At 37.1% G+C, this 144,179-nt stretch overlaps 9 protein-coding genes across 9 annotated transcripts; 8 read left to right on the top strand and 1 right to left on the bottom strand.

Moving 5' to 3' along the window:
* Positions 1-7,994: 7,994 nt before the first annotated feature.
* On the bottom strand, positions 7,995-9,144 carry LOC100914288 (olfactory receptor 10A7-like). The gene has a single exon (XM_003765247.3). It carries the CDS (start codon positions 9,105-9,107, stop codon positions 8,142-8,144), a length of 966 nt encoding a protein of 321 aa, XP_003765295.2. The 5' UTR covers positions 9,108-9,144; the 3' UTR covers positions 7,995-8,141.
* An 18,482-nt stretch (positions 9,145-27,626) lies between these two features.
* LOC100914034 (olfactory receptor 13H1-like) lies at positions 27,627-29,025 on the top strand. Its single transcript, XM_012545776.2, has one exon. The coding sequence runs from the start codon at positions 27,665-27,667 to the stop codon at positions 28,601-28,603; it is 939 nt and encodes a 312-aa protein (XP_012401230.1). The 5' UTR covers positions 27,627-27,664; the 3' UTR covers positions 28,604-29,025.
* Positions 29,026-39,168: 10,143 nt separating this feature from the next.
* LOC100913770 (olfactory receptor 13H1-like) lies at positions 39,169-40,300 on the top strand. The gene is given in 1 exon segment (XM_012545775.3): positions 39,169-40,300. A coding segment is annotated over 1 exon segment (933 nt). The 5' UTR covers positions 39,169-39,367.
* A 14,600-nt stretch (positions 40,301-54,900) lies between these two features.
* On the top strand, positions 54,901-55,882 carry LOC100933134 (olfactory receptor 13H1-like). The gene has a single exon (XM_012545774.2). The coding sequence runs from the start codon at positions 54,901-54,903 to the stop codon at positions 55,831-55,833; it is 933 nt and encodes a 310-aa protein (XP_012401228.1). The 3' UTR covers positions 55,834-55,882.
* Positions 55,883-62,179: 6,297 nt separating this feature from the next.
* Positions 62,180-63,435, top strand: LOC100913506 (olfactory receptor 13H1-like). The gene has a single exon (XM_012545784.3). It carries the CDS (start codon positions 62,476-62,478, stop codon positions 63,406-63,408), a length of 933 nt encoding a protein of 310 aa, XP_012401238.1. The 5' UTR covers positions 62,180-62,475; the 3' UTR covers positions 63,409-63,435.
* Positions 63,436-72,628: 9,193 nt separating this feature from the next.
* On the top strand, positions 72,629-74,388 carry LOC100913244 (olfactory receptor 13H1-like). The gene has a single exon (XM_012545773.3). It carries the CDS (start codon positions 72,632-72,634, stop codon positions 73,559-73,561), a length of 930 nt encoding a protein of 309 aa, XP_012401227.1. The 5' UTR covers positions 72,629-72,631; the 3' UTR covers positions 73,562-74,388.
* Positions 74,389-94,176: 19,788 nt separating this feature from the next.
* Positions 94,177-95,178, top strand: LOC100935218 (olfactory receptor 13H1-like). The gene has a single exon (XM_012545782.3). It carries the CDS (start codon positions 94,197-94,199, stop codon positions 95,130-95,132), a length of 936 nt encoding a protein of 311 aa, XP_012401236.2. The 5' UTR covers positions 94,177-94,196; the 3' UTR covers positions 95,133-95,178.
* A 19,037-nt stretch (positions 95,179-114,215) lies between these two features.
* Positions 114,216-115,228, top strand: LOC100934958 (olfactory receptor 13-like). Its single transcript, XM_003765246.3, has one exon. The coding sequence runs from the start codon at positions 114,216-114,218 to the stop codon at positions 115,158-115,160; it is 945 nt and encodes a 314-aa protein (XP_003765294.2). The 3' UTR covers positions 115,161-115,228.
* Positions 115,229-131,253: 16,025 nt separating this feature from the next.
* Positions 131,254-132,198, top strand: LOC100934693 (olfactory receptor 2D2-like). Its single transcript, XM_003765245.2, has one exon. It carries the CDS (start codon positions 131,254-131,256, stop codon positions 132,196-132,198), a length of 945 nt encoding a protein of 314 aa, XP_003765293.2.
* Positions 132,199-144,179: the final 11,981 nt, after the last annotated feature.

Below are 144,179 nucleotides of genomic sequence, written 5' to 3'. Positions count from 1 at the left end.
ATTAGCAGTCCATCCTTACCTCCATACTCTGTATATTTCTTATTTCAGCCTTTCCATAAATCCACCAATAGCAAGCCAACATGCTGAAGGCTTTCTTTGAGCTCTGGATATTGTGTAGTCAGATTGCTTCACTCACTCTAGCTACCTGAGCAGCCCACCTTCTCTATCTATATCTACATCTTCCATAAGGTCTGGTTCTCTGTCCTATGCACAATTCATCCACCCCATCAGTTCTATCTGCAGAAGATCTCCTGCCTCATTCTCAACTCCTCTATCTAAGTTCCTCACTTCTTAATTCCTTTCCTTCAACCCCTTTCTCTTTCATGACCTATCTGTTGAACGCCATGGACTCTTATGTACCTGGTGGAAGGAAATGTGCTCAGACCAGGATTAGGTAACTTGGGCTGAGTCCTCCATTAGATCTTCTGGATGTGTGTGTGTTGATGCAATACTGATACTGTGTGGCAAGTACAAACAGTGATCAAACCCCTGGTGCTTTCTAGAAAAAAATGAGCAAAAACAAACATTTTTAAGCACCTACTGTGTACTGAACATTAGATCCTGGGGAAAATGCAAAGTTTACAGAATCACTCAGAGTTGGAAGAAATTTTAGATGATATTTAGTCCAACACAAATCAAGACAGCAACCCAACTAAGAGAAGGCAAAATATAGTCTCTGCCCTCAAGGAGTTTATCTAGGAAGGAGATATTAATGATATATTGCTATTGTCCAGTCAGTTCAGTCCTGTCCAACTCTTTGTGAACCATTTGCCATTTTCTTGGCAAAGATACTGGAGCAGTTTGCCATTTCCCTCTCCAAGTCATTTGATAAATGAGAAGGTATGGCAAATATGGTTAAGTCATTTGCCCAAGATTGCCCAAATCAGAGGCTGGATTTGAGTTTAAGAAGATGTCTTCCTAACTTCAAACCTTCCATTTTATCCATTGTGTCACCTAAGTGACTTCAATAATAATAATAATGATTAATAATAATTATGTTTATATAGCACTTAATGGCTTGCAAAGTATTTAAAACATATGATCTCATCTGATCATCTCTCATCAAGCATTTATTAAACACTATGTGCTAGCTGAAAATGCAAAAATGAATAAAACTGTCACTCTCCTCCAAGAGCTTCCATTCTTTTTTGGGGAGACAACATCACTCTCTCTCTCTCTCTCAGACACACACACACACACACACACACACACACACACACTCAGAATAAATACAAGAGGAAAGCAAAGGAGTTTTGGAATGAAGTGTATTAGCAGCCAGTAGAGAGAGATTAGTGAAAGATTCATAGAGTAGGTAGTAACTTGAGCGGAGGCAGAAGTGAAGAAGAAATATATTTTAGTCATGGTACTATAGGTGCAAAGACATAGGGGATGGAAGATGTGGATGGAACAGCAAAGAGCCAGTGTGGCTAGGCTTTAGAGCTTAAAGAGGGAAATAATGTTTAAAAAGATTGGAAAGATGTCAAGATACCAACACAGATAACCATAAAAGACAAAATTTCCTAATAGGTGAAATAGAAAAGTACAAAAAGCAAAGTCAGAAAAGCCAGAATTAGGACCACATGACCTTTCTTTGTGGAGGTAGAGAAACACACAGGCATTATTATTCACAAGAAGTAAAATTGAATAAGACTTAAATCCAACTGCCTGCACCTCCCAAAATAAAAGAATTGAGGATATTTAGAGGATAAAATAAAAGACTTTGCTGACAGGAATGAGACTTCTAATAGCTTTCTTCAATAATTTCAAAGACTCTCTAGTAGAAAAAAAATAAATCTTGCTCTTCTTGGCCCTCCAGAAGTTGCAATGGACTGAAGTGTCAGGACAATTGATTTTTAGTGGATGAAAAGGAAAGCAATCAGATATATTTCCTATCAATTAGGTCTCCTCCAAGCAGAATGGGCTACCTCAGGAAGCGATAGGCTTCACTTCCCTAGATCTTTTTAAAAAGAAGCTGGATGACCATTTGTGAATTTTCTTTTTGGATTTTTTCTTTTTTTTTTCTTTTTCTTAATGGCCTTTTATTCAGAAATGGGTTGAATTAAATGAATTTAGAGGCTGCTTTCAACATCAAAATATTGTATTTTATGTACATGTTTGTGAGCTCTGCTCTATCCTTTGTAATTAATAGATTCTTGCTAAAGTTTCTTTTTTGTAGTCTTTGTGTAAGAAGGGAAATTAAAATACTAGTTTATATTTCCACATAACTTTAAGGATTCCATAACACTTTCATTAAAACAAACTAGTGAGTTACTGAGTCCAAGTATTGTTGTCTCGTAAAAAGTAAAGAAACTACAAAATCAAAAGGTTTTTTTTTAATATAACATACACAGAAAGACAGGTTAGATACACAATGTGGGGCATTCTTCATGAAGCTCTGAAAAGAGTTCGTGGATGGCAAAATGTTGGTGTGTGGCCTTTTGCCAGCATAATGAATTAAATCGCAGTGTAAGAGAAATAACTGGAGAGATGCCCAGGATGGGTCCAGAAATTAATATGTCTCCCTTGAGGGCTAAGAATTTAATATTGCTGTGTTCTTTCTGGTAATGTCTTTGACATAATCTTTCACGCTATCCTGTGAATAAGACAGATGCATAAGCTAGATAACCGTAGATAACAATGAGTTGTTTCTAAAACCAGATGAATGCTGAAGAGTAATAATGAGTCAAGATTAAACTGGAAGTAAGTCCCTCATAGAATACTCTAGGGATCTGTCCTTGGACCAGTGCTATTAAACATTTGAGTCTATCACTTAAATAAAGGCATGCATAGCATGCTAATAAAAATGCCATGCCATGACATGTAATGGAGGTCTCCAGAGACTAGGATGTATGAATTTTTATAATATTAATTTTAATAGAGCCAAACACATGTTTTCACTTAGATCAAAATTTTCATTTTCTCCATTTGCAGGATGGAGAAGATACAGCTAGAGATAGTTTTTGATCTTTAAAAGCTATGGTGGTTTTCATGAATGTCAAACCCAACATGAGTGAGCAATGTGTTAAAGTGCCTGAGAGTTCACATGATTTCAGGCAGCATTAAGGGAGGGGTAACTTCCCAGAACCAGGGAAGAGAGAATCCTGAAGGGCCTTCCCCTTGTCAGACCATCTCGGGAGAGAGTGTGAATTTTGGAGAAGCAGGAGGAGTATTTGAAGGAATGACAGATGATTAACCAGGAGTAGCTAAATCCTGAGGCAAAAGGACAATGGGATTGGGCTTGGAGAAAGGAGCTGTGGTCTTTTTATCCTGCTTAACAGAGTAATAATTTTTTTTTACTTTACTATCTATTTTATGAATTGTATCTCATTTGATCCTCACAATAACTTTGTAAAGCAGGTGCTATTATCATCCCTATTTTCCCAGGTAAGGAAACTGACAGTTTAAGTGACTTGGCTGATGTATCTGAGACTGGATTTTTACTTAATTCTTCCTGACTTGAGGCCCAGTGCAGTAAAGAAAAATCCCAGGAGCAAGAAATCAGCATTGTCCTATGAATATTAGACTTTTTTCTCCAAAGCTCAGTAATATTTTTAGAGTTTTGAGAATCATATATATTCAAAAGAGAGGTTACAATCATTGGGCCCCTCCCTAGTCTTTCTGGGCCTCTGAAATTCCTCTTTCTCTAAGTTTCCAGAAGTAAATAACAGTTGATCTCTCTTATTCAATGGAAATAGGGAATAAAAAAAAGGAAAAAACATTAATATAGCACTTAGTCTGTTCCAGGCACCATGCTAAGTACTCTACAAATATGATCTCATTTGATTCTCACTGGTCCTGTTGTTATATACGCTCTACAAGTGAGGAAACTGAGGCAAACAGAGTTTTATCAATTGTTGCCCAGCTAGTGTCTGAGGCTAGATTTGAACTCAGGTTTTTCTGACTGTTGGCCCAGCCGTGCCACCAGCCCTCTTTAGATAAGAGTTTAAAAGGAGGACTTTTATTAAGAAAGAAATAATAAAAGAAAATAAACCCAGGTGGCCTGCAGTTACAAAAGACACATAAGGCTGATACTCAAATTATTCTCTTCTCACTCTCTTTAAGACTGTCTGACTTGGCATTTAAACCTGACCCCTGTGATTCCTTCTTCTCCTGTGTCTGTAAGGGAGAAGGAGACCATAAATTATTATTCATTAGTCACTGGAGAAAAATAGGTCCATGAGTGTTATGTATAATAGAGCATTCCCAGTTCTATAGTTCTCAAATGTTTTGATGATGATAAGTTGTGATCAATTCTTCATGGTCACATTTAGGGTTTCCTTGGCAAAGGTACTGGAGCAGTTTACCATTTCCTTCTCCAACTCATTTTTGAAGTGGAAGAAACTGAGGCAAACAGGATTAAGTGATTTATTTAGGGTCACACAGCTAGTAAGTATCTGAATTTGGATTTAAAGTTAGCAATTACTAACTCTGGGATCAGTACTCTACTCACTGAGCCACCCAGCTACCCTTGACATCCAGCATAAGCTCCATGAAAGAGGGGAATGTTTCATTTTTATCTTTTTCCTTCACTTATCAGAACAGTGTCTAGTATGCAACTGGTACTTAATTAATATTTAATTATCTTTTTTATTATTTTTATTTATGTAAATCTGTAATAGCTAAAATTTACCTCTAAGAAAAGGATTGCATCCTCTGGATTTTGAGCTATAGCACTATTTTTATCACTATATCTTCATTCTCTTACTAACCCTTTCTAATTTTTTAAGGCGAAAGAAGAGATTTGTTGTATTTGGCCTGAAAGAACAGAACTTAGAAGCAATTTGTGGAAGATGCAGAAAGATCAATGTCTACTTGCTATAATTCTAACCATCACATCTAGTAAAAGTAGCTCAGTCTGCCTTTCAAGGTAAAGGGTTCTCCCTTAAAGAGATACTTCAAGCAAAGTCTGGATGTCTTAGAATGGAGTTTTTGTTTGTTTGTTTGTTTTTTGTTTTTAGGAAAAAGGTTGGGATAAATGCTAATGAAGATCTTTCTGACTATGAAATTCTGAGATATTCTAAATTCAAAGGATATTTTTTTCAAGTTTCAAGTTCCTGAATTGTGTTTGTCGTTATTATTTACTTCCAATGTTGTGACTTTTATTGTCTGAAACTGTGGCAGGTACAACTTCTGAATTTCATATAAATCCACATAGATGGATAGCCATCTTAAATCTATATAATGGAGATAGATAGTCATAAAAATGGATACTTTATGTTTATTTATGCGTGTAAAGGTCTTCTCTACAACCTATGATATGTGATGTATTTTGTTATAAAGTAACATTTATACTTGAAAAAGGGTGTATGCTTTTACATTTCTATTCTTGCTATTTTTGTTGTTTTTCAGTCATTTTTTAGTTTCATCTGACTCTTTCTGATCACATTTTGATTTTTTTCTTGGCAAAAGTTCTGGAAAGGATTATCATTTTCTTCTCCAACTCATTTTACAGATGAGGAAATGAAAATAAAGGAGTTATTTGTTGCCTGAGGTCACGCAGCTAGTAAATGTCTTAAGCCAGATTTGAACTCAGGAAGATGATTCTTCCTGACTCTAGACCTAGTGCTTTATCCACTGTGTCACCCAGCTGCTACACTACATATCTCTTAAAAATAACATTTTTGTATTAATATGGAGGACTGAGGGGTGGAAGGCAGATTGAAGTTAGGGAGACATTAGGAGACTTTTATGTTAGTAGAAGAAAGAGTTTGTGAGGGGATCAAGCAGGTTGTAGGCTAAGAAGGTAGAGAGATGACAGCAGGGATTAGAGATGTTGAGAAATGGCAAAAACAAGGAATTGATTGGACCAAGGAAATAAAAGGAAAATTAAAGATAATTCCTAATGGTAACTAGAACTATGATAGTATTCTCAATAGGAATACAAAAAGTAGGAAAAAGTATGACTTTTTAGAGAAAGACAATGAGTTTTATTTTAGATATATCAAATTTAAGGTGACTATGGGACATCTAGTAGCCACTTGATAATGTGGGATTGAGACTCAAAAGGGAAGGATCACATATTAATAGTTGATTTGTACTCTCACCAATACAAAATACACATTTTAGGGTATCATTCTTTTTTTCTACCTTGAATTCTATTTTGATACAAGTGATACCATTTCCTACTTTTTAATCCTGTAATTATATTTATGCTAGATGCTTAATTTTAATTTATCCTTATTTTTTCCTTTACTAACATGTTTTTGCTTTCTCATAAGCAATATGGTAATCGATTGTGTTCTATTTTTAAAAGACTTACAGAATACAAACAAAGACTATTCATCTTTAATAAGTAGTAAATTTTATTTGTTTTCAGTCATTTTTTTCTTACCATTTTTGATATATGCCTGAGGAAGCAAAATCTGTAATAATCATTTGTAACAAATAAAACTAGTAAATCATATCATTTTCTTATTATCTTTTTAAAGTCCATTCATTCTTATTTTCCTTGAGGCTTAATCTCTTCTTCATTGTTGAGACAGAAGTCTTTGGGATATTCATTTCATATGTTGACTTTATTTCTATATTAAAAATTGTGAATGTAGATTTTTTTCCTGTGTTATTAGATTACCTAAAAGATATTAACAAAAAACGATCCTAGGCATCATATTCAAAAATTTATCAAGGAAGATTTCCTAGATATCTTTAAACCAAAGGGTAAAAGAGAAATTGAATCCACTGGTCCCCATTTTAAAGAGATGCCAAAATAAAAACTCCCAGGAATGTTGTAGCCAAATTTCCGACCTTTGAGTTCAAAGAGAAAATACTTCAAACAGACAGGAAAAAAAAAAAACATTCATACACTGTGGTGGCACAGTAAAGATAACAAATCAGTAATTAACATGTGTTTTGTTTCTTCTGAGCACCATTTCCACATTACCCATATATTTCCGGATATGTTCTCAAAATTTAACATTTGCAAAATAAAATTCATTATCTTTCTCTAAAAACTCTTACAGACACTTCCAGCTCTGAGATTCTATAATTTAATAATGCTGGTGTTTTGAGTGATATTCAACAAAGGTAGACTGAGGCATATTTTCTTTAAGAAAGAAACCATTAAAAAAAAAAAAAGATCCAGCAAGGTCTGAATGAAGAGATAATGAGAGAACACTCCTAGCCCATACCATTATATTAGTGAGAGATTCACAGGTATCATTCATTGCACATATTTTTGGATTTTTCAATATATTGATTAGTTGTGCTAAATTTTTTTCTCTCTAAAAACCATTTGTTATAGGAGACGGCTTTCTGGAAAGGGAATATTGATGATAAAAACATGTCATTAAAATTTATTAAGATATTTAACAAAAAAAAAAGAAAGAAACCATTTTATTAACAGGGAATGAATCTTCTCACAAGATGAGCCTAATGACTGCTTCAATCAGCCAAAATACCTGGATATAGAGAGTCAATAATGTCCTTTTTATATGGGAAATTATAAAATTAGTTATAGAATCAGTGATGCCATGAAACAACATGATTGGTTACAGAGCTAAGGCATGGAGGATGGAATGATTGGTTGGAAGTGAATAAGAAGATAGAAATAACCTCTTCCTTCCCTCCTGTGACTAAGAAATGTCATTGTCTGAATCCTCCTGCAAGGTTAGAGATTCTTTGGATACCAGACATCCTTGAAGGATTAGTCAGTGGTGTAAATTAGATCAATCTCCCTGTTGTCTATTTGCATCTCATAAAGATAACAAACTGTTATTATTGTTAGTATTATTATTATTTTGCTGAGGCAATTGAAGGTTAAGTGATTTGCCCAGGATCACACAGTTAGAAAGTGTAAAGTGTCTGAGGTCAGATTTGAACTCAGGGCCTTCTCACTTCAGGGCTGGTGGTCTATCCATTGTACCACTTACTACCCCTGATAACAGATAATTTTGAAGTGAGAATTGAATTTCTAAACTTAATTAATTATGGGTCTGCTTAATTTCTGCACCAAGTCCAGAGACAAGAAACCATAGCTTGGGCAATTACAGGATAAAATCAATTAATTGGAAATAAGATTAATATCAATCTAATCTTCTTACTGGGAAGCAATACCATGGTCCATGATCTTGAATGTTGATTACCTGTGTTCCCACTCACCTCCACTAAATGTCATAATCAAAAGCTGACCATTAGGGCTCAAATCATCTGGACTCACCCTTTCTCCTACCCAACACCCTCCACAGCGCAGCTTTCACCTCTTTGTTCCTCAGGCTGTAGATGATGGGATTGAGCATGGGAGTGATGAGGGTATAGGACAAGGACACAACTTGCTTGCTCTCAGGAGAGTAGCTGGACTTGGGCTGGAGATGGATGACACAAGCTGTGCCATAGAATAGAGCCACGACAATTAGGTGAGCAGCACAGGTGGAGAGGGCTTTATGTCGCCCAGTAGCTGAAGGCATCCGTACAACGGCCACAAGGACGTAACTGTAGGACACAGTGATGAGGAAGAAAGGCACCATCATGACCAGCACCGTGGCCACCAGAATGTAGACCTCAAAAACAGCAGTATCAGCACACACCAGCCTTAGGAGTGGTGCTATGTCACAGAGGAAATGGCGAACTCCTCGGGGTCCACAAAATGGGAAGCGGAAGAGCCAAATAGTGAACAGCAGGGAAACTGGAATGCCCGTCACCCAGCATGCTACTGCCAGGAGGAGGCAAAGTCTCTGGTTCATGAGAACCCCATAGTGCAGTGGGTGACAGATGGCCATGTAGCGGTCATAGGCCATCACTGTCAGGAGGAAGCACTCTGATGTGACACAGGACAGAATGAGAAAGAGCTGGAGGCCACAGCCCAACAAAGAGATGCTCCTTTCAGCCACTAGGATTTCTAGCATCTTGGGCACAATGTCCAAAGAGAAGCAGATCTCCACCAGGGCCAGGTTCCGGAGGAAAAAATACATGGGTGTGTGGAGGACAGCGTCAGTGATGGTCAAGAGTACAATGAGGCCATTTCCCAGCATCGTGATTAGAAACATCCCTAGAAACACCATAAAAAGAAGAGGTTCCAACTTGGGAACATGGGAAAAACCCAAAAGGATAAACTCCTCAACTGAAGCTTGATTGTTTCTAGGCAAGTTCACAATGGGGTCCATAATGTCCATCCCTTCCTGAAGTTCCAGAGTGTGATGATCTCAAAGATACAGCAAGATCTTGTTCTATAAAAATGGAAATCTATTGACAAATAGAACTATATTTTCTTTGTCAAAGATTATCACAATAGATTCAAGTCCTTCCTCTGAAAGTAATGAACCATTTGACCTAGTCAGATTTCTTAGAAGTAAAGCTATTTAATTCAGATTACTTACATCATAAGTGATAGAATCAACACTGAATGGAAGCCATTTGACTTCAAATGCAATTTCTTTCTGAATTATCATATGGCCTTGTCGATGCTGGACTGATTATTCTTTTGATTAGGGAAAGAGATGACAGAACAACAGTGTGATCGATTGGTATCTTCATGATGGCAGGACAAAGAGAGGAATACAAGCACATTGGATGGACTCCCTCTAACAAACTTATGCAAGTTCCTAAACAAGAGTTAAGCTATATGGATTGGCATGGATAAGTATAATCTGCAACACAGGAGAAAAGATCTAAATCATTGAGATCATATACTTATTTGAATATTTTAAACAAGAGATGCTTACCTCGAGGAAAAGGAAATATTGAGTGAAATACATTTATTTGAAACATGATTGCATTATGATGAATATTCTCTTCATTATTAAAAACCACAACTCCTACCACCTTTATAGAATATTTTGAATTTCCATGACCAGAAACTGATATCAATTGATATTGATAACACAAAGCAGGCACTTAAAATATTTACTAACTTCCCTTCTCTACAGAGATATCATTTTATTTTCACAATTATCCTGAGAAGTAGATGCTAATATTATCACTATTTTATAGTTGAAGAAACTGAGGCACACAGAAGTAAAGAGACATTGAATCATATAAGTAGTAACTGTTTAAGGCTAGATTTCCATGACAAGAAAAAAAAATTTCTTAATAATCAGCATTATTTTAAAAACGAAACATAAAACTATAGATACTGCCCTGGGAAAAAGCCAATTCCCTATTTCTTAGTATTTTAAAGTGAAGGCTAATAGATGGCTTTTCAAGGATATTTTATAGTGAATTCCTTTCCATGAATAGGCTGTACTTGATGTCCTTGTGAGGTCTTACCCAATTCTGAGATTCTTAGTGACTCAACTCTGGATCTTCTTTGGTTCAGTTGCCACTTTTAGCAGCCACATGGTCTCCTAGGAATGATCAAAGCAAGACCTTGCTTAAGATCCATTCCATTTCTGATTTTTCAGCCATGTTCTTCATAGTACCCTGTATTCTGCTGGCCTTCATGGCCATCACAGAACTTTGAACTGATATTTTCAACCATCAATAGCAGCTTTCAATTCCCTTTCTTGACTATAATTAAGCAATTCAAACTCAAGCATCTTGAAGAAAACTGAGTTTTTACTGCAACATGCATGCGTGCATACATTTTAATATTCTCATTAACTGATTAAATATTATTTCTCCCTCTACAGACTACTTTGCTTTTTCCTTCCTAGAAAATTATGAGAATATCACAATTAAATACTAATTGTAATTGTCTTTAGGATAATCCTTTCAATTTTACAATCCTTTCATTTTTACAAATGAGGCAACTAAGGTTCAGGAAAGAAATGATGTTACAGACATATTGAATGGTAACAACAGCACTGAATTAGAGAGCTTTTTACTGAATTATGAGGCATTCCCTTCACTTTTGGCAACTCTTATGGTTTCTATCCTGAGACAATATTTCCCTCCCTTCATCTCTCCTAATTGACATTTGCTTCTCATTCTTTCTTCTACAGTAAAGAAAAAAAGAAAAAAAAACAGTTTCTTGTCATGACAACTTATCATTTATCGCAGCAAATCAAAAGATTCGATATTAATAAATATTGGCTCTGCCCCTTATCAGATCTCTAACCTTGTTCAACACATTAAACTGTGTGAGCCTCATCTTTCTGTAAAAATAAGAACAATCATATCTTTACCACCTGCTTATTAAAGCAATCATCAGAAAGTATTTTGGATACTTTAATATCTTATATAATTAGAAGTTTCTATTGGAATGGGGGGAGGAAAATGAGGGCAGCCTGGTGCAGTAGAAATTACCTAGTATTTGGAATCAGAGAACCCAGATCCAAATTCCAGCTATGCTGCTTGCTATCTTTGTGAGTTTAGGAAATTCCATTAACCACACCTCTATTTTCCTGCCTATAACATGAAAGGGTTGGACCCAATTATTTTCAAGGTTCCTTATAGTCCTAGCAGCACTTTTTGTGTCAGCAAAGAACTGACAGGTGAAGTGCTTGATAAATGCTTGTTGACTGATTTGGAAGCACAGTAGATGCCTACCCATGGGGAAAATGGCTAAATAAAATCTGGTATATATGAATGCAATGGAATATCACTGTCCTATAAGAAATGAGGAGCCTCAAGTATAATGAGGAACCTCTGACAAACATAGAGAAATATGGAAAGGTTTACATAAACCCATGCAAAATGAAGTAAACAGAGACAAATAGTCAATATACAGAATGACTTCAGTCATGGAAGTGAAAGTCACAACAACTCAAAAACTGTCAAAAATGAATATTGTAATATTTCAACGAATAAGTTGACCCCTCCAAAGAGATATATGTTCATTGCTTGAATTCCAAGACAATTTGATGATATTGATGCTTCTGTGTCTTAGGGAATAGGGGAGTTTTTTCATTTGGGAAAGAGATGAAAAGCTATAGCCTCAAAATCACTATAATATTGAATCTCAGACTAGGGGAATTGATATATATCCTAATGATTGACTAGCTCAAAGTCCCCTTTCTATGGCAGAGTAAACTGAGGCTTTGAAACTGTATATAAAAAGCACAGGGATGAAAGGATCCACAGAGATTGTCTAATCTGATTTATATATGAACACTGTCTTTACAAAATGCATGAGATGGGATCATATAATTCTTGTTTGAAAGCCTGGCCCTTCTCCCATTCTATTTTTTCCCCATTTTTAATTACTAGAAAGTTTTTTTTTCCCCTTGAGGGAGGGGAGAGAAACTGAATGAGTATTAATTGAAAAATGAATAAATATAAAGATATAATGGGAGGGAATATTCTGAGTTCTTCATAACAACCATTTTCACCTTTTCACCATTAAAACCAGATACCCAATGTAATAACTTTAAAATACTTCACATTTCTATAAATTTCAGCAAACTCTTGCCTCACAAGAACACTGTGGGGTAGATCAAGCAGATGTAAATTATTTTGATTTTACTCATGAAGAAAGCTGAAATTCAAATAGATTAACTCATGATCATGATTAAACATGATTTACTCATGTTTAAAACTGGTGTCCATGAGAATCTGGACAAGGATCTGAATCTGTCAACCTCAGGATAAGACTGTTTTCCAGTGTTCTATGTTGCTTTCTGGTAGATTCGGAGACACTTTTTCAAAAACAGACAGAAATATGGTTATAGATCTTATATAGAAGTTACAGAGGTTATATAGACTGGCAATCTGTTTCACTTCCTTGAAAGATGCCTCACAAACTATGTTTCTATGTGTTTTTACAGCAATTCTATAAAACAAGTAGGCTATGTATTATTAATCAATTTGCAAGAAGGGAAACTGAGTCATAGGAAAGTTGAATGATTGTCTGTGACCCTGAAACTATTAAGTGTCACACCTGGGGAGAAACCCAAGTTTTGTTCTGTGCCATTTCCAATGATAACACACAAACTGAACAGAAAAATTTGTATTCGAATTCCAGGTCAAAAAAACAAACATACTCTGGACCTACCTCTTGTTCTAGCTGTTTTCTGGATTTCTTTCTTGAGTATAGGAGAGGAGGTGATTTCAATCTTTGGTTATGGCTACTGGGACTGAAAGCCAGGAAGCTCTCCCAGAGGACTCAGACAACAAAGAAACTGAGCTCATTACCTTCTTCTGCTGCGGGTTCCCAAGTGAAGACAAGGTAGACATCTAAGTCTCCACCATTTGTGCTCAATGCCCAGCCCTCATGTTTTGTCTGAAAAACTGCCAGGTACTATGCTGAGTGCTGGGGATATTAAAAAAAAAACATGAAAACGCATACAAAAAAGTTCATGTCTTCTAGGAGCAAATACATGTGAATAGACAGTTTAGAACATAGAATTATAACCCTATGGTCAAGTCATTAAGAAAAGGACATTCTTATTGCATTCTTCTGGACACTGATTTCTACTTGGAATTGCCTCTCTAAGAATTCATATGTATAACAGGGGCTCTGGAGAGAGGGAAGGATGCAATTTTACTTTAAAAAATTTAAATCCTTTCACTTATGTTCCTCTCTGATATTTTATTGTGTTATGGAACCCCAATCACTCAAAAGCTTTGATAATAAAGCAGTTGAGGACAACCTGTTAGTTGCTTTTAATTGACCTAAGTCAGCCAACTCTTTCCCAGAAAATAAATTCTTTTATATTGTTTTGTCTTATTAATCAAATGATCTTGTAGTTTTTGATATTCTATTTTGACCTTCTTCTGCTAACCTCCTGTCAGAATTTCATGAGCTCTAGTACAGCATACCAGACCTGGTCTGTTTCATCTTTTATTCCTGTATTTTGGTCTTAGTTCTTTCTTACAGCTTACAGAGACTGGTTTCTTTGAGGATTTTTTAATATTTTATTTTTCCAATTACGTTTTTTTTTTTACTTTTGAGTTCCAAATTCTCCTCTTTTCTCCCTTCCCCCTTCCCCTTATCCTCAGTCATGCAAAATATATTTCCATATTAGTCATGTTGTGAAAGAAAACACAGACCTAAAAAAAAAAAAAACAGGAAGAAAGAAAACAAGAAAAAGGATGAAGTATGTTTTAATATGCATCCATACACCATCAGTTCTTTCTTTGGAGATTCTTTGGAATTGTCTTGGATCATTGTACTAATGAAAACAGCTAAGTCATTCACAGTTGATTATTGTATAATATTGATGTTTCTGTGTACAATTCTCCTGGTTCTACTCCTTTCCCTTTGTATCAGTTCATGTAATTCTTTCCAGGTTTTTCGGAAATCACCTGCCATATCATTTCTTGTAATACAATAGTAACTCCATTACAATAATACACCATTCACTGATTAATAGGAATCCCCCCCTAAGGGGAATCCTTCAATCTTTGGTACTACAAAAGATGCCACAAAACCAAAGAAATATACTTTCCATCTATTTACATTTTAAATAAATTTTAATTTTCACTTCATCTAATATTTATTTTATCAAATTATGCCCATTTTAGCTTGATAAAAATATCTTCCTGGGTAACTAGTTGGTAAGATGGATAGAGGGATCTTGGAATTAGGAAGACATCACCATGAATTCAAATTTGTTTTCAGAAATTTGACAGCTCTGTGACCCTGGACAAATCACTTTATTCTGTTCGCCTCAGTTTCCTCGTCAACAAAATGAATAGGAAAAACAAATGGCAAGCCACTCTGGTGTCACAACCAAGAAAACCTCAAATAGGATTACAAAAAAAAAATCCAATATTATTGAAACAATTTCAATAAAAAAATAATTTATTTGCCCCTTTTATTTAATGTAGTTCATTCTTTTTTGGTATTTATATATAGATTGTTCTATTTTTATGATAGTAGATAATATGTATACTATTTTTCATTTACTACATTGTTTTCTCATAACTTGATATGTCTTTCCAAATTTGTGGTTTTTCAAGCTTTTTTTCATAAACCCATTTACCACTGTTATTTGATACAGTGTTAAACATTTTAACAATTTGCATAGCTATTAGAAATATAAATTGAAATGAATTGAAACAATAACCAGCAAAATTAAAGAATTTTTAATTCATATAAATAATAAGATTTTTCTGCATATTACTAATAAAACCTAATGTAAAAGATAGAAGGAAAATTTTCAGTTAAGGTGAATATAACATATATGAACTTTTTGAAAATACAACTATCAAGAAACAAAGAAACTATTATTAATATAGATACAACCATAAACATCAGCCTAATTAGAAAAATAATTAGCTAGGGTTAAACTGAGACATTACCAAAAAAAATTACTTAAAAGTATTTGCTTATCTAGTGTTCCAATCAAACATCCAAAAAGATTACTTCATAGAGCTAAAAACAGATAGCAATAAAATTTATCTCAAGGGGAAAAAAGTCAAGAATTTTTGGGGAAATAATAAAACAAAAGGATCGGGGGGAAAGGAAGATCTAACACTTTTAGGTTTCAGATTATACTATAAACTAATAATAACTAAAATAATTTGATAGTTTTTCATTAAGAAAAAGAGACAAGCAAAATTCCTTCTCATTTATCTACTCCATTCAGGTAACAATTTGCTCTTCTTGTGCAAATAATGTAGACTCCCTATTGTGATATGGGAGCCACCTGCTAGTAGCTGCTGGAGGTCTAACTCAGACCTATAGAATGGATCCATTCATGTAAGAAGATGATGATGATGATACAAGGATAATGAGATGCAATTGTATTCTCTGACCTCTCTCCTGAGAAGCAGTTGCTATTCTCTGACCTCTCTCCTCTTCCCTCTTGCCTCCAATTTATTTCATTCCCAATCCACAAGGAACATCTGCAAAAATAAAGGTTGCTTTGCAATTCCTTAAAGTGTTATGATTCACAGCTGTGGAGGCTTTAGGAGAATTGACCTGCCCCTTCATTTAGACATAGTCCTTAACAATTCCCCTCTTCTTTTCTCTGGGTAAGAGTATGCAAAAAAAAAAAAAAAACTTGTCTTTTTAGAAGATTCAGTGTCTAAACTTTCAAAGTCAGGTACTCTTGAAGTTTGAGACATCAATAAAGCAAATCTGATGGGAGAAAAGATAATGGTCTTTTAAAATCTTCACTTCATAAAACCTTTTAAAAATATAAATGTTTTATGTTTTAAGAGTCCCAGCTTATTGATTAATGTAGCAATAGTGCAACATATCTTTCACTCTGCAAAAATCTGGCATCTATCAGGACATAACTGGGTGACTATAATTATGCATTTAAACTTTCTATATTTCATCAATCAGTTCAGCAGTCATTTTAAACTCTTTCTATATGCTAAGACCTTTTTAATGACTAGGGATGTAAAGAAAGTGAGGAAAAATTGTTCCTGACTCAAAGAGATCGATCCAACAATGGAGATGAGCAAGTTGCTAATTATATACAAGATATATAGGTGGTAACTGGAAGATAATTTCATAGGCTTGCTGAAGAGAGAGAAAGAAAAGCTTCTGATGGGATTTGAGCTGAGTTATGAAAGGAACTGGGGAAGTTAAGAGGGAAAGGAATGGAGAGGAGGGCTACCATTCCAGCCTGTGAAAATTAGAAAGTCATGTGGAACAATGCCTCAAAAACTATGTACCATGCATATCTTTTGACCCATTGATAACATTACTAGGTCTGTACTCCAAAATGATCAAAGAAAGAGAAAAAATGCCCATATTTACAAAAATATAGAGAACAACATTTTTGTGGTAACAAAAAATAGGAAAGCAAGGGAATGCCCATCCCCTTGAGGATGGAATAGTTGAACAAGTTATGTCACATGAATGTGATGGAATACTATTGTGGTCTAAGAAATTAAGAAGAAGATAATTTCAGAAAAAAACCTGGAAAGACTTCTATAAACTGATACAAAGTGAAGTGAGCAAAAGAAATAATTTATACAGTAATATCAATAATGTAAATATAATCATCTTTGATTTAGTAACTCTAGTAATTAGTAACTCTAATTAGCATAATTCCAAAATACTCAGGATAAAACATGCTATCCACCTTCTCAATGGGTGAATGAGGAATGAAAAGAGAGACATACAAAACTAAAAATAAAATAAAAGTAAATTCATAGAAATTGGGAGATAAGAGTATCTTGTTGGAGGGAAAGCAAGGAATCTTATGTTGTTGGAACATAATATATATAGAGAGAAGAAAATGTAAGAAGACTAGAAAGGTAGGAAGGGACCAAATTGTGAAAGACTATAAATGCCAAGGGATTTTATATTTTATCTTAGAGGTAATAGGGTAATAGACTTTATTAAATGGGGGCAGAGTGACCAATTAAACAATACTTTTAAACAAATCAATTAAAAACCCTTCTATAAATCCAGATTATTAAAGCATTTTGAAGATTTAACAAATAAACCAGATCTGTATCACGAACAAAACTCTTGCCTATAATCATTCAAACATAATGAAATTAATAATTTAAAATAGATTTTACTATACCAAATATTCACAATCCCCAAGATTTATGGAATTAAAATGTAGAGACCAAAAAGAGGGAATTAAAATCATAAAGGAACAGGAATGCCTGTCATTCCTGGGTGTCAGTCACTGGAATTACTCTGAAATGGTTTCAGCCTGCTTGCCAATGAACAACTTATATCTCAATTCTTCTCTAATATTATACAAAAGCAGGTTTCCTATTTGTACACTAATCTACAATAAATTAAAAAAAAAGACCACTAAAAATAGGACTAACAGAAAATAGGATTATTTCTACCTGAACCCTCATTAGATGAAATGAGAATGGTGAGAATAGCAGTAGTAATAATAAAGGCAATAATAAAAATAATGGTATTTGTACTAAATTGAAAGGTTTTCAATATTTTCTATATACCATCTCATTAATTCCTCATAGTGACATTGTGAGGGAGGATATATGATCATTATTACTCCTATTTTAAGATCAAATAACTGCAAATAATAGTAGTTTGCATAGTCAACAAAAATAAACAAAAAACTTCACAAAATGGGTATAAACAGTTTATTATGTGATTTCTCAGGAATGGAAGAGAGATCCTTCCATAAACAAAGCTTAGGGAAAGGTTCATGGAGAAAGGGTGCTTGTATTGGAATTTTTAAAATGCATAAGAACATAAGTGATGCCAATACTAAGAGCTGGAAAGCATAGAGAATTGTAAAAATTACTATGTATTCTATATGCATTACCATAAAATTTTCAAACAACTTTAGAAAGTATATGTTATAGTGATAAAATTTGATAATCCTGAGAGTGTCTAGAGGATAAACAGAGTTTTGAAAGGCCTTCAGTTCATGCCCTTTAAGGAACAATTGAAGGAATTGGAAATGGTTAGTATGGAAAAAGGAAGACTCAGGTGGGGTGTGATAGCTGTGTTAGAATACTTGAAGAGCTATTCCTATGGAGCAGACATAGACCTATTTTCTTCATCTGGAGAGAAGAGAACTAGGAGCAATAAGTCAAAGGTTCAAAGATGCAAATTTAAGCTCAAAAGCCTTCCTAATATTAGGATTTTTCCTAAATTGAATGGGCTGCCTTGAGAAGTGGTAGGTTTTTCAAGCAATAACTGAATAACTATATTAAAAATAGTAGTTACTTTTTTTCAGAGCCCAGATGGCAGTGCTGAGAAGTCCTTAGCTGATCTCTACTAAATTCCCTATAAACAACTCTAAAATCATACCTCAAATTGAATACCAGAGCAATAGAACTAACAAAAGCTGAGGTGAAACAATTTTTCAGCTCAAGCTAACTAACATTATTGGGAAGAAAAGTCTGTCTCAGGGCAGTTGGGAAGTTTTTTAGGGATGGAGCAAAGTGCAACCTATGCAAAACAGGCTGTTCCATGGTGCTAGCAATACATCTTTGAGGCCACTACTTTAGTGGTGGCAGCAGTTTCTGGAGCTCCTAGTTCAGAGAGAGAGAGAGAGAGAGAGAGAGAGAAAGAGAGAGAGAGAGAGTGTGTGTGTGTGTACAGGTATACTTGAGGGGAGGGAAAGTGTGAGGGTATGGTTGGAAACTGGTTGGAAGGAGAATGTGGGAAACCCTTTGCTGGTACTTGGTTAATTTGTTGGTTAACTTGTTGAATTATTCATATGCAGTCCCAGATGGAAATCCCAATATCAAATGGGCTCAAAAGAGCTACTTTAAATATTTTTGCACATATGGTTTCCTTTGATCATTTTAGGGTACAAGCTTCATTCATTTTTCTTAGATAGTTAGATTTATTGGCATACAATTGGGCAAAAGTGTTTCTAATAATTGCTTTAATTTTATCTTCATTGGTGGTCACTTCAGCCATCTAATTTTTGATACTGGTAATTTGATGTTCTTTCTTTTTAACCAAATTGATCAATGATTTATTTATTTTATTAAAATAAAACTAGCTTCTCATTTTACATATATTAGTTCAATGATTTTCTTTTATTTTGGTCAATCCCACCTTTGATTTTCAAGATTTTGATGTTTAATTTTGGGGGGATTTTAAAGGCCAGGTCCCACATTCTTATGGGCCTCAGAGGCTCACAATCTGCCTTTTGTCTTTGCTTTTGAGTGTCTACTGGCTTGCAACCAGGACAAAGTAGCCTAAAAGCCTCTCAGTAGATTCCTGTTGCACAGATGCAGCGTCCTGGCTCCCAACCCTGACTCTCTGCTCTGGTCTCCCTGCTCTCTGGTCTTTGGCAGATCTTCCCCTGCCCAAGTGAAATAAACCTTTTCTGAAGTTCTTCCACCATATCTTCTTCTGGAATTTGTTATACTCCAAATATTTGTGAGTTTTGTCACTCCAAAACCAGTTTAGAGGCTTAATCTACTCTTCATTTGAGGGAAGCTCAGAGAAATACTGAGATAGGATTTTTAAGCATCCCTTATGAAGAAAAAAGAGCAATATCATAAGGAAACCAATAAAGCTAAAATGTTTACATTCCTACATGGGAAGATGATAATTGTAACTTCTAGGAACTTTACCCTTATTTATGCAGTTAACAGGAGTATATCTAGACAAGAGGATGTGTGTATAAATTAACTCTAATGGGATGATATTTTTAAATAATAATAATAAAATTAATTGGTGAGAAAGAGGGATGCACTAAAAGAAAAAATTATGAGGAACAATAAAGGAAATTATCTCACATAAAAGAATTATGAAAGGAAGAGCTGTTACAAAGGAGGGGGAAATGGAGGGGATAATAATCAAAGTTTGAACCTTACTCTTATCAGAATTATCTCAAAAAGAGAATACCATTGTTACTCAGATAGGTTTAGAAGTCCATTTTACTGTATAGGGAAATGGAACAGGAATGGACTAAAAGAAATTCAGTATAGTAGTGATGGAAGAGGATGATAAAGGAAGATCTCATAGGCTGAACCCAAACAGACATTTGAGGTATGATAGGACAGAGATATAGACACAAAGTCAGACAGAGAGAAAAAGAAAGAAAGAGGGGAGGAGGAAGGGAAGGAGAAGGAGACAGCCAAAACTGGGGGATGGAGAAGGATAACAGTGAAAAACTAATATGAACGGAAATACATAGTTGTAATTATAATTGTGAATGGGAATGGGATAAACTCACTCATAAAATGAAACAGAATCCAATAATGTGCTATTTACAAGAAATACACTTGAAGCAGAGCACTAGACACAGAGTAAAGCTAATTGATACTGGACCAGAATTTATTATGCTTCAATTAAGGTTTAAAAAGAGGGGTAACAATCATGATCTCCTCACACAAAGGAACAGCAAAAATAGTTTAATTAAAATTTAAGCAGGAGAACTACATTTTGGTAAAGGATAGTACAGATAGTAAATTAACATAAGTATTAAACATACATGTACTAAATGACATAGCATTCAAATTTTTAAAGGAAGAGTTTATAGTTATATTTATGGGAGAACTCAACTTCCATCTTCCAGAACTAGATAAATCTAGTCATAAAATAAGAGAAACATTAAGAAAACAAATGAAATTTTTAAAAAGTTAGATACAATGAAATTCTAGCGAAAACTGATTTGTAATAGAAGTGAATCTTTTTCTTGATTGTACATGGATCATATATTAGGGGATAAACCTCACAACCAAATAAAAAAATCAGAAATATTAAATGAATCTTTTTCAGATCACAATGCAATGAATGTTATGCAATAAAAGAAATAAATTTTAGATTAATAGATTTAAAAAGACTGGAAATGAAATTATCAAATCCTAAAGAATTAATGACTCAATGAAACAATATATGATTTAATTAAAAGACGACAACAATGAAGCAACATACAAAAATTTATAAGTTGCATCCAAAGCTGTATTAGATGAAAATTTAAATCTCTAAATTCTTATATCAATAAAATAAGAAAAGGGCAGATTATTGAACTAAGCATGCAACTAAAAAAAACTAGAAAAAATAATTTAAAATTCCAAAAAAACTAAATACTAAAATTTTGAAAATAAAAGGAGAGATTAACCAGATTGAAAGAAAACTGTGAATCATTTGACTATTCTCTATAATACAATGATATAAGGCAATTCTAAATGACTCATCATGAAAAATTCTGTACACTTTTAGGGAACAAACTGATGGGGTCTAAATGCAAGAATACAAGCATAATAAAAATAAAATGCTGCATTAAGGGGTCAACACCATTGATCAACTAGAAGCACCTCAGCAATGCTGTGGATAGAATACCAGATGTTAAGTCAGAAAGACGTGATTTCAAATAACCTCAGACATTTACTAGCTATGAATGTGTCCCTGGGCAAACTTTTAACCTATGTTTGCTCTGGTTTACTGTTTAGCTGAATTACTTTATTTTCTGTAAGCTTATCAGATAACAAGATTTTCCAAAACTACTCCACTAATGGCTGTTAGAAAGTTTGCTCTGAATTCCCAAGGCAATCTCAAGACTTTAGATTTTAATGAGCACTTTGCCCCATGGAGGCTCTTTCCTGAAGCCTCTGGAGTCAACAAGGAGGAGAAATGACGGTCAATTTTGCCTCCTTCCCCAATTATTCTTCTCCTTTTGCAGTGGATCCAGCCAGGTGACAGTCTTCCATCACTAAAAGATTTCCCTGAAATTGTATGTGCATGTGGTGTGCGGTGGATAGCATGAATAGTGATATTTGGAAAGGAAAGGTTAGGTAGAAAAAGACAAAATTTGGTCTTGGGGAACTGTCTGAAGATCCAGTTTTATAAACTTTTTTTTTTACTTTTGTGAGACTGAGACCCACTGTTTTCTGGCATCTTGTAGCTACCCATATTGTCACAGATTTCTTATCCTAGGTACAAGTTTTTTGAGGGTAGTGGATAGTGGAGTTACAAAGGTAAGGGATGATGTTAAACCAGAGATACCTTCTGCTCTCCTATTCCCTTTTATTTGCTCTGTCAGTGGTACTTTCAAAAAGGAAATAAAAGAAAATGTTGAGAGGTGGATTGTAAATGTATATATATGAAAAAAAGGTATGGAGTAAAGAGAAATCTAAACTTTCTTGCTAGGTCCATCTTCATAAAAGAATAAAATATCAGAACTAGAAGAGAATATCAATATACAATGTGTTTATTAGAACACAATATTGAGATACTTTAGAGAATACAATGTTAGAACTTAAGAGAGTTTCATTAACTTAGAATGTAGAGTGTCAGAGCAAGAATGAATATAGAACATAGAATTTAGAGCCTCAATGACCCTTTCAGACCAACCTCATACTTTTATACATTAGAATATGGAGGTGAAGAGAAATGTAGTGATATTCCTTGTGTCTCAATAACCAATCTGGGATTCATGGCTACTCCTAATAGTGAGTAGAACTGTCATTGATTCCTTGGCAATGATCTCAGTGAATTTGCTTTTATACTATGCTATCTTTTGGTGTTCTTCTTATATTTAGCTACAGCTCCATGAATATCTGCATTCACGTTCTGGTAGGAACCTGTTATTGCTAGATGTACCACTGAGGAGATAGGACCTGCTTCAGACTGCCTGCTTTAAATGAATTCTTTAGTTAACTTCAATGTATTTTTCCCCCTGGGAAATAAGTTTTTAACTGAATGAAATGAACTGGCATATGACAAAAATATTATTTCATTTTATGTAAAAACAACAATCTTAGGATGTAAGTGCTATTATTATCCCTATTTTACATATGAAAAAAACTGAGTCTTAGAGAGATTGTCATTTTCCCAGGATTAAACAACTAGTGAGTATCTGAAGCTATATATGAACTCAGGTATTTCTGATATCAGATTCAACATTTCAATTAAAGTGCTATTTACCATTTGTGCATGATTTTAATTTATTGTGTCACATGCTGTACTATACCCAAAAAGAGAGAGAGAAAAGCTGTAGCACATCTTGGTAGCTGTGGCTAGTATTCCCAGGAGAATAAACCAGGGTAATTTGGCATTGATTGAAATAAACCTTGATCTTCAAGAAGAGAACACTGCTAAGGAGATGATCACTGCTTTCAGAAATCCAAAAGTTTCTCATGTGGAAATCTAAATAGGATTTGTGTAAATCCAAGAGGAAAATAGGGACATGATATAGTGAAAAGAGCATTGAACTTGAACTTTCAAAACTTGCTGTGAGTCCTGGCCATAATATTTACTGTCTTTGTCATTTCAGGACAATCACCTGACCTCTTTGGAGCTCAGTTCACCCACTTTTAAATCAAAGTTGCTACATTAGAAAACCTCTAAGGTCCCTTCCAACTCTGAAGTACTATGATCCTTTGATTCTACAAGTAATAGGGAAGCAATTATTGACTCAATATAAAAATAAAATGTTAAGATGGAGAATTTAGCTACCTTTCAAATAGTGAGCCCCTCATCAGAAAAAGTATTTAGGAAGATCGTGGATTCATATCATTTCACTTCAATGAACACAAATTAAGTACCTACTGTGTGCAAGGAACTTTGTTAGACATGAGCAATCCATGTCCCCCGACCTCAAGGGACTTTTATTGCTTTGGAGAGAATACGGCCTTTATACAAATAAGCAAATTCAAATCACAGAAAGTGATTTAGGGAGAGAAATCTAGCAACTGGGGAGAAGAAAGAAAGTTTTGTGCAAGAGGCAGCAGATGACCTATGCCTAGAAGGCAGCTGGGGATTTTGGGAAATGTAAATGAAGAAAGATTACATTCTAGAACTAAGGGACAACCACCTTTGCAGACACACAGAGGAAAATAAGATGCAGTATCCTGGATGACAATATGTCAGGAATACCATGAACATACAACCTACAATGGGTAGGAAGCTGGAGTTCTACAATTGATTTCTAAAGTTCCTTTCAATGATGTGAGATTTATGTGCATGTACATATACATACATACATACACTGTAGTATTTTGAGTCAAAACAACATTGCAATATTTTTCAAGATAAAGATATCAGATTTCTGATTCTACAAATTGCAAAGAGGCAGGACCTCCTGCAAAGGGAGATTCAAGGTTGATATCAACCCTTAGCTGGCCTAGAATGATTTATCTCTCCATTTGGACTTAATAGAATACACTATTGATCTGATGGGAAAGGTAGAATTATTTTTTCAAAAAAAAATCATTTTCCTCCCAAGAGTCTATAAAGTCATGATCTCTGTCCAGATGTGACAATGCTTTGCTCAGTGAAGAATGATTTCCTATGGGTTGACTAAAGGATTCAAAAATGGAACATCAGAAGGTCTTCAAGGATGAAGATATATATAAACTATGGACAACCTATTAGCTAATAAGAGATCTTTAACTTGTGAATCCCTCGTCTATCCGTGGACTTTCAGTGTATGGCAGTACAGTTACAAATACTATGTCTGGATCTTCTCAAGAATCCATAATGACCTTGGATGATGTCCATGCCATACACGGGTAATAAGGTAATGAATATTTTGTTTTTAATCTGGCATGGGAAAACAATGCAACAAATGTTCCAATTTTATGGATGAGGAAACAGTGTCAGAAAATTGAAGTGATTTGCGCATTGTCATAAAGTTTGTAAGTTGGGAGTTGAACACGTCTCCTTATATCTGTGTCTAATTCTTTTTTCCACTAACAATGAGATGAAATCCAACCCCACTTTTTGAAGATGATGAAAGACATGACTTACTAATTATAAAATTGCTAAGAAATTGCAGAGCGAAGACAAACCAATGTCATGGCTCCAAATTCTGAGGTCTTTCCAAACTACTCTGCCTCCATGAAAGATCTGAAGTCAAATGAACCTAGTTTGGAGCTTGTATTTCAGAAACACCACCTGATTTCATTTAGTGATATAGTTATTGTCCAGGCACTGATCAGAAGAATTGCTTAGTTAGTTTTAAGCTTTTCAAATGCTTATTGATGAAGACACTTGAATTGGCCTCCTTTTCTCTAGGTTGAACCCATCAATTATTCTGCTATTCCTTCCCGGTAAGAATTTTCCATTTTTTTCATTATTATTGTTCCTTTCATGTTTCTTCTTTACCTTTATATATACAGTGAGTGACCCATATTGGACTTATATAAAGAAAAAATTTGTAAAGAATATAACATAGAACAATTTACAATTTAGAATAACATAACTAGAATACAAATACCATGGATAATACAGCAGCCTCAAAATATCAATCACAGGACAAAAATGGAAAGTAATGGATCATGGAAAAGAAAATGTTAGATCTATAAGGAAATTTGGTTTCTAAATGCAGAATGTTCAACATAGAAGCAAATTTAGAATTTAGACTAAAGAAATAAGAACTAAGTGGATTGTTGGAAATCAAAACATAAAAAATCAGAGCAATGAGGCATGTTAAAATCATATAGAACAACCCCTTCAGTTTACAGATGAAGAAACTGAGTCAGAAACAGAGATTAATTTCTTGAATGATACAGTGAGTTTGAGTTAGTTATAAGTAAACCTCTAAACCTAGAGGTAGGAAGACCAGAATTCAAATCCAGGCTCAGATATTTATATAATCCAGGGCAAGGCCATTTAATCTCTATTTGTCTTAGTCTACTCTGCAATAAAATTTTGATAATAATAATATAACAATAATAAATTCTCAAGTTGGTTGTGAGGGTCAAATGAGATTATATTAGTAAAAAGGGCTTAAAGGCATAGTACTCGGCCCGTGGGAGACACTATATATAAATATTATCTATCTATACAACTATACATATATAGAGATATAAAGAGAGATGGATAGAGATGGATATATAGATAGAGAGAGAGATCTGCATATGAATATATATCTATAAACATCTATTCATCTCAATCTATCCATCCAATTTATCTATCTATCTCTCTATCTATCTATGCTGTGCTATATAAATATTCCCCTACCCCTTTGATGTCAAACTGGAGTTAGAATCAAATTCTTGTGATTCTTGCCTTGGATGCCATCTGCTACTACAGTGAATGATGGCCTAAATGGACTCACACCCTTCCAGACACATAATCTTATAAATAATAAACAGTCTCAATAACAAGGTCTCTACATAAAGGTGATATAAACCTCATGGCATGGCCCATTTGCCGCCAAATTTCAATCCCAATGACAAAGAAAGGGTTTTTTTCATTCTTTGGGATCAGTTTGGCATTCCAATAACTTTACCAGGTAATCACTTGGGACATCTTTGAATGGAATTGTCTTCCTCCTCCCAAAAAGCAATAGTTCATATTCATATAGCATTTTATGTTCATCACTTTTTTCAGATATATAACAAAACCTATAAGTTAAATAATGAACATATTACTATTCGCATTTTACAGATAAAGGAGGCAAGGGTGAGAGGGCACTTGACTTCAGGTTCTATGTCTAATAAGTGATGGAGGTGGGGCACTAAGTCAAATATTGCTTCCTTATTACAAAGCTATGTCTATACTACTAAGCTTGAAAACTGAGTCATTTTTTACTAGCCAAGAGAAGTAAATTTATTCCTAAGTAAATACTAAGTTGGTTGGGTAGCTGGCATAAGAGTAGCAGGTCTGGAGTTAAGAAGTCTCATTTTCCTGAGTTCAAATTTGGCCTCAGAGAGTTACCAGCTTTCCTCAACTATTAAATGAGTTGAGAAGAAAACGGCAAATTGCTCCAGTATTTTTGCCAAGAAAACCCCAAATATAGTCACAAAAAGTCAGACATAATCACTAAACAAAAGACTGACAAAATAAGTGAGTTAGCAACAAAATTTATTGGAATCTGGGGCTCGACTTCTAGATCAGTACTCTTCCCAGTATTTCATATTTTCTCTATCTCCTCTGTAGTTGTTAATATATGAATATATAAATTGGTTCTCTCATTGTTTTAATCCCTTATTTACATAAAATTTCTATGTGGATTTCTTATCAAAGCATCAAGGTTGATACTGGACTCTTGAAATCTATGTTAGTGAACTATAAGAAATAGTGAGTCCTATCAAATGGAAAGGATTTAAGGTATGAGCTAAATAATAAGTTAGATATATGATATATGAGGAAATATCTAAGTGGCAAAAAAAAAATAAGAAATCAATCAATGAGATTTTTACATACTTAAATACACATAGAGTAAATATGTACATGTATACATATGTAATATAACATATAACAGAACATGATGTGACATATTATATAATGTAATAATTAATATTATATGTCTAAACAACACTTAAGAAAGAAAGTAGTATTTGAGGAAATCAAGAAAGTTTTCAAGTAGAAAATTATATTCCAAAAATATTTTATGGAGGACTTATAAAATCATAGATACTTAGTTCTTGGTCAAAATGGCTCATGCAAATTGGTCTGATTCAAATATCTGTCAAAAAGTTACAGTTTGGAAAAAATGTGACTGCTCTGTTTTCCTGCAGATTGAGAAAAGAGAAGGCCATGGATGGAGGAAATGAAACAGATGTGACCTATTTTATTCTAGTTGGACTCTCAGAGTATCCCAGAGCCCAAGTCATCTTCTTCTGCTTGCTCTTAATGTCCTATCTTATCATATTACTTGGGAACAGCCTCATTCTCTTCTTGATCCACTATGATTCCCGGCTCCACACTCCCATGTATTTCTTCCTCAGTAATCTGTCCTTCCTGGACATGTGCTACACTTCATCTAGTGTGCCTCAGGTTCTCATCAACTGCTTGGTTACGATTCCCTCCATCTCCCTGGGCCAGTGTCTGGCCCAGATGTGTGCCGGCCTTTATTTTGGGGTCGTGGAATGCCTCCTACTGGCCGTCATGGCCTATGATCGTTGCATTGCCATTGGCGACCCACTACGCTACTCAGTTAGGATGGGTCCCCAGCTCTGTGTCAAGCTAGCAGTGGTTTCCTGGGTGGCAGCCTTTCTTCTGACTGTGGTTCCAACCCTTACAATGCCTCTGGAGTTCTGTGGCCATCACATGATCAATCACTTTTCTTGTGAACTCTTGGCCATCCTCAAGCATGCTTGCAATGATCTGAAGTTTTACGAGTGGTTGATGATGGCCACAAGTTCCCTGACTCTCCTTGCACCCTTTGCCTTCATCCTTGCCTCCTATGGGCGCATCCTTGGGGCTGTGCTGAAAATGAATTCAGCAGAGGGTCGAAAGAAGGCTTTCTCCACCTGCAGCTCCCACATAACTGTGGTAGTTATCTTCTATGGCACAGCAATATCTGTGTACATGATTCCCCAAGACAAGACCAACCAGGATCAGGACAAGCTCATTTCTATGCTGTATGGTATTTTTCCACCTATGCTCAACCCCCTCATCTACAGCCTTCGGAACAAGGATGTGAAGATGGCATTAAGGAAATTAATGGGAGAGGAAAGAATGTCTCCAAAGTAGAGATGGTTGGTTACTTTTTAACAAAACTGGAAAATGAAAGAATTTGGTTGCTTTAATAGTCCTCCTTCTCCTCCCAAAAAAGTTTTCTTTTCCAAAATTTTCTCTAATCACTAGGGCAATAAAAGATGAGGCAGCATTTTTGACAATTGTTTTCTAGAAGTGGAACTTCGATTGTCTCAGAAAGTCTAAATACTCCCTTTTCACATCAACATAAGTTCACTTTAAGGAAGCATCTCCAGAATCTCTATTAATTCAACAACAATCTTCCCTTGCCTAAAAGTTCACCTTAAGGTAGTCTGAGTCAGTGCACAGAACTCTGAACCCATCTTCTGCTCCTCTGTCACTTATTACTAGTATGAATTTGGACAAATTACTCAAACTTTGTGATTCCCAGTTCTTTTATTTTTATTTCTTTTATTTAGTTGTGTCCAACTCTGGTATTTTCTAGCCAGAGATACTGGAGTGGTTGCCATCTCCTTTTCCAAGTCACTTTACAGATGAGGAAACTGAGGCAAACAGGGTAACAGACTCATCTGCAGTCACACAATCAGTAAGTATCTGAGGCTAGTTTGAACTCACAAAGATGAGTCTTTCTGACTCCTGGCCCAGGATGCTATCCACTGCACCACCTAGCTCTTCTGTGCCATTTTAATAATATGTAAAATGAAGAAATTTTACTCTGATTAATAACAATAATAATTGAATTGCATGCAGTAACAATTCTGCAAAACACTTTATTTTTTTTCCCTTCATGTTGTTCTTTACAACCACTTTTGAGCCAAGTTGAAACTATTGTTACTAAACTATATTTTTCGGGCCCTTCCCCCTTTGAATCTATAATTGTCTAATGCAAATCATTTTCCGTGATATAATAACTCTTCCAAATAGCTCCACATTAGTGAAGATTCTGTTAAGGGTTGCAACAATCTCTACTCTTCTTCTTGACACTTTCCTGACACACACTGACCTTGCATGTTCTTAATGCCATCACAATTAGTAACAAAAGCAAAACAGATCATTTGTTGATAATAATGATAGCAAAAACAATAAAAACAGTAATCATCATGATAACATATATGCACATATACATACATACATATTATATATATTGCCTTAAGGTTTGCAAGTACTTTATATGTTAACAAAAACAGTTAATTATTAATGAAACTAGTGAATAATTACATGAATAATTAATGAAACTAGTTAATAATTACATATGCTAATGAACATTATGATTAAGCTAGTTGTTTTTTCTAGCCATGGTGCTGAATGAATCTATTTCTCCTCACTCCATTTCTACTCCTTGCCATGATACTGGCATGAAAAGGTTCCTGCTAAGCACAGAATTACTGCAGCAGTACTATGAAATTCAGATAGCAATTTCCACAACTACTTAGGATCCTCCTTAAAAGACCAACTAAATAAACCATGATTCTTTCCTATATTCAGCACTTTGAGTCCTTTCACATTCCTCATAAGCATTAAAGAAACTCTTGACGTTTGTGCACAATCTTTCTACACAAAAACCTTTAATAATTCAAGCAGCACCTTGGACAGCTTCCAGATCTCAGAGTTGGCTCTCTTCTTCTAAGATCTCAAGATATCAATGCTTCAAAACCTTGCTTATCCTATTAAACCACTGATTTCCTCTATATCTCTCTTAACTCACAAAATTAGGGTCTTCCAGGGGTTAAAAAATTTAAAACAAAATTTAAAAAAAAATTTCAGAGATCCTCAAAGCTAATTGTTACAAGATTGTAAATCTCCTCCACAGTTCCCCATTCCTCCATTCATTGAAATCCACCTCCACAATTTCCATTGCTCTGACTTTTACTCCTTGGGTACAGGAGACTAATCATTCTTTCACATTTCAGCCTTTCAAACCTTTAAAAATTAAAAAAATTCCTATCTAAATCTTCTATATTATGTACCTCCTTTAACCAATCTTTGGAAAGCAAAATGATCAATCATACTCTTGCCATCTTGGCTGTTATCTTTAATCTGTCTTTTGTCAATTTACCTTAAAATATAATTTTTACCTAAAAATGTAATAATAAAAATTGAATAAAAACTGAATAAAACTATCTTATAATTGCAAAAGCTAGTAGTTTTATGCTGTTACCTTGATGTGTTTTTTTTTTTTTCGGTTCCTCATCCAGTTATAATCTGAAGTTAAAATATATATATAGGATATATTCAAACTGTCTACAAAAGGGACACTACTTCCACTAAAGTTTCCCTATAATTTTCAAGGAAATCCAGACTAACAAAAGAATCGAATGAAATTGTCAGGGACAAGCCAGAGTCTATGGTTTCTCAGTCAATGAGAAATAAGAAACTATATCATCCATCTTTTTAAGGTCCAGCTTCTCACAAATGTCATCCATAATAATAGCTGAAATATACAAAGTGCTTTAAATTGTGAAAACAACATTTCATATGAATCTCACATCAACAGTATTATCTTCATTGCTATATGTATGTATGTATATATATAAATATATGTATATGTGTGTAACTATGACATCATAAATATCATCAAATTTCCTTCAGTGATGAATAAGACAATCCTCCCATATAGGTCCACTTTAAAACACTGTTTTCCATTGTCTCCTGCAAATCATCCACTGTGAGTCCATCAGACTTTTTTTTTAGACATGGGTTATTTCTTACTTTTTAACTAAACAGCTTTACCAGAAACATCAAATGGCAGTGCTTCCTTTACTAAATCCTGTTACTATAGGTACACTTAATTTCTTTTGCTATCTACTTCCTTACTCCTAATCACATTAACTTTGTACATTTCTTTTTTGATTTTTCTCACTGCCTATTCTTACCATCTCTTCTTTGTCTTCCCTAAGAACATGAAATGTGCAAATTTAGAGACATCTCATTCCCAAATATTCATATGGATTAAATAAATGCCCAACCTATGATAGAACTTTGTGAACTTATCATGGTTTAATCAAACACAATCAATCACACTGTACATTAACCCAGACATTGTGACGTCACTGTATTCTTCCTCAATTACAAAGGACAATAACATTTCTTATTTTCCCTTAAATACTAAATAGCATCTTTTTCTAATACTTTTCATCACTTGCCAACTTATCTTTTATTAATGCTTTTCTTATTTGCCCACTTCCTGTCTTTCCATGCTCATATTTTGTCTTCCTCTTTACACTCTGCTCTCTTTTTCCATTTTCCTAACTTCATCTGCTCACTTCAAGGTTAAACTTTTTTTCTGTAACTCATGTGCTCATTGAGGATAGACAGTTTAGTTCTGGAGATCCGTCAATAATAAATCCATGATTCATGTCTTCATCTGAATAAATCTGGAACCAGTAGAATTTAGTAAATGCATTTGAATCAGTTTATGTGGTTGAAATTAAGTAAACTTATAAGCATATGTTAAAACATTTTTTAAAAAATATGTTTATTGGAAAACATACAAGGATATAAGTGGTACTTATCTGTAACTCTGGCTAAAAAGAATAAATTCACATTATGAGAGAAGACCTTGCAATGTAAGTGAATTTGGAGTTTCTTCAGTGAGGGCTGTATGGATTTGTCCCTTGAATTCCATTTCAAATTTTCTCTACCTTTTCCTGAAATGTCACATGTACTTATTCTCTTTATTTAAAAGCTCAACGTAGTTCAAGAATCCCTCTCTTGTTCAATCACTAATAGATCATATTCCTATCTGGTCCCAAATGAGGATCTCCTATAAATTTTCCCACGTTCAAATTCCTCCAATATCCTTATTTTAAAGATGAGAACCTAAATTCAAGTTTTCTCAGATCTACAACCCAACTCTCAAAACCCAATCCATTAGACAACTTGAATCCAGGAAAAGAATCATCCACCATCAGGAAACCAGAGTATATTGCCACCTAACTTTCTACTGTTCTCCTATCAACATGAAACAACTATTCTCTGGACCTTGCACCTGACCTCCTAAGATTTTGCCTCTTCTTCAATGTCAAAATTCTCTCTCTCTCTCTCTCTCTCTCTCGCTCTCGCTCTCACTCTCGCTCTCTCTGTGTGTGTCTGTGTCTGTAATTCTCTCTCTGTCTCTTTATTTCTCCCTGTCTCTCTCTCTCTGTGTTACTCTCATACATTTTGTAGTGTTTATATTACTACAGTATCATAATTATATAACTTGTAAAAGAATACCATCTGTATATTGGGAGGTGAGTAATCAAAAAAATTAAGTGATATGGATATGTATTATAATGAATATTGGAGACCCTTGGCATCCAGTACATAAAAGGGAATAGAATGAGAAGTTCATGAATGGTGGATCCTTGAGGAGCACTGAAGGCTTTCCAACAGAATTTAACATGCAAAAGATTTATTGGGGAAGAAATGTATGGATTAGAATGGAGACCCCAAATGTGTTAAGCTGAGTCAAGAAGGTGAATGGCAAGAAAGGAATCTACTGGCAAAGTAGCACCGTAAAGAGACAGTAGAGGGGGCATGAGTGAGTTTTAAGATAGTTGTGTTTGATTCCATTCTCAGAGGTCTTTCTCCTGGTAAGAGATGAGTAGATATGCTCAGAGAATGAGTGTGTAAATAACATTGCTCTTTTAGGCTTCTTACTCCCAAATACATTTTAACTTGGGGTTCGGAAAGATAGTTTTGACACAAAGTAAAATTTAACCCAATAACTGAATGTTCTAGCAGCTAGGTTATTTGAATGTGGTGGGATGCTACAATTAGTTCAGTGACTATTGACATGCCCTTGTGCTTTCTGAGTTCTCTTTTAATATGGGAGAGCCAGGATGTGTCAAAATGGTGGATGGGAACACCGAGCTGGATTCTAGAGAGATTAGGGACAACACTGAAACTACTTTCCTGACACCATGACCCTACAGAGCTATTTCCCTTCTGTGGGCTTATTCCTCAATTGTAGATGATAGGATAGGGTAGATAATAAAAATAATGACTATGATGATCATTGCAAAGCATTTACTATTTGCAAGATGATGTGATAAACACTTTACAAACATCATTTCATTTGATCCTGGAAGATAGGTGCTAATATTATTCTCCTTTTAAAAATGGGGAGACTAAGGCAGAAAAGGTCAAATGGCTTGCCTAGCATTACAAAGCCAATAAACATGTATTTGAACTCAGGGCTGACTCAGTGTCTGTGTCAGACCAGACTCAGGCTGTCTGGTGCTCTAATGCATTAATCAGCCACCTAGGTGCTCTCTAATATTGATTATCACAAAATCTGGTAAATCCACTACTAGCTTTGATATTCTATGGATGTATGCTCTGTCTTTTTTTTTTTTTTTTTTTTTTTTTTTTTTTGATTAGGCAGTTGGGGTTAAGCAGTTTGCACAGAGTCCTACACTTAGGAATAATGAGGCTGGATTTGAATTCAGTGCCTCCTGACTCTAGAACTGGTCTTCTATCCACTGTAATATCTAACTACCCCAAGGGTATATAACTACCCCTAGTACACCTTCAAATCCCTCTTAATATGAGCATTACATGATTTAAATTCATTATGCATATGTGTGTGCATATATATATGTGTGTGTTTATATAAATATATATGTATGTTTGTGTATATGTACAAGTGTGTATATATGTATGAGTGTGTCTATAGGCTTTCCATGAATAACAGTTTCTCTTCTTTACTCCCTTGACCTGCAGACTCTGGCGATCTATTTACTCTGTTATGCATAAAATCAATTAGTGATCCCAATAAATACACTAATTGTACTCGTAGTGTGGCCCCTCTTTCACCTCAGCTATCACAAGTGTTTTCTCAGCCCCTGAATCATTAGTTTTTTGATCTTATCCAATAATCAAACATTCAAAAACTTTCTGATTCTAAGTGAGTCAGAAAGTTTATTCCTTATTCCCCAGCCACAGTCAGAACTTCTGATTTTAATGAGCACTTGTTCCCACAGAGGCCTCCTCCTGTAAGCCCTAGAGACAAAAAGGAGCAGAGGTGAAGGACAATTTGACTTCCTCCTCCAATTATTTTCCTTCTTTCAGTTTGGCTTAATCCAGGGACCAGTTATCTATCACAAAGGGTTGTTCCTATGAATGTGTGAGTGACTAAAAAGTAAAGGCTTGAAAGAAAGAGAAATCTTTGCCTTGGTGACCTCTCCAGAGGTCCAGTTCAATGAACTAATCTTTGCAGAAGCTGATTGGTTCTTGGCATCAGCCTAAACCACCCATGATGCAGTGGAGAGAGAGAAGCTGGACATCTTCGGAGAAGACTCTGTTCTAAGTGCGTGTTCATAGAACTGTGGAAGTGGGAAGGAATTTTTTTCTTATTCAATGCCAGTTTCTGATGTTTTTTTTTTCCCTAATGTCTCCTTTCATATGCTCTGTAGGAAATAAGAGGGAACCATGGGAGGGGGCAACATGGAAGTCAATGAGAGCATATTTGAGACAAAAAAATCATGAAAGAAGGGGAGAACTAGACTTCCTTGAAGGATCTCATTAAATGAAAGAAAATGTCAAAGGAGGAAAGTATCTTCAGATACAGACTCCTAAAACAGAATTTTAAAATATCAAAGTTCAGAGAAATCTGAAAATACAGGAAGTTTAAACAAAGTGGGTCTTTGGAACAAGGAACATAAACTATATGACTTAGAAATGATCTTAGAACATAAAATATTAGTTCTGGGAATGCTGATAAAACATGAGATGTCACAGTGGGAAGAACCCAGGCTACACGATGAGGGAAGAATTAATTGGCATTTATTTAGCTTTCTCAAGTTTTTCTAACACTTTTATGCATTATTTCTTTTGAGTTGCACAACTTCTTTCTGAAGTTGTTGCTAAAAGGATCATTGTTCCCATTTTGCAAGGGAGAGAAGTGACCATGGTGACAGGGCCAATGAGAACCTACATCATAAACAAAATGAGATGACCAGGCTAGCAAAAGGTCAACACACACACACACACACACACACACACACACACACAAACACCCAGCATAGCAGGATTTGTTAAAAGAAATAAAGATGGTATAAATGGAAAAAAGACTGAATCAAGGAGACATGATTGCAATTTGACAATATTTTTAGGTGTGGCACATGGAAGAGGAACAAGATATTTTCTGTGTCACTCTAATGGGGAGACACACAACCTACTAGCATGGAAAGTGCATTGGAATCTTAGAAATTTTGTTGTAAATCCCAATTTTGATGCTTAAAAACTGTGTAATATTGAGAAACTCATCTTACTTTTCTGTCAATGGATAAGAGCAATGGATCTGGAGTCAGGAAGAATGGTTCAAGTCTGGTGTCAGACAATAAAGTAGCTGTGTGACCATGGAAGAGTCACCTAACTGCTTCAATTTCTCATCCATAAAATATGGATACACTGGAGAAGGAAATGGCTAAGTACTCCAGGATCTTTGCCTATAAAATAGTCAGACATAATCAAACAATAAAGGAGATTCTTTCAGTTGTCGAGAGCTAAGATTCTTTGAATATATAAAATTAAAGGTAGGCAAATATTCTTTTTTTTTTTTTTTTTGCTGAGGCAATTGAGGTTAAATGACTTGGCCAGGGTCACACAGCCAAGCAGTATTAAGTGTCTCAGATCAGATTTGAACTCGGGTCCTCTCTTGACCTCAGGGCTGGTGCTCTACCCATTGCACCACTTAGCTGCCCTCATATGTTTCTTAAATTAAGAACGGGGAAGAAAACATATTAGACTCATAAAATACATTGAATAAAAGGGTCATAACTTGGTTTGACTGGCCACACTCTCCCATCCCATCCTATCCTTGAAGATTCATGCAAAGATGGATCTATCATAGAGACTTTGGGGAAGGGATGTCCTTTTTAAATGACATTGCCCTTTCAGAAATCTCTTAAAATAGTCTCTCTTTCCAAAAGAACATATGTTCTACTTGGTGGACACAAAAGGATGAATGGAGATGCATCTATCAAGGTTAATCTGTTTCTAATACATTGCATAGTTGTTTTATGTTTCTTTTCTTTGCCTTCGGTTCATAGTAAAAGTACTATGCAAGTGTAAACCCCAAAGCCTGTAAGTATCCTTGGTGAACTCAAGGATGGAGGGATGATACTTCTGATGGTTTTGAGAAGGGATAAGAGCTATGGTTAAAAAAAAAAAAAACAACTACTCTTGCATGATCCAATCACAACACTTCAATTTTCTCTAATCCTTTAGGGTCTACAAATATGTTTCCTGAAAGATATTTCAATTATTATTATTATTCTGTTGTTGTTGTTCTTGAGTCATTTTTTTATTCTTGTCTGACTCTTCATGACCTGATTTGGGGATCTTTTGGCAAAGATACTGGAATGGCTTGCTATTTCCTTCTCCAGTCCATTTTACAAATGAGGAAACTGAGACATAAGTGACTTACAAGATCATACAAGTGTCTAAGGCCAGATTTGAAGTCAGGAAGGTGAGTGTTCCTGACTTTAGGCCCAATACTCTGTTATCCCATTGCCCATTCCTACTTTGCAGGGAAGAAAATATTTTTAATTAAAAAATAATTACTCATAGTTTTCAAGGAAGAAAAGTTTCATAGAGAGAAAAGAACTAATTTCCTTAAGATGCTAAAGAAGGCATCTGAACTGACTCTTAAACCAATATCTTTTGGATCTTGTGACTTTTCTAATTAAAATTCTACATTATGATCTTGAAAAGAAATCAATACAATACCTTTGACTTACAAAAAAGAAAGTGAGTCATAGAAGTATTTGCTGATACCATGAGACAGAAAAATTTGCAAAATGAATTCAAAGCAAGGCCCTCAAATACCACCTTCAATATTCCCACTACATCATTCGGCCCTTGTTGCTTCTATGACAAACTTGGTGCTGGGTTCCAATTTTGTTTTATTATATAGTATTATAAAATGCATAATCATTGATCAGCCCAGAAGGAATGCCAAAAGTCGTCTCATTATACCTACTCATTTTACAAACAAGGAAAATGAGATCTAGTATAATTTGTGAGTTTTGCAAATTCTCTATGAGATAGATCACAACTATATCCCCATTATATAAATTAGGAAACTGAATCTGGGAAAGAACAAGGACTTGACTCAGGGTTATATAGGAAGTAAGCTATTAGGCTAGGAGTAAGCCAGTTATTTCTGTAAGTTCTGTTTTTCACTGTATCAACAATGGACTTGACTTTGGGGCACACTTTTATAGGGCATTGTGTTGTTGCAATAATTGTGTTGTCTTGTTGCAAAGTAAAGAAATAGATGAAAATGTTAACGAGAGCTGAGTGGAAAGAGTCCAACGAGAACAATCCCATGCCTTGTTAGACTCATTTGATGTGTCAGATTTATTGAGTCATTCCCTTCTTTCTTTGTCAATCTTCCTTGCAAGTGATTATTCATTGGGTAGGATCAATAAATATGGATAATGAGAGAGAAGAAATATAGATATATTGGGATATAAAGATGATAAAAATATGAATCACAAGTAATTTTAAAAAATAATGAAATGCCAATGGGCAGGAGCCTATGAAGTATAATGGATATTTTATATTAGTGTTCAGAAGTCTACCTCAGTTTCCTCATCTTCAAATGAATAGCAAAACAGATATATAATGGACTTCTGAAGGTTGTTATAAAACTAAAATGAGATCATTTATCTCAGACTAATCAAAAGGTATCTACCAGCTCAGAGAGAGAACTAATTTGTATATGGCCAAACATAATTACTGAAAGAATATTTTTAAAATTTTAATCCAGTGTCCCCCTACTCTTTCCACTCATTCCCCACTATTTTTTATATCTTTAAGTGCTTTGATAGTACAAAGGACTATATGCAGCTGAGTTGCTATTCATCTAGTTAATCTCAGACTTAAACAGTCAAGCCTTCCAACTCTACTACAGAGACCACATCTCCGTTGGGCTGGTCACATTGTTCAAATGTCAAATGTATGCTTGTCCAAAAGATTATTTTATGGAGAACTCACACAGGGCAAATACAAGGTGGTTAGAAAAAGCAATACAAGGACACTCTCAAGGTCTCTCTTTAGAACTTTAGAATTGATTGCATTACATGGGAGACACTGGCTCAGGACTACCTAACATGACATGCCCTCATGGAAGAAACTGATATGCTCTATTAGCAAAACAGAATTGAATCATCTCAGAAGAAACATGAGATGCACAAAGTTAGTGAAGTCCCCTCCAAAAAAAACTGTTCATAGCAACTATTTGTATCTGATCTGTGCAGAGCATTGTTATTATATTGTTCTAATCGGCCATAGTTGGACATGACCGTAACTCAAACTCTAACATAGTGATGTCATTTTGGTCCTTTTCGAGAACAAAGGACAATGATCAACCCAAAATCTTGTTATTGTAATTGCTTTTCTCAACTTACATCCTATACCCCATGTTTCCTTATGGAATGAAGGTAACTCTGAACCCTTAAATACAATAACGTATAATACAAAACTTGACATAAAGTGTTTATATGCAAATCCAATAATAGACTAAATAACATTTATGAACCAACTCAGCTAAATGTAGAGAAAATTTTCCCAAGAAAGATGGACACCAGATCACAAAATGCTTTGGCCATAGCTATCCACATAGATCCTCTATTTAGGCACTTAAGGGTACAATCAAGATGATTTTGAGCTAAAAAGTATGAATCCCCCAAACACACATCCAAACTGGTTTCATATATGCAAAAAAAAACCCTATTATAATCACTTTTCAATCTGTTGTGTTTTTTTTTTCCCTTTTTGTTCCTTCAGTAAGGAAAAGGAATTAATTCTATGGATAGAAGAAATGTCACAGATGTGACCTATTTCATTCTGGTCGGACTCTCAGACTATCCGAGAGCCCAAGTCATCTTCTTCTGCCTACTTCTGGGGTCCTATCTTGCCAACCTGCTGGGAAATAGCCTTATTCTTCTCCTGATCCAGTATGATCCCCAACTTCACACCCCTATGTACTTCTTCCTAAGCAATCTGTCCTTCCTGGACATCTGTTTCACATCAACTATTGTGCCTCAGATGCTCATCAACTGTTTAGTCAAAGTTCCCATCATCTCCCTGAAAGAATGTCTGGCACAAATGTGTATCCTTCTCTAGTTGGGTGTTGTAGAATGCCTTCTTCTGGCCATCATGGCCTATGATCGCTTTGTAGCCATCAGTGACCCCCTGCACTATGCAGTGAAAATGAGACCTCAGCTTTGTGTCCAACTTGCAATGGTTCCCTGGTTCATATCCTTTCTACTTTCCATAGTCCCAGTCCTTACCATGCCACTAGATTTCTGTGGCCACTACATTATCAACCACTTCTACTGTGAACTCTTGGCTATCCTCAAACTTGCATGCAATGATCTGAAGTTCTATGAACTGCTAATGTTGGCCACCAGTTCCCTAACTCTTCTGGTGCCCTTTATATTTATCTTAGCCTCTTATGCACGCATCTTGGTAGTTGTGTTGAAGATGCGCTCAGCTGATGGACAGAAGAAAGCCTTCTCCACCTGCAGCTCCCACCTCACTGTGGTAGTTATCTTCTATGGCACTGCCATTTCCAGGTACATGATGCCCCAGGACAAAGCCAGCCGAGATGAAGATAAAATCATCTCCTTATTGTATTGCATTGTAATCCCCATGCTCAATCCTCTTATCTACAGTCTTCGGAACAAGGATGTGAAAGGGGCTTTCAGGAAACTAATGGGGGGAAAGAATAACTCCTAAGGGATAAATTTTTTATTTCCTTATTAAAAGGTCCAGAAAATGAGTGGCTATTAAGCTAAGTTATTAAAAAAAAGAAAGAAAATGATTTTGTTTTCTAAAAATATCTCCATCTACCATGGAGTTTTTTGTTTTGATTTCCATCACCAAATTATTCTCAAATAAATCCACATGAAAAAGGCACAGATTAAGCCAGTTACTTTTTCAGACATAGCACACAGAGCAGCACAGAAAGTCTTAATATTTGTTATTGGTTTTCTATTTTTGATATTATATTGTGCAGTGGAGAGTAGTGGGAGTGAAAGACATTATATACATGTACAAACAAAAGTGAGGAAATCATGTTGGCAGGTCAATAATAAAAGTTACTTTCATGCATTGCTGATGGCACTGCAAATTCATTCAGACTTTTTGGGGAAAAACTTAAGTAATACAAAGCAACATTCATAAAAATGAATCCTATCCTTTGACCCAACAATATCCTTATTAGTTACCTGCCATAAGAATATTTTAAATGAGAAAAATATTTATAAAATAATATTTATAGTGGCATTAATTATAGTGAAGTACACAGGTGAGAGAAAAACAGAACAGCCAAAATAATGAAGTTTTAAGAGCATTTATTGCTAGCTAGCGACTGAACCCCAACACCAAGACTAGAGGGGTCAGTCATGAGTGGCCTCCGGGCCATATATTTATAGAAAGAAGAGAGAGACGTCAAAATGTTTCTTGATACATTTGTCATACTAAAGGAATTTCTATTCTAAACAGGAGGCAAAAAAGTTATCACTCTAAGGGGGTTATTCTCAGGCAGCAGCAGCAGCATTTCTTTAAGCTTATCAGGTTGTCAAGGTCTCAAGACTCTCAGGACAGTACATCTGGGTTGTTAAAAATACCATCTGCATTAGGGAGTGAAGAACTAGTAATAAACTTCTAACTACAAAGATTTAGGATTATATTTCTCATGGTCCCATTGTGGGTGCTTTACCACTTCAATAGTAACAAAAACTGTAAGCAATATAAATAATTAATGATTGAGGTAGAGCTGAATAAATTCTAGGCTATTAATATAATGCAATAGCATAGCATGATAAAAACTATAAAGATATTGTATATAAAGATATATGAAATAACAAATTCAAGAAAGCAGAAACAAGGGAATTGCATCCAGATTGACTTTAATATATATATGTATATATATGTGTGTGTCTCCATGTTTATGTGTACATGTTTAAATGCAGAGAGAGTGAAGGGGACATAAAGGGAATGATAGAAATATTGCTATCATTAAGTTTCTAAAATTATAAATAGTTGTGGATTTTATTTCATATTATTGTATCACGTGTAAAAATAGAGAAAATTGAAGAAACCAGAAAAAATACCCTTTATCATCACCTCTACTGGAAAACTGCCTCTGTCAACAAGAAGTTGACAAGGTTGGGAAGGTTCCATTCTAGGCAGATATCTCTGAAATAAACATGTTCAAAATTTAATTAAGAATTAAATTTAATTCTTGAAAAGAAGCACACATACACATTCCTCTTTCAAATGCCTTTTTTTTCCTATTGATTGCATTACTATCATTCTAATTACCCACATCTCCATAATATACTTATTTTATCAGCTGCCAACCCTTGTTAATTGTAACTCTATAATTTTTCTCTACTTTATGACTTAAGTTCACATTTATTTTACCTGGAGTGTGGATACTCTATAATAAATAAGAGGTAATGAGCTCTTCAGTTGGGAGGAAAATGAGATCTCATCTAAAATCAGGGTGGAGAGAAATATTTCACTCATGGGAGGTCCATTCTCAAGAGCCTCTATCACTACAGTCCCTTGAGATAAGGAACATAATGGAACCTGAATCCCATATAAATATGTATCTCAAGGTGTACAGTCCACTATTCAAAAGGTTGTGCCATTTAAAATTTTCTTTTAACTATTTCCCTGGTGGTCCTCTCTCAGAGTTTGGCTACAAACCATTTACAGAAAGTAGACGACACCTCACTCAGCATTTCCTCAGCCAAACAGAATTCCTGTCTTTTTGTGTACATGCATTGTATAATATTGTTTTTTTTTCTGGACCTGGAGGGGTTACATTTGTATGTATCTAGTTATTTAATTTTTGTTTCTTCCTTTAGAGCATAAAATCATTAAAGGTAAAGAATGTTTTTAATCCTTCTCTGCCTCAATATTTAGGACAGTGTCTGGCATGTAATAAGCACTCAATAAATGCCCATTGACTGACCAGTACTTTGGGACACAATATTGGGATAGGAGGCTAGTTCATTGCTCCTTCAAAAATGTTTTCTACTGAGACAGCCTGGTCCTCCTCTCCCTCACACTCAGAAGAGTAAGGAAAGCCTAGGTCAGGCTCAGGAAGATCTAAGCAAGAATCTAAGAGGAGTCAGAATACCCGGGGCTAGAGTGAAGGCGGGAAGAGAAGCAGAGGCAAGTAGCACCTATGGATGGGGACTAATGAGAACTACCAGGATCTGGAACCCAAGTAGGAAATGACAAAGTTCCTGTAGAGTCGCAATTCAGCTCAAAAGAAAGTTCTAAAGTCATCAGACATCTTAGAAGTAACTACAAAAGCTATCACCAGGAAACCAGGGAAGATCCCACATGCCTTCTTCTATCCTGCCATCATCCTCCCTTCCATCCATATGGAACAGCACCATTGGACCTTGGAGCTTATTTCCAAAAACCTTAGACAAAAGGAAAATTCAACATCTCCATAATTGATGAGATTGAAAATTTGTGTCATGATAAGAGCCAACAGCAGGTGGCGGTAGCGAACTAATTAGGCAAAGTGAAACTTCTGAATGTTAAAAAGGCTTTAAAAGTATGACTTCCATTCTGCTTTATGAGGATGAAGCCTACCCAGCATCCCATTGCTCTTCAGAGGTGCTTCTGCCCCTTTCAAGTAACTCACTGTTTAGGAAAGTGCCCAGAATATAAAACAGATCTCAACAAGAAAAAAAAAATTTTTTCCTGTTTTATATATATATATATATATATATATATATATATATATATATATATATATTCTTGGCTTACTTCTCTGATTAATGGCTGTCATTGCAAGCTCGGGCTTTTATTTTAGGAGCATATGGAATCCAGATTCATTGCCACACTTACCATTTATACTCCACTTTGCCCAAGTTATCTCCAAGTTAAGTTATCTCCATACATGCTGAACCAAACTTTTGGGTTTTTCCCCCTAGAAAAAGGAAGTTTTATCTCTGCCTAGGAATTTCTCTCTCTCTGTCATCCTTTGCTTCCCTCTTTCTATTCCCCTCCTAACTGTTTTTCTCTCTCTACTTCCTTTTCCCTCTCTCTTCTCTGTCCCTTACTTTTTCTTCCATCCCTCTCTCTTTGCCCACTCTCCTCTCCTTCCTTCTGCCTCTCCAATTCTCCTTCTTTCCCTCTTCTCCTCCTTTACTTTCCCCTCCAACACTATTTTATAGTGTTATCTGTTATAACTGTCAGCTTTAAATAATAATATAGTTTACTATTTCTGATGATCATAATTAATCATATTAACAAGTTTAAGAAACTAATTTAACAACTACCTAGCCAGTAGGAGTGGGGCAAGGGTGAGAAAATGAGAACATGATTGACTATCAATTCTACTCCTTCTCTAGGAAGAAAAGAAGGAAGGTAACCAGGCTAACATTCATGCTAAATAGATGTTATACCACAAGACTCATACAGGAATTGATTCCAATGGATATTGTCTTTATGCTCTAGATTGCAATGTTCAGGATTTAAAAAAAAATGATTTTCTGTTCACTTTATATGGCTCATGGCAAATGTCTCCTTCTGATGGCATTTCTTCCTCTTCCCTTTGCCTAATGTTTGCTTGACCTCCTACCCTCATATCCCCTCTCTCCAAGGTAATAAGCATTTATAACTCTAGGAAATTTGCTTTCAAGTCAATTCTGAAATATGCTCCAAGCTTAGAAGTTGCTGGGAATAGGATTGTCAGCCATCTCTGGGTTGCTCTTTGTTTAATGTTTGTATCAACTGTCAAAATGTGAGTTACATTAGTAAAAACTATAATGAACTCTTTATTTGTAGTCAATTATCTTTCTAAGGTCTGTTTTTCAGCTATGAAAGATATCTAAATCAAATATCAAAATCAATTGAATTTACAACCAGACCTTCAAGTCACAGTATCACAAAGTTTTCAGTCAAAAATTTCCCCCCAAAAATGAAGTCTATTCAATCAATTTTTCTCACTAAAAATATGACTCTTAGCAAGGTGAAAATGGGTTTGGAATCGATTCTTTTGAACTGTGGTGCTGGAAAAGACTTTTGAGAGTCAAAAGAGGGGACAGCAGGGAAATCAAATCAGTCAACACTTAAATAAATTAATTGACCTAATTGACTAAAAGGTCAAATACTGAAGTTGAGGCTTTTCACATAATAAGAAGATAGGACTCATTGGAAAACATCCTGATGCTGGGAAAGATTGAAGGCAAAAGAAGAATGGGCTGGCAAAGGATGAGATGGATAGAGAATGTCATGGAAATAAAAAATGAGATTGGACACACTTTGAGAGACAGCAGAAGAAAGAAAGAAACATCTAGCACTATGGTCCATGGGGTCACAAATAGCAGGATACAAGTGAAGAACAATCTTTCCCTTACAATCATTCCCTGACAAAAAATCTTCAATGGCAAAAATCCAAAGCAGTCAATAGCAGAACAATGGCAAGAAATGACAGACTTGGGCCACAGTTCCTAATTTCAAGTCTACATCAATATGTCATATGGCCAATTCAAGGAAGATCAGCCGGTCCACTACAAATGATAATACCTTGTGTTATTTTACCCTCCAAAACATGGCCTTCACATGTCCCATAGAAATCACGGTGTTTATTGAGTCTGCAGAAGAGTTTCTGAAACTCAATCCTCAGGTGATTTGTGCTTTGGTGAATTCCCATTTTTCTTAACTTTCATGGGTTAAAATAACTAAGAAAACATAAATTAAAAATTGGTGGGTTTCAGATATGACCCTGGGAAAATCTAACTTTCTATCTGCCTCAATTTCCTCATCTTTAATATAGGGGAAATAATAGCAGCCTCATCTCAGAATTATGAGATTTGTTAAATGATACACATAAAACACTTTCAAATTTTAAAGTACTATACAAATGCTCACTCTTATTAATTCAAAAATTACATAAACTATTTGAACAAATAGGAAAATAAAGGATTCCATGAAATGCCATCTTTGTTGCAAACATGATCTTGATATTATATAATATTTAATATTTCCAATAAATATTGGTACAATAATTTTAAATAGAATATTGGGAAAAAGTTATAGAATCATATTACAAAGACTACATATACAGTTTGGATTGATACTATCAATGATGGGCTAGTCCAATAAGAGGAAAACTGAACATATTAATAACAAAAATAACAAAAATTATTCTATTATATATAGTAAAAAGCTTTTGATAAAAGATCATAATCATTTCTCTTAAAGAAAATTAGAAAACTAGGAATAGATGAATCTTTTAGTAGCAAAATAAGTATTTTAAACCAGGGGGGCATCAATATATGCAATGGAGATATAGTAGAAACCTTACCAATAAGACCAGGAGCAAAGTAAAGATGTCACCACTCTTATTCGATATAATTCTTCAAAATTAGCTATATCAACAAGAAAATAAATGGAGGGAACAAAATAGAATAAAAAGTAACATAATTAACTTTTTCTAGATGATATGTCACACTTAGAGAGCTCCAGAGTCAATTAATATTAATTGAAATAATAGTTCTAGAAAAAGATGCCACATATAAAATAAAATCATTAGCATTTCTACACATTACTAACAAAACAGTAAGAAATAGAAGGAGAAATTACATTTAAAATAATAGACAAACTATATGAGTACAACTAAAAAAAAAGAGCTTCTTTACACAAACACAGCCCAAAATAACTTGAGAAATAATAATCTTTTATGACCATGCCAAAGTATACATTAAAAATCACCAACTATTTAAATTAGCTTACCTATCAGTACTATAATGAATTAGGATAGCAAAGGATTACTTTTAAGGTTAGAAAAAGTTAATAAAATTCATCTAGAGAAACAAAAGATTATAGGTCTGAAAGTAAATAATAAAAAAGTGGAAATGCTAGTTTTCAAATTATACTTTTGTTGTTGTTGTTCAAACATTTCCAGCATGTCCTACTCTTTGTGAACCCAATACTGATGTGGCTGATGTAGCAACAAAGGCTGTTATTTAAGCATGAGATGATGTTTTAGGAGAAATAACACGTGTGGGAGTCCCAACACATGAAGAATTCACTTTGGCCATTTTCTTTGGCAAAAGGTAGGTTTATTTATGGAAAAGGTTACAGACAAAATGAAGAGATACAACAGACCAGGGATGGTAAATATGAAATAGAATGGGAGAGCTTATGAAAAACAAGTTCCTTAGTGGAACTCACAATTACCCAGTAGAAAGAGAGCACCTCATGAGGTTGGGGCATGTCCTTGGCTGGTAGCTAAATCCTAAAAGGGACTTAACACCCTCAAAGAGTGAATTAGCTATAAGAAGGAGAAGTGGGATTGAGAAACATAGTGGAGTTAGGGGAGCTATCACATGGCATGTGGAAGGGGTAAAGGGAAAGACACCATAAAACAGAGTGCTAATGGCAGACTGACCCAAGGGAAGGCAGTGAGTATGTAGTATGGGTCATAAGTAGATTTTATAGGGAAATTTTAACCTCAGGTGCATAACTGGGATTTCCCACAGGGCATTACAAAGTGAGACTGTGGGCTTCAGGGGGTTGACATAATTTGGATTTCTGACTGGATGACCTCTCCAGAGAATGGGATTATGGATTTAAACTGATCTCTGTGCCCAAAGATAAACTTTATCAATTCTTCAATGCATCGCTGCCCAATATACCTATCATTCAGGACTTCATCAGTACTAAAGCAGTTTTCCAGTTCTTTCTCCCACTCATTTATTGGAGAAACTGAGGTAAACATGGATGAGTGATTTGCCCAGGGGTCACAGAGGTAGTGTCTGAAGCCTGATTTAGACACAGGAAGAGGAGTCTTTCTGACTTCAGGCCTTTAATGATGTCTTTAGAGTATTTATTTGTTTGTTTGTTTTTTAATTAAATTCAAACATCTCAAGGAAATCCTGACAAAACTGAGACAAATAGGTGATATGACTTTCCTGGGGTCAACCAGCTAGTAAGTGTCTGAGTTTGGATTTGAACTCAAGTCTTCTTGATTTCAGGCCTGGTATTCCATCCACTATACCAACTAAATCAAAAGTGGAAAATTACCAGGATTTTTACATGAATTAAAATAACACCTGTTCAGCTTTTTATGGCCAGAAGTAAGCCATGGAAAGGTCAGTATGGTACAAAGATATGAAATCAGGACTCGGTCAGAAGACCATGAGTTTGGAGCTCTGGAACAGGTTCTTCCTTTCTGCATTTGATTCCTCATCTGGTGAATGGGGACTATGGACCAGACAATTATTAAAGCATCTCTCAGTGCTCCCATTTCATATTCTATTGTTTTTCTCCCTTTAGATATTTGATAATTGAAATTTCTTCCAGACTCTGACATTTTTTTCTCCCTTTGGATATTTGATAATTGAAATTTCCTCCAGACTCTGACATTTTATTTCCAAGGACCCTTCAAGATCTATCATTCCATGTTCTGGGGTGACACCCAGTATGGACATGTTCTAAGGGACCCTCCAACTCTAACTAACTTTGAATTAGGGTTCATCCTAAATCTTAAATTTTATGAACTATTCTCCTTTGGAATTCTAATATCTTACATATGAAGGGTCCTTTCAGTCTCTGCCATTTGATATTCTCTGATTGAGTTTTTCCCACAGGTAAACTATTGTTCTCTTGTAACATAGTATTGTCTCCTCTCTTCCTCTCTTTTCTTCTCCTCTTTTCCTCTCCTCTCTTCTTCTTTCCTCTCTTTTCATCTCTTCTTTTAATTTCTCCTCTCTTTTCCTCTCCTCTTCTGATTTCTCTCTTTTCCTTTCCTCTCATTACTTCTCCTTTTCACTTCCCTCCTCTTCTCTCTTGATTTCTCTTCTCTCTTTTCTTCTCCTCTCGTCTTCTTTCCTCTTCTCCGTTCTCTTCTCCTTTCCCACCTTAGCTGTCAGAGGGTATTTTCTGAGCAGTTGACTTACTTTTTCTATAAGTTAATCTGATAAGTTCATCTTTCAAAACTTCTCCACCAATGACTCTAAGTGAATCAGAAAGTTTACTTCTTATTCCTAAGCTAATCAAAACACTCTTGATTTTAATGAGACTTTGGTCCCTCAGAGGTCCCTCTTAGAATCCCTGGAGAAAGAAAAGAGAATTGAAGACTAATTTTACCTCCTTCCCCAATTATTTTTCTCCTTTCCCTCTGACTTAATTGAAGTGCTAGCTCCTCTTTAGAGAAGGATTCCTTTACAAATGTTACAGGATGAGAAACTGCAGGAAAAGAGGGAGGAAGAACTTGGCCTTGGGGAATCTATCTAGAGGTTGAGGTTCACCTACATCCACTTTCTTGCCAATGGCAGGCTCTGACCATGCATCCATAATTCACTGGAGGAGATGGACTAGATATGCTTGAAGGGGAATTTCTGTTGGAGGTGAGTGATCACAAGAACCTTGAAAAGGAATGGAGATGTGGAAGTGGTAAAAGATAATGAAAGTATATTGATTTCATGTTCCTTTTTGCCTCTTCCCATGTCTTTTGGCCTGTCAAATTAGTTATACCATAGAAAGAATAAGAAGAAAAAGCCTTGTGAGAGAAGTACACGGAGGACACAATATACATACTTGACAGAAAACTATGAATTGGAGTGACAGCAATACTTCCTTGAGAGTTCTTGTTCCTAAAAGAATAAAATATTAGAAGAGGAAGGGAATTTAGGATATTATTAGAAAATAGAACATGGGATATTGGTGCATTATATATCAAAAATAGTCAGCCAAGGGCTACAGGTCTACGGTCAACTGCCCCTCCCTCCCCCCCGCTTTTGACAAGCACCATATAATTGACATATCAAGAGAGGTATTGTCAATTCAAGTTGAAGGACTGACTATAAAGCATGAAGTTACTGGTTAGCTTCAAATTGTACTTTTCTCAAGCAGAATTAATTGCCTGATCAAATGGAATTAATTAATTCATGACAAACCCATGTAATTCTTTTTGAGAATATTATTCATCAATTTACATTTCTGGGAATGAAAAAGACTAGTACATTTATAAAAGGGTTAAGTCATGAGCATCTATTAAGTGATTATTATATGCCATTATTTAATGCTTGTGGTAGTATAGTAGTGTAGTACAGTGGTGGTGATACATGTAAATTAAAAAGAAAGGCAGCTATGTCCTTAAGGATCTCATATTTTAAGAGGGAAGGAGGAAGAGAAATACACAAAAGGGACTGTAAAGGGGTGGAGGAGAGGATAGAGAGATTGAGAGAGAGAGAAAGACAGAGACAGAGACAGAGAGAGAAAGAAAGAGAGACAGAGACACAGACATGAGAGAGAGAGAGAGAGAGAGAGAGAGAGAGAGAGAGAGATGTGTCTGGTAAAAAGAAAAATTCTAAACTAAGGAACATTTGGATTGATTAAAAGAACTGAAGAGTTTGGAGAAGAGAAGGTTTGGGGACATATTCATAGTCTTCTAATATCTAAAGAGCTTTCTTATAGAAAACTAATTGGATTTGCTCTGTGTGGTTCCAATGAAAAGAATAAAGAACTGGTGAAGTGGGAGGATCACTGTGCATAAGGAGCCTCAAACTTGGCTCTGATACCTAGCAACTCTATCACTTTGGATTTCTATTAACCTCCATTTCCTCATCAGTAAAATTAAGGGACTACAAAATAGGACCTTTATGTTCCATTTCAGCTCGCAAAAGTTTAACATGAAATCAATTTTGATTTCATGCTAAAGAGAAAAAAAAAAAGATATGGCTGATTTAAAAAAAAATAAAAAAAGCACTCACATAGATGGGCAGCATACTTCCTCACCATGTGGTAAGTTTCCTTAGAGGTTTTCAAGAAGATGTTAGATAACCATGTTTCAGGATTGCTTTTAGTATGATCATCCTACAATGAGTGGAAACTGTTCTAAATTATGTCTATAGTCATTTCCAATTATGTGAGAAAAAAATAAATGGTTCAAACTTTTAAAGGGAGAAATTCCAAGTTTATGATTCTATAAATTTATGAAGAAAGCAAGATACACTGAAAAAGGCCCCAGGTTTGTAGTCAAGGGTCAAAGAAGAGGCAGCTGGGTGTCTCAATGCCAGGTCTGGAATCAGGGAGACAAGTTCAAATCCAGCCTCAGGCATTTCATAGCTCTGGGAACCTGGAAAGTCACTTAACCCTTTTTGCCTTGGTTTCCTCATCTGTAAAATGAGTTGGAGAAGGAAATGGCAAACCACTTTAATATCTTTGCTCAGAAACCCCAAATGGGGTCATGAAGAGTTGGACACAACTGAAAACACCCAACAACAGCAAAGGTAAAAAAAAAAAAAAACTAGGATTTGAAGCACAGATCTGCTTACTGATCTGACCTTAGATAAAGTCACTAATCTCTCTGAAATGTGGTTTCTTCATCTGTAAAAGGAAGGAGATGAGTTAGATGAGTCCTTCATGTTCTAGCTGAGAAACTTTCTCCCCACTTTCCAAAGATCCTATAATATGCTTTCTGGTAACATTATCTCCAGAGAAATAGACCAAGGTCAACAACATATACCTCTTTCTTACCTACAGAGAATGGCTTCCCTATTTTGCCTCATATATGAAATTCCTATGCATCCAGTAATGACGCTTAATATGAATCTCCTATACCTTCTCCAAATCCCTCTTAACATAACAAAGAACAAATGGGAATCAGGAGCCAAATAGAATGCCCTAATCTTAAGTCAGGCTGCTGAGATACATTTCTCCTTTCTTCTATGCTTGTAAAGTTATATGAAGATAATTAAATCATGGAACATAAAATTGGTAATTTTAAAAATTTGTATTCTTTTTAAATGTTTGCCTTTCATCCATTCTCATATATAACATCCTGGATCTTCAAAAGGATCCATGTTTGGATTGGTAGTGGCCAATTTCAATGACTGCTAGCTAGACAGAAGAAACTTACTCAAAAGACTCAGTTGGCTGGCCAGTAAGTGACTGATTTTCTTTGCATTGCTTTGTCCCTCCTATGCCTTTTTTATCTCAGAACCATGCAGAACCATGTGGTTTCCAAAGCTCCGAGGTATCCTGAAACATCAATGATACTTCAAAGTATGCCCATGGATATGGATAGGACTTGCTCTCCTCATTAAGGTAAGATAGATATTCTTGGATTTCCTTTAGGGGAAGAATAGTTTTATTATAAGTTCACATTTTTGTATATTTTTAAAGTGCTGCAAAACAATTTTTCTTTCACAGCAAACCAATGAGGAAAATTTTGTAATTGTATTTGTATCCATTTTATAGATGAGGCGAATGTTCCTGATGGAAATGTGGTGACTTGCCTAAGGTCACAAAACTCCTAAGTAGGAAAGTTATGACTTGAACTCAGACATCTCTTGGCTCTGGGGCCAATGTTCTTTCTACGTCATAGAATATTAAATTTAAATGGGACCTTATGATCAACCAATGCAATTCTTTTGCTTTAAAGATGAAAAACCCATAGGCAAGAGTGATTAGGCTGACATCACATAGCTAAGAAATGGGAGGACCAGGACCCAAATGGTTTCACACCACCACATTACTCATGCTTCCTGTCCTAATCTTGGTTTTGGAGTTAGAGTACCTGGATTGCAGGCACAACCCATGTTTGCAGGACCATATTGCAGAATCATTGGCAGAGGAGTGAGGGATCTCAACAATCACCTCATCAACTCCCTTATTCTACAAATGAGAAAACTAAATCTTTATAAGTGAAATGCACTAACCCAGGGAACACTGCATTTATTGCAGAGTTAAAGCTTAGATACAACTCATGACTCCTAATATATGTCTCTATTTATTAACTCCTCCATAAAAATCCCTACCTATCTCTTGAATTTCTTGTTCTTTTCAGAAACACACTCCCTCTGAGCAACAAGACCTCAATGACTAAGTCTGAATTATCAACAGGACTTGAAAATCCTACATATGCATGGAACAATATTAAACATAACCAAATGTCACTAGTCAGTCAATAGTTATTAAGTTCTTCCTGTTTTACAGAAACTATTACTTAGCACTGGATCTATAAAAAGGGAGTGAAATCTTTGTGACAAATTTGACCTGACATTTTCATAGCCCTCGCCATGACTCCTCACTTTGAGTGTTAATGGTTATAAGTTATTCTGGCCCTGAATTAAAATATAATAAGAGATATTTCTGTAGATTTTAATTTCTAGTATCTTATTTGAGTTTTTAAATGGTCCTACATAGTACTACCCACTGGAAATAAGGAAATAGGCTTAGAGAGAGCAATTGACTTGATTTACAATTACCCAACTAATAATAGCAGGACTAAATCTCCAACATGAATTATCTAGCTCTACTTCTAATTCCATTTCCACTTCACTAGAAGTAACCTTGACCTTGAGGCAGAGGTCCTAGCTAAAGGTAATCTGTGAGGATTTTTTCCTATGTATAATTTTTTGTCTTATAGTAGAAGATATTACCCTACATGTTTGTGAAGAGTATAGAAAGACTAAAAAGGCAACAGTGGCTAAAAACTGAGTCTTTTTGAGGAAGATGACATTTAAAATTGGCATCCAAGATAATAGCAGCTCTCTAGCTTGGTCCATATAATAATATCTATAAGAAGTCTGTTTCCAACTCTTCAGGTATATAATAAGGATAGTAACATTTGGCTTATGTATCTGATGATGCTCTTGCAAGATCAGATATAGGACACTTATATATAGAATATCAGATGGACTAATGGACAAAATGGACTAATCTAGTCCAACCTTGGCCAGAGAAAGAAATTGCCTTGCCCAATTCCAATGGACTTGGGAGGAAAAATGCCAACTGCATCCAGAGAGAGAACTATAGCAACTGAATGTGTATCAAAACATAGTATTTCCATATTTTTATTTGTTTGCTTTTTCTTTCTTTGTTTGTTTCTTTCTTCCTTTCTTGTGTTGTTTTCCCCTTTTAGTCTGATTTTTTTTTAATTTAACAACATGAAAAACATGGAAATATGCTTTAAAAGGATTACACATATTTAACCTGTATCAGATCACTTGCTGTCTTGGAGAAGGGTTAGGTAAAGAAGAGAGGGAGAAAAAAATTGGAACACAAACTTTTACAAAATTTAATGCTGAAATCTATCTTTACACATATTTGGAAAAATAAAATACTATTGAGAAAAATTATGTATTTTTTTAAAATGGAAGTGCCTTGTCCAAGGTTACAGAGTAAGTATCAAAACCTGGGTGTGCTGATCTTCATGCCAAGAGCTCCTTCCTTCACTCTCTGGTGTTTTTACAATGCACTGAGACAGTAAAATACTACCTGCATGGCCATTGCCATATTTGTTTTTTTATCGTTATTTGTCCCCATGAAACTGATCAGCTCAAGGATTAGAGATGGAAGAGACTGAAGAGAGCATCTACGCCAAACTTTTTTTTTATTTTACAGATGGACAAAACATGACACATGGTGATAAAATAAGTTTCCTAAAATCACACATTAAATATTTGTTTTCCCCATAAAATATTTGTTTTACTCCAAGGTAAAATATACCTTGAAGGCAGAAACTTTTTTTATTTCTTTTTTTTTTTTTAAATACCCCTTCATCCAGTTTAATGGCTGACAGATAGGAAATATTAAAGAAATAATTATTGGATGCTTTGATTGATTGATTAAATCAATATGAAGAATTTAGAAATTGATTATCTGGCATCATAGCCAATTTTCTTTATGTTACACCATTCAGCTTTCCATACTCTCAAGGGGATGTCTAATTGTATCACATAAGGTAACTATGGACTCTTCACCAACATATACTTGCAACATATCATCTGGTAGATTGCTAGACATATGACACAGAGAAATAAGAGCTAATGCTACATTGTTAAGCCTACTTAGATAAGTTCAGAGAAGATGATCCCCAGGAAGTTGGCTACGAGGTAATAATTATTTCAGTTCACAATAACTCATGGATACATCTACTATGGTATGCTGGGAGTTCATGTATCATAGAGATACAGGATATAGAATATCAGATTTGAAGTCAGGAAATCTAAAGTTCAAGAACTATTTTGGTCAGTTCCAATTTGACCCTGGACAAGTCAATAAACCTTTCTTAGCCTCATTTTCCTCATCTAAAATTAAGGATATTAATTATAACCTATCTTTCACATTGTTTAAAGGACAAAATGAGATATGCAAAACTTTTTCAAACTCCAAAGTACTATTTAAATGCAAGCTATTGTGATAATAGTGGTTATGGAGATTTCTCATTAAATGGTTGAAATAGATATTGCAAAGTGTTCTGTTATTTAAAATTCAAAATGTCAGCACCATTTTTTGATTTAATGCTTTCCTCCCCCCCACTTTGGTGATATAGATAGTGGAGTAAGACTATGGATGAAAAAAATGACACATCTGTGACCTATTTCATCTTGGTTGGGCTCTCAGAGTACCCCAGAGCCCAAGTCATCTTCTTCTGCCTGCTCCTAGTATCCTATCTTATGACTTTGCTGGGGAACAGCCTCATTCTCCTCTTGATATATTATGATTCCCACCTACACACTCCAATGTATTTCTTTATTAGCAACCTATCCTTCCTAGACATCTGTTATACTTCATCTAGTCTCCCTCAAGTACTAATCAATTGCCTAGTCAGCATCCCTGCCATCTCCCTGGGCCAGTGCTTGGCCCAGATGTGTGCTGGTCTCTACCTGGGGGTTGTAGAATGTCTTCTTCTAGCTGTCATGGCCTATGACCGTTGCATCGCCATTGGTGACCCTTTACGCTACCCAGTGAGAATGAGCCCCCGGCTCTGTGTCCAGCTTGCAACTGTGTCCTGGGTATCGTCCTTTCTACTCACTGTAATCCCAACACTGACCACCCCATTGGAGTTCTGTGGCCACAACCTCATCAATCATTTCTCCTGTGAGCTTTTGGCTGTCATTAAGCTTGCTTGCAATGATCTACATTTGAATGAATTGTTTATGATGGCCAGCAGTACTCTGACTCTCCTAGCACCTTTTGTCTTCATCCTTGCCTCCTATGGCCATATCCTGAGAGCTGTGTTAAAGATACGCTCTGCTGAAGGTCGAAAAAAGGCATTTTCTACCTGCAGTTCCCACCTCACTGTGGTGATTGTCTTCTATGGTACTGCCATCTCAATGTACATGATGCCACAGGACAAGACGAGCCGGGATCGAGATAAGATCATTTCTATATTGTATGGTGTCCTTCCACCAATGTTCAACCCCCTCATCTATAGCCTCAGGAACAAGGATGTCAAGGGAGCCTTGAGGAAACTAATGGGGGAGAAAAATGACTCTTAAGAAGAGATGTTGTACTAGAGAGCATGGGAATAAATGGAGTCTTCCTTAAAATGATAAACAGCATCTATCTAAAACCACCACCTAGCATTATGAATAATGGAGAGAAGCTAGAAGCAAGCATTCCCAATAAGATCAGGGTGAAACACGGTTGCTCATTATCACCACTATTATTTAATATCGTATTAGAAATATTGACTTTAGTGATATAAAAAGAAAAAGAGAGTGAAGGAATCACAGTCAGTAGTGAGGGAATAAAACTATTTCTAAAGATATGGTAGTATATTTAGGGAATCCTAGAGAACCAACTAAAAAACTACTTGAAATAATTAACAACTTTCACAAAGCTGCAAGATATAAAATGAACTCACATAAATTATCATCACTTCATTATATTACCAACAAAATCCATCAGCAAGAGATAGAGAAATTCCATTTACAATAACTGTAGGTAATGTAAAATATTTGGGAGGCTACCTACCAAGACCAACAAACCCAGGAACTACATGAACACAATTACAAAACACTTTTCACACAAAAAGTCTGATCTAAACAATTGAAAAAATATCAATTGCTCATGGATAGACCAACCTAATATAATAAAAAAGAGAGTTCTACCTGAATTATTCTACTTATTCAGTGTAATGCCGATCATACTGTCAAAAAAATTATAGAGCTAGAAAAAATAATAACAAAATTCATCTGAAAAAAAAAGATAAAGAATATCAAGGGAATGAATGAAAAAGATGTAAAAGATAGTAGCCTGGAAATATAAGACTTAAAACTATTATAAAGCAGCAGTCATCAAAAACACCAGATACTGGTGGAGAAACAAAGCAGTAAATCAGTAAGATAGGTTAAATACATAAGACATAATAATCCATGCCTATAATAATCTATTGTTTGAACCCAAAGACTGTGGCTTCTGGGATAAGAACTTAGTCTTTAACAAAAATTGTTAGGAACTCTGGAAAATGGTATGGCGGAAAGTAGACATAAATCAACATCTCATACTGCATTATAAGATAAGTTCAAATGGGTACCTTATTTAGACATAAAGAGTGATAGATACCATAAGTTTACCTGTCAGATCTTTGGAGAAAGGAATTTGTAACCAAACAAGAAATAGAAAATATTATAAAATGAAAAATGAATAATTTTGATTACATTAAATTAAAAAGGGTTTGCACAAACCAAAACAATGCAGCCAAAGTAAGAAGGGAAGCAGAAAGCTGGGAAATAATCTTTACAGTGTTTCTGATAAAGTGCTTCATTTCTAAAATATATAGAGAACTGAGTCAAATTTATAAGAATACAAGTCATTCCCCAATTGATAAATGGTTAAAGGATATGAACAATTTTCAGATGAAGAAATTGAAGTCATCTATAAATGCTCATATGAAAAAATGCTCTAAGTCACTATTATTAGAGATGCAAATTAAAACCACCTTATACCTATCAGACTGGCTAAGATTACAGAAAAAGATTATGATGTTGGAGGTGATATGAGAAAACTGGGATACTACTTGCATTGTTGGTGGAGTTGTGAACTGATCTGATCATTCTGTAGAGCAATTTGAAACTATGCCTATAAGGCTATAAAATTGTGCATACTCTTTGATCCAAAAATACTAGTAGTATTTCTCCCAAAAACATAAAAGAGGGGAAAGGATCCACATGTGCAAAAATGTTTGCCGCTTTTTTTATGGTGGCAAAGAATTGGAAAAGGAACGGATGCCCATCAGTTGGGGAATGGCTGAATAAATTATGATATATGAAAGTAATGGAATATTATTGTTCTATAAGAAAGTATGAACAGGCTGATTTTAGAAAGGCCTGAAAAGATTTACATGAACTGATGCTGAGTGAAGCAAACAGAACCAGACAAACATTATACACAGCAATAACAAGATTATGTGATAATCAACTATGATAATCTTGACTCTTCTTAGCAATTCAATGATCTGAGGCAATTCTGGTAAACTTTGGATGGAAAATGCTATTCACATCCAGAGAGAGAACTGTGGAGATTAAATGCATACCAGGAGAGACATACAATCAATAACTAGTCAATACACATTTAAGTGCCTATTATCTGCATGGTCCTAAGTATTAGGGAAAAAAATGGTTAAGAAAGCTCCTGACCTCAAAGAACCAAATGGAGACTGAGAACTGTGGAGATTAAAGCATGATATTTTCACTTATTTTTCTTGTGCTTTTTTTTCTCTTGGTTTTCCCCTTTTGTTCTGATATTTCTCTTCCAATACAAGTCATATGGAAATATGGGAGGGGAAAATGAATGTACATGTGTAACCTAAAAAAAGAGAGATGTTTGTTACATTTTTTCACTGTTTTCTGGATGAATCCAAAAAACTCTACCTTTACAAACTTCTTGTCTAATGACTACAAATGAGTGTGAAAGTTAACTCCAGATTCCCAAGTCACACTCAGCACTTTGGAATTTAATGAGCACTTAATCCCTCAGGAACCACCTACTATGCCTCCTGCCGGCAGTAAAAAGGAGAGAAGAAGCCTCATTCTATCTCTTGCCTCATTATATTTCTCTTTTTAAATTTGGCTCAATATAAATGCCTGCTATTCTATACAAGTGGGTTCCCTAGGATAGTGGGTTCCCAGAGATTAGGAAGTAGAGGCTAGAGACAAAAGACGCAGAACTTTGAAGATTTGGGGGTTTAGTTCAGAATCCCATCTTCAAAAACTTATTTGTCCTGAGATCTCCTAAATCTCAGGAATTAACTACGATTCCTGAGATCTCCTAAAAACCACCTATGATGCACCTGGGAGAGATAAGCTGTACATCCTTGAAGGAGAAAATGTGTTTTAAGTATATCTTCATGGATTCTTGACTTATTGAATAAAGCTGTGGAAAGCAAGAGGATACGAAAATCGATCTCTTCCTTCCTCTTGAGTCCTTCCCCTTGTGCAAATGGGTATGTCACAGATAGAGGGAAAAGGAACAACCTGGAAGGGAAGTGGGAAATAAATAGATAAATAGGTAGATAGATAGGTAGGTAGATAGACAAATAGATAGATAAAAAAGAGAGTATATATGAACCAAACTGAGAGATATAACTGGTTGGGGTAGGAAGAAGAGGAACTCTTTTCATAAAAACATCAATTATAAATGGTCAAATGGGTTTAGGAATATTAAAAGATTAGAACCCAGAAAGGTGGAGTCCAATTGTTTTTGAATACAGAATGTTAGAGCTTGGTGGAGAAACACCAATCTAGAATCCCATCATTTTGTAGAAATGAAAATTGAGAGCCAGAGAGTTACTTAAGTTACTTTTCAAAGGTAACACTAGAAGAATTTCTCAGAGAAGAGACGGTGTGACAGGGGTATCAAAAGCGAAATGGACCTGAAAGTTAAAGATACAGATCATCACTGAGAAAAAATTCAAAGAAAAATTATCCCAGTCTCCTCCAGTCAAAGAAACTAAAACATGAACTCAAAGAGACAGAACAGATAAACTGATCCCAGAGCCAGAAACTGATCCAAATGGAAATCACATCTGATCACATATACCTTGTTTCATCACAACCTCAAAGAACATTATGAGGTAGGTACTAAAAGTATTATTATTATCCATCTTTACAAAGGAGGAAACAGATCTCAAGAACTACCCACTTTTGAGTAGATCTGTTATGGCAAAAGAAATATTGGCTCAATTGAAAAGTCAACTCTTAAGTAATCTGAACTAAAGAACAGATTGCCTCACAAGGCAATGAATATTCCAAGTTAAGAGTTTTCCACAAAGAGGCTGGACTAGTACGTTCCAAACATGACATAAGGAAATTTGGAATATATGACCAAAGATGTGAGACAAATTAAATCTTTCTCTCTTTTAAAAGGTAAATTTTCCAATTTATGTTTCTTTAACCTTCTAGAACAGGGTATTGTACACTGGAAAGGGATTTGGCTTTGTAGTAAGTAGAATTTGATTTCAGTCTTTCATCTTCCACTTACCTATATGATTTTAGAAATATCATTTAACAATCCTGAGTCTTTTTATCTATAAAATAAAGGAGATGTGAGACTATATCATTCATAACGTCTATTCCACTTATATCTATTATCCTCTAATTTTTGATGCTTTAATCTCTTGGGAAAAAGAGCAAGAACAATAGCCTCTATCCCTTGGTCTTTCTGAAACATCTTCCCTCCTCTTTTTCATCTGTGAATCCTGAATCTCTCTAATAGATTGTGATATCTTCTTCAAACTCCTGATAACAGGAATCAGTGCAGCAAAGAATTCAACTAATAAGTCAAATAGTATGATCTGATCACGAGCCAGGCTCCCTAGTCAGATATCTCCTATCTTGTCCTTCAGGTGGAGGGATCATAAAGATTGCACAGAGCAAAGTTTCTGAATGTCTTCTTTTGAAATGACTTTTTTTTTTTTTTTTTACTTTTTCAGTTGTCTGGTAGAACAGTATTCATAAATATCCATCCAAATGATGGAGTCAGTTTATTGACTGCTAAGCAAAGAGATGAAATCCAAGCAATGGCTTTTGGTTCTCATAAATGAAAACATAACTATCAGGTGCAATCTGTTAACTGGTAAGTGACCTACTTACTCCCTTTGCATCTATGTTAATGCCTTTGTATAAGCACCAGTCAGTTGCAAACCTCCAAATCTTCAATTTGCATAAACACCTATGATGACTTCATATGCTATTCAGAGTAGAGATAACAATTGGCCTCTTGGGATAACCCCAAAACAGAGGAATAGTGTTCTTGCTTCTATTATGGGGTCACCAGTAAAAACAGCTTGCATTGCTATATATTTTAAAGTCTATACCCATTTTAAAGATGAGATCATGCCTTGATGAGGTACAGGAATTTGCCCAGGTCACAATTATAAAAAGGGAGAGTGGCACTTGTGTACTCTAAATCCAATTGCTCTTTCTATTTCAGCTAGCATTCGAGGATTCCTTACTATATAAGTCAAATAAATGGCCTTAAAGATCAAAAAATTGGGGACCAGAGATGTAAAGCAATTAGACTTACATCACTTAGCCAATAAATGATTGTATCTAAATAAACTAATGTCTTTTAAAGTCAAACCCATTGGCCATTAGACTCCCATACTCCTCACATCACTCTCAGATGTGGTTTGCTGTAAAAAGTATCTGTGTTTCCATCTTTTTTGATTTCACAGAATTAGAGACTACAAGATCATAAACAAAAATGGAAGGATCCTGATTGGTCATTTAGTTCAACCACCTTATTAAAGAGCTGAGGATGGAAATTGCTTCAAAATCCTACATAGTTTTTAAGCTAGAATCCAATTTAAATGACTTCTAGTCCATTGAACTATCTGAAATCCATGTGTTTCTCATTACTTCTAATTCTTTTCAGAATCAAAAACATTCTAAGTAATACCATATCAGTGATAATATCTTCATGTCTATGAGATCTTTAAAATCCTATAGACAACTCTGAGAGAAAAATCATATTTGATGCAGCCAGATTTCACTACTAATAAAAAATAGAGAGAAGTTTTCTCATCTACCACATGGCCTTCTCCATGACTCTTTTCTGGGACTAGGGGAATGTGAGTCATACTTTTTATTGTTGTTCAGTCATTTCTAAATCTTTGTAACCCCATGGACTTACCCAGGGGTGTTTTCTTGGCAAAAATACTGGAGTGGTTTGAGATGTCCTTCTCCAGATCATTTTACACTTGAGAAAACTAAGGCAAGCAAAGTTTAAGGGACTTGCCTAGGGTCATATGGCTAGGAAGTGTCTCAGTCTGAATTTGAACTCAGTTCTTCCTTACTCCAGGTCCTTACACCAAGGCAAAGTTCTTATCCACTAATAATAGAGTGTCAGAATTAAAAAGATGATTGATTTAAATTCCAGCCAAGCCCAGATCACAAGTGAGAGCCCAGGGAATTAAGCCTCCTGTCTTCCAGTCCAGTGCCCTTCCCATGATAAGAACATATAACTCAATCTCTTTATTTTGTTGTAAGTAAAAAAAGAAAAAAACTGAGGCTACTGATAGTGGCAAAGTGGTTATCACTTGTGCAAGGTCACATAATCGGCCAATATTTGTCTCACATGGATCGAATAAGGAAGTGTTTCATTGCTGTTTTTGTCTGACCTAGAAGACCCGGTACATAGTAGACACTTAAAATGATCATTGATTAATGTGCTTAATTTTCAAAGGTCAGATTTGAAAACAAGTTCTCTACCCCCATGGAACCAGGGATATTTCTGTTATATTATGATGTATCACTTAATCATACATGAAGACCTGATCATTTCAAAGGGGTTACCATGACTCATTGACCATGGTGTCCTTGTCAAACATGGTCTGGAAGGGTCTACCAGTATAAGAAGTTTCCAAGTGGAAATCCAACAATGGAGCAGGGAGCTGTTATCTCAGGACCAGCTTTGCTAAGTGCAGAAAGGTTCCTCACCAGAAAGTGATTAATTGATTTGCCCATTTCAGCCAGTGAAAACTTAAGGCACGGAAGATTTCTTAAAATCATGCCTATTTGGCACTAGAATATTGAAATGAAAAACCTTTGAAAACAAGTTCATCCGTGGAAAAAAATAAGATGTTATCACTCAACGAGTTTCTCCTGCTTTGATGAGGCAGCTAGAGAAGGAAAGGTATGGATGGAAGAAATCACACAGCTGTGACCTATTTCATTTTGATCGGGCTATCAGAATACCCCCAGGCTCAGATCATCTTCTTCTGCTTGCTCCTGTTGTCCTACCTTGTTACCTTGCTGGGGAATGTCCTCATTCTCTTCCTGATCCATTATGACTCCCGACTCCACACCCCCATGTATTTCTTCCTCAGCAACCTGTCCTTCCTAGACATCTGCTACACTTCGGCTAGCGTCCCTCAGATGATCATTAACTGTTTAGTCAGGATCCCCATTATCTCCTTCGGTCAGTGCTTGACCCAAATGTGTGCTGGTCTCTACTTGGGAGTCGTGGAATGTCTCCTGCTGGCTGTCATGGCTTACGACCGTTGTATAGCTATTGGTGACCCTTTACGCTACTCAGTGAGGATGAGTCCCCAGCTCTGTATCCAGCTCTCAGTAGGGTCCTGGGTCTCAGCTTTTCTCCTCACTGTGATCCCAACCCTGACCACCCCACTAGAATTCTGTGGCCAGCACGTCATCAATCACTTCTCCTGTGAGCTCTTGGCTGTCATCAAAATTGCATGCAATGATTTGAGATACAATGAATATTTTATGATGGCCTCTAGTTTCCTTACCCTACTAGCACCCTTTGTCTTCATCCTTGCCTCCTATGGGCGCATCCTCAGGGCTGTGCTGAAGATGAACTCAACTAAGGGTCGGAAGAAGGCTTTCTCCACTTGTAGCTCCCACCTCACGGTGGTAATCATCTTCTACGGCACAGCGATCTCCATGTACATGATGCCCCAAGACAAGGCCAGCAGGGACCGGGACAAAATCATCTCCATGCTGTATGGTGTTGTGACACCCATGCTCAACCCTCTTATCTACAGCCTCAGGAACAAGGATGTGAAGGGAGCCTTACAGAAATTATGTGGAGAGAAGACTGTCTCCTAAGAAGAGATCCTTTTTCTGAAGCCCAAAGGTGAAGGTCTGACTACTGATAAAATAATGAAACAGAAAGAGAGTTTGGTTCTTATCAGTCTTCAGTTTTAACACTAATGCCTCCAAGCTCCAAAGATGGCTGGAGAATTTTCAAAAACATTGCAATGTATTTCCACTCTTTCTGTTACTGTGTTCTTGAATTTTTGTTTTCCTTCTCAGGTTTTATTTTTCTTTCTTTCTAGATCCAATTTGTATAGCAAGATAACTGTATAAATATGTATACATATATTGGATTTAACATATACTTTAACATTTTTAATTTGTATTGGACTACCTTCCATCTAAGGGAGGGGTGGGAGGAAGGAAGGGACAAGTTGGACAGAAGGTTTTGCAAGGGTCAGTGTTGAAAAATTCCCATGCATATATATTTGTCAATAAAAAGCTATAATAGTAAAAAAAAATAATATTATAATAAAATAAAGTAAAAGACAAACTAAAAAAATCTTTTTTTAGAACTATGAACCCTAAAAACACATTGCAATGTAATGAGATAATATCATGAACAGTTGTGATCTAAGAGATGTAGTCTTAGATTTGTAAGAAAGGATTTGTTATTACATGTCCTTAAAGGCTAACTTCAAGCTGTCACCAAGTTTCCAAACATCATCATAGAACCCAAGTTCCTAGGAGGAAGAAAAAATCATATATTCAACATATATTCATCCTCCAGCTTCCTTCCCTTGAATCAGCATAGCAGAAGAAGCATACAGAGGCATTTCTCATAATACAGTATCTAGTCCCCTCATTCTTAACAATTTACATCCTAAAAAATGGTGTCCAGAACTTAATACCATCCTAGGGGTGTATCATTTGAAAATTGTAAGAGGTAGAAGGACTCTACCTACTTTAGATAATATACTTCCATTCCAGGTCTATTTTGAACTAGAAAAATAAGAAGGATCTTATATCTTCTGATTACATGGTGGATGTCATTCACTTTGATAAGACCTTCCTGTATAGAAGAGAAAAATGGAGGCGCCCAAGGAGTAGACTAAAATTTTCTATATAATATTTTATTTTTCCAAATATGTGCAAAAATACTATTGAACATTCTCCTTTGCAAAACTTTGTATTCCAAATTTTTCTCCTCCCCACCCCCCACAGCAAGTAATCCTATATAGATAAAATGTACATTTCTTCTAAATGTGTATGGACTCCAATTTTCAAGGGCAAACATGGAGTGTCTTTGTTACAGATGTTCTGTACAGGTCACTGATAAAAAAAAAAAAAAAAAGACTAAAGCTTCCCATCCATCTTTCAATGTCCAGCTCAATTATCCTCCAATCCATGAAGGCATTCCCCAACCACTCCACCATATATGATCCCTCCTTTCTCTCAATATATACATCTACTCATAGACAACTTTCTTGAATCAATAAATATAAATAGGAAATGTTTGTCTTGGCCACAAATCCTGAGGGCCTTTCCTTCCAGAATATTGTAATAGATAAAAGATGCCATTCTTTTTTATTATACTGCTATGAATATGCTTGTTTTAGACCATAAACTATAAATAAAATGTAAAAAGGAAACATAGAAGGACTGCTATATGTGGAGCTAGTCCACTCTTGTTTTGTCTTTGCAAGACAATTGGGATTAGGTGACTTGCCTAGTGTCACACATCTAGTAAGAGCTAAGTGTCTGAGGATGGATTTGAACTCCTCCTGACTCCAAGGCCAGTGCTCTAATCATTGTACCACCTAGCTGCCCCTGCCTACTCTACTCTTAATCAGCACAAATTAGGTGTTTTAGGTTTTGTTCTTGTTTTAAACATTAAACCTAATCTAACTTTGTGCAATTTCTTCCCATGTTCCTAGTTTTGCTTTCTTGGACCAAGTAGACCCAACATAAACAGTAAGTGACTGAGGATGAATTTGAATTTAGGACTTTCTGACTTTGAGCCCAGTACTCTCACCATTACATCACTTGGCTGTTTTATATCAAGATCTTTTCCATGGTATTCCTAATATGGCGACAGTTATTATATACTTGTTTACATTCAATGATTATAGGATCATATACTTAGCATTGGAAAGACCCTTAAAGGTCAATAATTGCACTTTGATCTAGTCTTCCTGAATCCAAATGTGGGTTCATTATAATACCTAGCTATCCTCTGTTATCCAGTGAGAAATTCACAATAATATGACACCACCCATAATCCACAGTCTTGGGTTTCATGTTGGATTTGGCTGTCACACTCCAGATGCTCAATTCTTGACCCTTCATTCCCTTGGCTTGCATTCTGCCACTTAGAATCCATATATAAGAAAATGTTTTCTTCAAATATCTTGGATGAATATCAGTTATATACAAGGCAAAGAGGTCTGATTTTTAAAACCTGTCCTTTTAATTGTTCTTCTTAAACATGCAGCCATCTTTGACTCCTTTATCTCTTTATCCACTAGTCAAACCCTTTCCAATCTGTCCCTGCATTATGTATAATTTTTTTTTCATTTCCTTCCACCCCCACTCCCATTTCTCCCCTCAACCACATAGGTTTCTTCTTTTATTTTTTCTAATAACATCTTTAAAAACCTTTAGCTTGCCTTTTTTCAAAGTCTCTGATTCATTCTCCTCCTCCTACCGAATCTATATATTCTTTTATTTTTTTTTTTCTGTGTTACAACAAAAACAGTTTATTTGTGATCCTTGTTTTATACTCTATACATCCTTCACAAATTTAATTTTACATAATCTGAGACTTCATTTAAAACAAACTTTGAGCGGCTAGTTTTTCCCCTAGAACAGAAGGGCTGGTATAAGTTATTATCGGAAAATGAATCTATATATTCTTTTAAAAACATTATTGTGAACTATATATGAACAACCTTGGGAGTTGGGCAAGATGATAGCTGGAAGACTGGAAAAAATGTTAGGATATAGAAAAGTTCAGATATAAACAAATATATCAAAAATTCTCAAAATATAACAGGTTAAAAAAAGAGAAAATCAGCTGAATCTGCCCATTCAATTCAGGGTCACACAGAAGGACTCCTGGAATACTGTTAAAAACCTAAATGCAAGAAATAATTTTTTAAATGTGGAAGGAAGAAAGGAAGAAACTAAAGAATGAGATGTGTGGGCTAGATATTTAGTAATGCTCTTCTGAGATTTGATCCAAGTTTTTTCTAGAGCTAGCACGTCCAACTCTGTCATTTGAAAAGATTGAATCATTCTGTGTCAATGATGACAAAGAAGGAAATAAAACTCTGACTTCTACAGGAACCTTTTAATGATTCCCCATTTATTTTAGTGCTTTGTTGATTTTCTGTTTAGCCTATATAACACTTTATTTATAACAGAGTTGCTATATGTTGTCTTTCCCCATTAGACTGTAAACTTCATGAGAATAGGGATTTTCTTTTGTCTTCATTTGTAACCCTTATAGTACAGTGTCTGGCTCAGAGTAGGATCTTAATAAATAGTCATTGACTGACTGACATTATTTCTTGGTGTGGTCTCTATTTTTCCCAATTTAACTGTCCCACTTGTTTTAATCACTTGTTTTCTGAGTTAATTCAACTACTACATATTCACTTTTTTTTTCCACTCAGGACTGAGTCAGAAAGTTTACTCCTGATTCCCAAGCCACTCTCAGAACTTTTAATTTTAATGAGTGCTTGGTCCCTCTGAGGTCCTTCCCTCAGCCCTTAGAGACAAATGAGGAAGAGAAAAGAAAGCCAATTTTATCTCCTTCCTCAATTATTCTCTACTTTCACTTTGATTCAATCCAAAAATCAGACCTACATTATTACAAAGACAGTCCTGTGTGATAGTGTCAGAGAGCAAAGAGAAGAATTTAGAGAGAGAGAGAGGGACGCTTCAGGAATCCACCTAGAGATAGAACTTCAGCAGCTTTTTAAATTTCACAGACAATTCACAGACAGCCCCACTATTCCTGAAATGACCCTGAAGCCCTAATTATGCATCTGAAGGAGATATGCTGCTCATCTTTGGAAAAGTCTTCCTTTCTTAGGTGTGTTGTCATGGGGGCCTGGGCAGGAACTGGAGCTGTAGATCTGGAGGGGAGATAGAGATAAGGAAACAAAGCTGGCTTCCAGAATATCCCTCTTCCTTCCTTCTATTTCCATATGTGCAAGGGAGTATGCTTCAGAAGGAGTAGAGAGAGAGAATCCTGAGGGGAGGGAGGGAGAATGAAATAGAGAGGGCAATAACATATATATGTGTGTGTGTGTGTGTGTGTGTGTGTGTATGTATATATATATATACACACACACACTTGTGTGTATTTAGGTATAGATGTGAATGTTTGTATGAAAGGAAGTTATAAAATAGTCTATGAACTACACATTCTTGAAGGCAACCTTCTCCATAAAAGAATTAAACATCCAAGTTGGAAGGGACTTTAGAACATAAACTATTAAAATGCAGACTATAGAGTACTGGGATTTCAAGTGATTAGAGAAAATAGGTCAGAATTGGGCAGGTGGGGGTGGGAGGTGAGGAAGCTGAGAACAGAAACACTGAGAAAGACTTCAGAGATCATCTAGGCAAACTCTTGCTTTCCACATGAGGAAACTGAGGACCAGTTAAGCTAAATGGCTTACCAAAGGTCATAGCCAGATCAGAGATGAGAAAGCATAATTTAGAATGCCATAAAACCAAAATGACCAGAAAATGAAGGATACAGATTATGAATTAACTCACTACTGGCATGATTCATATAGAATATTTTGCCCTAATCTTTCATTTAAAAGGAAGTGATCAGAGAGGTTGAAGAGATGAACTGTGGCCATACAGCAAAGCAATGGCCAAGCTAAAAACCAAAGAAAGATTTTAATGATATTTCTTACAACAATCAATCCTATGAGGTAGATTTTATGATTGTTTACCCAAGATAAAATTAAACTGTCCCAGAGGCCAATAATTTTCTCTATTTATATTACTAGTGTTAATCAGGGTCAAGGTCAGAACATGTCTTACTGACCCTAAATTCAGCATTTAACAATTCAAACAACACTGCTTAGCATAGATAGATTGTAGTTATCAGCCAAAAGGATTTCTTTTTTTTTTTCTTTCAGGGATCTACAATTGCCAGGTCTGTCTAATAGTCTAAGAAAGTGATTTCAAATTCAAATTTGATGGAATGACTGAATTGAATGAACTGGTTGGAAAGTTTAGTCCAACTTGATTTGAAAGCTCTCTTTTGTCCCATGGAATTAGTTGCCTGGTTGGATCAAATTGGGTGCTTTCTAGTAAGACTATATTGTTTTTGGAATGCCTAATTATAATTATATGATGATAAAAGGGACATGGAAAATCTATAGCCTATCCAAAGAAGGATAACAAGCCTGATGAGGAAGCTGTCAACCAGGGATCATTTGAATTGGTTGAAAGATTTGGAAATTATGAAGATTGGGAGAAAACTGAGAGAAATGTGATCACAGCCTTCATATACCTGAATGATTATCAGTCAGAAGAAAAATGAAGTGTTTTCTGAGTGTCTCCAAAGGAAAGAATGAAAATCCATTGTAATGTTTTGGCAGGAATGATATACTCAGAGACAGAAGACCTGGGGCTCCTGTCTTTGCTAAGACAACTTGGAGTTAAGTGATTTAGGGTAAGTCACCTGATGTCTCCTCCTTGGTTCTCTCATTTGCAAAATGAGCAGATTTCATTATTGGAAGTTCCCTTCTCACTTTCTTTGGCTGGTATCATTTGACTTTTTAAGTTATAAGGAAGCAAACATTGATTTAATATAGAAACAAACACTCAAATAATTAAAGTTCAGGAGCATTCCCTCACAAGAGAGGGAGTTCATCAGCATTCAAAAAGATGCTCTGTAAACAATTATCTGAAGTGTAGTAAGAAGGAACATCCTAAAACAAATGGGAGGTTGGGATAAAAGGCCTCTAAATTAATTTTCAATTGTGTTTGATAAAATAGTTAAAGACTGCTTAGTGTTACATTTGATAGCATAACAAAATAAGTCTTACATTTTTTGAAAGAGAAAGATTCTAACTTTATGATTCTATAAATCATAGGTAGGAATATAGTACACTGGAAAATGCCCTCAACTCATAGTCCGTTGGCCTGGATTTGAAGCCCTGATGTTTCACTTACCAATGTAACCTTGAGCAAATTAATTTACCTCTTTGAGCCTCAGTTTACTCTTCTGTAAAATAAAGATAGTGGACAAGATGATCGGGAAGATTTTTTTCTAGCCCTATCCTCCTTTCCCTTTAATGTGTGATGAGGTAATACCAACTGTTGGGAAAGAAACCACGAGCCTATGCCAGTAACCTGCCTTTCTTCCCCTTGTTCACTTATAAAATTGCTGTCCATCTTGAAATCCCTCCTCTCCTGGATAAGCTACACTTTCTGGAAATACTTCTTAATAAAAGAGCTTAGGGGTGGGGAGGATACAATATTCCATGAATTCGATTCAAAAAAATTTTATAAGCGTGAGTCAAGCTGCTTGGTCAACCCTCTCGTTATACTTGGGAATATATCCCTCACCATGGGAAAACACAGGCCAAAGTTTCTGATATTTAGCTTTTAACATGAATAGATTCCTTGTCAGGAGTCTCCCCACATATCTATGTGACAGTCATGAAGGTATTTTCATCATCATTTCACAGATGGGGAAACCAAAGTTATGAAAATATAAGGAAGGCAATGGTGCTGGACCTCTACCCCAAGCTTCTGAACTCACATTCATCACCTGCTGCAGTTCACTAGACATGAGCTTAATCTTAGCTTAAAGCTCTACAGTCAGGTGAATGGTGAGTTTAATCCCTAAATGGGCAAGTTGAAGAGGAAAATGTTGGCCTACATTCATGGGAGGGCAGTGGAAAGAGTGAAACTGGGATAATGATAGCATCAAATGTTATTCAGCTGGGATCGACAAATGTCTTTTAAAATATATTTTATGTTGGTTTTTCAATTTAATTCGTTTCCTCTATAATCTTCTACATTTTATTTTATATAATTAAAAACATTATTCTGAAAAGTCAAAGGGGGAGGAAACAGGCATTTATGTAATGCTTATTACGAGCCAGGAGATACTATCAGATTTGATCATCACAATAACCCTGCTGGGTGAATATTAGTATTATCCTCATTCTATAGTTTTTAGGCAACTGAGGCAAAAGGAGGTTAAATGGTTTACCCAGGGTCACACAACTAATCAATAAATAAATAAACATTTATTAATCACCATTATTAATCACCCACCATGTGCCAAGCACAGCACTAAATGCTAGGAATATAAAACTAGGCAAAATATACAATATACAAGCTAATAGAAGCAAAACAGGCTATGTACAGGATCATTAGGAAAGAATTAACAGAGAGAAAGCATTAGTTGCTCTAAGGTTTTACCAGACAGCCAAAAAGTTTTAACAAACTATGCTAGAGAGATCTGTGATAAAATGGAAATGCATTTCAGTACGGTTTCATTACTGAGGTACTGCCTGTTTTGTTTATTAACAAGATGTTTAACTCAGTTTCATTATCTGCATAATGGGAATAATAATATTTGCACTCGTGATCATTAAATAGATGATACATACTAGTCAGCCACTTAGGAGTAACCAAGAATCTCTTCCTGATGGCAGACACTGTATGTACTAAATGGTCAAGAGGAAAAGACAAAAGTAATGAAAAGTTCCACTCCCAAGATGCTCAGAGTCTAATGTTTGAGCCAACAGGGGAACAATTATATCAAAGACAATACAATATAATAGACTGAATATAGTCTCAGAGGGGAAAGTTGAGAAGTACCAGCAAATTTCTTGAAGCAGTTCAGATATTAGCTGAGACTTGAGGGAAGTCACAGAATCCAGAAGGGGATGAGGAGTGAGAGCATTCCAGGAATGGGGGACAGTCAGCGAAAAAGCAGAGTGAGGAGATGGCGCATTGTGTGGGTAGAATAGTAAGGAAACCAATGTCACTGGATTATAGAGTACATGGAAGTATTACAGCATAAGAAGACTAGAAATAAAGGATGGGACTAAGTTATAAAGGGCTTTGGAAGCCAAACAGAGGATTTTGTATTGAATCCTAAGGGCAATAGGGAGCCAATATAGTTTACTATATAGAAAGAGGATATAGTCAGACCTATCTTTTTGGTAGACTATAGACCAAACATAAGACTATTACAATAGTCCAGATATGAGATGGTGAGAGCCCAGAGCTGGATGGGAGCTGTGAAGGAGGTTATGAAGGAAGAAAAAACAAAACATGATCAATGACAGAATATATCAGAAAGTTGTTGTTTAGTCATGTCCGATTCTTCATGACCCCATATCAGAGGGAAGCAGAGCTAAAAAAAACAAAAAAAACAAAAAAAAAACATCTAATTGAATCCAAATCCAGAAACATGAGGGGCTTTATCTGTGTGGTCTTAGATAGGTCTAAGACCACACAGTAAGTTACGGGGAGAGGGAATGGAATTGGAATGAATCAAAGTTTCTAATTTCTCATCCTGTCTTCATGCCCTGACTCTACTTTTTCACTATTGCCATTGTCATTACTAGTAACCATGCAAAACAAATGGCTGTTGTTCTAGTCACTGTAATTTCTTGGTACTACCATAATGTATAATCATAGGTAGAATCAAAAGATACTTCTAAAACCATCTAGTCCCACCTTCTTATTTTCCATATAAGGAAACTGAAGTCTATATTGGTCAAGTAGCTTAAAAAAGGCTGATTGATTGATTGAAACATTAGAGGTAGGATTTGAAACTGAATAATCTTACACCATAACCACTGCACTCTCTGCTATGCCATGTGGCCTCCCTTATTCCTACATAAAGAACTCATCAGGTATGGAGATAACTATGACTCCTTGAACATTGTGTCCTTACAATACAAAATTCTGTAGGTTCTCCCAATAGAAGAAGTTCCCCCATCCAGTTCTGACAGTGGAGCGGAAATCTGTTATAGACCGGCTTATTAAGTGTTGAGATGGTCAACAACAGAAGTGGGCCACCAGAAGATGAACTACTCTGGCTATAGTAACTTGCAGTCCCTCTGCAAAGACATGAAAGATCTCATAGAATCAGAAAATTTCCACTAAATAGCTCCAACAGCCCTTGCAAACATAACACATAACAAATTACAAAATGTCCATCAAGGCCATTTTCATGACCCTATGTGTTTTACTCCCATTGCTCTTTAGGTGACGAAAATAGCAAAGAAAGGAAATGGGTGAAAGAAATACCACAGCTGTGACATATTTCATTCTGGTTGGGCTTTCAGAGCACCCTAGAGCCCAAATCATCTTCTTCTGTCTGCTCCTAGTAGCCTATCTTATAATATTGTTTGGGAACAGTTTCATTCTCTTCTTGGTCCAGTATGATAGCAGACTCCACACCCCTATGTATTTCTTCCTTAGCAATCTGTCATTTCTGGATATCTGTTTCACCTCGTCCAGTATCCCTCAGACGATCATCAACTGTCTAGTCAGAATGCCCGTCATTTCAGCTGGCCAATGCATGGCCCAGATGTGTACCCTTCTCTACTTGGGTGTTGTGGAGTGCTTCTTGCTGGCTGTCATGGCCTACGATCGTTGCATAGCAATTAGTGACCCCTTGCGCTACGCAGTAAGGATGCACAACTGGTTCTGTATCCAGCTGGCAGGATTATCCTGGTTTTTAGCCTTTTTCTTCTCAGTAGTACCAACCCTGGCCACACCAATGGAGGTATGTAGTCACATCATCAACCATTTCTTCTGTGAGGTCTTGGCCATCATTAAGCTTTCTTGCAGTGATCTACGGTTGAATGAATTGCTGATGATAGCCACCAGCTCCCTGACTCTCCTGGCTCCCTTTGTCTTCATCCTTGCTTCCTATGGACGCATAATTGGGGCTGTGTTGAAGATTCGTTCAACCGAGGGCAGAAAGAAGGCTTTCTCCACCTGTAGCTCCCACCTCACGGTGGTGGTCATCTTCTATGGAACAGCCATTGCCATGTACATGATGCCCCAGGACAAGACCAGCAGAGAGCAGGATAAACTTGCCTCCCTTTTATATGGTGTTGTAACTCCTATGCTCAATCCTCTCGTCTACAGCCTTCGGAACAAAGATGTGAGAGAGGCCCTAAGGAAACTACTGGGAGAGAAGAAAGTCCTCTAAGAACTCCTTAGATCCATTTTCTAAAAGTTGAAGGACAGGGGCTGACTAAACCTTATCTCAGTGGAGAGAGGGCTGGCTTTGAAACTATCAAGTCCTGGGCTCAAGCTGCCCTTCATACACATATCTGTTTCCTGGGGAAATCAGTTATCTTTCCATTGCTCTAGAAAATGCTTCAAGACAAATAAATTGCAGAGAAGTACAAAAAGCATAAGTAATAAAAGTAAGTTCCTCACTTAGGGGTTCCCCATACCAATAAAACAAAAAATATCTAGTCTCCTATTTATATTCTAATGGTTGAAATCGGAAGAAATATTGACTCAATACAGACTTTGGTTTTCATAGATGATTTCAGCTATAAGGATTGCCCTTTGGGACTTTCAAACAGATGACAAAGTAAATGGGTCAGAGTCTTAGAGAGTCATGGTCTCTTAATGTCCTACTGGCTGTCAGTCTTCTGGATCTGAAGGCTGAGCCCCAAGCTATTCCAGAGGACTCAAGCACAGTCACAAACATATCTAGGAGGAGGAAATATCCAGACATAACATGTGGGCCCTTCCTTGTTTCTAGTTTTGGATCAGTACATTTGGAAGAGACAGAAGAAACACGCCATTTTGACTGAGGACTCAGTTCCCTTACCATCTTGACTGTCCTCTTCTTGGTAATAATCTATCTCTAGGATATGGCATTCAAAGCTGAGCACATTATGCCAAGTGTGTACTGAATAGGGATGAGAACACCAGGACCTTCTCTGCTTTCAAAGATAGCTATCTTTTCCAGGTCCATTTTGAAGTACATAGAAAAGGTTTATTATCTAATATTTTACTTTTTTATTTTTTTAAATTTATTTTCTTTTTCTTTTCTTTTTCTTTTTTTTAATATTTCACTTTTATAGTGATTTAAGGATTGTGAAATACTATACATATGTCAATGCATTTGTTTCTCAAAACAACCTAGTGAGGTTTCTAATAGTATCATACCCATTTTATAGCTAAAGAACCCAAGGTTAAGAAGGATTAATTAAGATTTATTAAGCATCTACTATGGATCAGGCACCATGCTTAGCACTAGGCATACAAAAAAAAGACAATTTTTTTTCTTATTTACTTGATAGTATTTTTTTTTCAGTTACATATAAATATAGGTTTCACCATTCATTTTTGTTAGATTTTGACTTCCACATTTTTCTTCTTTCTTCCCTTCTCTTCTTTCTCCCCAAGACAACAAGCAAGCTGATATAGGCTATATATGTGCAATCGTGTTAAACATTTCCATACTAGTCATATTGTGAAAGAAGAATCAGAATAAAAGGGGAAAAAATGAGAAAGGAAAAACAAAGTTTTAAAAAGGAAAAATATTAACCTTCCATCTGCATGTAGACTCCATAGTTCCTTATCTGGATATAGATGGCATTGTCCATCACAAGTCTGCCAAAAAAAAAAAAAATACATTGTTTTTTTCTTCAAGGAGATCACAGTCTTATAGAAGAAAAAACCTACAAACAATTCTGCACAAACATGTAGAATAAAATTGAGAAAATCCACAAAGGGAGAGCACTAAATTAAGAGTCATTTGGCAAGGTTTCTTGCAGAAGGCAACATCTTAGCTGCGACTCAAAGAAAGCCAAGAGGTAAAGGTGAGGAAGGAGAACACTCCAAGTATGAGGAACAGTTAACAGAAAATTCTCAGGCATAAGGTGGAGTTTCTTGTTCCAGAAATGGGAAAGGAACCAGTATGACTGAATATTCAGGATATTCTTGAGGCAGAAGGAAGGATAATGAGTGAAAAGGCCAGGAGACTTAGCAGGGAGTACAAGTTGTAAAGTTGTCAGATAATTTTATATTTGATCCTGGAGGCAATAGGGAGTCATTGCAAAGGGGAATGTGAAATGTTTAGACAATTACTTTAGGAAGAGCATGTAAGCAGCTGGTTGCAATGGATGAATGCGAGATGGTGGAGACCTGCAGGAGAGTGGGGAAGTATCAGAGGAAGGTTCTGATTCAGTAAGTTGCCCAGGACCACAGAACTGGTAAGTGTGTGACATAGGATTCAAACTTGAGTCTTCTTTCACAAAGAAAGAAGTCAGAGTCTTCTACCCACTGAGTCATACACCTGTGTTGGCCGGCAATATTCAATTAGGCTTCACTTCTAAGTGAGAACGATAAAGAGTTATCCTAGATAATTTTCAGTTCCACACTTAGAATCTTAGTGTCTCTATTGAGCCATTATCCCAAAGAGATCACAAAAAAAGGGAAAAGGACCCACATATGTAAAAACATTTGTAGCAGCCCTTTTTGTAGTGGCAAGGACTGGAAAGTGAATGGATGTCCATCGGTTGGGGAATGATTGAATAAGGTATGTTATATGAACGTTGTGGAATATTATTGTTTTATAAGAAATGATCAGCAGGATGATTTCAGAGAGGTCTGGAGAGACTTTCACACTGAGTGAAGTGAGTAGAACCAGGAGAATATTGTACATAGCAACAGCAAGATTATAAAATGATCAATTCTGATGGATGTGGCTCTTTTCAGGTGTAAGGTGATTCAGGCCAGTTCCAAAGATCTTATGATGGAGAGAGCCATCTACAACTAGAGGGGACTGTGGGGATTGAGTATGGATCACAACACAGTATTTTTACTTTTTTGTTGTTCTTTGCTTGTTTTTTTTCTTTCTCCTTTTTTCCCTTTTGATCTTTTGCAGCATGATAATTGTGGAAATATATATGAAAGAATTACACATGTTTATTGTTGGATTGTTTACTATCTAGGGGAGGGGGTTGGGGAAAGAGAGGGGGAAAAAACCTTGGAATGCAAGGTTTTGCAAGGGTAAATGTTGAAAACAATCTATGCATATGTTTTGAAAATAAAAAGCTTTTAAAAAAAAAAAAAGCCCTATCCTTGAAAGACAGCACAATAATATTGGGCACTGACTACATAACTTCTGATTGGCTGACAGACCCCTGATCCTGAGACACTGGGAAGGTATAAAGATACTAGGAAAGAAAAAGAGAGAAAAAAAGTTAGAGAAGTAAGTGTGACAAATTGCAGAAATTTCTACACAGAGAATGAGAGCCCCCAGTGTCACATACATAAAATGAGCCTCCCCATGTCCTTTGTATTCCAGTGCATGCAACCCCCCAAAAATACTTAGAGTAGATTTATCCAGTGAGATCTCCTCTTGGTTGAGCTTAGATTTTGAAGAACTCATTTGTTCTTGGTTATTTTATTATCTACTCTAATGTGTATCATTTCCCCAATTTCTTTGTACTATTTGCTTAAACATGTTGATCTTCTACTCAAGGTTGTCTCTTGTATAATTAGCATTTGATGAGAGGGAACTGAGATTAGTGAGAAAAAACTACTACCCTGCCCTTGGAAGGTACCAGGGAAACTGACTTTGAGAATTGTCTGGAAGAACATCATGGCTCTAGACTACAAATCTATGGAATATAGTAGACAGTTAAAATCCTAGCCCAATACTCTTTTTCAAAATAGGCAAATGAAGGAATAAGTGTCCATCCATGGCACTCTTTTTGTTCTCTACAAAGGCAGCAATCAAGGAATCCCTTAGAAACTGATGGGCTAAATCCTGGGTTATATTTTTACCCAAGACACAGGGAAGACCCAGATGGTCTGTCAGATGGTCCGTCTCCATCTCAATTATATGATATATTCTTACCACTTTCATGGACCAGGAAAGTTCTCATCAACACACAGCTCAGAATTGAAAGCATCTCAGAAGCTACCTAACCTAGCACACCTGAACAAGAATGATTTCTAAAAAGTCTGGGAGAAAAAGAACTCCGGGAGATGACTAAAAACCATTACATTGAATTCCCAATCCCTATATTTATGCACACCTGCATTTTTTATTTCCTTCACAAGCTAATTGTACAATATTTCAGAGTCTGATTCTTTTTGTACAGCAAAATAACGTTTTTGGTCATGTATACTTATTGTGTATCTAATTTATATTTTAATATATTTAACATCTACTGGTCATCCTGCCATCTAGGGGAGGGGGTGGGGGGGTAAGAGGTGAAAAATTGGAACAAGAGGTTTGGCAATTGTTAATGCTGTAAAGTTACCCATGCATATATCCTGTAAATAAAAGGCTATTAAAAAAAAAAAAAAAGAAATGAAAAAAAAATAAAAATAAAAAGTCTGGGAAATGCAATTAAATCAATAAAGTGTGATTTTTAAATCCTCTTTCTGGTAGAGAAAAAAAAATCTACTACCTCTGAAAGCAGATCATTATATACCAGGTTGCATTTGCCTTAGTCCTCATGCTTTAATCAAGAGCCACAGTTCCCATTCCCTCTCTGATTGAAGGATAAAACTTTCATTGAAGGAAGGAGCTCAGGCTAGTCCTCCCTTCATTTCTCACCCAGCTGAATTCCTTTAGACATCTCCATAATGGCCCCAAGGCAGCTACATCATTGCACTCCTCTCTTCAGCTTCCTTTTCTCTGCAGTCTGTTTCTATTGGATTATAAGATCCTTGAAGACAGCCTTTCTATTTTATATTTGTATATCCAGAATTTATCATAGTTCCTGATACATAATGTTGCTGTCGTTTGGTCTTTTCAATCATGTCTAGCTCTTTGTGACTTCATTTAGGATTTTCTTGGCAAAAATACTAGACGGATTTGCCATCTACTTCTCTGGATCAGTTTACTTGCCCAGAGTCACAATGATACTAAATATCTGAAGCTGTATATGAACCCTGGTCCTCCTAACTCCAAGCTCAGTTCTATCCACTGCACCACCCAGCTATGTCCTGGTACATAGTAGGTGCTTAAGAGATATTTATTGACCTGCGGCTTGACTACATCACAGCCAGTAAGAATGTTTTCATTCTATATCTACCTCTCTGCAATTTTTTTTCATTGTTCCTCTTTCTGCCTCCTGGGGCCAAACAGATCGAGCTTCATCCCTTTTCCACATGACAGGTCAAGGCAGTTTACCATGATTCCTCTTCCGTCTTCCACAAATAACAACTGAGGTTTTAAAGTTTGGGTGCCTAGAAAAGTGATGATGTCCCAGAAAATAATAGGCAAGTCAGGAAGAGTAGAAGATTTAGAGGGAAAGATAATGAATTCAATTTTAGACATGTTGAATTTAAGATATCTATGAAACATCCAGTTTGAGATATCAAAAAGGCAATTGATGATGAAAGACTACAGGCCAAGCGAGAGATTAGGGCTGGATAAGAAGACTTGAGAATTATCAGAATAAAAATGATCATTGAAACCATGGGAATTGATGAAATCACCAATTGAAGTAAGAGAGAGAAATGAAGAGAATGCCCAAAACAGAGCCTATTTGAATAAAGATCCAGCAATGAGCACTAAAAAAAGGGACAGTTAGTAGGTAGGAGGAGAAACAGGAGAGAGCTGTGTCAAAAAAGAGTAAACTGAGTATAAAAGAGAAGGTGATCAACAGCAATAAAGGCTGCAGAGATCAAGCAGGTTGAGCACTGAGTAAAGGCTACTGGATCTGGGAACTAAGAGATCATTAGAAACTCTAGAGAGACAGAAGTTTTGATGGAATAATAAGGTCAAAAGCTGGATTAAAGGCATAAACAAAGGTAACAAGGATCATGGATCTTCCAGGAAAATAAAATTATAAGTTTTAATTGAATATTACATTTTCCAAAATAATAAGAAAATGCCCCAAAGTTTTAAATTAAGACAATTAAGTCCATAGATTACTGTTAGGATTCTTACAAGGTGCCAAGTGGAATTGAGGAAACAGTGGTTAAATCTAGGTTAGCATTGATTTAATCCTACAACAAATAATGGTTTCCTAGTGATATAATGATTGGTGTATACTCAATGTGGAACATATAAGGAGAAGCTGTCAGGGCCAAAAAGGAGAAGCACACTAGAAGCTCTTGGAGGCTGAGACAGAATTCATTCCATCAGAGGCTGAGACAGAATTCATTCCATCATCCATCTTTGTTGTGGCTGTAGGCTCAAGCACAAATCTTTGGATTTGGAGACATTCAGAGGAAACTAGAGGCAGAAGCTGGCAGAAGCAAAGGACTAGTGGCAGGAGCTCTCAGAACCAAGGAGAGAGATAGGCCTCTATTAAAGCTAACTGGGCCCCAGGAAAAGAGACAAGACTTTGAAGGAGACAATAAAGAATTTGGACTTTAACTCCTGGCTGCATTTGAGGTGATTATTGAACTGAAAAGAAACCTGCTCCCAGAAAACATTACATTTTAGAGAAGAATATTACATATTACTATCAAAGGAAATGTCTCATCATTGAATCTCCAAAGTATATATAGACAATTTGGGGAATTTCAATGCCAATCAACAAGTTTTGCAAGTATCTAAGAGAAAGACCTTCAGATAAAGAAAGGTCCTCCACTCCCATGGTACACAAAGCAGTCTATGGAATACACAAAAGCACCTTATTTAGGAATCATCAGTAGAGGAACAAGAGTGTCCCTTACTAGAATATGGAAGTGGGAGCAGTGATGTCATTTCCTGCAAAAAAAAAAAAAAAAATCTTTGGTTCTGACTTGGATCTGCTAACCTTAGAAATGTTTAGTGATTCTTTCAAAGAGATAGGTTGAGCTAATGGCTTAAAAGGTCCTCTCAACTCTGAAATTCTGTGATTCCGTATGAAGGCTTCCCCTCCAGAGTGACATTTTTGACTAGGAAGACGAAACCATTCTCTGTCTTATTTCTTATCTAGCTTTAATCACTGAATGGTCATTATCTCGGTCAAACCTGTTAAAGGCTTTAGTCTTCCATTGCATCAGTCCTCCTGAGTTATATCTCACCACTGGACCCAGATAACTCTGGACAAAAAAAAAAAATGAAGCAGGTGACCTTGCATAGCCCTCCCTCACTTAAATCCAATTCACTTGCATCACCTGCCTGAGATCATGATCCTCCTTGAGAACAAAGGGCAAACAAAACGATCTGACAAAAGATTGTTTTAATCAGGTAAATTTATAAATCAAGAAGTACCATTAGCCTTTACAAAGCAGAACCAAATTAAACAAAATACAAAGAAATGTTTTTGCTGTCTCTCGTTATATTCTTGACTGAAAGTTTCTCCATCTTTGTCAATATTTCATTTCTTTTCATATAGTTGTAGGCACTGGAGGTACAACTGTAATTCTATACATTTTGATCTGCTTTACATCACACTTACTTTAATAGCCTCTCCCACAAAGACTTGATGTTACTGTATCTTAAAGAGGTAATAAGGCACAGTAGCAAGATGGTGGTGTTCTGGGACACAGAGGATTCCAGATCCTCCCCAGAGACTAGAAAACACCCAGTTATTGTTTTGTTAGTTTTTTACTGAAAAGAATCAACTAAAAATTTCTACATTCAAAAAAAAGCTACACAAAAGGATCATGAATATAAACAAGTCTTAATAGAAGGAAGATGTGCTTGAAACCAATCTCAAAAATGGGAGAAATTTCCATATCAAGACTTCATGGAAGAATGAGCTTTGTCCACAGCTGAAGAAGGACCCTAAGCTACATCTAGATAGCCCCAATCCCATCCAGGATCCAAACAGTCTGGGCTTGATCCTAAGGTTCCTGATGTGAGTAAAAAACACCAAATACTATAAATACTTTAAATTAGGAGATGTTCAAGGGTTCTCAGAGAGGGTTCAAGAGAGTAGCCCTACAACAAATACAAATAAATCTCAAAAGAAAAAATTCTCAACCACAAGAAATACAGAAGTATCTAGCAAAAATTAAATATGAAATACAAACTGGAATAACTCAGGTGGAAGGAAAAGAGAGTTGGTACCTTAGAACAGATGGTGGAAAAACTTCTGCAAGAATTGATTATCTTTAAAATTCGAATTTTTTCTAATTCAGGAAAAAACCTGAATAAGACAACTAGAAATATTAAAACTGTGAAGATAATCTTGAGAGTCCTCAAAATAAGTATTTTTTTCAGATTATTGTGATTTACTGGTGATTAATTAATTAAGTGATTTAGTATCAGTGATTGTATTAGTAAGTTGAGGAAAACAGAATTTGGGTTGGTTATGTTGGTTAATGCTGTTAGGATATGGATTATGATTAATTAACCCACAATATTTTGATGATTCTATTACTTGTGATTGATTCATAAGACAGATTTATACTGTATTCATTAGACCCATTAGAAGAACAAGTTAATATCTTGTGATGGGAATTTTGTATTCCCTCCACTCACTCTTAAGTGATCTTTGTTTGAAAACCATAACTTCCTAAGGCCCTCTCTCACAGTGTTTTTGAACCTCAGAATGTTGGACAAAACCCTTACTAAGACAACCAAGTGACTTGTGGAAAGCCCAAGACCTTGACGAAGGGTCTCCTGACCTGTGGAATACCCTCACATGTTGTTAACAGAGTCTTATGACCTTTGAAAAGTCTTTGCTGCTTAAGTATATGAGTGAATAGCCCCTGAAGATAGCAGCAGCTGGATAGCAGCACAACCTGTGGCTGTTGATTTGTGAAAGACCTAATGATAGAGAAGTTGTGGCTGATGGACACTACCTTTAGCCAATCGTAAGAACTACAGCACTTCTGAAGGTTACTCAATCATAGATATTCCCATACTTACCAAGAAATAGAAGGCCTTCCAGGGAATCCCCAAAGTCTATAAAATCTCCAGTCCCAGAGCATCCAGGTTTTTGACCATGAGGAAGGTCTTGGATCCAACTGCTTAGAGACTACCATTTTTTTCTAATAAACTGATTGATCATCCTCAGAGCTCTGCCTCAATGACCTTTGTTGCAGATTGAAATTTTGTGACCTACAAACAAAATCAAATATTGAAAAAATTATTAAAACCGTGTGAGAAATATGATATCAAAAAACCTAGGGAAAAAATGTGAAGGGAAAAAAATCTGAGATTATTGAGATACCTGATACTTATGGTCAAAAAAAAAAACAATCTTGCATAAGATATTTCAAGAAATCACAAATAAGAACTGCCAGATCTCTTAAAGCCAAAGGAATACATGAAGACAAAAAAATTCTACCAATCACCAGCTCTTTAAAAATATACCAGCACAACTTCCAGGAAAGTCATAGCCAAAATGTAGAATATTCAAGTCCAAGAGACAAAGTAGTACAAAGCACCAAAAAGGAAACACTCTTTATATAAATGAAAACAGGTCTGAATGATTGGGGGGAAAAAATATTTCCTGATCTCTAGTAGTTCATGCCAATAATAAAAATGAAAGCACTTCCTGAATTAACTTACTTTTTAGTAGCATATAAACCAAATTACCAAATAATTATTTCATAGAATTTGAAAAAATAAAAATGAAAATTTTCTGGAAAAATAAGACATCAAGAATCTCAAGGAAAGTAATTCTAAAAGTGAAAATAGTACCAGTTATCAAAGATTCTACAAATTAGTAAACATCAAAATTATTTGATGACGGCTAATAAAAAGATTGATCTATTGAATAAACTAGAAACACAAAATATATAAAGATACAAAGATATACAAATAAACAAAATATACATAACATGGTAGTGATAAACTCAAATACCTTATTTGCTGAGTTAATGCTAAGTTCAGGACCCACTAGTAGAGAAAAACTAATGACAAAACTGGAAAGCAACCTAGCAGAAATTAGATATAACCCAACATCTCACAACATACCAATATAAGTTCCAAAGGGATAGATATGATTTAGCCCCCTCCCCAAAAAATGATATCATAAACAAATTAGAAGACTGATAAAGAAATTGCCTTTTGGATCCATAGAGAGGGAAGCATTTAGGACTAAATAAGAGTTAGATAAGGAGAGGATTCTGGGAAGATGGCAGAGTAAATTAGAAAATTCTAAGTTCTCCAGATTTCCCCAACAAACAAAATAAAATAGTGCTTTGGTGTGAATGTAAAACAATAAAAACAAACAAGAGTTGGAACAAAATGGTGCTCTTCCTGGAACAAAAGATGCAAAGAAAGATATCAAGATGGAGGTTTACCCCATGTGAAGAGTAAACATCTCTAGATTAGTTCTACTGAAATAGCAAGCAAGGAGCCCTGGAACTAGCTAGGATGGAAGACAACCTTAGCCCAGCCACAAGGATTTTCACTTTCCAGACAGTGTAGAGAGTCAAACATCTGAGTCTGGGAAGAGTGAGGGAACCTCTGTGGATAGGAAATGCCAGGTCTAACTGTGCTGCTGAGACTCTGCTCTGGGCAAGAAGGAACACCCAGTGAATGCAGAAGCAGTGGGACAGGAATACTGTTGGTTGTAGGCACTTACAGGAGGGCAGAGGTCTTAGTTTGGGTTTCCAGGCCAGAAGAGAGAACTGAAAGAGGACTTGAGGTAAAAGTCATCATCTTCTATGCCCCAGGATTAGAGGTGATTAATACATTAACAATCTGCAATGAATGAAAAGGAAAGACGAGCAGAGAAAAGAGAACGAACCCAATCACAGAATACCATATTATATACTATAAATACTCTAAAAGTAGGGAAGACCAATGTTCATCTTCAAAGAAGGATACTTATGCAAAAAATCCACTCCTGACCCCAAAAAGTGATGTTAATGGTTATCTTCCCAAAAAGAATTCATAGAAGAACTCAAAAAAGGACTAAAAATCCATTGAAAGAAACTAAGAAAGAAGAATCAATGAAAAACAAGATTAGGAAAAGAAAGTCAATCAGCTAGAAAAGGAGATTCAGAATCTTAAAGAAGAAAATGATTCCTTAAAAATTAAAACTGGGCAAGGGGAAAACAATGAAGTTATAAGAGCCCAAGAAATAATAAAATAAAATATAAAGAATGAAAAAAATATAAGAAAATCTGAAACACCTCATAAGAAAATCAATTGATCTGAAGAACAGATCAAAAAAGAAAAGAATAATTGGACTATTTGTAAGCTATGACTTTTTTTTAAGAATCTTGAAACAATAACACAAGAAATAATTTAAGAAAATTGTCCTGAAGCGTTAGAACAATAAAGTAAAGTAGAAATTTTTAAAAATCCACAATCATCACCTGAAAGGAATTCTACAAGGAAAATGTACAATATATCATAGTCGGGATTTGGGAATCTGACTAACCCAACATCTCACTTCCTGGGTAAAAATATTAAAAGCTATAACAGAAAAAAAATCAAAAATGGAGAAGCTACAATTAAAATTATACAAGACCTAGCAGCAGCTACATTAAAACACAAAAGAACTGGGGTTGTGGTTGAAAATAGCATACCCAACAAAGTTAAGCATAATCCTGAACAAAAAATAATCAATGAATTGCCAGACTTTCAGGATTATGTTGAAAAAAGACTTGAATTTAATAGACATATAAGATCCAAGAAAAATATAAGGTAAACATCAAAGAATAATTTCAAAGGGCTTAACAAGTACAAACTTTATATTTTAGATGTGAAAACGTAAACCATTTGTCTAAAATTGTCACTAGTAATTGGATAGTTTTTTTTTTTAAATAAAGCTTTTTATTTACAAAACATATGCATAGATAATTTTCAATATTCACCCTTGGAAAACCTTGGGTTCCAAATTTTTCCCTCCCTTTCCCCCACTCCCTGCCCCAGACAGCAAGTAATCATATATATGTTAAACATGTGCAATTCTTCTATTCATATTTCTACAATTATCATGCTACACAAGAAAAATCAGATCAAAAAAGAAAAAATGAGAAAGAAAACAAAATGCAAGCAAAGAACCACAACAAAATGAAAATATTATGTTGTAATCCACACCCAATTCTCACAGTCCTCTCTCTGGGTGTAGATGGTTCTCATCACAAAACCACTGGAACTGGCTTGAATCAACAGGTCCATCAGAACTGATCATCACATAATCTTGTCATTGCTGTGCAAAATGATCTCCTGGTTTTGCTCACTTCACTTAGCATCCGTTCATGGAAGTCTCTCCAGGCATCTTAGTAATTGTCTAGTTTGAAAGAAAGATTGGAGTAGAAATAAGAAAATGTGATTTTAAAGAGTAGAACAATGTCAGAAAAGGCAAAAAGGAATCATGATGTATGAATAAGGTGCAAGAGCAATAACTAACACAGGAATTATGTGGAGGAAGAGAGCTAGTAGTTCTGGAATTCTACTGACATCAGAAATGGATTAAAGAGGGAACTATATATATATATATATGTATGTTTATGTATATAGTATGGCATACATATATGTATGTATAAATATATACATATATGTATAAAGCATATATATGTATAAAAGTTTTCTAAATTTATAAATAAATAAGAGAGGCAGAGAATAGGGAAACCACACTATACAGCAGTGAAATTAATCAATATTGTTATAGATGATTTAAAATCATTTGGTAGTACAAAGTTTTAATATTGCTGTAGTGTAGGAAAAAATGTTAGTGGATTTAGAAAAATAGAAAGACCTGGACTTATAAAGGATGATATTATCCACTTTCAGAGAAACAAGAAACAAATAAGCATTGATTAGCCTTACATAGATATATACATATAAATGTATAGGCATGTGTATGTGCATAATTATAGATTTCTATTATGCATATGTATATATGTATATATACACACACACATATATATATATATATTTATACACAAATATCCATACTTAATTTTAGCCTTCTTGGGTGAAGTGGGGAGAAAGAGAGAGGAAATAAGGAATACAGTAAAAAGTGCACATCAAAAAACAAATGAAAACCTACAAGGAAGCAAAGAAAAGGTAGAAAGCTCCGAATTCAATGTGTAGTATTTATTATATAAGCTTTCTTGAAAGAGATTTGCTGTTTCATACTTTACATTCTCTCATGCTCTGCTGTGCATATGGCAATTTTTTTTTCTTTTTTCTTTTGTATTTAAATTTTAAATAAATATTTTTTTAAAAGTGAGAGAGATAAGATCACAGAAGATCAAATGGACAATTTTGAAAATTTGAAATACGAATAGGCATATTTCAAAGGAAAAACACTTGGCTATCAACAACTATATGAAAAAAATTTACAAATCACTAATCCTTAGAGAAATATAAATTAAAGCAACTTCAAGTTTCCACCTTAAACCGATCAGATTGGCAAAGATAATAAAAGAGAAAAATGATAATTACTAGAATGCTAGTATGGAAAATAGGTATACCAATGCATCATTGGTAGAGTTGTAAACTGATCCAGCTATTTTAAAGAACAATTTAGAACTATGTTCAAAAGGCATTTAATGGTCCATATATTTTAACCTAATAAAATCACTACTAGTCTTTTGTTCCAAAGAGATCAGAAAAGCATTTGAATAGTCTTTTTGAATAAATTGTTAACACTTGATATTAACAGAGGTCTGAGAAAGTTAGTAAAAAAGATTAAGGACTAGATTTAACCCTAGCTCCCCTCAAAATAAGTCTACAATGAGATTCAAATAAATTGAAATAAAAAATAAATGTTTGAAAAGCCATAACACAACGAGTTAATGTTACAACTCAAAGAAAAATAAGTCAAAAACTCCAAATAAAGAAGAGAATTCTTCCCATTCAAGAGATTACAGGTAAACAAGAAATTCCAGAATGGTTTAAAAGTTCAAACTTGAAAAGAAATATTAGGTGACACAGTGGATACAGGAGTACTGAGAACAAATCAAGCCTCAGATATTTGCCAGCTGTGTGATCCTGGACAAGTCATTTAAACTATATTGTCTCTTAAAAAAATGAAAATGAAAAAAAGAAAATATGAGGATGGTAATTAGATCAGAAAGCAGACATTTCAATAAAAAAAATCTAAAACAATAGAATAAAAAATTTAGAACATCTACTAGAGAATCTTATCCAATGAGGTAATGATACATAATAAAAATATAGAAGTGGAATAAATTTTGCAAAAATAAATAAAAAGACAATCACTTTTATTAGCCACTACTCTATTTCTCTTCATCTCAGATTTTTTTATCTGTAAAGTTTGGTTTGGTTTGTTTGTTTTATGACAGGATTAAATGAGATAATCAAAGTAAAAAGATTTTGACAATTGTAAAACATCACCAAAATGCCAACTGTTATTAATATCATCAGAGTCCTAAAATGGACAAACAAGATAAAAATCTTTATTTTCAGAGCACAATTCTGTCTGTCACCTAGCAAACTCCTCAATTTCAGTGAGGATAAGACCTATCTATCCTCATCTCTAAAATGGGAACAATATTTGTTCTATATACTAAGAGAATAGATGATTAGCTGCCACAGCTGTTGTTCTAGGGTTCATAACAATAATAATCATGACAACATGAAATGTTTATAGCACTCTATAATTTGCAAAGTGTTTTGTCTGTTATTTTATTAGACTTTCATATAGTCCTATGAAATATATGTTATACATAATCGTATTCCTCTCTTACAAATGAGGAATACAAGTATAAGAGAGATTGACAGCTTACAATATTACCTTAAAATGTTCTGAGAAAGGTGCCAGAAATAGTCCTAAGTGAGGTTGAAAGGGGAAGATACTCCCCAAGGTAGAGGAGAATGGAAAAAAGTGGTCAGAAAATCCTTCCTGGAGAAAGTGGCATTCATGTTGAACACTGAACAATAGGTAGAGAATCAAAACATGATAATTGTGTTAATGAGAGCTAAAATTCTAAGCATGTTTTAAATAAAATGAGAACTGTGGACCAGAAAATCATTACTTCCCAGCTGACATTCTGTGTTCTGAGGACCACTCCAACTCTGTAGTTAAATATTTTGATTGAATTCATCGCAGCAATGGCCTATTCACCTATGGTATGACTTCTCCTTTCCTCTTTCTCTGTCTCTGTGTTTCTGTCTCTGAATTCCCTACTCACCCCTTCGCCACTCTATGTGTGTGTGTCTCTGTGTCTTTTTATTTCTGTCTCAGTCTTTCTTTCTGTGACTCTGTTATTCTCTGTGTCTCTGTTATTCTCTGTGTATCTGTCTCTGTCTTTGTGTCTCAGTCTCTGTCTCTCTCTGTGTCACACACACACACACACACACACACACACACACACCAATTGTTATAAGGTGTTTTTCCCTGTAGTCGAGTCAATTTTCTGCGTGGATTCAATAACTTCAACTTAACAAACTTCCCATTAATAACTCTAAATGAATCAGAAAGTTTACTTCTGATTCCCAAGCTATTTTCAGCATATTTTATTTTAATGAGCACTCTGTCCCTTGGAGGACCTTGAAGTCCCTCAAGGAAGTAAAAAGAAAAGGTAAAGGCTAATTTTTCCTCCTCTAATTATTATCCTCCTTTCTTTTTGGATCATTCCTGGTGTCAGCTCTCCATTGTAAAGGGATTCCTCTGTCACTGTGTCAGGAATTGGAAAAGAGTAGCCAGAGAGAAAGAGGGAGATGTTGGCCTTGGGGATGTCGAGAAATCCAACTTTTCAAGCTTCTGTACATTTGGAAGACTGAGTCTCACTTGTTTCTATTTTCCTGACATCACCTCTTATGATACTGGGAAAGATGGGCTAGACATCCTTGGAGAAGACTTTCTGCTCTGGGTGTGTGTTCATGGAGGACTTGGTGAAGAGCAGATTTATGGATCAGAGGTAAGAGAGAAAGATAAGAAAACAGGCCAACTTTCAGAATTTATTTCTCCTCCATACACCCACTTCCCTCATTCTGAACAACTAGACAAATAAGAGGAGTAAGAAGTGAAAGACTGGGAAGTGGAAAAGGCTACAAGTGGCTAGGAATTGCCATATGCAATAGGGAAAGTTATGAATTAGACAAGTAGTTATGTTGGGGGATTTATCTTCAAAAAATAACAAAATATCACAGGTGAAATGTCTTAGAACATAAAATGTTAGGACAAAAATTATCATAGTGTTATTTTAGAATAATAATAATGCAGCTAACATTTATATAGCCCCTTGAGATTTGCAAAGCACTTTACATCCCTCATTTCATTTTATTCTCATACAACTCTGGGAGGTAGGTGCAAATAGTATACCTGTTTTATAAATGAAGAAACTGAGGATCAAAGAAACTGAGTAATCTATCAAGGGTCATAGAGCCAAAAAGTGTCTGAATCAGTATGCAAAGTAAGCTGTTCCTGGCTTCAAGTAAAGGGATCTATTCACTATGCTACCTAAGAATATCTGGAACATAGAATGTCAAAACTGGGAAGATCTTTAAAATCTATAACTATGGGACCATGGAGGCAATTTCATAAGCCATCTAGTCAAATAACCTCATTTCCTAGGTGAAGAAACTGAATCTTGGGGAGATTCGACATTTGTACAGTGATTTACAGATAGAGATAAATCAGATGTATGATAGTATGGTAGTGTCAGAATATCAGTTCTAGGAAACACCTAAAAATGTAGTACCCAGAAGGTTAGTTCTGGGCTATATCTTTGAAAAAGGCCCATTTCCATCCTCCCTTCAAAGAAACTAGAGAAATAAAGTGATTTGATTTTAAACGCACCAGGCAGTGGCCAAATTAAGACTTCAAGCTTGCTCCCATTGACTGTTTCATTTGTACTTTGTACTAACCCTATTATTGCAATTTTATAGGTGAGAAAAATTGAAACTCAAAGAGGCTATAATTTTCTTAACTAACTAGTAAAAATGGAAGACAAGACTAGAACACAAATCTTCCTAATATCAAGTTTAACATTCTAAAAACTGAGATATACTTACTGTCAAAGAAAGTCAGACTGGGGTTACAGATCTAAAGTCTGACTACTTTTTTTCTCCCCCCTCTCCCCCAGGAAACCATAATTACCAGGTCTGTGAAACAGAATAAGGAGGTAAAGTCAAATTCAGAAATGATGAATTCATGACAATCAATAAATTCATTTGGTCCAATCTGATTTAAATGTATGGGATCCTTCCAACATGGAATTAGTTGCCCGATTTAATTAAATTAAGTTAGCTGATTAATGATGATCCCATAGAATTGTTTGATTATTGCACCTGATAAGAAGGTCTAGAAGTAACTTTAGCGTATCCAGAAGAATGGGCAGGAGAGTGAGGGATCTCTAAACCAAATATTATTAGGATTGACTGGTAGAATGAAATACTCTGATGATGGAGAAGGCCAAGGGATACACACATAGCTTTTTATTTTTCTGAAGGTCTGTCAGGTGGAAGAAGAACTGGGGTAGTTCTGCACAACTCTAACAAGGAGAATTCAGAACTGGCACAGTGGGTTTGGAGAATGAAGACCCAGGTCATGTCTACTTTTGATATTTATTATCTCCATGACTTTGGGCAAGTTAACTGGAATCTCTTCCCTTCAGTTTCTAAATCTGTAAGATGAGAAGATGACATAAGAAGATATCTAAGTTTCCTTCCAACAATCTAATCATCTAGTCAAATAATTTCATTTCCAGATGGGGAAACGGAGTCTCAGGGAGATTAGAACCCTTGATCCTTAAATTTCTAATTTACAGGGAAGCAGATACTGGCTCAGTAGAAAAACTCTCAAATAAGCAGAACTGGGGAACAGTCTTCCTCATAAGGAAGAGAGCTTCCTATACTGTGAGGTTTCCAAAGTACTGGGTCTCTTATGCAAGGATGACACCCTTCAATGGATGAACTGATGAAAGATAGGACCTCTAAAATGCTTTCCAATTAGGTGAGATAATATAAACTTTCAAATTTTCAAGGGAAAAGTTCCAATTCTATGATTCTGCAAATTATAGTTAGGGTCGTGATATACTAGAAAAGATCTTGGATTTCTTGTCAATGGACCTCAATTTGAATCTTGGATCTGACATTTATTTGTGTGACCTTGTGTAACCTAAACTATGGGCATCAGTTTCCTCATTCAAATCCTCTGAACAAAGAATACTGGCTACATGAGTTATAAGGTCCCTCCAAGTTCTAAATCTTTAGAATCGATGCATCATAGTGCCTGGGACATCTTTCCTCTCTCCTTTTTCATCTATGAAATTCCTATCCAACAGAAAGATCTCCTCCTCTAGTTGTATCATGCATCCAAATTCCCTTTAACATGAGGGATTATGAATCAGGTTCAAAAATCAAAAATGAACTTCTCAGTGCCTATACTTTTAAAAATATTTTTAATTTATGGAATAAAACAAGCATTTCCATAACATAACACAATGAAAAAAGATGATCACACATGAAACTACAAAGTTACCCTGCACAACTTACGATCACTTTCAAATATACAAAAAAATTATCATGTAAATTTTGTTCTTCTCTCCTCATCTCCCCTAACTCCTATAGCCTTAGAAGATGGCTATCATTAGATACAGATGTCAATACTTAAAGAATCCATCCTCAGCCTGATAGAAGCTACACCTGCCACCGTCTCATGGCAGAGAGCTCCCTCTCTTGTGGGGGATCCTGCTCCCCAGCTATGCTTACTTGAGAATTTTTCTATTGAGCCAGCATCTGTAACTTCCCTGCAAGTTTCCTGTAACTTAGAGAATCAAATGGTCATAGCTCTAAAGAGCTGAAAAGAAGCTTACACGGGGGCTCAATGACTTGGTGTTGCTGGTTGATAGTTGTGGCTAGCATTTGAGGCTGGTTTTGAACTCAGGGCTCCTGACTCTAGGTTTGTAGCATTTAATCCATTGTGGCAACACCTAGATGCCTCAAGACATGAGGCTGTGCCCAGAGAGTGGCAGGGACTTTCCCACAAAGCTCATCCAAGGGAAAAGCTTCTTTTCAAATGAATCCCTTTCAGGGTCTAATGGAACAACCTCCCTCTCTGATTAACATTCTTGCTCTAACTGATGGAGACCCATTTCACTGATTGCTAGATAGAAATGCCAGAAACAGAATGAGCCTTTGGTCATCATGAATGAGACTCATCCAACGGGGTACTGCTGGTTAATGATCGAATTGATTCCTTTGTATCAATGTTCCTTCAGTTCTCCTGGGTTTTCCTTTGAGCTAATACAGTTACAAACTGTCTACAATTTTTTGAAGCATCAGTGATGACATCATAGAATGTCAAGGGAGAGACAGAAGTGGTCATGTGATGGTTGGGGGGGAACTTGTAACAACAAATACAGCTCTGGCTTCTCATTTAGGGAGAACATGATTTAGTCATAAAAATGCCTATTTCTATACATTGTAAGGGTTGTAATTCACTGTCTTTTCTTCACAAAAATAAAACCTGTCAAGTAATGCAGTTCTATACTAAATAATATTGGTGAACGAGGATGACACCTTAATGATTTCCAATGTGCTTTAGATATATTTCTTTTTTTATTTTTAAATGTTTATTTATTTGGGGGGGGGGTGTAATTGAGGCAACTGAGGTTAAGTCACTTGCCCCGGGGCACACAGCTAGGAAATGTTAATTATCTGAGGCCAGATTTAAATTCAGGTCCTCCTGAATTCCAGGGCAGCACTGGATCCACTGTATCATTTAGCTGCCCCTACTTTATATATTTTTATTTGATCCTTACAATAATTCTTGGAAGTAATTGTTATTATTCTCATTTTTAAAATTAGAACACTGAGGTAGACAAGTGTTAGATGACTCTATCAAGGGTCTTCCTGACTTTAAATTTAGCATTCAGACAAATGAGGAAATTGAGGCTCTGGAAGAGTAGGTGAGTTGAATATTATACATTAGCAATGAGTTAAGTCTAGAACTTCAATCCTGCTCCAAGCCCAATATTCTCCCATTTGACCAGGAGTACCCCAGTGACTTGGAACAATGTGTCCTAGTTAAGGGACAATTGGAAGTTTCTTCCTCTCTAAATTGTAATTGTTGTCAATACGGATAAAGGTTTCTATCTACATGAAGGAGACAGCAGATTTGAAAAGTAGAATATACATTTTAAATACTGCACTTCTACCATGACCACACTGGCAAAATTTCCTCTTCAGTTTTTCTCATCTGCACCATGGTGATGATAACATTTGTGCTCCTCCCTCTGGTGATTTGTCTTCCTCCCTCTGAAGGCTGTGGTGTGGCTCACATAGAATCATCTGTGTCATAGAGTATCAGAGCTAAAGATACCATCTAATAAAACTCCAGCCCAGAGAGTTAGGATGCCTTTCCCAAAGCTACAACAAATTAGTAATGGAACTGCACTTAGGCAACTGAGGCTCTTGACTTTTTCCAGGAACTGGAGAAGGAAATGGCAAGCCTTCTTGCTTGCTGTATCTATGCCAATGGAATCATGAGTAGTGTCTGACTGAAACAACTTAACAACAATCTGAACTATAGTCAGTACTCATTGCTGTACTATTGTGATGCCCTTAATTCTATGAAAAGCTCATAACTGTGAAGGCTAGCATAGATGTTTTCTTTGTAATACAAAATTTTTCAGATCTTACCAGGTAGAAAGAACATTCACAATTAAAAACTCAGCAATGGAGTGGAAATCCATCATTAGAAAACCATATTCCATAAGTATTTTGTCCCTTTCCCCATTGGCCTTGAGGCATCATGGATGGCCACCACATGATTGGCCACAAATTTTTCTGTCCTCAGCACCTCAGGAAGACTCTATGGATATGTAAAAAATTTCATGGAAGTCCAGAGACTTAGCAAATATTATACAGTGAATGATCAATGTTATCTGGTCTGGTCTGAAAATACAAAATGTAAGGAAAGAGCACCTTGTAATAGGAGAAGAGCACCTTGTGATAGGAGAAAAGCACTTTGTGATCCAATGAAGCTTATTCTGTTGTTTTTCCATTTAGTGATTAAAAAAAGAAAAGAAGAAACATGATGGATGGAAGAAATGACACAGCTGTGAGCTATTTCCTTCTGCTTGGGCTTTCGGAATACCCCAGAGTTCAAGTCATCTTTTTCTGCCTATTGCTGGTGTCCTACCTCATCACCTTGCTGGGGAACATTCTCATTCTCTTTTTGATCCACTACGATTCCCGGCTCCACACCCCCATGTATTTCTTCCTCAGCAATCTCTCCTTCCTGGACATTTGCTACACTTCCGCTAGTGTCCCTCAGATGATCATTAACTGTTTAGTCAAGATCCCCATCATCTCCCTGGGCCAGTGCCGGACCCAGATGTGTGTGGGCCTCTACCTGGGAGTAGTAGAGTGTCTTCTGCTGGCTGTCATGGCCTATGACCGCTGTGTAGCCATCGGTGACCCTTTACGCTACCCAGTGAGGATGGGTCCCGAGCTCTGCGCCCAGTTGGCAGGAGCATCCTGGGTCTCAGCTTTTCTTCTCACTGTGGTGCCAGTCCTAACTATGCCATTAGAATTCTGTGGCCGATACATCATCAACCACTTCTCTTGTGAACTCCTGGCCATCCTCAAACTAGCTTGCAATGATCTGCGAACCTACGAATTGTGGATTATGGTGACTAGTTTCCTAACTCTACTGGCACCCTTTGCCTTCATCCTCACCTCCTACGGGCGTATTCTTGTGGCTGTGCTGAAAATGAATTCAGCTGAGGGCAGAAAGAAGGCTTTTTCTACCTGTAGCTCCCACCTCACTGTGGTAACCATCTTCTATGGTACAGCTATTTTCATGTACATGATGCCCCAGGACAAAGCCAGCAGGGACAGAGACAAGATTATCGCCATGCTCTATGGCGTTGTTACACCCATGCTCAACCCCCTTATCTATAGCCTTCGGAACAAGGACGTGAAAGGGGCCTTACAGAAACTATTGGGAGAGAAGAATGTCCCCTAGTAAGAGATTTTTGGATCCCTTTTTGATAGCCTAAATAAAGGTTGTTAAAATATAACTACTGAAAATGAAAGTGACAGTGGTTATCAAGGCAATCATTGGTTTTACAAAAATTCCTTCAATTATCAGGATCATTTGTTCTATTCCACTTTGTTTATTTGTTAGTTTGGACTGAATATCTCTAAATAGATAGATATAGACAGATAGATGATAAAGAGGCAGACAGGATAGATGATAGATAGATAGATAGATAGATAGATAGATGGATGGATGTATCCCCCAAGCTGGATGTGTAGCAGCCAATCAATGGTCCAAACCTATTATTGACGATTATAGGAGCTTTGATGTATGCTCTTTGCAACATGGACTAGTTATCTCCTTCCTAGGCAGTCAGATCAGCTCCTATTTCTGAGTGACCACCATATTAATACTGGACTCACTGTGGACACCTCAGCCACTGGATTCCCTAAATTCTGAAGTTAGAAGAATACCTCTGACCATGACACTTTGAAACACAACTTAATGAAAATAGGACAGAGCCTTTGAAAGTTACAATTCTTGATTACTTTTCAAGGAGTTGTCAAAACAAGCACCATCACTTCTCTTAAAATTGGCACTTTAATCTCTCTTGCTTTCCCTGGAGTATTCTCTGAAACATTAAAAGTCCTCATATACCTACCTAGGTGCAACTCCTGAGTGTTAGCACATTAGACAATTTGGTCAGCACATCAGACAGCTCCCCATTCTTATGTTAGAGCCTGCCCTTAAAAGCATCTGGAAACCCTAGTTTTTCAAAACTATAGGCATTCTTTCAAATAGGATATTTCTAGCAGTCCTCTCCATCCCCCATGCAGAGATGTAGAATATCTGAGCTAAAAGAAACAGTACTTTCAATTTACCCTTTCCCTAAATATAAACTATATCTATAGCATTTCTAGCCACCATCCTTTGTTTATAAATCTTCACAAATGGAGGAACTTACTTCTTCACAAGACAGTTCATTCCAGTTTGGTAGAGTATTGATGTTTTGGAAGATCTTGTTGCAAAATGTTAATCTGCATCTCCACAACTTCCACCCAAAGCTCTAGTTTCTTAATTTCTGATCACAAACAGAATATGTCTAATTTTTCTTTCTTATGATAGAGCATCAATTACTTAGATAGTGATAAATATTACCCCATATTACCTCTTTCCCAGGGCAAATCTTCAAGACCTTCCACTAGTCCTCACATTACATAGAATCTATTTCCCTCACTATTGTGACTTCCCTCTTCAGGATATGTTCCTATTTGTCAGCATCCATTCTGAGCAGGGTAAAGGAGAACAAGATTCTATCACCATAAGAGGAAGGACGACCATCTGTTCATGGTCCATTTTGAAGTAGATGGCTGACACATGTATCATCTATTCTGATTATTCACAAGATGGGTGCTTCTTACTAAATGAAGAATAATAAAATGGAATCTCCCTCCCCCCTAAAAAAATGAAGTATAATCTTCAAACTTTGTGATCAAACTGATCAAATCTTGGTGTCTGATAGTTATAATGGTTCTCGGACCTATTAAATGAGAAATAAGCACACACACACACACACAGACACACCATTTTCAAAGTTTAGGTTATCTCACCAGAACCATGAAACCATCCCCCAAATTTTCAGAACACACTAATATTTTCTTCCTCTCAACTTCTACATTTTCTTTTAAGTTCTTAAAGTTTAATATTTTATTTTTCCTATTTACATGTAAAAACAAGTTTTAATCTTTGGGCTTTTGGGGTTCTTTTTGTTTTGTTTTTTACAGTTTTGAGTTCTAAATTCTCTCCCACAATCCCTTCCTACTCCCCCATTGAGAATGCAAGGAATTGGGTAAAGGTTATACATGATGCAAAACTTATTTCCCTATTTGTCATATTTTGAAAGAAAACACCCACCTACCTCCCAAAAACGCAATAATAATAAAGTTAATAAACCCGCAAACAACATGCCTTAATATGCATTCAGATTCCATCAATTCTTTCTCTAGAAGTGGATAGCACTTTTCATAATAGGTCCTTTAGAATTCTCTTGGATCTTTATATTGTTGAGAATAGCTAAGTCATTCACAATTGATGGTATAATGTTGCAATTACTGTGTTCAATATTCTCCAGGTTCTGCTCATTTAACTTTTCATTAGTTCATGTAGGTCTTTCCAGGTTTTTTCTGAAAATATCTTATTCATCATTTCTTATGCCATAATAGTATTCCATCACAATAATATAAAACAGTCTGTTCAGCCATTCCTCCATTAATGGAGGCTCTCCTCAATTTCTAGTTCTTTGCCACCATAAAAAGAAGTGTTATAAATATTTTGGTACATTTAGGTCTTTTAAAATTTTTTCTCTCTTTAAAATACAAACCTAGTAGTGGTATTACTAGTTCAAAGGGTATGCACAGCTTAATAGTACTTTGGAAATAATTCCAAATTACTTTCCAGAATGGTTGATCAGTTCACAACTCCACAAACAGTACCTTAATGTCCAAATTTTTCCATATCACCTCCAACATTTGTTATTTTCCTTTTCTGTCAAGTTAACCAATCTGATAGGTGTGAAGTGATACCTCGGAGTAATTTTCATTTGGATTTTTCTAATCAATAATGACATTGCATTTTGAGTTGTGAAGTTATTTTTCCCAAGTATAGGTCTCTACTTTTCATCACAATAACATTTCATTTTTTATTCAATTTGTCCTATCACTTAAAATCATTTTGGATAATGATTCTGCTGACCAATGTGTTAATTATTTCTCCCAACTCCATATCATCCACATATTAAGTAATTTTTCCTAAAAAACTTATCACTTTGCCCTTGTAACCTACCAAGGTTTGTGGATTGTTTGTTTTTAAATATAAATTTCACATTATCTTGATTAAATCAATGAATATATAAACATCGATATAAGATCAAGTTGCCCAGGCAATATCTATTTCTACAATATTGTCCTTTCTAAAGGTCATATTACTCTGGCTGATAATTAATAGAAAAGACACTAATGAGGAGATCATGAGCAATAATATTAGAAAATAATACTGTCTTACATATTAGAAAATAGCACTATCTTGCATAGACTCCTAAAGGAAGTAAGCAGCAATATGCTGTCCTTTTGTCCTTTTGTCCAACTTCTATGTACAAGATCAAATTGAGAAAGTGGTCTCAAGAGGGGGAACGATACACATCATGGGAGGAAAACTGGGCAAGTACTTGAAATTCTGTCAAATGAAATTTCAGTTGAATGACCTAATTCATAAAAACTTGGGTCCAGCATTATGGCATGAAAAATAAATCTTTCCTCTCGATCACATGGCCCCATACTACCTTCAGGCAATGTGATTGTCTCTCTCTTCCTGCTCCTTGATTCCAAACTTACCATTAGAATCCACTCCATCTTCCTGCCACCATCTACCTCCCAGTATTCTTCTGAATAGATGTTGCCTTTGACATTGAAAGTGCCAAGAAAATTAAAGGAAAATTGTCTTGCCCTGCAGGAGCTCCTCCATATTTCCAGCTTCATGCTTTCCCAGCATCTTTATCTAATCTAACTCAGGAAGTCTTCTGAAAATAGTAAATTCATGTTTCCCAAATTAAATTAAATAAAAACTTGAGGATTTGGGGCACAGCGCCTGGCCCATAATGGGTTCTTCACAATGTTTATTGGATTACTGAACTGAATATGAAAGTAGGGAATTGTGATGGTGGGGTTCAGATTTAATCAAATATAATCAATTAGAAGTCACTCTCATGACTAAGTTCTACCAGCAAAATGAGACATTCTCTCACCTTCTTCATTCCCTCTTCTCCTCTAGACACTTCTGCCTTAATTTCACTAAGTTCTTTAGCCTCCTTCTTGATATTCCTGGCTGACTATTATTCTGTCTGCTAATTTCCCATTCTCTGAAAATTTATTGCCATCTATTTGTCTTCCTCAACCCACTTCCTATTTTCTACAATCTAGTTCAAATCCTTTCAAACTTTTATTATAGGAGAGATAAAGATATAAAACATGGAAATGCAGAATCATATTCATTAAAGAGAAGCACAGTCACAAATAAACAACACATCAAAGCCTTTTCAGCTTAAGTTTACCCTTTTGCACTTCTTCTCTCCATATGCCTACTTCTGTTCCCCTGCCTAATTCTAGCCCAGCTAATTTTCCTTCCCTACTTTTCTTCCTACTTTCAGTCCCATTTTAGCAAATTCCTGTTTTTCCCCCCTGCCCACTTCGCATCTCTATCTCTTCATTTCCTATTATCTCCTGCCCAATTATTCTTTCTTCTTAATTTCTTATCTCTTCTACTTCCTACCTTCCTCACTCACTTCCATGTCTATTTCCTATTCCCACCTGACATCTTTCTACACAAGCTAGTCTTTGGAAGCATGTGTTAAATGAAGACAGACAGGGTAGGGTCAATCTTGGACAATCAGTAAGTCACTTGTATCCCCATATACTGTTCATTTCTAGAATACTTTAGTTAACTCATCTAGCAGCAATTAAGATATCCATGAAGCATTTTGAATATAAACTTTTTATGTGCAAGGAAAATAGAAATGGAAATCAAACTTGTCAGGTGGCAAGAAGTAAATGGAAAACATAAATAGGGAAATATGTATAATGTAGGTAGACTTCCAGTTTCTTCAGTGACCACTCTGTTATTGCTACCTGGTAGCCCTCTTTTCATTGCCTCAGAATTTCCTTTAAATCTTCCCTTAACTCATTCCCCTTGTTCTAAGGATTCTGCATTATGCAAAGATTCTTGTTCTTTTTCCATAAAATGACATAATCTGGAAATTCTTTTTTCCACTTTCCACTGACAGAGAACTCCTATCTTCTCTCATCTTAAGGATTCCTATTGTTGAATCCAGGGATAGTTACTGTCTGAATTCATATTCTTTCATGGAGGAAAAAATGTCTTACCCTCTTCCTAAGTCTTCCCTCTACCATCACTGCTCAAGAACATCTGCCTGATAATTTTTGGTCAAAACAAGTTTTCCTACCATAACTAAGTTGATTACAACCTCTTCTTCATTTTTAATTACCTTCTCCCCCTTCCACTTTATGTGGTTTCCTGCCCTGAACCAAAAAATATGTGACTGTATCAAAAAACATGGGGTGCTACCAAATCTCCATCACATCAGAGAGATTAATCCATAGAGGTCAATCAAAATTCCAGACCATGACCTCCCTAGAAAGCCAGCTTATAATTCAAAGAAAAATGTATTCAGTGGGATATATACTCAAAAAGGAATCAGTCAAATCAGTGAATCACAGAACTTAAGAATTGGAAGTTACCTCAGAGAAAATTTACTAACTATACCTTATCAGAAACTTTTTATACCATATCCCCTATTAGTGTTTATCCAATCTTTGCTTAAATAATTTTGATGACAAGAAAGTCACTATTACAGAAAGTGGATGATGGATGGCATAGTAAAGGTAGTAATAACTCATCTGAACTTTCTCAAATTCCCCTTTAAACATTAAATAACACCTCAAAGAAATTCTGGAGTAGCAGAACAAACAAAAGGATGGAGTGAAGCAATTTTCCAGCCAAATAAAACGTAGAAGGTCAGCAGGAAAAGTCTAGCTCACTAGGGTGAGAGTGAAGTGCAATCCGGGATAGACTAAACCCAGCAAACTAGTAGTAGGCCTCAAGGGTGACTGAATTAGTAGCAGCAGCCTCCAGAACTCTTAAGCTACAGATAAAAGGAAGGAAGTCAGTCAGATGGTCAGAAGATCATTTGGGTTTTGAAGATCTTTATATTCTAGCACATATAAGTTCATCACATATTTGCCCATTTCCTACCTCACTGTTCCCAACAAACCTTAATGCCTTTTGGTAAATAGCAATAGCCCTGCATACAATTTCTTCTTCTTCTAATTCACCCTATCCCTTCTGCTAGATCTGTCTTTCAATACATGAATCTGATCTAATATCTTTGCTGTTCAAGAAATTTCGTTTTTTTCTTTTTTTTTTAATTTGCTGAGGCACTTGGGGTTAAGTGACTTGCCCAGAGTCACACAGCTAGGAAGTATTAAGTGTCTGAGATCATATTTGAACTCTGGTCCTCTTGACTTCAGGGCTGGTGCTCTATCCACTGTGCTACCTAGCTGCCCCATTGTTCAAGAAATTTCAAATATTCCCCATAACTGACAAGCTCAAATTCAAACCCATATAAAAAAAGTTTGAGTGGTTGAGGGCCACTCAAGGATCCTGAGAGTCTGGACCCAAGTTACATTCCCAATATTATCGTTCATTATTCTATCAAATGATATAACATTGTAAACAAATAAATCTACTCATTACCCTGTTTCCTAACTTAAAATGCCATGTTCTTTACCAAGCTAAAACTCAACATCCTTAACATCCAACTCAATTCAATTTAATAATTATTTCTTAAACAACTGTCATACACAAAGCCACCACCAAGCCTTACTCAGATATCTCATTATACCGGGTAGGTAACCTGGGTTCTCAAAAGCTAAACCTACTGGTGCACCAGCTCTAGAAGGTTCATTCACACCGGAAAACTTTCAAGTATGATCCCAGCAATAGACTGTGATTCCCAAGGACCAATCTACCACAGTAAGGAGAATCTTATCACCAAAATGTTGACTCATTGATGATGAATTCTTTGGCCACAAAAACTAAGTATCTAGAGAAAAACACAACAAGGCCCTGAGTTTTTGTGCTTCCACAGAGATGGTAACCAAAGTGAAGGAAAAGGAACCTAGGATATTTAAAATCATGCAATTTTTAGACCATCTATAATTGTTTACTTAATTTTGAATGTTAGTTCCATAAACAGTGATCAATGAATGGCAAACTATGAGGGAAACTGAGCCACATCTGTATTGATATTCTTACTATAAAGGATAAATGCAAAAAGGAAGAAGCATGCCTCAGTCATGAAGCAAACATAAAATGTGGTCAGCTCATCTACTTCACTGGTATAAAATGTCAAGAAAAAATACTGCATGTTGCTGTATGAACTTTGGTGATTTGTAGAAAGACATGAAAAAGATTCTCAGAATGAGAAGACATGGGTAAGCTAAAATTTGCATTCTTGGAGAAAATACACCTTCATCACAGTTTCATTAGTCAGTCAGTCAGTCAATAATATTTAGTGAGCATCTACTGCACCAGGCATTGTGAAAAGCACTAAGGATACAAGAAGAGACAAAAAAAAAAAAAAAAAAAAAAAAAAAAAAACAGTCCCTGCCCTATAGGAGCTCATAATCTAATTGGGGAGACAATAAACAATACGTATACAAAAATACAGCTGTAGGATAAAGAGGAAAAAAGGTGAAAGCCCTAGGATAAAAAGGACTTGAAAAGTGGGATTTTTTAAAATTCAAGAATCAAGACATGCAAAGCATGATGTCACTTTTCTCATGGAGACTGAACAGGCCTTTTAGAATTTCAGAGTCATCTGAATGGACCTCAAAAGTGTTCTAGTGTTCTAGCCAAGCCTGTACTGAAATTATGAAACCTCCCTCTACAATGTCACTGGCAAATGGTCGTCCAACCTCCATTTGAAGGTACAGACCAGGAATCCCACTCTACTTTGGCACAACTCAAATTATTCAGAAGCTTTTCCTTCTACTAAGCCCAATTTGGTCTTTCTGCATCCTCTACCTATTACTCCTCATTATTTCTTCTTGGGCAAGTCAAATAAGCAAAAGAACTCTTCTACATGAAATCTTACAGATATTCAAAAATATCTCCCATGTCTGTCTTCATTCCTCTCTTCTCTGGCCTAAAGATCCACCTTTCCTATTGATTCTCATAAAGCTTGATTTCCACTCCCTTCATTATCTTGGTTCCCAGCCCCTTATCTGAACAAAACTTTTTTATCAAGTACATCCTTGAAATGAGCACAATTGCAGATGTGGTCTTGTTGACCAACCTCCTGATCTGATCAGGAATCGTCATCCTCCATAACTTTTTTCACACTAGACACCCCTTTCTGTATCTCACCCTCCTTTAGACTCCCATGACCATAACTGTTATACCAGTCACCTGGGTTGCCCCAATCCTTCATTGCTGTACAATGCTTTACAATGTATTTGCCTTGTCTGTCTGTCTGTCCATCTGTCTGTCTGTCTGTCTCTCTCTTTCTCTCTCTCTCTCTGTCTGTCTCTCTCTTTCTCTCTCTCTCTCTCTCTCTCTCTCTCTCTCTCTCTAGATTAATTGTTGACATACACTCTTCAGTACATAAGAAACTTGATGAAATCCCATGATTTAGACTACACAAAAAACTCCACCATTCACCACTTTCTCATTTCCCATCCCCAAGAGGACATGTACTGGGGCCAAGGTGGCACACCAAGGCCTGGGCTCAAGGGCACAAGTCTCACCTTCCCAGCTTCATTAACAGAGATACTTTAGGAGTCCCCAAGGAAGCTGATGATGGAAGCAACATTCTCTGACCCAGGAGAAATAGGATGGTACCATAAGTGAGGGGGGAAGAGAAGACAGACATACTACCCCTTCTTGGGTTCTCCTAAGGGAAAATCAACTATCCCTTTGTCTCTCCCCTCCCTGGCTCTGGGTATCATTCTTTATCTACTCTTGCCTCTTACATGGTCACAACCCTCTGATGTGATAGCACAAGATGCTGAGGTGGGAATTAAAGAGTTAACACTGTTGGCTGAAGAAAAACTGAGGTCTGATCCTAAAGGGCATGAGAAGGAGGTAAGTCCACACTGAGGGTGCAAAGAGACAAGTCTAGTAAGTTCAGTTCTGTCAAAATGTGTATGCTACAAATGGATATAAACACATGTGGAAGTGGGGAAGGGGTGCCACTTCTGGGGAGATAAACCATGTCCTTGATTAAAGCTAGGAGCTGGGGGATCCTGGATCAGGGGAAGAAAGGGAAGGATGGCCCTTCTACTTTGCTATGCATACTCTAAAGCTTTCACCCCATGACTCCTAAGTATCCCTGCCTCATTTTTTCGTATCCACTGCTTCCATTCCTGTTTAGAGAAAGATAAAAATGGAATTTCATCACTGCTCAAATATTTGTCCCTACCTTGCCTTACATAATAGCTTTCTTTATTTTTCAAAATACATGAAAAGATAATTTTCAACATTTACCCATGCAAAATCTTGCGTTTGAAATTTTTTTCCCTCCCTCCTCCTCCTCCCCTAGACATCAAATATTCCAATATAGGTTAAACATGTTCGTTTCCCAAATAATTTGTTGAGCTTGAATACAAATAGGTGATAAATTTGGCGTATAAGAAATGGGTTCATGTCCAACTTTGGACACACATGAATTGAGTGACTGAAAAACTGCTTAACCTCTTTTGTCTTAGAAAATACCTTGACACTTATTTATAAAGTTGCAAATAGATTTTTGCTCTGCATTTGATGAGATCGAGTTCAAAATAAATATGTGACAAATTTACAATGCCCCCTATCTTTGCCAAAAAGCAGATTTATTTGGGGGAACAAGTGATAGACAAAAATAGGAGATAAAATAGGCACCAGGAGTGATAAATATGAAATAAAGTTGGGAGAGCATAGAGTTAGCAGGAAAAAAGATTGGTTTCTCAGGGGAATTTACAATTAACCAGGAGAAAGGAAATACTCCATGAAGTGAAAATAAGCCATTGAATAGAATGTTTGACGTGCCAGAGTAAGTAGAAAAGTACCATTAAAGGGAAGGCTCCATGAGGGGGAAAATATAGTAACTCATAGTGGGCTTAGTTCTGAAAAGAACTTAGCAAAGCTCGTCATCATAAGATCATCTTTTTATAGAGGGAAATCTAGCCTTGGGGGTTTCCTAAGTGTAAAGAGATGAACTCAAGAGGGAGGGGGCATCAAGGAGGAGAGGAAGTGCCAAGGAGCCAGTGCAGCGATTCCAGCCAGAATGATGCACCTGGTCCCAGACCTGTCTGAAGATGCAGAGGCTTGTGGGATAAACAAAAGAGTTCCATCTTCTCGTTCTATACCAACAGGATAGTCTGGGAATTCATTGTATCTAATAATTGCCAGACAGGCTTTTTCTTGACAGGGGAAGATAGTTCATATCACACTGATGGAGGAAGATTCCACCCTCATCCATAGGTTTCTGAAACTGTAAATCGTTCAAATCCTTCAGAATCCTGTTTCTTGTGGACATTCTCCTTCCCAGAGGCCACATGTAAGGGGGTACAAGGATATAACTATTAGTAGAGGGATCATTTGGAGATAGGCAAACACCTGGGCAGGACCAGGACAGGGTTCTCTGATGAAGAGATGAGGTCAAAACTCTCACTGTAACCCTCAGTTAAGTCAGATAAGCTAAGAGGTGAACAGAGGCAGTCCAGGAAGAAGATGGGGATACCCATGCTATCTATCACAAACTTAGGTAATAACCCAAAATGATGAGACTAGGCCATCCCAATAAGGATCAGGGGAAGTTGCTCAGATAATGAACAATGTTAAATTCAGATTTTAAAACATTTAGAGCTAGAAAAGATCCTAAAAGTCACAGAGTCCACCCTCCTCCTTTTATAGACAAAGAAACTGAATAAATGAGAGAAGGGAAATAATTCATATAGAAAAGATGAACTCAGATCTCTTGCTTCTAAGTTGAATGTGCTTTCCCCTATGCCACTAGTTACTAATTTCTAAGGAGAGATTTCTTGGACCAAATGGTTTCTGTCTTCATCAAAATCCCTCTGATTCTCCATCATGGCATGGAAGCAAGCTGGGGTTCTCAAAGGTTATGTTGGAGAAAACATGATCTGGCACCCCAGCCTGATGGAAGTCCTCTGAGCACAGACACAAAGGAAGCTGTATCTCATCTGCAGGCCAGCCCAGCAATCTGAGAAGCTCAAGCAGCAAAACTCTGGCACCTGCCCCAAAAAAAATGATCATAGTAACTCAAAGGGACCATCAAATAAAGTGGGAAATATGAATATTTCCTATACCTATAAATTTGAAATCAGAAATTCCTAAGTTCATTTAATTACAATATTTACCATAGCACCTATCATGTAGTAGACACAATAAATCCTTACTGGATGCGTGAATGGACAGATGGATGGATAAATGGTCATAAATTAAACACTGACAGAAAAATGAGAGATCATTTAATTTAATCCTACAATTTTATACATATGAGGACACCCAAAGAGATGTCTTGTCCAAGTTCACACAGATGTAAAGAGCAAAGCCAGAACTGTGTCAACAGCATTTCACATGCTCCCTATGTCTTTTTGTTCTTGACTTTCCCTCCATTTTTGAAGATGCAGTCTCACCATGTTGATATGCCTTTTTCAGTCATTTCCCTGTCACGTGAACATGAGTTATCTACAGTACTTTGCTATTATCAAAAAAGCCACGTTATAGACTTCAAGATTCTTTTTATAATTAATAAAATCTTATGAACCATATCACTATGCTTCTATCAGGCAGCATCTGGAAGGGACATGTTCAACAAAAAAGACAGCATGTGGTAGAGTAAATATGGCCCATCTAGTGAAGGAGAGAATAATAAAGGGATGTCAATTTACACGGATAGATCAAATCAATAGAATCAAGGAGAGGTTTGCCTGACAGGAGGAATGAGGAAAGTGACTTCCTGGGATTCAGTGGGGAATCAAATATTTCCTTGTAGATTTGGGGCAACTCATGAGTCTCTCTGGACTTGTTTCCACTCTGCCACTAAATGAAGGTCCCCACCAACTCTGTTCTAAGAACATGTTCTAAGAAACCTCCAAGCTCTGACATCTTACATTCTAAGGGTGACTCCTACCATTGACATCCTCTGTTCTAAAGTCTCTCAGAGCTTTGATCTTCTGCATTCTACATTCTTGGGGTTCCTTCTGATATGATTTCTGAAACCAGCTTATTCTGTCTTCTGGTCAGGAAATTCTAAAATGCTCATCCTGGGAACTTAGGTTTCCTAAGACTGTCTAGTGAGCATCTTTAAAGATAGTCACAACAATCAAAGAAAATTGCCAGAGCAAGATCATTCTGTTCTATTATCAATTACAATTCCCAGACTGTCTGGTTAAGCATAGAATGAGTACTTCAAACATAATGTGTGAAACTCAGGTTTCCTAGAATATCTTTTAAGATAGTCTCAGTATGTCAATATACATCCTTGTTCCTGCCTTTATTTCTCCTTCCTCCCCTGAGACTTTTCAAGTTATGGTGTCAACCTCCAGAATTATATTTCCCCTATAAAAGATCTGCTCATACTGTAGACCTTTATTAACTCCTTTGTGAACTAGCTCACCTTGAGATATTGTTTTTTACGTTATAATGTCTTCCCCTTAATGGCTTCTTTGTCCTGGTTAAATGTGTTTTCCAATAAGGAACTCCTCTTCCCCTTGTTAATTGTTCATAAAATAAAATAACAAACTTTTTTTACATATGATGGATGCCTGTGACATAAACTCTCTGTCGTAAAGTGAATGAATCTCTGAATCGCTATATTTTTATTTAATATTCTTTTAAAATCAATTTCTTTCCCAAATATTTCTATTTGCCATTCCTGATAACTATTTTACCACTTCACCCTCTGTTTTAACAGTTCATCTTCTGTGTTCTAAATGTCCATAAAACTACATTCTATATGGTTCTAGACCACTAAGCTAAGAAATCAATCCATGCTAAAATGTGAGTTGATATGTTTCCTCTCTCACAAAGCATTTATTCCAGCTTAAAAAAAACCTTCCAGACTTTATTCAAAAAAGTAAATCATATACTTAGGGCATGTACATTTGTTAAAATAAAGAGTATATTTGGGATCTCTGAGAGTTTTGAGAAGATGAAGTAAAAGTCTGATCAATGTTATCTCTAAAACATATCTCACTTCAAACCTCTGTTCTTCATTCATATTACCCTACTTCAGATTCCTCACCTGAAATATTATAATACTTTCCTGATTTTATTCTCTTTTCTAATCTACCTTCCACAAGCTGGCAAATGCATCTTGCTAATACATAGGATTGGCTAATGTCACTCCCCTGCCCCATAATCTATCATCCCAATTTCCTCTGGGATAAGATACAGACTCCTTATCCTGATGATGTATTCAGGATGGCAATTCCTAGGTACAAATGATGAGTTTGAGGTTCAGCACATCAAATATTGGGATTAATGTAAGCACCAAATGTTGGGATTTGGTCATATGAAGAATTCACAATGGCCATTCTCTCCACGAATAGTAAATATAAAGTAAGAGTTGGAAAAGCATATAGTTAGCAATGAAGAGGTTTTAACTATTAACAAGGAAAAAGACAAGTTATCTAGCAGATTTTACAATTAACCAGGAGGAAAAGAATTCTTCATGGGATGGGAGCATGCCCTTTACTGACAAACTAAATCTATAGATTTAGAGGGGAAATTTAACCTTGGGGGTTTGACATGACTTGGATTTCTGATTGGACACAGCAAGGTCTGGCTACCCAAGCTCTCCACATAGGGTGGGACTATAAGTTTAAACTGATCCCCATCAGTGCCCTTCCCTGCTTATCACAGGGAATAAATACTTTTCACTGCCAACCCTACCTAGTAACCCAGGGTTTCATCACTGGGAAGTGATGACACTGAAAGTTACCTTTCTAGATTGATTTTGTATTTCCATCGTTCACCCATTTCGATTTTTATCTGGGGCACTGCTCACACTCTTCCTATTACTTCCTGAGCATGGCTATTCAGCTCAATACTAAGACCCCACAGTGCCTGCTGGAAATTCCTAGGCATGTAGTCTCTCTTAGGCTGTGTTCCATAGTCTCTGAAAGATCTAATCCCAAAAGTTGCTTGGTTGACTTCTCCCTGCTATTAGCTTCTGGGCTTATCTCTTCAGGTCCATGCACTGGGCTTTTCAGGGCTTCTCAGTTCCAATCTATTAGAAATTTTAATTGGTACACTTCCCAAGCTATCTTGGAGCTTGGAGGCTAGATTTTTTTCTTTTCTACTTATTCTATCCCCCCCCCAAAAAAAGGGATAATTTTTTGTGTCTTGTAGTTTTGTGATTTATTGAACTGAACTCTGAAAAACTAGGCTTTGATAAAGTCCATTGGAATTCAAATGAAGCTACTAGACTGTGCCTCTAAACCCAAATCACTGGTTCTCACTGACTGGCCAATAATAAAGTCCCAGACCTAGTTTCACTTGCTTACTATTTGTGCTTTGTTGGCTCAGAATGAGTATAAATAGCAATTATTTCTGTTTTAGCCGAAAACTCTAAAGATCTCCCTTCCCAAATAGATTCTTTTGTGAAGGCAAACTAGGCCATTCTTTGACTTGTTCTTACCTAGACTTAACCACTGAATGAATATTGCCTCAGACAAAATGACACCTGGGAAAGGCTTTAACTTAAAAAGGTCAAGGTCTCCCACTGCATCTGGGGCAGTCATCCTAATCTACGTCTTGCCACTGGCTTCCATTGACTCTGGAGGAAAGTGTGAAGCTAATAACTTTGCACAGTTTTGCCTCATTTAAATCCAATTCACTTGCAAGTCAAGACATTGCCCTCCATATGCCATTGGTCACCCTGGAGAATGAAGAATGAACAACTAGGATAGAATAGCCAAAATCTTTCCTCAAAAGGAGAGCCTGATAGCTCTTTAGTTATAGCTACACTCCATAGCTAACAAAAACCATATAGAAAACTCCTAGAGTAATATAGTCCTTTCTATTTTTTTTAAATTTTCCATCTCTATGGCTGGGCATAAAAGTATAGCTCTCCATTGTAGGTAACTACCTAATTTAAATTAGATAAGATGTTCCCAAGATTCTCTCTGGCTTAGTATGCAAATAAATTTGAACAAGAACCAAAAATGAGCTAAGGAGACAATTGTTCTTCATCTATTTATATCATATTCCTAACCTCATCATACATATCTGTCAACAGCAAAATCCCTTTACTTTTGTGCTGAATTTTGGTCAATAAAAAGTCTTACTGTCCCTATAGATCCAGAGGATTGACTGTAAGTTATTTCCTGAATTAAATTTACATCCTCTTTTTCTATACCTTTGCAGCATCCCCTTTCCCCTTACCTGGAATGAACTTCCTCCTCATCCCCACCTTTTGAAATCTCTGCTTCAGTTGCCATTGCCAAAGAGAAGCCTTTCCTGATTTCCTTTAATAAACAGTAGTCTCTTCCTCTGATGGGATGAATGAACTCCAGAAAAAGACCATGTTCCTGGACAGCCTCACAGTAACTTGAGTAGGTCCCAGTGAGGAAGAAACTGACCTATAAAATTACCTTGAACTGACAGAATTATCTTGTACAGAATTATCCTGTACTGATGCTCTAATTACCTTATGCAATCTGTAAATTAAGCTAAGAATGTCAACTCCTAAAGCTAACTTGTACAAACAGGATGACCAAGTCCACCAGTTGATTTACTGACATATACAATTAGCATGTCTTACTTTAGGTCCTTTCCCACAAAAGGTCCTATCTCTTCCTTTGTTAATTGAGAGTTCTGCTAGGGAACTTAGCCTGCCTTATTGCATTATAATAAAGATTTCCCCTTTGACTTGAAGACAAGTTTGAGTCTATGAATTCATTCCAGATAAATCTATATTTTCATGGCTTCAGTGTATTTTGTAACTTTCAATGTCATCACCTCCTGACATTACTTTTATATTTATACATCCAGGCATTTGTTTTGTCTCTTTCTTGTGAAATGGGGACCAACTCATGTCTCCCTTTAGGGCTTCATCTGGAGTTGCTTTGCCTTTAGGAATCTCAGGATTTGAAGTCTGTTCTTCTCTCTCTCCACAAAAGCTGTCTATGATGAGAGTTCTTTTTTTATTCATTTTTTTAAGGTTTGAGGTTTGTTCAATGCAAAGGAGCAACAGCTGCTTTAATTTGTCCTGGGACAATTCTGCTGATTGATTTCCAGTGCTGTGTAATGGCAGCTAGGTCCTGCATTCTTTCCGGGCTCAGTGGTTTACAATTTGCCTTTTGTAGCAAATCTTCCAAACCACCTGCTTGCAACCAGGACAGGATGGCCTAAGAGGCTCCCAGAAAATTACCAGATGCATGTAACTGTAATGCTCTGACTCCCACCTCAGCTCTTTGGCCCAGGTTCCTCATGCTGCTGTCTGGGCTTGACAGACCATCTCCCTATCCTATTGAAAAGACTTGTTCTGAAGTTCTTCCAGGGTAACTTCTTCTAGAAATGTGTTATACTCCAAATATTTGTGGATTCTTTCACTCCAAAACCAGTTTAGAGGCTTAATCTGCTGTTGGTTTGAGAGAAGGTTAAAGGAACTTACAGAAAATCATGTCTGCTCTGTACCATCTTGGTTCCACTCTCTGAAGTATATTTGCTTCTTGAGGATAGGTAATTGTTTTCTTTTATCTTTGTATCTCAAAGTCTTTCATACATTAGGCACTTAATAAATGCTTATTGAATATTTTTGAACCTAGGGAAGAAAGGAGTTGGGAGAAATGATAAAGGGAGAGAAAGGAGAGAGAGAGAGAGAGAGAGAGAGAGAGAGAGAGAGAGAGAGAGAGAGAGAGAATATGGAGATGAGATAGATCAAATAGAAAGAGAAACATGTAGAAATGAAAGATAAGAAGCAGAAGAGATGAAGAGGTTAGAATAAAAGAGAAATTAGAAGGTAGGGAGAATTCATAATCAATCAATAGACATTTATTAAGTTCCTACTATTATGATTTGTCCAAGATCATACAGGCAGTGTCAGAGGCAGATTTGAACTCAAGATCTTTGATACTAAAAACAATACTTTTTCTATTGGGTCAAGTCCATTACATCTGTGCATTAGGAAGATGATTTTGAATTATAGCAAAGCAATGTCCTGGATAGGGAAAGACTGTGGGATAGGAGATAATCTCAGAGTCCAAAGGGACAAATCAGTGAGCAATAAATACAACCTATACCTGGAAAAAAGAATCTCCTCTAAATATAAAAAAAAAATTTTTTCAAAAAAATTTGGACATTGAATAAGGGGTCAGCTAGCCTTTAACCAAAGACTTCCAGTGAAAGAGAACTCATGACATCCAAAGATATTCCACTTTAAGTTTTTAGAGCTCCAGTTGTTAAAAAAAAAAGTTTTTTCTCTTTTTTCCTTTTATAATAAGCCTAAATTGCCCAGTTATAACATATGACAACTTCTGCCTCCTGAGGCAAAGAATAAGTTTCTTCCATGTGGCAGCCACTCAAATAAATGTTTGAAAACATTCTATGGTCTCTCCTTCCCCTCAAGAAAAAATTGCTGTTCTCCAGGCTAAACATCCTACATCATCCAATCCATTCTCATGTGTCATGACCTTTAATCTCCCTGTATGCCCTTTTCTGTAGAATATCAATATCCTTCCTGGAACATTGCACCTGAACTGAACACAAGGGTCCAGGTATGATCTGAAAGACAAGATCCAGCAGCAGCAACAGCAACAGCATCTTACTAGTCTTGGATATTCGTTTCAATGAAGTCTAAGATTTTTTTAAATTGCATTTTCTATGGTCAACAGAGGAATCTGGGTGTGGATCAGGAAAATTCATCTTCATGAATTCAAATATGGCCTCTGACACTTCTCAGTTGTATAATCTTGTGTGAATTATTTAACCCCATTTGCTTCACTTTCCTCAATCTGTAAAATGAGCTGGAAAAAGAAAGGACAAACTGTTCTAGTACCTTTGCCAAGAAAACCCAAGTGGTGTCATGAAGAGTTGAACATGACTGAAAAATGACTCAACAAAAACAATCCATGTCATCTGATATTAAGCTTATAGTTCAATAAATACTCCAGAAAGTTTTCAGAAAAATATTTTCCTTTCTAGTTATGCTTCTCCCATTGTGCTTCCAAATTAATTTTTTAAGCTTTTATGTTTTTCCTATTAAATTTCATCTTGTTAGTTTCAACCTAACATTTTGAACTTTCAAGACTTCTTGGCTCTTTTCTGCCTTCTCAAATGGTAATTATTCATCCCAACATTGTGTCATAAGCCTGCTATATACACTTTTATCCAAGTCTTTACTAAGATGTTGAATGCAGAGAATTAAAGGTTTCTAAAACCCTCCTCTACAAACCTCCTTCTAAGCTGACATCAGATCCTTATGATGATATTGAGTCTGGTCATTTAGGAAACATCAGAATTCATAGTTGTGTTAACATTTAGCTCGCATTTCTCTGTTTGATCCACCAGAGATGTATGAAAGTCTTTGTCACATGATTTTCTAATACCATATCAGTTCTTTCTTGTTCCACCTGGCTAGCAGTTCTGTCACAAAAGCTAATCATTACTGTGGTATAATAACTTGCCCTTGGTGAAGTTGTGTCAAGTGTTCACTCACTAGCCTTTTAATTAGAGAATTGAGAATTTTGGCACAAATAAAAGTTAAGCATACAAGGCTAGAACCTGCTGAATTCATCTCTTCCCTCATTTGAAATAAAAAGCCCAGTGTTGAGCTTTTCCCAGTACTGCAGCATTTCCCCCATTCTCCATGTTCTTTCCTAGACCATGGACAGCACCACAGCAGTGCCATCTGCCCATTCTTTTATTCCCTGGGGACAGTTCCTATGGCTATGAGGAGCACAATGCACATACACAAGTGCCTAAAGACAGACCAGATATGAAGCACACAGTGTCCTCCCCACTAGAGATGGTCTGGGAATGCTCTGAGGAAAAGTGGGGGTTCAGGAAACAAAGATAGGCCTTCTCAGCTTTCCCCCCTCCTGCTTCTTTCCTCCCACTCTCCTACTCTTCTCTCCTTTCCATCTCTATTCTCTTCACCTCTATGCTCCCTTCCCAGGATCTTGGAATCTGGATGTTCCAGATCTCTTGTGTCAAGGTGAGGGGCTAAGAAGACAAAATCAGTGGCAGGAAACCTTACCTGGAACAAGAACTGAATGAAGAAGTATTTTAAATTAAGACCAGAGCGGGAGATGGGAGCCAAATTATAGGTAGGGACTACTAGGCTAAGGAGTTTCTTGTTGCTATGGCAGCTAACCAGAGAAGGGAAGGCAGAAGAGGAGGGGAGAGAAGAGAACAGAGAATGGGGAGGGGTGACCATCAGTGCCCTGACTCCATCCTCCTTGTCTCCACAGGATGGGTCAGGGGAACATGACGACTCTGGCTGAATTTCTCCTTCTGGGTCTCTCCACCAGCCCTGCCCTCCAGCCCCTCCTGTTTGCTGCTGTGCTGACCTCCTACCTGGCCACTCTGCTGGGCAATGCCTTCCTGGTGACCCTGATCCTCCTGGACATCCGGCTGCACCGGCCCATGTACCACCTGCTGACTCACCTGGCTCTTCTGGATGTGTCCTACGTGAGCACCACTGTGCCGCAGGCCCTGGCGCACATGCTAGTCCAGAGGCGGGCGCTTCCTTTTGCTCGCTGTGGGGCTCAGCTCTACATCGCCCTCTCTCTGGGCATCACCGAGACCTTCCTTCTGGCCTCCATGGCTGTGGACCGCTACCTGGCCGTCTGCCGACCTCTTCACTACGCTGCCATCATGACCCCGAGCCTCTGTGGGGTGCTGGCAGGCGGGGCCTGGGCCCTGGGCTTTTTGCTTTCTGTGCCCAATGCTGCCGCTGCTCTCCGCCTTCCTTATTGCCTCGGGCACCCACCCATTGACCACTTTTTCTGCGAATTGCCGGCAGTTCTGAGGGTGGCCTGCACAGACACAGCCCCCAACCGGGCCCTGGTCTATGCCATGGGTGTCCCCATTCTCCTGGGGCCCTTTGGCTGCATTCTGGCTTCCTACAGTCTCATCCTGGCCACTGCCCTGCGCCTCCCCTCGGCCCGGAGTCGCCGCAAGGCCCTCTCCACTTGTGGAGCCCACCTGGCCGTGGTGGGCCTCTTCTATGGGACCGTGACGGCCATGTACCTGAGGCCCAAGGGGCCCTCCCCGGCCGGGCACCCCAAGCTCACAGCAGTCTTCTACATTGTGGTCACTCCGCTGCTTAACCCACTCATCTACAGTCTGCGAAACAAGGACGTGCACCGGGCTGCCAGGTACGCTGCCGCCCGCATCCAGGGACTGAGGGCCAGCGGGACAGAATCATAGATTGCTAGAAAAGAGAGGTACTCTGTGTGCCGCAGGGATGATCTAGACCCACATCCCTCCTCCTTGTAGGAGTCCCTACCAGGGAACCCCCATCTCTGCCTGAAAAAGGGGACCTTCCCCAGCAACCCAACCTACCTTTACACAGCAACACAGGGAGATGGGGAAGCAGGCCCCAAGAGTCACTGTTAACAGACAGTGAGAAGGTAACATGCTGTTGAGTAGGGCTTTGGGTCATGGATCCTTTTGGCAGGCTGGTGAAGGGCAGGACCCCTTCTCAGAATAATTTTTTAATTCATAATTGAGTGGATTTTAGCTATTAGTTATTGAAAATAAAGTTTTGCCCTGAAATCTGTCTTATGGACCCAAGTTACACACTCCTATGATAGAGAAAATAGCACAGGACCCGGGCATAGTGGCAAGGCAGCCAATGTGGGTTCAAGTCTACCTCTTTGTTGAAGAACCAGTCATGACTTGGATGGGAAAAACAAAAGGTTTGGAGGAGACTGTCTCTGAGGATGTCAGCTTCAGTGTTTCTCAAAGTCTCTCAGTGGGGCAGAGGATCTAAGTCCAGACTATGCATGAGCTGGAATTCTCTCTCCAACATCCTGCCAAGTGGCAGTTGCTGCTTGAAGGCAGAGTGATGACGACCTCACTACTTGCCTTTTTGTGGAACAGCAGAAGAACATTCGATTTAGCAGAAGACTTGGATGTGAATCCTAGATCTGTCACTGAACACAACCCTTCTTTGAGCCTCATCTGGAAAATGAGGGGTTTGGATTAGGACCTCTAAGTCCTAGCTTGTAACTTCTAGCTTGGAAGAGGACCCTAAGGAACTTTTCAAAGTAATTCCTTCCACTTTTGGACAATCCTTATCAGTAGAAGGTGTGCTTTCGTTTGGTTTGGTTATTCTCATAAATCAAGTTGAAATCTGCCTCTACCTGTTCCTAGTTCACGTACAAATCTAAAATCTATTCCACATGACTTCCTTTCCAGTTCTGTAAGACATCTATCATGTCTTCTCCAAGTTCTTTTTTCTCTAGCCTTAAATATCCTTGGCTCCTAGTCAGTCCTCATATTACACAATCTCTTATCTCCTCAACATCCTGACTGGTCATATATGGAAGCACTCCTGCCTCTTGACACACTGTTCCTATAGCAAAGAATATGTGTGCATGCTCTAAGGACTAAGACCAGGCAAGGGGTAATCATGAATTCTTCTAGGAGTAAAACCAGGCAGGGAACTGCGCTCTCTACCATCCACTAATCTCTCATCACATCCCTTAAATGAAGAGACACATGCAGAAGTCAGAACTAAGAAATGGTGTAATTTGGAGTAAACATTGGAGTAATTCTCAATTTATACAGGGATTGCTGAACCCAGAATGTTAAAGACAATTTTAAAAAAAGAACAACCAAAAAAAATCTCTTGAGCTATCCTGAAAGCAAAAGGATACCCAGGAGCTCAGCTTAGTTAGTTAAAGAAGATGATAATAATCTGCAACAAAGACTGCTCAGATCCAGAAAAAAATTAGTTTGCTTTCAGTTTCTCCTGCAATAGTCCTCAGGCTAAAAAGGATATATTGATCAAGCTCCTCTTGGTTGTAAAGTACTCACTTTGTGATCCAGAGCTAATATTTAATCTCTCATGATAGAAAATTCAGGAGCTAAACAAAATATAGTCCTTTCCCAAACAAGCTTATAGTCTAATAAGTAGCACCAACACATTTCCTAAATGCACAATATTGCATAAGTGCATTAATGGTTTTAAAAGGAAATGTTCTGTAAAATCTAAGGGTTATCACTCACTAGGAAGTATCAGAGAAAACTTGTGAAAGAAGGTGACATTTGAGATGGTCTTTAAATACTGGATAGAAAAATTGGTGGCGAGAAAAGTTTTTTCTAGACATAGGAAGCAAGGATAAGCATCCTATTCATCATTTCTTATGCCATAATAGTATTCCATAACAATAATATAAAACAGTCTGTTCAGCCATTCCTCCATTGATGGAAGCTCTCCTCAATTTCTATTTCTTTGCCACCATAAAAAGAAGTGTTATAAATATTTTGGTACATATAGGTCTTTTCCATTTTTTCTCTCTTTAAGATACAAACCTAGTAGTAGTATTACTAGTTCAAAGGGTATGCACAGCTTAATAGTACTTTGGAAATAATTCCAAATTACTCTCCAGAATGGTTGATCAGTTCCAATTCCATGAATAGTACCTTAATGTCCAGATTTTTCCACATCATTTCCAACATTTGTTATTTTCCTTTTCTGTCAAGTTAGCCAATCTGATAGGTGTGAAGTTCTACCTCAGAGTAATTTTCATTTGGATTTTTCTAATTAATAATGACATTGCATTTTGTGTTATGAAGTTGTTTTTTCCCTAAGTATAGGTCTCTACTTTTCATCACAATAACATTTCATTTTTTATTCAATTTGTCCTATCACTTAAAATCATTTTGGATAATGATTCTGCTGCCCCATGTGTTTATTAGTTATTTCTCCCAACTCCATATCATCCACATATTAAGTAATTTATCCTAAAAAACCTATCACTTTGCCCTTGTAATCCACCAAGGTTTGTGGATTGTTTGTTTTTAAACATTAATTTCACATTTTCTTGATTAAATCAATGAAAATATAAACATCGATATAAGATCAGGTTTATATGTCCAATGATATTTCAAAGTAGACTTATATACATGTAATTGTGAGTTTCCATCCCCCAAATTAATATACTCTAGCTACAGATAAAGTAGGAAGTCAGTCAGGATGGTCAGAAGATCATTTGGGTTTGAAAGATCTTATATTCTAGCACATATAAGTTCATCACATATTTGCCCATTACACCACTGTTCCCAAATAAACCTTAATGCCTTTGGTAACAGCAATAGCCCTGCATACAATTTCTTCTTCTTCTAATTCACCCTATCCCTTCTGCTAGATCTGTCTTCAATACATGAATTGATCTAATATCTTTGCTGTTCAAGAAATTCTCTGTTTTTTCTTTTTTTAATTTGCTGAGGCACTTGGGGGGTTAAGTGGACGGCCCAGAGTCACACAGCTAGGAAGTATTATGTCTGAGATCATATTTGAACTCTGGTCCTCTTTGACTTCAGGGCTGGTGCTCTATCCACTGTGCTACCTAGCTGCCCCATTGTTCAAGCAATTTCAACATTCTATAACTGACAAGCTCAAATTCAAACCCATATAAAAAGTTTGAGTGGTTGAGTCACCTAAGGATCCTGAGAGTCTGGACCCAAGTTACATTCCCAATATTATCGTTCATTATTCTATCAAATGATATAACATAGTAAACAAATAAATCTACTCATTACCCTGTTTCCCAATCAAATGCCATGCCTTACCAAGCCAAACTCAACATCCTAAACATCCAACTCAATTCAATTTAATAATTATTTCTTAAACAACTGTCATACACAAAGCCACCACCAAGTCTTACTCAGATATCTCATTATACCAGGTAGGTAACCTGGGTTCTCAAAAGCTAAACCTACTGGTGCACCAGCTCTAGAAGGTTCATTCACACTGGAAAACTTTCAGGTATGATCCCAGCAATAGACTGTGATTCCCAAGGACCAATCTACCACAGTAAGGAGAATCTTATCACCAGAATGTTGACTCATTGATGATGAATTCTTTGGCCACAAAAACTAAGTATCTAGAGAAAAACACAACAAGGCCCTGAGTTTTTGTGCTTCCACAGAGATGGTAACCAAAGTGAAGGAAAAGGAACCTAGGATATTTAAAATCATGCAATTTTTAGAACATCTATAATTGTTTATTTAATTATTATTATTTTGAATGTTAGTTCCATAACCAGTGATCAATGAATGGCAAACTATGAGGGAAACTGAGCCATATCTATATTGATATTCTTACCATAAAGGATAAATGCAAAAAGGAAGAAGCATGCCTCAGTCATGAAGCAAACATGAAAGGTGGTCAGCTCATCTACTTCACTGGTACAAAATGTCAAGAGAGAACACTGCATGTTGCTGTATGAACTTTGTATCAGAAGATGAAAAGATTCTGCAATGAGAAGTTACGGTAAGCTAAAAATGCATTCCTTGGAGAAAATACACCTTCATCACAGTTTCATTAGTCAATCAGTCAGTCAACACGTAGTGAACATCTACTGCCTCAGGCACTGTGAAAAGCACTAAGGATACAAGAAGAGGCAAAAAAAAGTCCCTGCTCACTACGAGCTCATAATCTAATTGGGGAGACAATAAACATGTATACAAAAATACATGTGTAGGATAAAGAGGAAAAAAGAAGGTAAAGGCCCTAGGATAAAAAGGACTTGAAAAGTGGGATTTTTTAAAATTCAAGAATCAAGACATGCAAAGCACGATGTCACTTTTCTCATGACTGAACAGGCCTTTTAGAATTTCAGAGTCATCTGAATGGACCTCAAAAGTGTTCTAGTGTTCTAGCCAAGCCTGTACTGAATTTATGAAACCTCCCTCTACAATGTCACTGGCAAATGGTCATCCAACCTCCACTTGAAGGTACAGGCCAGGAATCCCACTCTACTTTGGCATAACTCAAATTATTCAGAAGCTTTTCCTTCTACTAAGCCCAATTTGGTCTTTCTGCATCCTCTACCTATTACTCCTTATTATTTCTTCTTGGGCAAGTCAAATAAGCAAAAGAACTCTTCTACATGAAATCTTACAGATATTCAAAAATATCTCCCATGTCTGTCTTCATTCCTCTCTTCTCTGGCCTAAAGATCCACCTTCCTAATACTCCCTTTACAAATGATTTCACCTCATTAATCTTGGTCTGCAGCCCTTATCTGAACAACTTTACCATACATCCGAAATGAGCACACAATTGCAGATGTGGTCTTGTTGACCAACCTCCTGATCTGATCAGGAATCGTCATCCTCCATAACTTTTTCATACCACAATCTTTCTGTATCTCATCTTTAGACTCCCATGACCATAATTTTTATACCAGTCATCTAGGTTGCCCCAACCTTTCATTGCTGTACAATGCTTTACAATGTATTTGCCTTGTCTGTCTGTCTGTCTCTCTGTGTCTCTCTGTGTCTCTCTCTCTCACTCTCTCTCTCTGTCTCTCTCTCTCTCTGTCTCTCTGTCTCTCTCTCTCTCTCTCTCTCTCTCTAGATTAATTCTTGACATATACTCTTCAGTACCTAAGAACCTTGATGAAATCCCATGATTTAGACTACACAAAAAACTCCACCATTCACCACTTTCTCATTTCCCATCCCCAAGAGGACATGTACTGGGGCCAAGGTGGCACACCAAGGCCTGGGCTCAAGGGCACAAGTCTCACCTTCCCAGCTTCATTAACAGAGATACTTTAGGAGTCCCCAAGGAAGCTGATGATGGAAGCAACATTCTCTGACCTGGGAGAAGCGGGATGGTACCATAAGTGAGAGGGGGGAAGAGAAGACAGACATACTACCCCTTCTTGGGTTCTCCTAAGGGAAAAGGAACTATCCCTTTGTCTCTCCCCTCCCTGGCTCTGGGTATTATTCTTTATCTACTCTTGCCTCTTACATGCTCACAACCCTCTGATGTGATAGCACAAGATGCTGAGGTGGGAATTAAAGAGTTAACACTGTTGGCTGAAGAAAAACTGAGGTCTGATCCTAAAGGGCATGAGAAGGAGGTAAGTCCACACTGAGGGTGCAAAGAGACAAGTCTAGTAAGTTCAGTTCTGTCAAAATGTGTATGCTACTGATGGATATAAACACATGTGGAAGTGGGGAAGGGGTGCCATTTCTGGGGAGATAAACTATGTCCTTAATTAAAGCTAGGAGCTGGGAGAGCCTGGAACAGGGGAGGAAAGGAAAGGATGGCCCTTCTACTTTGCTATGCATACTCTAAAGCTTTCATCCCATGACTCCTAAGTATCCCTGCCTCATTTGTTTATATCCACTGCTTCCATTCCTATTTAGAGAAAGATAAAGAATTGAATTTCATCACTGCTCAAATATTTGTCCCTACTTTGCCTTACAGTCACTTTGTGAGCTTCTAAAGAATTTTTTATAATAGCTTTTTTATTTTTCAAAATACATGAAAAGATAATTTTCAACATTTACCCATGCAAAATCTTGCGTTTGAAATTTTTTTCCCTCCCTCCTCCTCCTCCCCTAGACATCAAATATTCCAATATAGGTTAAACATGTTCGTTTCCCAAATAATTTGTTGAGCTTGAATACAAATAGGTGATAAATTTGGCGTATAAGAAATGGGTTCATGTCCAACTTTGGACACACATGAATTGAGTGACTGAAAAACTGCTTAACCTCTTTTGTCTTAGAAAATACCTTGACACTTATTTATAAAGTTGCAAATAGATTTTTGCTCTGCATTTGATGAGATCGAGTTCAAAATAAATATGTGACAAATTTACAATGCCCCCTATCTTTGCCAAAAAGCAGATTTATTTGGGGGAACAAGTGATAGACAAAAATAGGAGGTAAAATAGGCACCAGGAGTGATAAATATGAAATAAAGTTGGGAGAGCATAGAGTTAGCAGGAAAAAAGATTGGTTTCTCAGGGGAATTTACAATTAACCAGGAGAAAGGAAATACTCCATGAAGTGAAAATAAGCCATTGAATAGAATGTTTGACGTGCCAGAGTAAGTAGAAAAGTACCATTAAAGGGAAGGCTCCATGAGGGGGAAAATATAATAACTCATAGTGGGCTTAGTTCTGAAAAGAACTTAGCAAAGCTCGTCATCATAAGATCATCTTTTTATAAAGGGAAATCTAGCCTTGGGCGTTTCCTAGTAAAGAGATGAACTCAAGAGGGAGGGGGCATCAAGGAGGAGAGGAAGTGCCAAGGAGCTTAAAGGTGGAAGGATTCAAGCCAGAATGATGCACCTGGTCCCAGACCTGTCTAAAGATGCAGAGGTTTGCGGGATAAACAAAAGAGTTCCATCTTCACGTTCTATATCAACAGGATAGTCTGGGAATAAGTTGTATCTAATAATTGCCAGACAGGCTTTTTCTTGACAGGGGAAGATAGTTCATATCACACTGATGGAGGAAGATTCCACCCTCATCCATAGGTTTCTGAAACTGTAAATCCTTCAAATCCTTCAGAATCCTGTTTCTCGTAGGCATTCTCCTTCCCAGAGGCCAGATGTGAGGGGGTGCAAGGATATAACTATTAGTAGAGGGATCATGTGAAGATAAGCAAACAGCTGGGCAGGACCAGGACAGGGTTCTCTGATGAAGTGATGAGGTCAAAACTCTCACTGTAACCCTCAGTTAAGTCAGATAAGCTAAGAGGTGAACAGAGGCAGTCCAGGAAGAAGATGGGGGATACCCATGCTATCTATCAGAAGCTTAGGTAATAACCTAAAATGATGAGACTAGGCCATCCCAATCAGGATCAGGGGAAGTTGCTCAGATGATGAACAACGTTAAATTCAGATTTTATTATACTAGCTAGAAAAGATCCTAAAAGTCACAGAGTCCACCCTCTTCCTTTTATAGACAAAGAAACTGAATAAATGAGAGAAGGGAAATAATTCATATAGAAATAATGAACTCAAATCTTGCTTCTAAGTTGAATTTGCTTTCCCTTATGCCACTAGTTAGTAATTTCTAAGGAGAGATTTCTTGGACCAAATGGTTTCTGTCTTCATCAAAATCCTTCTAATTCTCCATCATGGCATGGAAGCAAGCTGGGGTTCTCAAAGGTTGTGTTGGAGAAAACACGATCTGGCATGCCAGCCATGGAAGTCCTCTGAGACAGACACAAAGGAAGCTATATCTCTTTCATCTGCAAGCCAGCCCAGCAATCTGAGAAGCTCAAGCAGCAAAACTCTGGCAGCTGCCCCAAAAAAAATAATCATAGTAACTCATAGGGACCATCAAATAAAGTGGGAAATATTAATATTTCCTAAGCCTATAAATATGAAATCAGAAATTCCTAAATTCATTTAATTACAATATTTACCATAGCACCTATCATGTAGTAGACACAATAAATCCTTACTGGATGGGTGAATGGACAGATGGATGGATAAATGGTCAGAGATTAAACATTGACAGAAAAATGAGAGATCATTTAATTTAACCCTACAATTTTATACATATGAGGAAACCCAAAGAGATGTCTTGTCCAAGTTCACACAGATGTAAAGAGCAAAGCCAGAACTGTGTCAACAGCATTTCATATGCTCCCTATGTCTTTTTGTTCTTGACTTTCCCTCCATTTTTGAAGATGCAGTCTCACCATGTTGACATGCCATGATTTTTTTTCAGTCATTTCCCTGTCACGGGAACATGAGTTCTCTACAGTACTTTGCTATTATCAAAAAAGCCATGTTATAGACTTCAAGATTCTTTTTATAATTAATAAATTCTTATGAAACATACCACTATGCTTCTGTCAGGAAGCATCTGGAAGGGACGTGTTCAACACAAAAGACATTAGCATGTGGTGGAGTAAATATGGCCCATCTAGTGAAGGAAAGAATAATAAAAGGGATGTCAATTTACACGGATAGATCAAATCAATAGAATCAAGGAGAGGTTTGTCTGACAAGGAGGAATGAAGAAAGTGATTTCTGGGATTCAGTGGGGAATCAAATATTTCCTTGTAGATTTGGGGCAACTCATGAGTCTCTCTGGACTTGTTTCCACTCTGCCACTAAATGAAGGTCCCCACCAACTCTGTTCTAAGAACATGTTCTAAGAAACCTCCAAGCTCTGACATCTTACATTCTAAGGGTGACTCCTACCATTGACATCCTCTGTTCTAAAGTCTCTCAGAGCTCTGATCTTCTGCATTCTACATTCTTGGGGTTCCTTCTGATATGATTTCTGAAACCAGCTTATTCTGTCTTCTGGTCAGGAAATTCTAAAATGCTCATCCTGGGAACTTAGGTTTCCTAAGACTGTCTAGTGAGCATCTTTAAAGATAGTCACAACAATCAAAGAAAATTGCCAGAGCAAGATCATTTCTGTTCCTTTATCAATTACAATTCCCAGACTGTCTGGTTAAGCATAGAATGAGTACTTCAAACACAAGGTGTGAAACTCGGGTTTCCTAGAATATCTTTTAAGATAGTCTCAGTATGTCAATATACATCCTTGTTCCTGCCTTTATTTCTCCTTCCTCCCCTGAGACTTTTCAAGTTATGGTGTCAACCTCCAGAATTATATTTCCCCTATAAAAGATCTGCTCGTATACTGTAGATCTTTACTAACTCCTTTGTGGACTAGCTCACTTTGAGATACTTTTTTTCACCCTTAATGGCTTTTTTGTCCTAATTAAATGTGTTTTCCAAAAAAAAACTCCTCTTTCCCTTGTTAATTATTCATAAAATAAAATAACAAACTTTTGTTACATGTGATGGATGCCTGTGACATAAATTCTCTGTGTCATAAAGTGAATCTGAATCTCTATACTATTTTTATATATTCTTTTAAAATCAGTTTCTTTCCCAAATATTTCTATTTACCATTCCTGATAACTATTACCACTTCACCCTCTGTTTTAGCAGCTCATTTGCTGTGTTCTAAGCATCCATAAAACTACATTCTATATGGTTCTAGACCACTAAGCTAAGAAATCAATCCATGCTAAAATGTGAGTTGATATGTTCCCTCTCTCACAAAGCATTTATTCCAGCTTAAAAAAAACCTTCCAGACTTTATTCAAAAAAGTAAATCATATATTTAGGGCATGTACATTTGTTAAAATAAAAAGTATATCTGGGATCTCTGAGAGTTTTGAGACGATGAAGTAAAAATCAAAAAATTGATCAAACAATTGATCAATGTTATCTCTAAAACATATCTCACTTCAAACTTCTGTTCTTCATTCATATTATCCTACTTCAGATTCCTCACCTGAAATACTATAATAGTTTCCTGATTTTATTCTCTTTTCTAATCTACCTTCCACAAGCTGGCAAATGCATCTTGCTAATACACAGGATTGGCTAATGTCACTCCCCTGCCCCATAATCTATCATCCCAATTTCCTCTGGGATAAGATACAGACTCCTTATCCTGATGATGTATTCAGGATGGCAATTCCTAGGTTCAAATGATGAGTTTGAGGTTCAGCACATCAAATATTGGGATTAATGTAAGCACCAAATGTTGGGATTTGGTCATATGAAGAATTCACAATGGCCATTCTCTCCACGAATAGTAAATATGAAATAAGAGTTGGAAAAGCATATAGTTAGCAATAAAGAGGTTTTACTATTAATAAGGAAAAAGACAAGTTATCTAGCAGATTTTACAATTAACCAGGAGAAAAAGAATTCTCCATGAGATGGGAGCATGCCCTTTACTGACAAACTAAATCTATAGATTTAGAGGGGAAATTTAACCTTGGGGGTTTGACATGACTTGGATTTCTGATTGGACACAGCAAGGTCTGGCTACCCAAGCTCTCCACATAGGGTGGGACTATAAGTTTAAACTGATCCCCATCAGTGCCCTTCCCTGCTTATCACAGGGAATAAATACTTTTCACTGCCAACCCTACCTAGTAACCCAGGGTTTCATCACTGACACTGAAAGTTACCTTTCTAGATTGATTTTGTATTTCCATCGTTCACCCATTTGGATTTTTATCTGGGGCACTGCTCACACTCTTCCTATTACTTCCTGAGCATGGCTATTCAGCTCAATACTAAGACCCCCACAGTGCCTGCTGGAAATTCCTAGGCATGTGGTCTCTCTTAGGCTGTGTTCTCATAGTCTCTGAAAGATCTAATCCCAAAAGTTGCTTGGTTGACTTCTCCCTGCTATTAGCTTCTGGGCTTATCTCTTCAGGTCCATGCACTGGCCTTTTCAGGGCTTCTCAGTTCCAATCTATTAGAAATTTTAATTGGTACACTTCCCAAGCTATCTTGGAGCTTGGAGGCTAGAATTTTTTCTTTTCTACTTATTCTATCCCCCCCCAAAAAAATAGGATAATTTTTTGTGTCTTGTAGTTTTGTGATTTATTGAATTATAGCTCTGAAAAACTAGGCTTTGATAAAGTCCATTGGAATTCAAATGAAGCTACTAGACTGTGCCTCTAAACCCAAATCACTGGTTCTCACTGACTGGCCAATAATAAGTCCCAGACCTAGTTTCATTTGCTTATTGTTTGGGCTTTGTTGGTTCAGAATGAGTACAAATAGCAAATGTTTCTGTTTTAGCCAGAAACTCTAAAGATCTCCTTTCCCAAACAGATTCTTTTGTGAAAGCAAACTAGGCTATTCTTTGCCTTGTTCTTACCTAGACTTAATCACTGAATGGGTGTTGCCTTAGACAAACTGAGACCTGGGAAAGACCTTAACTTAAAAAGGCCAAAGTCTCCCACTGTATCTGGGACCATTCCCAGTCATCCTGATCTGTGTCTTGCCACTGGATTTCATTGACTCTGGAGGAAACTGTGAGGCTAATAACTTTGCTCAGTTTTGCCTCATTTAAATCCAATTCACATGCAAGTTAAGACACTGCCCTCCATATGCCATTGGTCACCCTGGAGAATGAAGAATGAACAACTAGAATAGAATAGCCAAAATCTTTCCTCAAAAGGAGAGCCTGATAGCTCTTTAGTTATAGCTACACTCCATAGCTAACAAAAAATATATATAAAACTCCCAGGGTAATATAGTCCTTTCTATTTTTTTTAAATTTTCCATCTCTATGGCTGGGCATAAAAGTATAGCTCTCCATTGTAGGTAACTACCTAATTTAAATTAGATAAGATGTTCCCAAGATTCTCTCTGGCTTAGTATGCAAATAAATTTGAACAAGAACCAAAAATGAGCTAAGGAGATAATGGTTCTTCATGAATTTATATCATATCCCTAACCTCGTTATACATATCTGTTAACAGCAAAACCCCTTTACTTTTGTGCTGGATTTTGGTCAGTAAAAAGTCTTACTGTCCCTATAGATCCAGAGGACTGATTGCAAGTTATTTCCTGAATTAAATTTACACCCTCTTTCTCTACACCTTTGCAGTATCCCTTCTCCCCTTACCTAGAATGAACTTCCTCCTCATCTCCACCGTTCTTCAGTTCAGTAAAAGTCAGTGAAATCTTGCTTCAGTTACAATTTCCAATGGGAAGCTTTTCCTGATTTCCCTTAGTAAACAGTAGTCTCTTTTTCTGATGGGATGAAAGAACTCCAGAAAAAGACCATGTTCCTGGACAAGCCACACAGTAACTTGAGTGGGTCCCAGTGAGAAAGAAACTGACCCTATAGAATTGACAGAATTTTCTTGTACAAAGTTATCCTGTACTGATGCTATAATTACCTTATGCAATCTGTAGGTTAAGCTAAGGATGTTAACTCCTGAAGTTATCTACAGGATGACCAAGTCTACCAGTTGATTTACTGACATATACAATTAGCATAATTAGCATATCTTCCTTTAGGTCTTTTCCCACAAAAGGTCCTATCTCTTCCTTTGTTAATTGAGAGTTCTGCTAGGGAACTTAGCCTGCCTTATTGCATTATAATAAAGATTTCCCCTTTGACTTGAAGACAAGTTTGAGTCTGTGAATTCATTCCAGATAAATCTATATTTTCATGGCTTCAGTGTATTTTGTAACTTTCAATGTCATCACCTCCTGACATTATTTTTATATTTATACATCCAGGCATTTGTTTTGTCTCTTTCTTGTGAAATGGGGACCAACACATGTCTCCCTTTAGGGCTTCATCTGGAGTTGCTTTGCCTTTAGGAATCTCAGGATTTGAAGTCTGTTCTTCTCTCTCTCCACAAAAGCTGTCTATGATGAGAGTTCTTTTTTTATTCATTTTTTTAAGGTTTGAGGTTTGTTCAATGCAAAGGAGCAACAGCTGCTTTAATTTTACCCTGGGACACTTCTGCTGATTGATTTCAGTGCTGTGTAATGGCGTTAGGTCCTGTATTCTTTCCGGCTCAGTGGTTTACAATTTGCCTTTTGTAGCAAATCTTCCAAACCACCTGCTTGCAACCAGGACAGGATGGCCTAAGAGGCTCCCAGAAAATTACCAGATGCATGTAACTGTAATGCTCTGACTCCCACCTCAGCTCTTTGGCCCAGGTTCCTCATGTTGCTGTCTGGGCTTGACAGACTGTCCCCCTGTCCTATTGAAACAGACTTGTTCTGAAGTTCTTCCAAGGTAACTTCTTCTAGAAATGTGTTATACTCCAAATATTTGTGGATTCTTTCACTCCAAAACCAGTTTAGAGGCTTAATCTGCTGTTGGTTTGAGAGAAGGTTAAAGGAACTTACAGAAAATCATGTCTGCTCTGTACCATCTTGGTTCTGCTCCCTGAAGTATATTTGCTTCTTGAAGATATGTAATTGTTTTCCCTTTATCTTTGTATCTCAAAGTCTCATACACTAGGCACTTAATAAATGCTTACTGAATTTATTTGAACCAAGGGAAGAAAGAAGTTGGGAGAAATGATAAAGGGAGAGAAAGGAGAGAGAGAGAGAGAGAGAGAGAGAGAGAGAGAGAGAGAGAGAGAGAACAGAATATAAAGATGAGATAGATCAAATAGGAAGAGAAACATAGAGAAATGAAAGATAAGCAGAAGAGAGGAAGAGGCTAGAATAAAAGAGAATTTAGAAGGTAGGGAGAATCCATAATCAATCAACAGACATTTATTAAGTTCCTACTATATGCATGATTTGTCCAAGATCATACAGGGAGTGTCAGAGGTAGATTTGAACTAAGATTGCTGACACAAAAAAACAATACTTTTTCAACTGGGTCAGGCCTATTATATCTGTGCATTAGGAAGATGATTTTGTCCTATACCAAAGCAATGTCCTGGATAGAGAAAGACTGTGGGATAGGAGATAATCTCAGAGTCCAAAGGGACAAATCAGTGAGCAATAAATACAACCTATACCTGGAAAAAAGAATCTCCTCTAAATATAAAAACAATTTTTTTCCAAAAAAATTTGAATATTGAATAAGGGGTCATCTAGCCTTTAACCAAAGACTTCCAGTGAAAGAGAACTCATGACATCCAAAGATATTCCACTTTAAGTTTTTAGAGCTCCAGTTGTTAAAAAAAAAAGTTTTTTCTCTTTTTTCCTTTTATAATAAGCCTAAATTTGCCCAGTTATATGACAAGTTCTGCCTCCTGAGGCAAAGAATAAGTTTCTTCCATGTGGCAGCCACTCAAATAAATGTTTGAAAACATTCTATGGTCTTTCCTTCCCCTCAAGAAAAAATTGCTGTTCTCCAGGCTAAACATCCTACATCATCCAATCCATTCTCATGTGTCATGACCCTTAATATCCCTGTATGCCATCTTCTGTAGAAGATCAATATTCTTCCTAGAACATGGCACCTGAACTGAACACAAGGGTCCAGGATCCAGCAGCACCACCAACAGCAGCAGCAGCAACAGCACCTCACTAGTCTTGGATAGTCATTTCAATGAAGTCTAAGATTTTTTTAAATTGCATTTTCTATGGTCAACAGGGGAATCTGGGTGTGGAATCAGGAAAATTCATCTTCATGAATTCAAATATGTCCTCAGACACTTCTTAGTCGTATAATCTTGTGTGAGTTATTTAACCCCATTTGCCTCACTTTCCTCATCTGTAAAATGAGCTGGAAAAGGAAAAGACAAACTGTTCTAGTATCTTTGCCAAGAAAACCTCAAGTGGTGTCATGAAGAGTTGAACATGACTGAAAAATGACTCAATAAAAACAACCCATGTCATCAGATATTAAGCTTATAGTTCAATAAATACTCCAGAAAGTTTTCAGAAAAATAGTTTCCTTTCTAGTTATGCTTGTTCCATTGTGCTTCCAAAACTAACTTTTTAAGCTTTTATGATTTTCCTATTAAATTTCATCGTTAGTTTCAACCTAACATTTTGGACTTTCAAAACTTTTTGGATCTCTTTTCTGTCATCTCAAATGGTAACTATTCATCCCAACATTGTGTCATAAGCCTGCCATATACACTTTCATCCAAGTCTTTACTAAGATGTTAAATGCAGAGAGTTGAAGGTGTCTAAAACCCTCCTCTACAAATCTCCTTCTAAGCTGACATCAGATCCTTATGATGACATTGAGTCTGGTCATTTAGGAAATGTCAAAATTCATAGTTGTGTTAACATTTAGCTCACATCTCCCTGTTTGGTTCACCAGAAATGTATGAAAGTCTTTGTCACATGATTTTCTAAAACCATATCAGAAGTTCTTTCTTGTTCCACCTGGCTAGCAGGTGTGTCACAAAAGCTAATCATTATTGTGGTACAATAACTTGCCCTTGGTGAAGTTGTGTTGACTCCAATTTTTCAGGTGTTCACTCACTGTCCTTTTAATTAGAGAATTGAGAATTTTGGCACAAATAAAAGTCAAGCACACAAGCCTAGAGCCTGCTGAATTCATCTCTTCCCTCATTTGAAATAAAAAGGCCAGTGTTGAGCTTTTTCCAGTACTGCATCATTTCCCCAATTCTCCATGTTCTTTCCTAGACCATGGACAGCACCACAGCAGTGTTATCTGCCCTTTCTTTTATTCCCTGGGGACAGAGTTCCTATGGCTATGAGGGGCACAATGCACATACACAAGTGCCTAAAGACAGACCAGATATGAAGTACACAGAGTGCTCCCCACTAGAGATGGTCTGGGAACACTCTGAGGAAAAGTTGGGGGTTTCAGGAGACAAAGACAGGCCTTCTCAGTTTTCCCCTACTCTTGATTCTTTCCTCCCACTCTCCTCCTCTTCCCTCCTTTCCACCTCTATTCTCTTCACCTCTGTGCTCTCTTCCCAGGATCTTGGAATCTGGATGTTCCAGGCCTCTTGTGTCAAGATGAGGGGCTAAGAAGACAAAGTCAGTGGCAGGAAACTTTACCTGGAACAAGAACTGAGTGAAGAAATATTTTAAATTAAGACTGGAGTGGGAGATGGGAGCCAGATTATAGGTAGGTACTACTAGGCTAAGGAGTTTCTTGTTGCTATGGTAGCTAACCAGAGAAGGAAAGCCAGAAGAGGAGGGGAGAGTGGAGAACAGAGAAGAGGGGAGGAGTCCCCATCAGTGCCCTGACTCCATCCTCCTTGTCTCCACAGGATGGGCCAGGGGAACATGACGGCTCTGGCTGAATTTCTCCTTCTGGGTCTATCTACCGGCCCTGCCCTCCAGCCCCTCCTGTTTGCTGCCGTGCTGGCCTCCTACCTGGCCACTCTGCTGGGCAATGCCTTCCTGGTGACCCTGATCCTCCTGGACAGCCGGCTGCACCGGCCCATGTACCGCCTGCTAACTCACCTGGCTCTTCTGGATGTGTCCTACGTGAGCACCACTGTGCCGCAGGCCCTGGCGCACATGCTAGCCCAGAGGCGGGCGCTTCCTTTTGCCCGCTGTGGGGCTCAGCTCTACATCGCCCTCTCTCTGGGCAGCACCGAGGCCCTCCTTCTGGCCTCCATGGCTGTGGACCGCTACCTGGCCGTCTGCCGACCTCTTCACTATGCGGCCATCATGACTCCAAGCCTCTGTGGGGGGTTGGCAGGGGGGGCCTGGGCTCTGGGGTTTTTGCTTTCTGTGCCCAATGCTGCAGCTGCCCTCCGCCTTCCTTACTGCCTTGGGCACCCACCCATTGACCACTTTTTCTGCGAACTGCCGGCAGTTCTGAGGGTGGCTTGTGCAGACACAGCCCCCAACCGGGCCCTGGTCTATGCCATGGGTGTCCCCATTCTCCTGGGGCCCTTTGGCTGCATTCTGGCTTCCTACAGTCTCATCCTGGCCACTGCCCTGCGCCTCCCCTCGGCCCGGAGTCGCCGCAAGGCCCTCTCCACCTGTGGAGCCCACCTGGCCGTGGTGGGCCTCTTCTATGGGACCGTGATGGCCATGTACCTGAGGCCCAAAGGCCCCTCCCCGGCCGGGCGCCACAAGCTCACAGCAGTCTTCTACATCGTGGTCACTCCGCTGCTTAACCCACTCATCTACAGTCTGCGGAACAAGGACGTGCACCGGGCTGCTAGGTACGCTGCCGCCCGCATCCAGGGACTGAGGGCCAGTGGGACAGAAACATAGATTGCTAGAAAAGAAGGGTGCTCTATGTGCAGCAGGGATGATCTAGACCCACATCCCTCCTCCTTGCAGGAGTTCCCTGCCAGGGAACCCCCATCTCTGCCCAAAAAAGGGGACCTTCCCCAGCAACCCAACCTACCTTTACACAGCAACACAGGGAGATGAGGAAGCAGGCCCCAAGAGTCACTGTTAATACACAGTGAGAAGGTAACGTGCTGTTGAGCAGGGCTTTGAGTCATGGATCTTTTTGGCAGACTGGTGAAGGGCAGGACCCCTTCTCAGAATAATTTTTAATTCATAATTGAGTGGATTTTAGCTATTAGTTACTGAAAATAAAGTTTTGCCCTGAAATCTATCTTATGGACCCAGGTTACACACTCCTAGGATAAAGCAAACAGCACAGGACCTGGACATAGTGGCAAGGCAGCCAATGTGGGTTCAAGTCTACCTCTTTGTTGTAGAACCAGTCATGAGCCCTCCAAACTTGGATGGGAAAAACAAATGGTTTGGAGGAGACTGTCTCTGAGGATGTCAGCCTCAGTGTTTCTCAAAGTCTCTCAGGGGGGGCAGAGGATTTAACTTCAGACCATGCATGAGCTGGAATCCTCTCTCCAACATCCTGCCAAGTGGCAGCTGCTGCTTGAAGGCAGAGTGATGAGGACCTCACTACCTGCCTTTTTGTGGAACAGCAGAAAGAACATTCGATTTAGCAGAAGACTTGGATGTGAATCCTAGATCTGTCACTGAACATAACCCTTCTTTGAGCCTCATCTGGAAAATGAGGGGTTTGGATTAGAACTTCTAAGTTCTAGCTTGTAACTTCTAGCTTGGAACAGGATCCTAAGGAACTTTTCAAAGTAATCCCTTCCACTTTTGGACAGTCCTAATCAATAGAAGGTGTGCTTTCGTTTGGTTTGGTTATTTTCATAAATCAAGTTGAAATCTGCTTCTACCTGTTCCTAGTTCATGTACAAATCTAAAATCTATTCCACATGACTGCCTTTCCAATACTGCAAAATAGTCATCATGTCCTCCCCAAGTTCTTTATTCTCTAGCCTTAAATATCCTCAGCTCTTAATAGCTTGATCTCTCATCTCCTCAACATCCTGACTGCTCATATATGGAAGCACTCCTGCCTCTTGACACTGTTCCTATAGCAAAGAATATGTGTGCATGCTTTGAGGACTAAGACCAGGCAAGGGTAATCATGCATGCTTCTAGGAATAAAACCAGGCAGGAAACTGCCTCTCTACCATCCACTAATCTCTCATCACATCCCTAAAATGAAGAGACACATGCAGAAATCAGAACTAAGAAATGGTGTCTGAAGACAATTATAAAACACTGGACTAATTCTCAATTTATACAGGGATTGCTGAACCCAGAAGGTTAAAGACAATTTAAAAAAAAGAACAACCAAAAAAAAAATCTCTTGAGCTATCCTGAAAGCAAAAAGATACCCAGGAGCTCAGTTTAGTTAGTTAGAGAAGATGATAATAATCTGCAACAAAGACTGCTCAGATCCAGAAAAAATTAGTTTGCTTTCAGTTTCTCCTGTAATAGTCCTCAGGCTAAAAAGGATATATTGATCAAGCTCCTCTTGGTTGTAAAGTACTCACTTTGTGATCCAGAGCTAATATGTAATCGCTTATGATAGAAAATGCAGGAGCTAAACAAAATATAGTCCTTTCCCAAACAAGCTTATAGTCTAATAAGTAGCACCAACACATTTCCTAAATGCACAATATTGCATAAGTGCATTAATGGTTTTAAAAGGAAATGTTCTGTAAAATCTAAGGGTTATCACTCACTAGAAAGGATCAGAGAAAACTTGTGAAAGAAGGTGACATTTGAGATGGTCTTTAAATACTGGATAGGAAAATTGGTGGCGAGAAAAGTTTTTCTAGACATTGGAAGCAATGTCAGCAAAGTTATAGGGGAATGAGAGTTCAAAGTTTATGTGATATGAGGGATGGATAGAGAACTGAGAACTAGAGAATAGTCTAGTTTGGATATATTCCTTTCGTTCTTGAAGAGAGCCAAAATGATATCAGTTTGTTAGAGTCGAGTTACAATATGGCTGATTGTGCCTGGTCAGACTAACATGAGCTCAGGATGCTCTGCCACAGGTCAGACACAAATAATCCATATAAATCTTTGGAATGGCTTCTTTAACTTAGGACACCAAGAGTTTCTACTGGGCTAATTAAATTCTGTCTTGCTCATAGAGCACAGCATCTTCTCTGAGGAAGGCATGCCATACTGGGCAATCTTGTAACAGTGTCTCCCATATCATTCAACTGATTCTAGAGTTCTTAAGAGAGACCTTGAGCGTATCCTTGTATTGCTTTTTCAGACCACCTTGTGAGCGTTTGTCCCATGTGTGTTCTCTGTAAAATAATTTCCCCTACATGGGAAGATGATACTTATAGCTCTTGAGAACTATCTTTTATTAGGGCAATTAGAGGAGACCTACATAGACAGAGGATATGGGTATAAACTGACTCTGATGTGATGATATTAAAGAAAAAGTCATTAAGGAGTGGGAAAAGGTTGTTCTGAGAGAAGAAAGGGGATGAATGGAGTAAGTTAGATCGCATGAAGAAGCAAAAAACACCTATTACTACAGAAGGGAGAGAGATGAGCATTGTTTGAAGCTTAATCTCATTAGCTTTGTCTCAAAGAGGGAATAACATACATACTCAGGCATAGAAATTTATTATGTTATATGAATGAAATGGAATATTACTGTTCTATAAGAAATGATGAGCATACCGCTTTCAAAAAAGTCTGAAAAGATTTTCATGATTTAAATTTAAATAATCTAATCCTAAAAATATACATGAACTGATGCTGAGTGAAGTAAGCAGAACCAAGAAAAACAATATGTCCAGTAACAATAATATAATATAATGATCAACTGTGATAGACTTGGCACTTTTCCACAATGAGATGATTCAAAGCAATTCCAATAGACTTGGAATGGAAAATGCCATCCACAAAAAGAGAGAGAACCATGGAGATTGAATATAGATCACAACATAGTATTTTCACCTTTTTGTTGTCGTTTGTTTGCTTGTTTTCTTTTTCTTTCTCATGGTTTTTCTCTGTTGGTCTGATTTTTCTTGCGCAGCATGAGGAATATGGAAATATGTTTAGAAGAATTTAGCATGATTTTACTAGAAAAAAAAAGCAAGGACATCAATTCTGACCTCAGACAAAGCAAAAGCAAAAGAGTTAATTAAAAGAGATCAGGAAGGAAGCTACATCTTGTTAAAAGGTACCATTCACAATGAAGTAATAACAATATTAAATACATATGCTCCAAGTGATATAGCATCCAAATTCCTAGACAAGATGTTAAGTCGGTTACAGAAAGAAACAGAGAACAGCACAATACGAAGAGGGGACTTCAACACAATACTAAGAGGGGACTTCAACCTTCCCCTCTCAGAATTAGATAACTCTACCACAAAATAAACAAGAAAGAAATTAGGGAGGTTAATAGAATCTTAGAAAACTTAGATTTAATAGACATTTGGAAAAAACTGAATTGGGGCTGCAACTTTTTCAGATCATAGTATAATAAAAATTATATTCAATAAAGGGCAAGGAAAAAATAAACCAAAAATCAATTGGAAATTAAATAATCTAATCTTAAAGAATAAGTGGGTCAAAAAACAAATCATAAAAACAATCAATAATTTCATCCAAAGGAATGTCAGTAATTAAACAACATACCAAAATTTATAAGATGCAATCAAAATAGTTTCTTAAGGGAAATTTCAACTCTAACTACTTATAGGAATAAAATAGAGAAAAAGAATTTCAGTGAATTGGGCATGCAACTCAAAAAGCTAGAAGAAGAACAAATTAAAAACTCAATTAAATATCAACTTAGAAATTCTGAAAATCAAAGGAAAGATTAATAAAATGGAAAGTAAGAGAACTATTGATTGATAAATAAAATGAAGAGTTGGTTTTATAAAGGGAAGCAAACAAATAAATAAACTTTGGTTCATTTGATTAGAAAAAAAAAAGAAAATCAAATTATCAGCATTAAAAATGAAAAGTTTGAACTTACCACCAATGAAAAAGAAATTAAAGCAAAAATTAGGAGGTAGTTTGCCCAACTATATGGCAAAAAATCTAACAATCTAATTCAAATGAATCAATATTTAAAGAAATATGAATTGTCCAGATTAGCAGAAGAGAAAATAAAACACTTAAATAACCCTATTTTAGAAATAGAAAGTGATATATTTTAATATATTTTATATGTATTGGCCAACCTGCCATCAGGGGAGGGGTGGGGGAAGCAGGGGAAAAATTGGAACAAAAGGTTTTGTAATTATCAATGATGAAAAATTACCCATGCATATATCTTGTAAATAAAAAGCTATAATAAAAAATATTCAAAAAAGAAAAGAAATAGAAAGTGAACAAGTCATCAATGAAATCCCTAAGGAGGGAGTTCACTCCCCAGGGCCAAATGAATTTACAAGTGAATTATATCAAATCGTTAAAGAACAATTAATTCCAATATTATATAAACTATTTGGAAAGATGGGTGAAGAAAGAGCCCTGCCAAATTCCTTTTAAGACACAAATATGATATTGGCACCAAACCAGGAAGAGCCAAAACAGAGAATGAAAATTATAGATGAATCCCCCTACCGATGCAAAAATTTCAAATAAAATGTTAGCAAGGAGATTACAATAATTTATCAGGAGGATAATACACTATGACGAACTGGGATTTATACCAGGAATGCAGAACTGGTTCAATGTAAGAAAACTACTGGCATAATTAACCACATCAATCACAAAACTAACAGAAATATGATAATCTCAATAGATGCAGAAAAAGTTTTTGACAAAATACAGCACTTATTCCTATTAAAAACACTAGAAAGCACAGGAATAGATTTAGATAGAAATATCTATCTAAAATCATCAGCAAGCATTATGTGTAATGGGGAGAAGCTAGAAGCATTCCCAAGAAAATCAGAAATAAGAATGCCTATTATCACTACTATTATTCCATACTGTACTTGAAATGTTGGCTTTAGCAGTAAGAAAGGAAAAAAGAAATTGAAGGAACTAGAGTAGGCAATGAGAGATAAAACTATTCCTCTTTGCAGATGATTTGATGGTATATATAAAGAATTGTAGCGTATCAACTAAAAAAACTTCTTGAAACAATCAACAACTTTAGAAAACAGTATCAAGAGAATTAATGAAAAAGAATACAAAAGATGATATTCTAACAATATCAGACCTAAAACTCTATTATAAAGCAACAGTCATCAAAACTACTTGGTGCTGGCTGAGAAATAGAGAGGTGGATCAGTAGAATAGTCAATGATTATAATAATCTAATATTTATAAATCCAAAGACTCCAACTTCTGGAATAAGAACTCACTGTTTGACAAAAATTGCTGGAAAAACTGGAAAATGCTACACCACAAACTCTGCATTAACCTATACCTCACAGCTCATACTAAAATAACTTCAAAATGGGTAAATGATTTAAGTGTAAAAGGTGATATTATAACTAAATTAGGAGAGCAAGGTATAGTTTACCTGTCAAACCTTTGGAGAAGGAAGGAATTTACGGCCAAAGAAAATGGCTAGAGAATATTATGAAATGCAAAATGGATAATTCTGATTACATTAAGTTAAAAAGTTTTTCCACAAACAAAATCAATGCAGCTAAGATTAGAAGGAAAACAGAAAGCTGGGGAGGGGCAAGAATTTACAACCAGTGTTTCTGATAAAGGCCCCATTTCTAAAATATATAAAGGAACTGATTCAGATTTTTAAGAATACAAATTATCCCCCAATTGATAAATGGTCAAAAGGTATGAACAGACAATTTTCAGATGAAGAAATTAAAGCCATTGTAGTCATATGAAAAAATGTTCTAAATCACTATTCATAAGATAAATGCAAATTAAAACAGCTCTGAGGTACCATCTCACACCCATCAGACTGACTAAAATGACAAGAAAAGACAATGATAAATGCTGGAAGGGATGTGGGAAAATGGGGACACTAGTGCAGTTAGCGGAGTTGGGAAATGATCCAACCATTCTGGAGAGCAATTTGGGACGATGCCTATAGGGCTATAACTCTGGGCATTACCTTTCGATCCATCAATATCACTGCCATGTCTGTATCCAAAAGAGATCAAAGGGGAAAAGACCCACATGTGCAAAAATGTTTATAGCAGCTCTTTTTGTGGTGGCAGAGAAATGGAAAACGAATATGATGGGTTGCAACTTGGAGGTAAAATACAGCAGTAATCCTGAGGCTCCTAACCTTAGAAGTGCTGCTGTTCTAATAATCTGTTAGGAGAAAGAACAAGAAAGAAAAAAGAAGGAGAAAGAAGAAGGAAGGAAGAAAGAAGAAGGAGAAGGAGAAGGAGAAACAGAAGGAAGAGAAGAGACAGTCTTGAGGAAGGGAGAGAGAGCCACCTGGTGGACAAATGTGAGCGTGACACCTGATGGACCAATGTCCTAACATAGCACCCACCCCGTTTCGTTCTGGCTTGGTATGCTCAGCCCGACATCTTGCTGATGTGTCTGACTCTCTGTGACTAGAGTGGGAGTTTTCTTGGCAAAGATATAGGAGTGTGTCGCCATTTCCTTCTCCTGAAGAAACTGAGATAGGAGAAAATGACTCGCCCGTGGGTCACACAGGCAGTGTCGGGAGTCGAATTTAATCCAGCTCCTCCTGACCCCAAGCGTGGGGCTCTGTCCACTGCACCAGCCAGCTGCCCCCCACAGAGCGGCTGTTTCATAAATTCTACTTAGTGCGTTTAATTTACAATCGTGCCAAAGCGCAAATAAACTTCCTTTTTTAATCCTATTTGCACGTCTTCATTCAAATCTGCGAAGAGGGCGCTAAAAATTACTGCAGCCCGAAGCTCCGTCCCAGCGGGAGGACCCCACAGGCTGCTAACGGGTCCCACGCTCTTCAAATCCCCAGGGCTTAGCACAGGGCCTGGCGCGTAGTAGGTGCTTAATAAGCGCTTGCTGCAAGACCGGACACATCAGTCGGGGTTGGCTTCCACAGCTCCCGCGGTCCCTACCGCCTACATCTGTAATGACGTCAAGTCCGAGATGAGCAAGGTCTCAGACAACTGGCTGAGGCCCTGAACTTCCTTTGACGCGGTGTTGCCATGGGGATGACACAGCCGCTGGTCCTCGCTCCCGCCCTGCTCTTCCAGGGCGGGTCAAAAAGGTCCCAGTCGCTCCCTCATTGGCTCTCGTCATAAGTATTCCCAACTGACTTCTGATTGGCGGAGATCCTGCACACGCTCCTATGGCCCCTTCCTCCGGGGTTCTCGGCGCGTCCCTGTACACACGCATGCGCAATCGCTTCTTTAGGCCATCTGACCAGTGCGGCCTTCACTGGTCACCTCTCCTCTTCGAAAACGAAAGACAAACCACACAACTCTCCCTCTCGCTCCGGTCCCTTAAGTTCGTGAAATGGTCGCACCCGGTGCCCCTACCTTTCCTCTCCCTCCTCCCGGGGCTTCCACAAGAAGGCCCACTCATTCTGCGCTTGCGCACAGTCTCTGGGCCTCTCTAGGCTATTGGAGGACTCGCTTCGTCTCGGTGGTATTCCCTCCCCGCGGTGGAGGAAAGGTTTAAGTGATGTTTGCGCTTATATCCCATCCCCTATTTTATAGAAGAAACAGGCCGTCCATTTTACAGTCCAAAGGAAACTGAGGCACAGAAAGGGCATATAACGGGCCCCAGGTCATGCAGAAGGACAAGGGTATCTCCCGGGTACCAAGCTCTGGGCTAACATCCCACACCCATCCCTCCTCGCCCCCCAAAAACTTCCCCCTCCACTTTCTCCTCATCTCTCCCACCGAAGCACCTACTATGTGCCCGGTGCTCTTCGGAGACAGAAATCCCGTTGTGTGTGTGGCCTTGGCCAAGCCCCTAACTTGCACCAGTTTGCCCAGTGCCAGGAGAGGCCCGTAGGCCCCTTGATCCCCAGCAGCGGAGGATTCTGGGTATTACACGGATTCAGAAGAGAGAGAAACACACTAAGGCCACGTGATCAGAAAGTTTCCTAGAGGAAGCACCACATGAATGGGGCTCCAGGGACGGAAAGAATTTGCTTAAAAGACAGAAATTCACTTGGTGTGTGGGGGCAACTCCAGAGGAATCCCAGTGGGACCCCTTCAGTGCATCAGCAGTGATGTCCCGAGCTCACTAGCAGTCTGTTCTGTTCCAACTTCTTGTTCCTCAGTCCTCTCAGTCCTCTCTGACTCTTCTTGATCCCATTTGGGGTGTTCTTAGCAGAGATATAGGAGAGGTTGGTCACTTCCAACTCATTTTACAGATAAGGAAACTGAGGCAGACAAAATTAAGTGCCTTTCCCAGGGCCACACAGCTAGGAAGTGTCTGAGCCAGGATTCGAACTCAGGAAGATGAGTCCTCCTGAGTCCAAGCCTGGCCCTTTATCCACTGTGGCACCTAACTGCCCCATATTCCAATTTGAGATGATTCCAATTGGTAGGAACTTTGCGGGGTTTCCTTTGCTTTTCTTTTTTTCTTTCTTTTTTTTTTCCCCCATTTTGTCAATTACTCGTCCCCTCTGCCTGCTGGTTGACAGACAGCTGGGGGTCTGCGTTGGTACAAAGGAGCTGATGAATTTGGATGGGAAGAGCTTGGATGCCTGCCTGAATGATCAGCCTGCTCATCATAACAAAGAGGGTGTTGAGAAATTCAATTGCCCAATGAAGCAATTAATGTAGGAGACTCGGAATATGTGAGGAAATATGTAAGGGTGGAAGCTGTATGACTATGTCTGTGGACTGCTTACTCACTTAATCATTCTACAAACATCGCTTAAGCAGCTGCTGTATACAAAAAACAGCTTAAACTGATGGAAATGCAGCACAAAGTTTAAATAAAGAGCATTTCCCTTAAGAAACTCATTGGTTCTCTTCCTCATGTCCATCTGCTTACTGTTGCCTTCAGATTATGGCTGGCCTTTAGAGACCTGCAATTACCTGAACCTCCAAACCTCAGTATGTATACCTCCTCTCCTTCCCTACCCCCAATTCCTCAGCTAAAACAGGCTTGGATTTTCCAAGAACTTCATGAGTGATTAATGGAAAGAAGATAAAGTATGCTGAGCTGACTAATTCTATTCAGTCATCGAGTAGCAATCATATTGTATTGTATTGTATTACCATTCACAGCAATGTTTTCCACACTGGGAAGGGACAAAATCCAGATAAGATGAGACACAGAGAAGAAAGGAGGGAAGGAGAAAAGGAAGGAAAGAAAGAGAGGGAGGGAGAGAGGGAAGGAGGGAAGGAAAAAGGAAATACAGATAAGTTGATGAAAAAAAAATCATTTAAGTTTTCTCTTTGACAAGAAAGTGGAGCCTCAGAGAGGAAATGGGTTTGCCCAAAATGACAGCAGAGGGCCAAAACTAGAATCTAGACCTCTTGATTCTTAATCTGAGACTCCTGGATGGTGACATAAAAGTCCAGTGTCTCACACACTCACACACACACACACACACACACACACACACCCCAAATGTCATTGGGATATACATTAATGCATATCCCAATCATGACTATACAAACTTGCCCACAGGCACACAAATATAATAAGGACCTAGGGTTAGTGGCAGGTAGATGGCACAATGAATAGAGCAGCAGCCCTGAAGACTGGAGGACCTGAGTTCAAATCAGATCTCAGACACGTCACACTAGATGTATGAACCTGAAAAAGTCACTTAACTCTGAAATGTCTTGCAAAAACAAACAAAATATGTGGGTTTTTTTTCCTCATGTACATGCTTCCTCCACTAAAGCCCTTACACGTTACCGAAAGCACATAATCTTTAAAGTCAGGCCACAAAGGCCTGGTGTCAGAGGCAGACATTTATTGCCTCTTCTGTGGGGTTTGCTCAGTAGGAAGACCCCCGGCAGAAGAGAGATTGAAGGTCTGTGCCCACTCACAGTTCTTCACTACAGAGGCAGAGGAGAGATCTGCCCGATTCTATGCATAAAGACAATTTGAATGGTATAAAAGATCATAATTTCAGCTTGAAGGCCATCTAGTCCAACTCCCTAATGATACAGAAGGCCCAAAATTAGTAACAAGCAGCAGAGAAAGAATCAAACCCAGAGCATCCCAGTGTCTCTCTCTGATGGGGTCCCTTTCCTACAGACATCTTATCCCCCATCCTCTCCCTTGCAGCCGCTTCATTGCAAAGCTTCAGAAGCCCCAGATTCTCAGGCTTTAGCAATGTAATTTAGGAACTTGAACTAGCTTTCATATTCTACTTTTCTGTGTTTCTTAATCCCCAAGATGGACAGCCAGCTTCATGAGGACGTGGCCTATGTACTCAAGTTATAGACCTAAAGGTCTTCAGAAGCCATTTAAAACAAACGATTCCTTTTGTAGATGAGGAAACAGGGGCACAAAAAAGTAATATGCCTTTTCCAAGCTCACTTGGAATAAATATCTCAGAGGGTTCAAGCAGAGTTCCTCTCTGTTTCTGAAGCCTAGTTCTTTGCATTGCCCCACACTGCTAAATTTTGTTTCCTCATTTTTAAACACAATGCTGTATATATAACTCTACCTACCTATCTATCTACCTGTCAATATATAATGTACACATATATAAAACTATATATACTTATAACTACAAATATAATTAGTACTTAATATGTTTATTCAAAGAACCAATTAATAACCTCTAACCTACGTTTGAATAAATCCCAGATTTGTAACTAGTTCTGGGCAAGTCCAAACCATCATTTTCTCATATGCATTATCTCAAAATAACTTTTACACTGCCTGCCTCTAAGGATTTAAGACAGTGGTTCTCACACTTTTGTTTTCAGTATCTTTATCCTATTAAAAATGATTGAGGATCTCTCCAAAGCGGTTTTGTTTATCTGGGTTATATTTATAGACATTTACCATATTAGAAATAAAAACTATTTTTGAATTTGTAGACCCTCTAAAAGGGTTTCAGAGATTCCCAGGATTCTCTAGACCATACTTTGACAACCACTGATTTAAGAGTTAACTACCTGAGCTCTTGCACTTTATAATTGAGGAAGGGGAAATGCCAAAGAACAGAGCTGGGATTCAAACTTCAATCCTCCAAAACTGTTTGGAATTGACATAGTAATATATAGTAAGCTTCCCCCTCCACTATACTGGTTCATAAGAGGTTCCTATGATCATAAGGCAGGTCACTTATTAACCACCAAGGTCCCTTCTGATTCTAAAATTCCATGATTCTGTGATATTAGGGGTAAGGAAGCTGTGGTTTCCAAGTGGAGACTGAACGATTGGCTGTTGGGGATTTTGTAGATTTATCAGAAAAGGAAATAGAGGCAAAGGGAGGGTGACTTAGGGAGTAGACATCTGAGGTAGGATTCAAGCCACAGGACAGGTAGCCATGGGGGTCCTCCTGTCTGAGACTCTATGATCTTCTAGGAATAGAAGGAATAGGTCTTGTGTGGCACTTTAAAAGTTCAAGGGACATAGCTTCTGGTCGATTTAATCATTTTATTAATAATGACAGCATTTAAAAAAAAAAGGATAGTCATTTGATTATCTCTCAGACCATAGACCATCATGGCAATGGAATCCCAGCTTATATATTCTTTTAGAAGAGGAGTAACAATCAATTCTGGGTAACAAATAATGGGCAAATAAATACCAAAATGTGGGGCTGGACCTGAACCTTGATTGTGTCATCCACTTTCAGTCCCCCCCCCCCCCCACAACCGCTTTGGCCCCCCCCCCCCAGTCTTGGACAATCTGTTCAAAGAATTTATGCCCCACCCAAACCTGAGTGGAACAGAATGGCTTCTTCTCCTGGGTGAGGTCTAGGGAGAGGAAAAGGTTAGCTCAACCTTCAGAGACTGAGATCTTGAAATGAAGATTAAGAAAAGAAGGAAATTGGAATCTCTCTAAAT

The sequence above is a fragment of the Sarcophilus harrisii genome, chromosome 3 (assembly GCF_902635505.1).
Source record: "Sarcophilus harrisii chromosome 3, mSarHar1.11, whole genome shotgun sequence".
NCBI classification, from domain to species: domain Eukaryota; kingdom Metazoa; phylum Chordata; class Mammalia; order Dasyuromorphia; family Dasyuridae; genus Sarcophilus; species Sarcophilus harrisii.
This window is presented reverse-complemented; position numbering and strand designations above follow the sequence as displayed.

What these genes read in the sequence shown, in the direction of transcription:
- LOC100914288 (XM_003765247.3), bottom strand. Translation starts at nt 9,107, where the DNA reads ATGGACATTATGGACCCCATTGTGAACTTGCCTAGAAACAATCAAGCT.
- LOC100914034 (XM_012545776.2), top strand. Translation starts at nt 27,665, where the DNA reads ATGGATGGAGGAAATGAAACAGATGTGACCTATTTTATTCTAGTTGGA.
- LOC100933134 (XM_012545774.2), top strand. Translation starts at nt 54,901, where the DNA reads ATGGATGAAAAAAATGACACATCTGTGACCTATTTCATCTTGGTTGGG.
- LOC100913506 (XM_012545784.3), top strand. Translation starts at nt 62,476, where the DNA reads ATGGATGGAAGAAATCACACAGCTGTGACCTATTTCATTTTGATCGGG.
- LOC100913244 (XM_012545773.3), top strand. Translation starts at nt 72,632, where the DNA reads ATGGGTGAAAGAAATACCACAGCTGTGACATATTTCATTCTGGTTGGG.
- LOC100935218 (XM_012545782.3), top strand. Translation starts at nt 94,197, where the DNA reads ATGATGGATGGAAGAAATGACACAGCTGTGAGCTATTTCCTTCTGCTT.
- LOC100934958 (XM_003765246.3), top strand. Translation starts at nt 114,216, where the DNA reads ATGACGACTCTGGCTGAATTTCTCCTTCTGGGTCTCTCCACCAGCCCT.
- LOC100934693 (XM_003765245.2), top strand. Translation starts at nt 131,254, where the DNA reads ATGACGGCTCTGGCTGAATTTCTCCTTCTGGGTCTATCTACCGGCCCT.